The sequence below is a fragment of the Mesoplodon bidens genome (genome assembly GCF_964165515.1).
Source record: "Mesoplodon bidens genome assembly, chromosome: 2".
Lineage (NCBI taxonomy): Eukaryota > Metazoa > Chordata > Mammalia > Artiodactyla > Ziphiidae > Mesoplodon > Mesoplodon bidens.
The window spans coordinates 177924055-178047389 of record NC_138177.1 but is presented as its reverse complement, the minus strand read 5'-3'; the positions used below and the strand labels follow the sequence as shown (position 1 = coordinate 178047389).

At 52.9% G+C, this 123335-nt stretch overlaps 6 protein-coding genes across 12 annotated transcripts; 3 read left to right on the top strand and 3 right to left on the bottom strand.

Annotated features, from left to right (window-relative positions):
- The first annotated feature begins 12933 nt into the window (after positions 1-12933).
- AGTRAP (angiotensin II receptor associated protein) lies at positions 12934-27481 on the top strand. Its single transcript, XM_081220772.1, has 5 exons — positions 12934-13069; positions 20854-20888; positions 23165-23270; positions 24104-24338; positions 25777-27481. The coding sequence occupies exons 1-5, from the start codon at positions 13043-13045 to the stop codon at positions 25878-25880; spliced, it is 507 nt and encodes a 168-aa protein (XP_081076898.1). The 5' UTR covers positions 12934-13042; the 3' UTR covers positions 25881-27481.
- A 10775-nt stretch (positions 27482-38256) lies between these two features.
- LOC308605638 (uncharacterized protein C1orf167) lies at positions 38257-58477 on the top strand (the record flags this gene model as incomplete). The annotated part of the gene is given in 15 exon segments (XM_081215897.1): positions 38257-38324; positions 39052-39176; positions 40696-41442; positions 42668-42813; positions 43753-43831; positions 47435-47465; positions 49620-49795; positions 50344-50504; positions 50813-50946; positions 51949-52156; positions 53013-53209; positions 54255-54653; positions 58256-58334; positions 58338-58374; positions 58377-58477. Coding segments are annotated over 15 exon segments (2688 nt in total).
- MTHFR (methylenetetrahydrofolate reductase) lies at positions 56008-73509 on the bottom strand. 5 transcript variants are annotated; one of them, XM_081214856.1, is made up of 13 exons: positions 73425-73509; positions 72425-72538; positions 70796-71041; positions 69411-69649; positions 68453-68563; positions 65510-65703; positions 64349-64599; positions 63939-64073; positions 63595-63775; positions 63170-63352; positions 62237-62338; positions 61276-61395; positions 56008-60902 (listed from the first exon to the last, which is right to left on the bottom strand). In XM_081214856.1, the coding sequence occupies exons 3-13, from the start codon at positions 71026-71028 to the stop codon at positions 60684-60686; spliced, it is 1968 nt and encodes a 655-aa protein (XP_081070982.1). In that variant the 5' UTR covers positions 71029-71041; positions 72425-72538; positions 73425-73509; the 3' UTR covers positions 56008-60683. The 5 variants fall into 5 exon arrangements, with proteins under 5 accessions (XP_081070982.1, XP_081070981.1, XP_081070983.1 ...); XM_081214855.1 differs by lacking the exon at positions 73425-73509 and adding an exon at positions 72621-73327; XM_081214857.1 differs by lacking the exon at positions 73425-73509 and adding an exon at positions 73106-73327.
- A 224-nt stretch (positions 73510-73733) lies between these two features.
- CLCN6 (chloride voltage-gated channel 6) lies at positions 73734-105217 on the top strand. Of its 3 annotated transcripts, XR_014013606.1 has the most exons (24): positions 73734-73897; positions 74698-74757; positions 82385-82450; positions 82807-82872; positions 83450-83516; positions 85315-85421; positions 86055-86181; positions 86830-86897; positions 87914-87972; positions 89050-89182; positions 90004-90117; positions 90387-90553; positions 91094-91220; positions 94327-94453; positions 94715-94868; positions 95010-95169; positions 95260-95366; positions 96381-96567; positions 97359-97516; positions 97647-97803; positions 99389-99496; positions 99641-99766; positions 102219-103289; positions 104403-105217. XR_014013606.1 is itself a non-coding variant. In XM_081214833.1 (23 exons), the coding sequence occupies exons 1-23, from the start codon at positions 73808-73810 to the stop codon at positions 102297-102299; spliced, it is 2616 nt and encodes an 871-aa protein (XP_081070959.1). In that variant the 5' UTR covers positions 73734-73807; the 3' UTR covers positions 102300-105217. The 3 variants fall into 3 exon arrangements, 1 of the variants encoding a protein (XP_081070959.1); XM_081214833.1 differs by having other exon boundaries at positions 102219-105217; XR_014013607.1 differs by lacking the exons at positions 99641-99766; positions 102219-103289; positions 104403-105217 and having other exon boundaries at positions 97681-97803; positions 99389-99494.
- Positions 105218-108307: 3090 nt separating this feature from the next.
- On the bottom strand, positions 108308-109387 carry NPPA (natriuretic peptide A; the record flags this gene model as incomplete). Its single annotated transcript, XM_081215885.1, has 3 exons — positions 108308-108319; positions 108843-109169; positions 109268-109387. The coding sequence occupies 3 exons, from the start codon at positions 109385-109387 to the stop codon at positions 108308-108310; spliced, it is 459 nt and encodes a 152-aa protein (XP_081072011.1).
- A 919-nt stretch (positions 109388-110306) lies between these two features.
- Positions 110307-118760, bottom strand: NPPB (natriuretic peptide B; the record flags this gene model as incomplete). The annotated part of the gene is made up of 3 exons (XM_081215869.1): positions 110307-110452; positions 118121-118376; positions 118635-118760. 3 exons carry the CDS (start codon positions 118758-118760, stop codon positions 110307-110309), a joined length of 528 nt encoding a protein of 175 aa, XP_081071995.1.
- Positions 118761-123335: the final 4575 nt, after the last annotated feature.

Sequence of the window (123335 nt, the reverse complement as noted above, 5' to 3'; positions counted from 1 at the left end):
CGGCACCAAGGAAAGCAGACAGATCTAGGAGAAACCAAATACACTGGCTTTTTTCGCCCTATTCAAGTTCGACGGGCATGGGAATCTTGGGGAGAAGGGGGACTGCAAGAGATCAAAGCCGGCTACTTGTAAATTGAATCCACTGGCAGTTTTGTCTGTTTTAGACCAGACAAGGCCCACACTGTGTGCCTCACATGGAGTGGCAGATTCGAGATAGTGATAGAACCCTAGCAAGGGTGGCTGCAGTGGGGGAACCCAGAATTGCTTTTGTCTGGAGGGCAGCGGTTAGGCTAGCCCTGGGCCATCAACGATGGAAAACACAGAAGATCAGGACAAAGCTGAAAGGCCCCACAGAACTACCACTGACTACCAAGAGAGTTCCATAGCTAGAAACTCAAGGCCTATCTCTTTGCCCTAGCTACTTCCATTTTGCATTTGCAAAGGCAGGGTGGGTGGAATCCTCATAACTCCAGAGTCAGGGATCCCAAAGCCCCCTGTGTATTTAACAAACCTCTCTACCAGGAAGTTCTTCCTTGGTCTATCTTAAATTTCTTTTGCTGGAACATAAGCCAATTTCCTCTAATCCAGGGTTCAACAAACTGTTACTGTAAAGGGCCAGATAAATATTTTAGGCTGTGTTCCAATGAAATGGTTTATGGACACAGAATTTCATATAATTTTTACTTGTCACAGACCCATTATTCTTCTTTTGATTTTCTAAATTGCATTTTTAAATGTAAAAACCTCTCTTAACTTGCAGACTACACAAAAACAGGCCGTGGGTTGGATTTGGCCCCCGGACCACAGTTTGCAGATCCCTGCTCTAATCTGCTGGTCTCCACCTTGGCTGCACATTAGAACAGTCTGGGGAACTTTCAAAGGTACCGATGCCCGAGCCCACCTGCGAAGATGCTGGTTTAATTGGTCTGGGTTGTCTCTGGGCTTCATGCGTTTGCAAAGCGTCCAGGTGACTCTGATGTACACTGGGCCCGAGACCCTTCCCTCGCCCTGCTGACTGCACGGGTACAGCTGCCGACAAACGGCCAACTACACCGCTCACCACCTCGGTGACCTTAGGAAACTTAGTTAAGATCTCTGTGCCTTGATTTCTTTATCTGTAAAATAGGGATAATAAATCTTCCTTCATAGGGGTGCTGTGAGATGTAAACACAAAATCCTGGTAACATGCTTAGAACAGTGCCTGGCATATAATAAGCCCTCAGTGTTAGCTAATTTATTTTTAGGATGATTTTAGTAGGTGTTGTGTTTTTTGAGATAACAATCCGTCACGTACTCAGAGATCACCATTCAGGCTCCTTTCCCAAGGTGTGTCCCCTGGAACATGGGGGCCGTGAGATGCTCCGTTAGGAGAGAGGGGATGGGGTTCTGGGTCAAAGAGGTTTGGAAAACTGCTCTGGGCTCAGCCCGAGGCAGCACGTACAGATTCTGGCCACTGAGGCAGAGATGCAGGTGTCAGTGGCTTTGAAATAATAATAACAAGATCAGGACTTTCTAAAAATACCCACCCCACCCCGGGGCCGGGAAGAGCCGAGCTGGAGGCCAAGTGGAAACCAATAGCTGCAGGGACGGTCACCTGTGACCCCTGCATTCCTCCTGCGGGAGTCTTCCAGCCACTCCCCAGAGATACCCACCGTTCCCATGGGGCTGCCTTTCTGGGATTTGTCTGGTGATGCCAAGAGGGGCTCCTGAGCCTGCTGGGAATGAGTGAAAGGTCAGAGGACATGAAAGCCACGCCACATGGGAACGTGACAGCTTTACCTGCCCCTTGTGGAGTCACGGAGCCACAAGTCACCTCCCAAAGCCACGATCCCTTCCACCACTGAGAAGCTGCAAGTGGATGCTTACTTCAAGCCATATTCAACACATCCAATAAAATCTGATGTCAGGATGGTGGACATCAGCTCCCTGGAAGGGGATCCGCTTTGCAGCTGGAGAGACAGCGAACATATATGCAACCTGCAAGGAACATGTTTATAAAACAACAGAACAGCAGGGAAAAAATACGTGCTGGAAGAGACAGCGGGAAGGGGCCGGAAGATCAAACCATTTAGGCTACTCATTGGGGGTTTCATGGGGTTGAAAGGTGCACCATGACCTTCAAGATGACCTTCACTCCTATGGGAGACAAGAGGGTGTGTGCTGGGGAGGGGTGACAGGATTTGCCAATCTGAAGAGCCAGGAGCTTCCATTGCAGGGAGTGTATTTTCTGAATCCTAAGTCAGGACGGTGGTCTGATGGAGGATAAGCAGCCTCTTTTGGATGCAAGAGGCTTTCTGGTCCCTCCATCCTTTTTGGTTGTTATTGCTGTTGCTGGGGCAAAGGACTAATGACTTTAACTAGGAAGCCAGCAAACCAAGAAGATGTTGAGCACGTGCCCCAAAGAACCATCTTGCCAGAGTTAGAATTCAGGCTCCTTTTATACTAAAAGGGGAGCGAGTAAAGTCAAACACTTCCTGGCTCCCATCAGCCTCCAGAAGGGATGTGTTAATTTCTTCCTCCCTGCAGTCATTCACAGATGGGCCTGGTCAGGATGTTTCTTGTGAGCTAAACAAAGGTATTTTAGCTTAATGCTCATTGTCTGGGAAGCAGGGTTCCCAGAGATGGGCCATTGCGTACAATTTGAGCTTATAGGCAACATCCCTTTAGTGATTAACTTGTCATAGGATACAAAAGGTTCTTCCCTATTACAATTCCCCACTGTCAATGTCCATTCCACACTCTTGTGGGAAAAGGGACAAAGACCTGGGAGCTTGGCAGAAATGTGGGATCCCGGTCCCACCGGGACCTACTGAACCTCAAGTTCTCCAGGCCGTGCTTGTGCACAATAAAGATTCAGAGATGTGGGCCTACGATGCAGAGGAGGAGACAGGACTGTCAGACGGTCAGGGACATTTGGATGATTTGGGGGCGTTTGCATTCAGGTGTGAGTTGGCAAATCTGAGATCCACTTTGCCTAGTTAATAACCAGCAATGACCACCTCGCAGGCTCTGAGGCCCTGTCTCCCGGGCTGGAACTGGCTTTTATTTTTAGAGGAAATGAATTGAAGCACCTGGGCCTGGGGCCTCAGTCGTTGGGTTTTCTGACTCTTGGGAACTTCCCGGGGGGGGGCGGGCTGTCGTTCCTCTTTAAGGTGTTGGGGCAGCAGGGGAGGTGCTACGCCCTTGTAGTCCTGTGGTGGCGTGTTGCATGCGCTCTCTTGAGCTGTAAATAAAGAGATGATGATTAACAAGCCGCCGTGTTGTCTCTCTCTGCCCCTCCAGAGATGTGCAGGCAGTGAGCTCTGTCAGGGGGTTTGGAGGGGACTCTGAGCCTGGTATTTCTCCAGCTACTTACTCTTCACTCCACACCTTGGACTGAGCATTTGCTCAGGGCTAAGCAGTAAACAGGCAGACAGGGTCTCTGCCCTCACCTGGACTGCATCCTGGTCCTTTAACCAGACCTCTTGGGTGGGAGTTTCATATTTTTATCTCCCACTTTAGAGTTGGGGCAGCTAAGGTCCCAGAGGGATTACAAGGCTGGCCACATACAAGGCTGGCAGGCTCATTCCAGGCAGAGTGCAGAGACAAGCAGATGCCAGCTTGGGCAGAACGCGGAAGAACAAAGCACCACCGCCTGAGGCCAGGCCTGGGCAGGCTCAGATGCCGTCTTGGGAAAGGGGGTGAACTGGCGACGGGCAGCCTGGCTTAGCACCAGGGAAGACGTCCCTTATCTCCAGCCAGCAGCTCCAACCAGCACCACCCAGCTCTGCAGACCAGACCCCCCTAAGCCATCTGATCAGAGCAAGGCTATGTCATGGCTCTCAGCAGCTCTGCATCCTAAAGCCAAGGTAGGGTCCAGACTCTCCTGGGGGCCAGGGTAACCACAGGTGTGGGAAGCCCTTAAAGGCCTAGTGTACCTGTGGGGATCTCCCTGCCCAGACACCACTGAGGGATTGGCTCCTACAGCCTGGACAGGGAAACCCCCCTAACCCAGGGTTTCCTATAACGGGCCTGGGGTACCAGCATCAGGATCCTCTGGGGAGCAGACCCAGGTTTCTGAGCCTACCCGGGCCTCTGACTCAGAATCTCCAGGGGTGGGCTTGGGAATCTGCATGTTTGATAATCACCTCCCCTCATCCCCCAGGTCTGAGAACTACTGCACCAAACCTTCCTGAGAACTCACTTTCCTCCCTGCTTAGGCCCCAGGTAGCTGGCAAACCTCCCACTGGGGATGGGTCTCAGGAATCAAGCCCAGAAGGTCCCCCTTCATATAGGCATCGCAAGTCGCACCCTCTCTGTCCCAGTTGCTCAACCCGGCCGTTGTAGTGCAAAAGCCCCCATAGACAACACGGAAATAGATGAACACAAATGAATGAGCACGGTTGTATTCCAACAAAACTTTATTTACACCAAAGGGCAGCGGCCTGGATCTGCCATTGGTCTGTAGTTTGCCAACCCCTAGTCTATACTGCTGACCCCAGGGTCAGTGGTTGCAAAAAGCATGATGGGCTTCTAAAAACCCCTTCTGTCGTGGGATGTCAACTCAAACCCATTTCTGCTAACGAGAGAGCAGTCTGAAGTGAAAGGTCAAGACCTGTTGAACCCGAGGCCACAGTCACTTTGATGCTTTTCCTGGAAGCGTGGGTGCTGCCCCTCAGGGGATCAGGTGGCTGGATTGGGGGTGTCTCAGAGTTCTCCAGAGAAACAGAACCAATAGAATATTTATATTTATGTATCTTTTTAAAATTTTTATTTATTTTTGGATGCACTGGGTCTTCGTTGCTGCGCGCAGGCTTTCTCTAGTGTGGCAAGCGGGGGCTACTCTTCGTTGCGGTGCACGGGCTTCTCATTGTGGTGGCTTCTCTTGTTGCGGAGCACAGGCTCTAGGCGCACGGGCTTCAGTAGTTGTGGCACGCGGGCTCAGTAGTTGTGGCTTGCGGGCTCTAGAGCGCAGGCTCAGTAGTTGTGGCGCACGGGCTTAGCTGCTCCGCGGCATGTGGGATCTTCCTGGACCAGGGCTCGAACCCGTGTCCCCTGCATTGGCAGGTGGATCCTTAACCACTGCGTCACCAGGGAAGTCCCAATATATTTACGTATCTTTAAGTGTCTATGTATTTATCTCTTCTTTACATATGTATTATATAAAGAGATATATTTTAAGGAATTGGCTTATGCTGTTGTAGGGGCCAGCAAGTCTGAAATCTGTAGGGCCAGCCAGCAGGCCAGAAGCTCAGGCAGAGGTTGACGTTGCACACTTGAGGTCACATTTCTTGTTCCCCAAGACCGCAGTTTTTGCTCTGATGGCCTTCACCTGATTGGGTGAGGCCCACCCACATTCTGGCAGGTCCATCTCCTTTACTCAAAGTCAACTGCTTGTCGATGCTGACCACATCTGCAAAATGCCTTCACAGCAGCACCTAGATCAGTGTGTGATTAAATCCTTGGGTACGACAGCCTGGCCAAGTTGACACAGAAAACTCACCATCACAGGAAGGCTCCTGGAGCTGGGCTCCCCAGCTCCAGATCTGGATCACAACACCTGGGTGTGTGGTAGTGTTGTCCATGGTGTGTCACGAAGCCCTGGGCTTCCACAGTCTGTTTGCTAGCTTTAGCATCAGGTGGCAGCAGTGGCCACCATCTGTCACGTATGTGGGCGTGGGTGCTTTGGTGTGCCCGGAGGAGTGTCTGGACGTGAAGTTCTGGTCGGGATGCCTAGGGTGGGGTAGGGTGGTGTGAGTGGACCCATGTAAGCAAGTGGCTAACAGAGGTGCCCCTTCCCTTCATCACACCCCTCACAATGGTTCATCCTGAAACCCACCTGTTTGTGCCACTGGACCAGCCTCAGGACACCCGGGCTCCTTCCACACTGGTGATTGGTCAGTGCAGCAGGGCAGGTTAGTCAGTTCTGCACATTGCGGTCCCGAACTGTTCCGCTGTGTTCCCAGCCTTGACCTTGTGTCAGCTCCCAGCACAGAGTGAAATCCAGGGTTAGAGAGGAAATGCATTCATCCAAACAAAACCCCGACCTCTGTTTATTGAGCTGAGTCCCCTGCATGGGGCACCCATCCTCTGGTGTAGCCGGAAATTGTTAGAGCCCATTTTGCAGAGGAGGAAAACTAAGGCACTAAGAAACAAAGGCCACTTGTCCAAAGTGACATAGTTACTTAGTGGCAGTGCCAGGGACCCCACCCGAGTCTCTCTGAGTCTGAAACCTGACTATGTCCACCAACCCCACGTTCCTCTCAAAGGCCACCAGTTCACTGAGCACCTACTGGGAGTGGGTCACCGATCCTCACCCCTGCCCCCACCCTGCCCATCACAGGACTGTGCAGCTCTCCCAGGACCATCAAGGCTGCTGTCAGGGCCATTGGGCGGGGTGGGCAGGAGCTCTGCTGGCAGGTCCCAGCCCTGGGCTGCCTGAGCCGAAGGTCACGCACTCACCTTCAGGCCGCCTCCTGGGGGATTCCTCCCAAGGCACCCTGCCCGGCCCCACCACTGCGTCCTCATTCTTCTCTTATCTCTCCTGCCTGCCGCAGAGACTGAAGGCCATCGGCGGTGAGCCAGCGGCAGGCAGCGGGTGAAAGCAAACACCAAGATAAACCCCACTGCAGACAGGCATCTTGGGGGCCGCAGGCCTCAGCAGCCATAACTGGCCTTGTCTGGGTTTCTGAGCGATCATTACGGCGCGGCCGGAGCCCTCAGATGCCTCCTTTGGAATTCCAACCTACCCACGTGGAGAGATCGGAGGCCTCACAGAGAAGAGGAGGCAGAAGCCTGAACTCCGGACAGAACCGGCACAGGCAGGGGGAGGCGAGAGGCCGTCAACACACATTTAGTGACGGCCTGTGAGCTCACTCGTGCGGGTGCGCGCGCGCACACACACACACACACGCATACACACGGTGACATAAAGAGGATTGCTGGATTGGGAGTTTGGGACTCGCAGATGTAAATCACTGCATACAGGGTGGATGAACACCAAGCTCCTACTGCAGAGCACAGGGACCTATACTCAATATTCTGTGATAAACCATTAATACAAAAGAATATGAAAAAGAATGTGTATACATATATATATAATTGAATCACTTTGCTGTACAGCAGAAATGAACACAACATTGTAAATCAACTATACTTCAATAAAAATAAAGAGGATTGCTGGAGTATGGATGAAGAAAATGCCACAGGACAGAGAATTAGAGTGTAGCGGGGGGGGGGGTGCTGGCTTTGTCCTGGGCAACACCCACTTATATGGCTTTCTTTCTGGCTGGTGTCTAACACGACCACTGTTTCCTGGGACACGGCAGGGCACAGGCAATTTCCTTTCTGCCTTTTCCACGCTCACCAGGGTGTCCACAGGGCATTCCGATGGGTTCTCTGATGCCCGACTTGAGCACACCTGCCTCTGGAGGGACACGGTAATATCACTAAGTGTGCGGTGAGGCCGTCCCAGGATGGGGCTCACCCAGCAGTGATTTTCATAGGACCCTGATGAGGCGGCAAAGCAATAGGAACATTAGGAATTATTGGCTGCATTTTGAGGCTCAAGGAGGAGTATTTAAGGAGCCTGACTGTGGCCTATAAAAGTTAGCGGTGGATGCTGCCGTAAGTTTCAATTCTGTGCCATTGGGAAAAATATTTCAGAATCAGCGCCCCCCTTTTGATCAGTCACACAAACAAATGCCTCTCTGGAGAGGGGACTCTCACACCTCCCAGCAATGTCCAAGCTCCTCCAGAAAACCCAGGAAGAGGGAAGGAGCAGAATCGCCCACCCTAATGCCCCCCGGGCATGTGCTTCCCCAGGATCACATCCCTTTCCCGGCTCTGAGTCAATGATGTGTGGATACAGACGATCTTACTGACAAGTCATAATGAGCTTCGATACTTTCAGAATTTTGGCATCAACCAGAGAATGGGCCGCAGGATCTGGGAGCCTAAGAGAGATGCCCCGACTCTAACCCTACAGCGTTCCACTCGGTTCCTTCACTTCTGCTCCTCCTTTCCTGCTGTCTTTGCTCAGAAAGAGAAAAGATCACATCCTCAGATACAAGGAACAACCCTGACCAACAACACCCGGGCTTTCCCCCACCCTGCCAGACCTTAGGCCAAGAAACACAGAGACAGCATGTTTGGGTCAAGCCAAGAAGCAGCACTGGAGGAAAGGTCTCCAGATCGAATCCGGATCCAGCATGAATCCTGGTGGCACCCAGGGTCCACGGCTCTGCCTTCTAGGCCCTTCTCTGATGAGCTTCCTATGGAGGGCCTGCTCTCTCACAGGGGCCTGTGATTTTCAGACACTGGTTTGGTTATTTTCTCTGCTCTGTTTCTTCCAGTTTGATGCACCCACTCAGGGAAGGAAGTGGCCGGATCACATCAGAATTGCTGGGTGGCTAGTACACTGTGGACCAAAGGACAGTTGGAAATCATTTCAAAGCCTTTTCATATTCAGTGCCTCCTTTGTGCCTCACACTGCCTGGGGACTGATTATCACTGTCCCCATTTTCTAGATGCAGAAAAAAATTCAGAGAGATTAAGCAACTAACCCAAGGTCACATAGATACAGAGTGGCAGCGCTGGGGGTGGGTCAAGGTTGGGAAGGCGGCAGCATGCTGAAACACGGAGGTCCATCTCCCAGGCTTTGCTCATAGGAAAGGGCTCTGGGCATCTTCTCCCCATCCAAGGGGCCTTTCTCTGCTGCTCCAATTCAGCAGGCATTTATCAGGGGCCAGGAGATCCTGAGAGACGCTGAAAGATGCTGTGGTTTTTTCATAGCAGCAGGGCAGCTATTTGCTTACTGAGCATTTACAAAGTGCCAGGAGCTGTGCCAGGCATGCTGGGTAAACTATCTCACACGATCCCCACCATCACCCCGAGCTTTAAGATCACTCTGCTAGGAGGAGGCGAGGCAGGGCAGGGATCCAAACAATATCTTTGTCTGAAGGACACAAGCAACTATGGGGAAGAAACGGCAGTGGTTGCTTCATCGGCCATTTGCATAACCAACAACATTGACTGAGTGGCTTCCAGAGCAGAACCTGGGCTATTAGTGGCACCCTGAGGACAAGCGGAGAGTTGGGTGGCAGGTCTTCCCTGGTGCCCGTGATGGGAGGAAGTGGTGCACACATACTGGTCCAGCTGGTATATTCCCTGAGCACCTGCTATGCACCAGGCGAGTGTCAAGGTTGCAGGCCCCTCTTAGGGCTTGCAGTCTAGATGGGGGGACAGACAATAAACAAGGAGACAAGTAAATTGATAGGGCAATACCTTCACATATTGACAAGGGCTACGAAGAAAAAACAGGACGGCACCACGGTCTTGGAAAACAGTTTGGCGATTTCTTAAAAATTTAAGTACACACGTGCCGTGTGGTCCCGCCCTTCCATTCCTGGATATTCACCCAAGTAGGTGTTCAATAACTATTCCCTTAATGACTGAATGAATAAATGAATGAATCTATTCTGCATGTCAGTTTTTTGGTTTTGTTTTGTTTTCAATTACGGTAAACAAGAAAATACATAACATAAAATGTACCATCCCAACCATTTTAAAGTGTACAGTTCGGTAATGTCAAGTACATTCACATTGTTGTGTGATGTCATTTTCTTTGTTGAAGGTATGAAGATAAAGCTCGGCTGAGACAGACAGGATTGGTGAGGGATGTGAAAAATTTAAACTTGACTTCCAGAAGTGTACCCCCTAAATATATGACCCCAAAGCCTTGTGGAATGTGCCTTGTGGGGGTCCCCTTGTCTTTCCACAGTCAGGATAGATCGTGGCAGGAACTCTGGGTTTTTTTTTTTTTTTTTTTTTCTGGTATGCGGGCCTCTCACTGTTGTGGCCTCTCCTGTTGCGGAGCACAGGCTCCGGATGCGCAGGCTCCGGATGCGCAGGCTCAACGGCCATGGCTCACGGGCCCAGCCACTCCGCGGCATGTGGGATCTTCCCAGACCGGGGCACGAACCCATGTCCCCTGCATCGGCAGGCAAACTCTCAAACACTGCGCCACCAGGGAAGCCCCAGGAACTCTGGTTTTAAGAACAGTTTCGCTTTCCTTTGTCCCTGTGGGCTCCCTCCCCACCCCTGCTGGGTCTGCTCCCACTCTGCCCCACCCCCATCCCCGAGTGCCTCTGGCCCCAGCTGGTCGGGGTGAAGGCAGTGTCACCGTGTGAGCTGCAGGGACATTCCACAGGCCCAGCCTCGTGCTTCATCTGGCTCCAATCTGTCTTCCCCTCCTTGTCTTGCTTCATCGTTTGCATCTCAGCCTGGGCTGTATTTTCCTGTGATGTAGGCTGTGGAGCTGAGAGGCTGAATGTCACAGCCGTGGAACCAGACCTCCTTGGTCCCCAGACCAGTTTAATACCAACTAGTGATGTGCCCTTGGGCAAGTGTCTTAACTCCTCTTAGCCTCAGTCATCTTACTGTAAATCAGGATGAGAATGGCACCTACACCACAGCAGTTATTGTGAACATGTATTATGAGCACTTTTCACACTGTCTACCCCAAAATAGTACTTAATAAATGTCAGCTCTAATCCCGGGAGTTGTTTTGCATTTTCTCATTACAAGGTGATCACGGTTTTATTACACACCTGCAGGTTTGGATTAAACACCTCTAGGATCTGGGGTGGATGGGGAACATCTCTTAGAAGGAAATAATATGATTAATAATGTTATAATACCCACCAGTTATTGAGGAATTCCTCTTTTCTAGGTACTATGCCGGTAACAGTAATGAATGATAATTAACTAATAATGAATAACAAAATAGAAGCAAATCCCGATTGACTGCTTACTGTCTGCCAGGCAATGTTCTAAACATTTGTTGTGTATTAACAAATCCTAACAACCCGTTGAGGAAGATACTGTTATTATCCTCATTTAACAGATCAGAAAACTGAAGCATAGAGAGGCAAAGTGACTTGCTCAAGTTGAACCAGTAAGTGGACAAAGATAGGACTCAGACTCTTGCTACTCTGGTCCAGCTCGTCCCCTGGGCTCTGAATCCCAAACAATCCTACCCAGTGGAGCCATTTGTCTGGTCTCTAAAGCTTACCAGCTCTCGGTTATTCTGGCAGATGTTGTGTTGTTCTGCGCCCCGGCTGGATGACTGTGTCTCCAAAAGGGACATTAAATTAGGCCAGCGGACCCTGAAGCCCTGCAAAAGTTCCCACACCCACCTAGAAAAGTCCTTCTTTGTATCTGGAGAGAGTATGCATCTTGATATGATCTCAGGACCCACCCAGGCAGTTTTTCAAGTTTCCACGTGGTCTCTCCCCTCCTGGAAATAAGAATAAACACTCAGACAGACTCGAGGGCACCCTCTAAATGAAAGCCGGAGTTATCCAAATGAAAGCGTCCTCTGGTTATGGGTGGAGGATGGGCCAGGGAGGAGGATGGAGGGACTCTTTGGAGGGCAACGATCTTTAAGAGAGATGCCAGGTGGGAGAGCCCTTTCTTTCCTCGATCCCTTCCATTCACAGCTGGGGGGAAGACAGTGTCTTTTTTTTGCAGTACGCGGGCCTCTCACTGTTGCGGCCTCTCCCGTGGAGCACAAGCCCAGCCGCTCTGCGGCAGGTGGGAACCTCCCGGACCAGGGCACGAACCCGTGTCCCCTGCATCGGCAGGTGGACTCCCAACCACTGCGCCACCAGGGAAGCCCCAGACAGTGTCTTGATAGAATCTTCTCGAGTCTTCTTCCTTCTGGAGACAAGTGTGACTATAGGTTTTCTGCTGGTCTTCCAGGTGGATTTTTCTGAAGCTTTAGTATGTTAACTCAAGAAGGCTCCAACCGTAGGCCCCTTGTGTATTGATAATAACAATATTTTATGTATATTGCCCATTTACTAAGTGCCAGGCATTTGTTCTGGGCACTTTACATTGACAAAGACTCTATCTTTTTTTTTTTAATATTTATTGAGTTATTTATTATTTTGTTTGCACCGGGTCTTAGTTGTGGCACGCAGGATCTTTTATTAGTTGCGGCATGAGTACTTCTTAGTTGCGGCATGCCTGCGGGATCTAGTTCCCTGACATGGGATCAAACCCCAGCCCCCTGCACTGGGAGCACAGAGTCTTACCCACTGGACCACCAGGGAAGTCTGGACAAAGACTGTATCTTTAACCAAACTGTAGTTAGGCTCTTCTGAGCCCTCTTCTTGACTAGGCCTCAACCCAGCCTTCTGCATCCTGCATAGAACAGCTTCAGCAAGAATCCTGCTAAGTCAGTTTAGCAAGAATCCCTCCGACCCTTGATATCTGATCACCCTCCATATCTGATCAAGTTCCCCAGCCCCCACTTTAGAGGTCTGTCTTTGGCCTGCCTTTAGCAAGGATCCTGTTAGGTCAGGTTAGCAAGAATCACCCTATCCTTGATGTTTCTTCGTAATAATACTTCTGCCATCCACTGACCGTTCACTCTGCTGCTTGCCTATAACCCCCCACTTATCCTTGGGGTACTCCGAGTTGGGCTTGATCTCTCCCTCCCCTATTGTGGAACCCCTGCCCCAGTAGTCTTGAATACGTTTTCCTTACCATTTTAGCAAGTGTCAGAATCATTTTTTCTTCAACATGAATTAGTTCCTTTATCCTCACAAGGATCCTCTGAGGTCCGTAACTGTCTCCACTTTCACCGGAGAAGGAAGGAGGAGAGAGGGTGCCTTCTGGATGAGACATCAGCTGTTGCCGCATCTGCAGTTTGTACCTGGACGTTCCCCCAAGCTCTCCTGGCTGCAGGTGGTCCCATCAGCCCACTTGCAGGGACTTCAACTCGGCGAGACATTGTGCCCTTTGCGACGCAAATCTGGATGTTCTCCAGCGGTGCCGGGAACTACCTGGGCAGTGGCGGGACTAAGCCGCTAGCAGCCGGACGCCGTCGCCTAGCAACCGGGCAACAGTCACGTGACCCAACTCACGTGCCCATCCCCCCCCGGGGGGGGTTGGAGCCGGGTCCGCGGGCGGGGCGGAGCCGGGCAAGTTCGTTTCCCGAGTTCGTAGACCAGGAGCCCACGCGGTTGTCGCGCAGGTTCCCTCCAGCTTGGTCGGGATGGAGCTGCCCGCCGTGAACCTGAAGGTGGAGATAGGCGGGGCGGGGGTGGCCCAGCCGCTGGCGGGTTGGCGGGCTGGCGGGCGGACGCGGGCGCGGGGCGGGTCTCCCCGAGCGTGTTGGGCGTTTGCGCTTTTAAAGTAGGAGTTTAGAGGTGAGAGGACCGAGCGTTTGGGGAAAGAGGGGTGGTAGGGAGAGGGAGAACGTACAGAGTCCAGGTGAGAAGGAGGTGGGTGGATAGACCATAGCAAGGAGGGGGATACAGAAGGCCAGCAGGAAAGACCGAGAGGAAACTGGAGGAGGGAAGGGAGGGAAGAGGCCCCCTCTTCCCGGAGTCAGACCGGCCCAGCTGGGAGCGCCGGGCCCCTGAGGCTCGCTTCGGCCTGCGCGCCCAGAATTCCCCTGGGGAAAGAGGAAGGCACGGGGGGAGGGGCCCACCGAGAGCCCGAGGGGGGACTTAGAGGCGGCACACCTCCCCTCCACCGAGAGAGGGGCTAAACCTTTCACCTGCACCTCAGACACCAACCTAGTAGCCTCCTTTGTTGGCAGCTGTGATCACGGACGAGTGGTTTTTCAAAGTTTATAAATTCAACGTCTTTATTTCGTAAATAGCACAGACACCAATAGAAGTTACTTAAAAGCAGAAAACGCCAACTTTGCGCATTTAGGGAAACGCTGGAGCTTCCTGGGGTGTCTTCATTTCCTGAGCCGTGTCCTCAGCTGTCAGGATGCCAGCGGCTGTTCTTTTTTTTCCTCCCCGCCCCACATGCCCAGTGCTTCTTGGCTCTGTTTGCCACTGAGAGGCTGAAGCCGTTAGCTTTGGTCAGGAAGGTATGAACCTTGCACCAAACCTGCCATTTTGGGTCTCAGTGCAGTTTCCTTTGAGACTGTAGTATCCAGGAATGCCCCTTTACTCACGCATGACAAAGAATTTAGCAGCCGTGGTGTCTGGTACTGAAGGAATCTAAGAGATAGATGACTACAGAGCAATACATTATCCATATTTGGATGATTAGACACCGTCTGTGCTGTGACTTCACATGGGAAGACGTCCCTTGATACTTTCCTTAATACTTGCTTCAGCAAACCTCCCCAAAGCTTTCAGACAACGGCTAGGGGGAGAGATGGCTGGAACAAGGGAATGGACCTGGATTGAAGGTTTAGCTGGGAAGAAGTTTACATGAGGGCAGCTGAGGTTTGTTGGTGTCAATACTCTGTTCCAGCCTGTGTGGGGTTAATGTTGACCGCCTTTTCTCTAATTAGAGATTTGCCTAAAATAATTGCTAAGAGGGAATGAAATGAGGGTCAGAGCCGCAGGAATTGAGAGGGGAGAGAGCCCGCATTTTGGGGGCATCTGTGGTGTGCCAGGTTATTTATTTAATCACATCAACCTTCTGAGATTTTTACAGATGAGCAAACTTCAGCTCAGACCAGGTAAGTAACTTGCCAAGGTCCCACAGAGATTTAGTGGCAGAGTCAGGATTTGAACCCATCAGGGTCAGACTTCAAAGCTGTGTCCTTTCCTGGCCACCAATTAGTTAGGACTGACTTCTGCCTTGACATTTTCTGTCCACGGGGGGTGGGCTTAGTCTGTTTGGGGCTTTTTTTTGAGCAACTTCATGGGTGGGACAGGCCACACACGACCCCAGGTGTGAGCTGTGCTGGCTTTGGGTGCCCGGAATGAAATGTCTGGTCCTTCCCTTGACTTGGGAAATAAAACATCATCTCTCCGAGGGTCTTAGCTGATACCAATCAGAGACAACTAAGTGCTGGGAGGGCCTGAGCAGCTAGGGTTGCTAGGTAACATACAGGACCTCCAGTTGAATTTGAATTTCATATCGACAATGAATAATTTTTTAGTATAAGTATATCCCAGGCAATGTTTGGGACATTCTAGCAAATTATTCATTATCTGAAATTAAAAACTAACTGGGTGCTCTGTGTTTTTGTTGTTAAACCTGGCCGCCCTGTGGAGAGAGCTGTTGATCCTTGTTCACCGCCGTCTGAGTGGGGTGTTCTGAGACCAGAGCCCCTTGGGAGCTGGGGAGATGCACCCCTGTGGCCCTGCACTACCCCCTCCCTTATTTCACACATTCCTTGGGCATTGGCTCAATGCCTGCTTGTGCCCAGCCCAGTTGGAGTGGGCAGTGGTGCCAGGTGAGCAGAAGCAAGTGCCCCAGGCCCTCTGGGCAGTCGCTAACCCAGCCCCACCCGTGAGGCAAGTCCTGAGCTGGAGGAATGTCAGTGTGACAAGCTTCGAAGGCACTAGGCTTGGGTTTGTGAGGTCTTGGGAGAAAGGCCCTTTGGAGGAGGGTGCAGGGGGTAGTGTAGCATGAGGGTTAAGAACTCTGGAAGCTGACTGTATAATAGTAATGAGGATGGCCACGTCTGGGGGGCTGACTACCTGGCAGGCATTGCGTTGAATGTTTCGCACATCCCTCCACCTCTCTGTAGCCACGCAACACACCCGTGAAGCATTATTGTCCCACTTTACAGAAGAGCAAGCAGCAGTTCTGAGAGCTCAGGTGACCGGCCCAAGGTCACACAGCTCTTAAGTCACAGAGCTGGGGTCCCATCCACATACTTGGCTGCAGTGCCCACACCCTTAACCACTGCCCACCTCTGCCTCTGCTCTCCGGCAGCCCTGAGTGCTGTCCCCTAGCCTCAGCCCTCGGGGGTCCCCGGGTATCTTGCTGCCTCATGCAACAGGCCACCGGGTGTTTGCACAGGACCAGGAAAATATATTCTGGGTGTTTTTGTTTTTGTTTGTTTATAGGTTTTTTTGGCCGTGCCGTGCGGTTTGTGGGATCTTAGTTCCCTGACCAGGGATTGAACCCGCGCCCTCGGCAGTGAAAGTACACAGAGTCTTAACCACTGGACCGCCAGGGAATTCCCTCCATCCAGATTAATATAGAGAGTATATTTTTCCTGGGAATTCCCTGGCGGTCTAGTGGTTAGGGCTCAGCGCTTTCACTGCCCAGGGCACAGGTTCAATCCTGCAAGCTGAAAAAATACAAAACTGTATGGTGACCTTAGGTCTGTCTACCACCTGTCTGGGAAGTCCCACCCCCACCCCTGTGGGCCCTCTAGTGGCAAACGAAGGGTCTAAGTCCTGATCCGCAGGACCCTGCGGTTTCCCCGTTAGCCTTCTCAAGGTCAAACCTCCTCATTTCCATCTACCCTTCCCTTGCTCTTCCAGCACTGTGGATAGAGCACAGGCTTTGGGGCCAGACAGACTTCTGTCCAAAGCCAGACACTGCTGCTTACTAGCTGTGTGACCTGGAGCAGATTTCTAAACCTCTCTGAGTATCAGTTTTCTCACCATAAAAAGAGCATAAAATTAGACCCTACCTTCTAGGGTGATAAGGGGAGGATTTAGTGGTCCAGGAGGTGGTGTAGCATCACATTTTTTTAAAATCTTTTTTGCGGTACGTGGGCCTCTCACTGTTGTGGCCTCTCCCGTTGAGGAGCACAGGCTCCGGACGCGCAGGCTCAGCGGCCATGGCTCATGGGCCCAGCCGCTCCGCGGCATGTGGGATCTTCCCGGACCAGGGCACGAACCCGTATCCCCTGCATCAGCAGGCGGACTCCCAACCACTGCGCCACCAGGGAAGCCCCTTCCTCACATTTTTATTAGCAGGAAAACTCAGACCAGATAGACCTATTCTGAGATTTGCATCTGGGCTCTCTTGTTTATAAGCATTACCATTTGGGCCAATTTACTTAATCTCTCACAGCCTCAGTTTCTTCATAAGTAAAACAGGGTTAACACTCTACGCCAGACCGTTGCAAGGATGACATGGGCCGAGTGTTCAGGGTAGTGTAGACACGTGACAGGCAGATCTTCATCAGTAGCAGGGGTTGATGTGGTTGACGCTGTTTCTGGATGCCTGTTCCACACAGTACTTACGGTTAGTAAGCGGGTGCATCCAGTGACCGTCAGATGCCTGTCTCTGCGGTTGAGGCACCCCCATGGGACACGTGGGTGATGGGTGCTGCCTCCATTTCACAGGGTAGGAACCCGGGGCTCAGACATGGGGACGTGGCCCCTGGACCAGAACCCAGGTCTCCTGCCCCCAGTCCAGCATCCTACGACCCCCTGCTGCCTTGGCCCATTGGCCTTCCCTGTCCCCCAGTCTTCTGACACATGGGACACCAGCTGGGAAAGGGCGGGGCAGCCCCCCTGGGCCGAGTCTATAGGAAGAGTCCAGGAGCTCAAGTCTGTTTCCTCCTGCCCAGTCAGAACGGTCAGGCTGCCCAGGCCCATGCTCAGGCCCCTCCCTCCCTCATTCTCTATGGCAGTACCTGGGAATCCCCTGTACGCCCTTGGTTACCAGAAGCCTTCCCCAGAGCCAGCAGACAGTTCTTTTGTGCTGAGATGAGGGCTGTCAGGAAGGGCAGAGCCGGTTTGGCTGGGTTTCTTTTTCTTTTCTTTATTTTTATTGGCATATAGTTGATTTACAGTGTTGTGTTAGTTTCAGGTGTACAGCAAAATGAATCAGTTATACATAGACATATATCCACTCTTTTTTAGAATCTTGGCTGGGTTTCTTGTTGGAGATTTCCTGCACGTTAGACCCCTCTGGGCCTGGGTGAGTGTGCCCTCCCATTACAAAGATGGGGAAACTGAGGCAGAGGAGGCTTAGTCTTTGTGGGTTTCTTTTCCCAGGGCTGAAGAGAAGGGATCCACTAATGCTCTGTTTCCTAAATATTTAGAAAACAAAAGTGATGTCACACCGAGGGGATGTGTGTCTGCTAAAGATCTGCAGGATTTCCAGATTATACTCTGTTCTGCCCAAAAGAGAGGGCCTAGTTTTGGACCTTAGCAGGTGCTCACTCCATATTACAAGCTTTTCTGGCTCCAGGAAAAACTTTATCCCGCAGGTTAAACAGAATGGTTTCCCCCACAGGCTTCCCTGGGTCTCAGCCTTTCCTCTTACCATGATAAAGCTGGGCTCTGCAGGCCAAGAGCACCCCTTTATTAAAGACCTGCAGTGTGCACAGTCTAGAGGTGGGAACCAGAGCACTTGGAAATGAAGACCGTTTCTGAAATAGAAGTCAAGGGAGGGATGGATTTGGTGTAGATTTTCAGGAGTGGCGATGTGAGCTGCCTCCCCTGTGGCTCCTTCCTTGGTGTCTTGTCTTAGTTAAAAAACCGACACCAGGACCACCGTGGCTGGCCACGTGTCATGGCCTCTGGCAGGTCCCTTCCCCTCTGTGGGCAGGGTTTCCTGTTAGACAGAGGGGGACAGTGTTTTGCTCTTAAGATAAAGATTAGAATTTCGCCCCACACCGTCCAGGCCCAGCCCTGCCCCACCCCCAGCCTCCTGTCCCTCCTCTCCACTCTCCTCTTCCACTCCAGCCACATTGGCTTCTTTTCCGTTTCCAGAATGTTCCATGCTCCTTTCTGCCACAGAGCCTTTGCAGGTGCTGTCCCTTCTGCTTGAAATGCTCTTCTTTCCCCTCTGCCCCTGGTTAACCCCTTCTCACCCCCTTCGCCCCTCAGAGAAGCCTCCTAAGCACCTCTCCCTTGATGCAGAGTGAGGTTCCTTTTCCTTTGCTGTAACTTCCTTCGCAGCAGGCTGTCTCATTGGAAATCCACACTCCTAAGGTGACTGTCTGGTTCACAGTGTCCCGCCCACCCCAGGTGTCAGGTCTGGGAGGGCAGCCCAGTGCTGCATCTGCCTAGCTCGCCTTTGAATCCCCAGGGTGGAGGCCAAGCTGGTGCCCGCGATGCCGACTTAAACTGTACATGTTTCAGAAACTTAGCGCTGTTTGACCCCTCCTCTTCAGCCCCTGGGAAAAGAAACCCTTAGAAGATTAGGCCTCCTCTGCCTCAGTTTCCCCACCTTTGTAACGAGAGGGCACATCTGCCCAGGCCCTGCGTCGGACAACACCTGGCTAAGTCATGTTTGAAACGTGGCTCTGCTGTGCAACCTGGGGCAAGTTGCTTACGTCTGAGCCTCAGTTTTCTCAACTCTAAAATGGGGGAAATTGCACCTCAGAGGATTGTAAGGATGAAATGCGTGCCTATGCACAAAAATCTCAGAGTGCTGCCTGACGCGTGGGATGCACTCGGTAATAAACGAGGGAAGGTGATGGCAAAGATTCCTTCCAGAGTAGCCTTCTGTCATGTAGACTCAACTTTTTCGGAGTCTCAAGACCTGTGTAAAGTCAGGTGCATTGGTCCTTACAGAATTGTTCTAGTCCTCTGTAGCCGGAAGAGGGATGCTTTGGGCGCTGTGGACCATACTCTGGGCTTTGTTCACTTCACTGAGCGCTGGGGGTGAAGGTGGGGTCCCGGGCGTCTGCCCCGGATGTCACCTGCCCCCCATGTGGAAAACGTCTGCGTCTGTCTCAAGCCCGAATAGCTCCTGTCCACTGAAGGCCGTGCATCCAGCGTGAAGGCAAGGAGCCCTGGTTCTGGAGTCAGACTTACAATTTCATTTGAGTTTTGCCATCAGTGGAATCACGATCAACTTAATTGACCTCTGAGCCTAGTTTTCTTGACTGTAAAATGGGACTGATTCTAGTATCTGCTCCAGAGGCTGTTGTGAGGCCCAGAGAAGGTCACGTGGGGCGCTGGGCCGAGGGCCTCGCGTATCACAGGTGTGCCATAAGTAGTAACCCTTCTAGAAACGCAGCCAGAGCTCCTTGTTGCAGGTGGCTCCCTCTCCTTAGCCCCTTGCACCAGACCAGAAACCACCGCAGTCCTGGCCGTCCACCCTTGCTGTCTGGGCCCAGCATGCCGTCCCCACCCCAGGCTCTTGGCTTCCCCTTCCCAACTTGACCGCTCAGTGCCGGGAGCAAACCCCCTCAAGGGCCCCCGCCGACCACCAGGCCCCACTGAAGCTCCCGACTTGGGGCTCCTGGGCTCCCGCAGCCTCAGGGCCACCCCTCCTCGGGGCTCTGGGTCCTGCGTCCCTGCCTGTGCTTCCGGGTGTCCACTCTGGGACACCCCGCTCTCCCTCTCCTTTGCCTGGCTGGTCCCTGTGTCCCCTTTAGCACCAGCTCCGAGTTCCCTGCTTCTTTGGAAGCTCTAGCTGGCAGCTGCCCTGTCCTCCCCATAGCATCTGTTCCTTCCTTCTTTACTTGCTTTGCAATCAGGGCCCTTCTGATAACCAGGAATAGAGACCAGTTGCAGTAAAGAGGGCTGTCTTTGAGGGACATAGGGGGCAACAAACAGGGTGGGATAGCGCAGAACTCTAGAAAAAAGCCAGGGGGATTTCTTTTCTTAACAAATCATAGCGTGTTACCTTCCTGCAGGAAAGCCCTCAGTGCACCTGGGCTGAAATCCACGCTCCTTGCCGGGGCCCTCAAGGCCCACCTCTCCCCTCTGGTCTTCTGCCACCAGGCTGCTCTCCCATTCCCTGGACGCACCCCGCATCCCCCCGTCCCCACACGGCACCCCAGCTCCAATGACCTAAGAAATCAGCCTCATTTGAGCTCCCCCCCACCCCCATTTCCCACTGAGGCTCCTCTGATTCCAGAGCAGATTCCCAGGTTCCCCAAAGGAGCCTCCCGCCTTTGGAAGCAGGAAGGGCTGTGGGTGTCAGCTGCCCCGAGGGAGTGGGGAGGGCGACGTGGCAGCATCGCCTGGCCTGTGCTCTTCCTCCTTCTCTACCTTCTCTTCTGTCACTGTTGGTGGTGTTTCATTTCAACAGACATTGCTGAAGCGCTCTTAGGTGCTAGGCGGGGGCTTCCGGTGTTTTCTGGCTCCAAAAGCTTTCTTGCCCAACCCCCTGCCACCATGGTGGTCACATTCACAGATATCTCTCCTCCACCCACTCCCTCTTTTTTGTGTGCCACAGGCGATCCTCCTGGTTCACTGGCTGCTGACGATCTGGTGAGTGACTCTCTGAGTGTCCTGTTCTATGTCCACCTGTCTCCCAGGATCTGGGTCCACGTGTCTCCTTGGGGTCTTGTCCATGTGTGTCCTGGGTCTGCATCCATGTGTCTCACGGGCCTTGTCCACGTCTCCCAGCCCGTTCCAAGACTAAATAGCACCTTTGTCAAGAGCATCGTCAGCAAGCTCCCCATTTTCCAAGGATGTCAGAGGGGCAGGCAGTACCCAGAGGCCTTTGCCATCACTGCCCTAGGAGCTTCGAGCCCTCATCCTCAGGGAGGCAACAGCCCAGGGCAGTACCAACCGCTCAACCTTCCTCCAGACACTGCCCGAGCCCCTTGGGCTTGTCACCCCTCTGGTTCTTCCCCGAGGCCTTCGCATCTGGGGGGGTCTGAGGTGCTGAAGCCTGGGGGCCGGTCTCTTATACTGTGCTGGGGTGGATATCAGGTAGAGCTCTGTGTGTCTGTGACCTTGGGTGAGTCACTTAAACCCCCTAAGTCATTTTCTCACCTATAAAGTGAGAGCATTACTGACCCTCCCACTTGTCCTGTAAGGTCATCAGAAGGTGAAAGCGTAACTTCTGAAACTGTAAAACTGCTAACCTTTATTGAGGGTGTCCAGAGACCAGCTGCCAGGCTGGGCGCCTTCTGGGGGTTAGCTCAGCGGCTCAGCAAGTGGACGCCTGACACAGGGGTGAGGTCACTTGCTTAGGGTTGGACCCTCACTCTCACTTCACACCCCCTGCCCAGAGACGGCAGACGCAGGATTCAGACTGACCCTGTTCAGGTCCTGGCTCTGCTATATTCCAGCCAGGTCACCTTGACCAAGTGACTCCACTTCTCGGGACCTTGGTTTCCATCTGTAAAATGGGTGCAAGGAATCACAACACTCAGGAGCTGTGAGGGAGAAGCGTGGCAATGCTCTGCTCACCGGACACTGCCCAGGCCTGCACAAGGGAGGCCTGAGGACCTCAGGATTGATTTTCATCATTACCATCTGCTTTAGCTGTTGAGTTTCTGGGGAGATTTCTTTGCCAAACCAAGACTGGAGACCATTGAGCTCACGTGTGCGTTTTGCAGTTGTGGAAGTGCAGTGCACACGTTAACGGGTATGAATAATGGGAACAGTGATAATCATGGTTAATGACCTCGAGGGGCAGAGTCAAAATCCAGATTTCTCAGTCACGCTCCCCAAGATTTTGAGCTGGTGAGGCCTGCTTTCTCAAAACCAAAAAAATGAGATTACTTATTCTGAGTAAGCCTCGTTGTGCCCTACACTTAAGTGCTTTGCACATGTTTTCTGTACGGTACACTTCAGGGAATGCCATTTAAATTTATGAAGCACCCCACTGCGTGCTGCGGCCATCCAAGCTGAGTGAATACGGCGGATAAGAGCACAGCCTCTTGAGCCAGACTGCCTGGGTTTAAATCCCAGGTCTGCCACTTAGCAGCTGTGTGACCTTCAGCAAGTTACTTGACCTCTCTGTGCCTCTGTCTCCTCATCTGTAAAATGAGGATAGCAATAGTGCCTCCTTACTGGGGTCGTTAAGACAAATGCACATAAATGAGCGAATTTAAAGCACTTATAACTGTGCCAGATACTAGTAAGGGCTCTGGGTTAACTGTTATTTTCTTTGAGTTGACAAACAAGTAAACAGTTCAGTTATACCCTACAAAATAAAAGAGGGTGGGCATTGTGGTCGAAAGCGGTGAGGTGGTACTTGAAATGGGGCAGTCAGAGAAGGAGTCTCGGAGTTAACAGTTGAGGTGAGGCTAAAATGACAAAAAGGGACCGAGTGTTCAGGGTAGAGGGGACAGCAAGGCAATGAATGGGAGGTATAGGCTGGGCTGTGTCACCAGATCCCACAGGGCCCCATAGGCCATGGTCAAGAGTCTGAATTTTATTCCAAGAGAACTGTTGGAGAACTTTTAGCACAGTGACGTCCCCTGATTTACCTAACTGGTTGCTGTTTATGAATGGCCAGGAGGGGGCAGGAGTGGAAGTACGGAGACCAGTGGGGAGAGGCTAGTAGGAGAGGATGGTGGTTTGGACCCGGAGGGACGTGGCCAGATTCCGGATCCATTTGGGAGGCAGAGTGGTGGAATGTGCTGACATTTCTGGAGCACGGGGGGTGGGAAGCAACAAGGCCGTAGACTGTGGTCTCTGCTCATAGGGGCCCTGAGACCTGAGAGCCTTAGGAGGTGACCTGCGGGAGGGGTGGGCACCTGTGGGGCGGCCACCTCCTGACTTGACTCAGATGCCTCCTCCTCCCGCAGGGGCTGCATCGTGTTCCCGGGCGCCTACGCGTGGTCCAACTTCACCATCCTGGCCCTGGGCGTGTGGGCCGTCGCGCAGCGGGACTCCGTCGACGCCATAAGTATGGTGAGCTGGGGGAGAACTGGCTTGAGGGTGATTGTGGGCCTGGCGCCGTCCAATCTCCTCTCCCTTCTTTTTTCCCCATTTTCCACTTTCTAGAGCCTGCTAAGTAAGCCCACCCAGGCTACCAGCCCATGTGCACCTTCACTAGTCTGGCCTCCTTCCCTGCCTGCCTGGCTCAGAGAGCCCGGAGTCTGCTCATTTTTTCCCCAAGAGGGGCATGGGCTGGGCTCCCACCAGTGTTCCAGACTGGCCCTTCCCCGAGGGCAGTGGGTCACGCGCCAGTAACCCACCTCTAGGGCTCTCTTAATAGGGAGGGATGTGGCCGGGAGGCCTGTGAAGAGGGAACTCCACCACCTTGTGAGGTCAGAGTGGACACGGTCTGGCTGAACTGTCCCACAGGGGAGCTTCCCGACACCCGCTCAGACCCAAATGGCTGTGAGCACCAGCACCGGCCTCTCGGGATGGCTGAGAAGGGATTCCTTTGGTGGTGAAGATGGAGCAAGTGAATTCTGAGGGGCCTTCCATCTCAGAGGCTCTGGACCCAAGTCTTGTACCTCGTCGTGGCCTCAGGATGAGAGGAGGTGGGGGAAGGTGCTCTGGCCCCGCATCCCTGCTCGCGGCCTCACAGCCCCCAGTCGGGCATCTCATCCACAGAGTCCTGCCTGCTGGCTTGATCTGTTCTCCAGCAAACCCCAAGGACACAGTAGGGCACAAGTGGAGCTTCCGGCCTGGTGTATATGGTGGGAGAGTGAGGGGGTGGGACAGGGGGGCAGCGGGCTCGTAAACCCGGATGACACGTGGTCACCCCTGGGCCCTGGGCCCGGCCTGTCTTGCAGTTTCTGGGTGGCTTGGCGGTCACCATCTTCCTGGACATTATCCACATCAGCATCTTCTACCCAAGGGCCAGCCTCTCGGACACACAGCGCTTCAGCGCCGGCATGGCCATCGTCAGCGCACTCCTCAAGCCCGTCTCCTGCTGGTTCGTCTACCAAATGCACCGGGAGCGCCTGCTCCACACTGGTGAGGCCAGCGCCTCCAGCCAGCTCCCCGACTCCCCTCTCGCTGGCCCAGGTGCTGGCATGCTGCCATCTCCCCACCTCTCCCCGGTCTCCACCTTCCACCCCCCAGCCCCGGCCCCAGGGAGCCAACCTTGCCCGCTGAGAGAAGGGCTCGAGGTGCAGGGCGGGGCTTGGCGTGGGCTCTGGGAGCCAGGCTGGACCGTGTGCAAGTTTCTGGTCTCTGCTGCAGGAGCCCAGGGGTCCCCCCGGCCGTCCCCACCTGGTATGACCTTTCCCTTGCACCAGGCTACAGTGCCAGGTCCCCCTGTCAGCTCAAACATGGGTGCAGCTTGGGGCGTGATCCAGTGCCCCAGGCAGCTCTGGGCAGTCTGTGGCCCGAGGCTTGTAGGCACCTGCAGGGCCAGCTTCCCCTCTCAGCTCCCTCCAGCCCCATCACTGGAACCCCCCTCTCCTGCCACATACGGGGTCTGGGTGGCCAAGGGAGGGGTGGTGCTGGCCTAGGCTGTGGGGGCCCCAGCCAAAGCCAGCCCTGAACTGCAGGTGCTTTCCCTTAGCCCAGACCCGCTGCCCGCTCCCACGGCCTCTCTGAGCTGTACGCCTTCTCGTGGTGGCCCTTCCCCTGCCCTCTCTGATGCACATTCTCACCTCCTTTCTCTGTCTCTGAGAGAAGTGGAGAGAGGTGTGGTCTTCCACCCTTCACTTCTGAGAAGAGAGGCCCAGAGTGGCCCGTGACCCGCTGGGAGAGCTGCTGGGTTAAGGGCAGGAATGGCCCGGGGCCGCCCACCCTGGGCAACCTCAGCACCGCCCAGGCCTGCCCAGGGGCGGGGAGGAGCCAGTGACGTTCCTCCATTAGACAGATGAAGAAACTGAGGCCCAGGGCCCTTGGGGCCTGTTCGGGAGCACAGGACAGATGTGCAGAGTGCAGATGGGAGTGAGGGGTGTGGCACTGAGAGCCCTACTGCCTGCCTTGCACCCTCTGGGCTCTGCAACTGTGCCGGCTCTGGGGCCTTCTGGACACAGTCACGCTGTGTCCGCTCTGTCTGGGAGAGGAGCCGGAGGAGAGCCCGTGGGCCCAGGGCTGGGCGTCCCTTGGCCAGATTCCTGAGCGTGTGCTGCTCAGAGAACCACTGAGGCATAATGGCTAAGAGCCCTGTCTTTGGGGTCGTGCTGCTTAGGTTTGAATCCTGGTGTCCTCTGCTTCAAGCTTTGTAATCTCAGGCGAGTCAGTTTATCTCTTTGACCCTCAGTTTCCTCATCTGTAAAGTGGGGACAATAAAACACCTGCTCTGTAGGGTTACAGGAGGACTGACTAAATAATATAAGCTAAAGGCTTGGTGCCTGGGGCTGCTGCCACTGTCACTGCCGGGTGCTGGGATGCCCAGCTCTGGCCTTTCTGGTCGAGGGGTAGGAGGATGTTGGTTTGGCCTTGTGGAATGTCCTAAGTCCTCACCCTTCATTTTTTCTTTCCCCCCATCTCCCCCGCCCCCTAGCTTTCCTTGGAGCTTCACAGGAGCACAGTGCCTACCAGACGATTGACTCTCCAGAAGCCCCTGCCGACCTGGAGAGCAGGGCTCACGTCCCCCAAGGATACTGAAGCCAGCCCTGCTGCACCTGGCCCCAGCCTAGGGGCCAGTTTGACAAACTGGAGGGAGGCGTGGGAGGAGGCTACATCACCTTCTTGGTGCCTTAGATGTCATCCTTGGGGCGCTCCCGTCCCCCCACCTTTCTCAGAACTGATGTGGGATGTGTATTCCGGTTCCCCATCTCAGGGGTTGCCTGAATCAAGTGCCCTGAGCGGCCAGGAGCCCCTGTGCACACCTGTCCCAAACTCCTCGAGGCCTCTCCTCCCTTCCAGGTATCCCACTGGTGCCAGGCTGGGAACTGTGGTCGCTTTTGTCACCTCCACCCTTAGCTGCTCCGTGCAGGCCCCGGGTCGAGCCGTGCCTGAGCCTGCCGGGGTCAGGCCTCTAAGAGCCAGTGATGCCCCTACCCCGCGCCTCTCCCGAAGTTGGCCAAGCCCTCCCGCAGGAGCTCTGAGAGCTTCTGGTCACACTCAGCCCCAGGAGTGCAGGGGTGAGGACCCCCGGCTTCTCACTGCCTAGTCACTTGGGGCCCAGGACCCCGTCACTGGAGGCTGGTGGTGTCTGCAGCCTCAGAGATCCACCACAGCCTCCAGCGGTCCTTCTCAGAGCCACGGCATTAAAGTTCAGGGAATCCTCTAGCTGTGTGTGTCTTGAGCCACGTTTAATCTCCCGTCAGGGCTGGAGGCTGGACTTGCCATTCCTGGGAAGATTCCAGCGAATCCCCAGGGCACCAGGCCTTAGGTGCCCATTCTCTTGCGGCAGGAGGAAGCAGGGGCTCACGACCAGCTGGGCCCAGCAGAGGAGGGCACTGTTCATTGCGGCAAATGGGTGTCCATTTCTCCGAATTCAGACAGCTCAGGTATTGGTTTGAATCCTGCCCTGCCCCTGACTGTGTGCCCCTCAGACCCCCGTGTCTGCTGGAGGAGGGCTAATGCCTGCCCAGAGAGTGATGACGCGGCTGAAATGTACGGTGCCTGGCCCTCGGGACGGCTCCCTGCGTGACGGCGAGGTTGTCGGGGGTGGGGGGGCTGTTCCTTGAGCCCATGATGATGTTGGGTCAGTAGGCCAGGGGCGGTTGGCTCCTGGCAGACCCTGTGTCTTGGCCTTAGAGCAGACGGGGACACCTGTCCAGAAGCTCCAAGGATCCCATGGCCAGGGCCCTACCCCACTCCCACTGGGATGGCATTGATCACTGGACCCCAGGTATCTGGGCTCTTTCAGGCCATTGTGGCTCGTCCCTGGCACAAAGAGGTCAAGGCCTGGTGCACAGTCCCCTCCCCCCATTCTTCTGTATCCATCCATCCAAAGAAGCTGAGTGCCTGCCACATGCTGTGCAGGGGCCTGGAGCTACAGGGGTGAACTCAGGTCCTGCTCTACGGGGGAAGAGGCATTAGGAGTCCTCTGTCCGGAGGCGAGAGCCCTGAAAGAAGGAACATGGGCCTCCGGGGAAGGGGCTTGTGCTCTGGGGCCAAGGGATGCTGGGTGGCTGAAGCTGTGGAAAACTGGGAACAGCCTCATAGTCAGACGGGGGTGGGCAGATAAGCTGTGGTCCGTTCATTCTAAGGAATACTGTTCAGCCGTTCAAATGAATAAACCAGGCCTATTTCATTTTTTTTGTTGTTGTTCTTTTTTGTTTTTTGTTTTTTGTTTTGCGGTACACGGGCCTCTCACTGCTGTGGCCTCTCCCGTTGCAGAGCACAGGCTCCGGACACACAGGCTCACCGGCCATGGCTCACGGGCCCAGCCGCTCCGCAGCATGTGGGATCTTCCCAGACAGGGGCACGAACCTGCGTCCCCTGCATCGGCAGGCGGACTCTCAACCTCTGCGCCACCAGGGAAGCCCAACCAGGCCTGTTTCTATCAATGTTGGTTCCCCCCGAACGTTGGTTGCAGAATGGCACACGTGATATGAGAGTGTTAGTGTGAATTTTAAAACCTCTCAGCAATACCCTGTATTGTTTGTGGCGTATATGTGGTAAGATGTAAAAGCATCAGCTAGAAGGACCCATGTCAAGTGCATGGCTGTGGCCTTGGGTAGGGGACAGGAGGCTAACACTCAAGTTCCAGTTCTCTTGCTTATACCAGTTCCTGGCATGTGGGAGGCTTGCAGCGTATATACTCCTGCATCTGGATCCTGAGCATGTCAGATTTCTCAAGGAAGGAAGAGGCGGTGGGGGGGCGGTTACAGATAAGAGAGGCTGTGTCAAACAGAGGGGGAGTATATTCAGAGACCCCAGTTCCTTATAGCCCCAGGGCCCCTCGTTGAGCGGATCTTTGGGGAGAGGGCAGAGCAGGGCCCCTGTCTGAGGTGGAGCTCCCCAGGAGCAGACCCTGAAGGAAGCGTGCGATGTGTTGCAAAACGGGAGCTGGGCTTTCTTGGTCATCTGCCAAAGCTACTCCAGGGTTGGGGGACAGTGACTTAAACTTTCAGGCTGCTCTGGCTCCCTGACCATGCAGGCAAGGTGGCCCCAGGAAGCCAAGGGCCATCCTGCAAGGAGAGGCCATCAGAGGCACATGGGAACAGTGAGGGCCACGAGGGTGGCTGCCCCTTTCCACCCAGCAGGTCTCATAAGGGAGAGTGTCTTAACGTTCATTCAACAAGCAGTCAAGAGTCGATGGGAGCTGGGCAGTGTCCTAGATGCTGGGGATACCCCAGTGAGGGGAAAAAGCCCTGAGTACCTGGGAGATTCCATTTTGCTTGGGAGGTTTTAGGCAGGGCACAGCTCGGAGGAAGGCCTGAGCGGGCGTGTGCCTGCCCAGTCTGGGGGCACGGTCAGGAGGCCAGCGTGGCTGCAGCCAAGGATGGGAAGAAGGAATGAGGTCAGGGAGGCAGCAGGGGCCAGATGGGTCAGAAGGTCATTTCAAGGACTTTGGTTGAGTGTGAGATGGGAGCTGCTGGAGGGCTTTGGGCAGAGTCGGACGTGGTCTGACTTACATTCTAAAAGGACAGTGTTGGATGGAGAGGTGGAGGTGGTGACGAGTGGTCAGGGCAAGCAGAGCACCGGGCACCGGTTGTCAATCCAGGGGAGTCCTCCAGGCACTTCTGCCCACGGCAGCTTGGTATTGGAGGCGCCAAGGAAAACATCAGACGCTCAAACACTGATGGACGGCGCTGGACTCACGCTGAGAAGAGACAGCAAGATCGGCTTCAGTCGTGGCATCAGTCTCCCGGGGGCCAGCGGGTCTCTCCCGGCAGCTGACAGGCAGTGTGCTTGTGCTCGGCCCTCTCATGGCGCAGGGGAAGGACCCCATCCCCTCCCCGAAGAGGACAGATAGAGCAGTGGGGTTGGCCGGGTGCCATATGACACACAGGCTTAAGCAGAACAAAAGAGCACACACTGGGCCTGAAACGGGGAAAGATGCTCCCACACCAGGCGCCAAGCTCGGCAAGGCTGTGTGGGCTCTTTGTCTCTTGGTGAGGAAGTGTCCCAGACCAAGCGGGGTGGAAAGGCCACGTGACGGAGATTACCTCTCCCAACATGGCAGCTCTTGGATCTGTTTCGAAGGCAGAGCAGCAGGCTTCACTCATGGACTGGATGTAGGAGAAAAAGAGGAGATCAAGATTGCAAGGTTTGGGGCTCCCCTGGTGGCGCAGTGGTTGAGAATCCGCCTGCCGATGCAGGGGACGCGGGTTCGAGCCTTGGTCTGGGAAGATCCCACATGCCGCGGAGCAACTGGGCCCGTGAGCCACAACTACTGAGCCTGCGCGTCTGGAGCCCATGCTCCGCAACAAGAGAGGCCGCGATAGTGAGAGGCCTGCACACCGCGATGAAGAGTGGCCCCCGCTTGCCACAACTAGAGAAAGCCCTCGCACAGAAATGAAGACCCAACAGCCGTAAATAATAAATAAATAAAAATTAAAAAAAAAAAGATTGCAAGGTTTGGGGCTCAAGCAACTGGAGGCTGGAGCTGCCACTCACCAAGAGGAGACAGGGAGGTCAGGTTTGGGGCAATGATGCATGTGGCCCCCTTTGCCTGGCAGAGCAATAAAGCTATACTTTTCTACTTCACCCAAAACTGTCTCCGAGATTTGACTTGGCCCCGGTGCACAGTAGCTGAGTTTTCAGCATGAGCAAGGCCAGGAACTCAAGTCTCCAGTGGGCCGCACTTGAGGTAACGGGGCTTTCCAGCCAGCCATTCTCATTACCGTGTTCTTTTTATTTATTCATTTATTTTTTTGGCCGCACCGTGTGGCTTGCGAGATCTTAGTTCCCCAACCAAGGATCCAACCAGGGCCCACAGCAGTGAAAGCACCAAGTCGTGACCACTGGACCGCCAGGGAATTCCCCCCCATTCTCTTTAAAAGGCCAGTTTCTAAAGGGATTTGGAAAGAGTCCATATTTTAGTCTATAGGGTTTTCTCACATTCTAGAAACTGTCAACCACAGGAGGCAAGTTCCTCTTGTCTCTGGTCTCCTGCTGGCCAGGGCTAAAGTCATTTATCTTGTCTGCAAATCTTGTATCTCTTGTCTTCACAAAACTGAGCCTTCCAGATGAAGGAGCCAGAGGAGTTGCCCTGGGAAGGTCAGTGTCTTTTCCCCTTGGCCAAAACTAGACCAGAGCAGGGGCCCACCAGGCACGTCTTCAGAGTCTCCAAGTCAGCCTGGAAATTCCAACTCTCCAAACCAGCTCTGGAGCCAGCGAGTCTTGGTTTTAATCCTAAATGCAGCCTCTGACTGGCGGTGTGAGTGACTGGATGGTCTCTTAACTTCACTGAGCCTCAGTTAGATAAATAATACACCTCATTGCCTGTGTTAATTATTCAGAGGGAGGGATGGCCAATGTAGGGAGGAAAAAGTTTTTCTCAACCCTCCTAGGGTCCCTGGCTGGGTCTGAAAATTAAATGGACAGTTTTTTGTTTTTTTGGGTTTTTTGGCTGTGCTTTCGGGATCTTAGTTCCCTGACCGGGGATAGAACCCCCGCTCTTGGCAGTGAAAATGCAGAGTCCTAACAACTGGACCTCCAGGGAAGTCCCTAAACTGACAGAGATTAACAGAAAAGCATACAAAGTTTTTGAATTTTTATGTATACAAGAGAATGGAGACCCAAAGAAGTGACCAGAGCAGGAAGCTTTTAGACAAAGAAAAACAAGAAATTTGTGAAGAGTTGACAAGACAAAGGTGTTTGGGCTTGGGGTTGTAAATGGTAAAGAAGTAACTAGGAAGATAAGGGTTTAACAAGGTTTTTACAAATTTTTTGGCCAGAAATTCCCTGTCTCTGGTGATAAGAATGTCTTCTTTCCTCCTGATACAGGGGGGTTCCTTGCACATGGGAGTTTTATGACCTGTTTCAGGGAAGAAGGGCAGGGCGAGGGGTGGGGGGAAGGTCAGAGGGACCTTTCTGCTTCTGCTGCTTTCTCAAAAACTCCTTCAGGGACTTCCCTGGTGGCGCAGTGGTTAAGAATCCGCCTGCCAGTGCAGGGGACACAGGTTCGAGCCCTGGTCCGGGAAGATCCCACATGCCATGGAGCAACTAAGCCCGTGCGCCACAACTACTGAGCCTGCGCTCTAGAGCCTGCGTGCCACAACTACTGAAGCTCGCACACCTAGAGCCCATGCTCCGCAACAAGAGAAGCCACCGCAGTGAGAAGCCCGTGCACCTCAACGAAGAGTAGCCCCCGCTCGCCGCAACTAGAGAAAGTGCATGTGCAGCAGCGAAGACCCACGGCAGCCAAAAATAACTTAATTAATTAATAGTTTTTAAGAAACTCCTTCAGCTTAAAATATTCAATACGCCAAGGTGCCATATTTGGGGATAGCATGTCTGACCATTTATCTATTTGTTTATTATTAATTCTATAAACATTTATTGAATGCGTTCTACGAGTTTTCAAAAGATTGAAAAAATTGTCAGGAGACAGAGGTCAACAGATTGTTATAAAACATTATATCGGAGATCTAAACTCAGAATCACAGATTGGAACTTGAAGGGAGCTCAGAGCTCCCCAGACCAGCGATTTGCAAAGTCTGTTTTATTTCAAACACTTTGTTCAAAAGACATCTTACCCAGTATATGAAACAGAGCTAGTCTGACAGAGCTCACCAGCCTCACCCCATTACCACTGCCACTCTAAGGTAGGGTCCCTGGAGCACAATATGAAAACTGGTCCCCTAGATCCTCCTTATTCCGCAGCTGGGGACACAGCCCAGAAAGAGGAGACCTGGACAGGGCACATGGAAACCTCTTGATTTTAGAGGCAGAGTGTGACAGTGTGGAGGCTGGGATGCCAGGTAGAGCTTCAAAGGAAATAAATAGAACTTCTACAAATGAAAAACACAGTGACTGAAGTTAGAAAGTCAATGGATAGGTTAATTCATAGAAGAGATCCACCAGAGGAGAGAATCGGTAGCCTTGAAGATAGATGTGAAGGAATTACTCAGAATTGAGCAAAAACAGACAGAAAGTAGGAGAAGAAACAAAGGATAGAGTCAGAAGGTCCTATATAAATATAGTCAGAGTTTCTGAGGGAGACAGTGGGAGAGAGGCAACATCCAAAGATATAACGGTGGAGAATTTCCAAAACGGAAAGACACCAAGCCCCAGATCCAGGGAGTCAAACAATCTCCAAACAGAATACATAAGAGGAAACCCACATTTACAGTCATCATAATGGAACTTTGTTCACTCACTGATGTATCTTCAGCACCTAGAACAGTGCTGGCACCCAGTAAGTGCTTTATAAAAGTTATGGAATGAATAGATGAATGAAAACAGCAAAACACCAAAGACAAACACTAAGATCCCAAAAGCAGTTAGACAGAAAAGTTGTCCTAAACGGAATGACAGTTGTCGACTGAAAAAAAAAAAGCACAACCTAAAAGTTGAGAATTATGTTTTATTTCACAGACAGAACTGAGAACTAAAACTCAGGACACAGCCTCTCAGATAGCTCTGAGGGACTGCTTCGACAAGGTGAGGGGGGAACCAGGATATAAAGGAGTTTTTGCAACAAAGACCAGGTACTGGGAACATCAAAAGATCACCAAAAATTAAAGAAAAGCAGACATCTCAGGTTAATGAATTTAGCGCTTTTCTATGTATGGGAAGATGCAAAAGTCTGGGCTCCTTTGATATGCACCTCAGCTATCTGGGGCCAATATCACGTGCTTTCTCATCCTGAGTCTCCTCAGGGCGCACCTTTGGGGGCAGCCGTAATGTGGTGGCTTGATGGCTGCAGCATTCTTTGTTTACTGGTATGGCAGGCAACATTTTTTCCTTCACACAATTATACTGGCAGCTGATGTCTCAACAATAACAATAGGAGTCAGAAGACAGAGGAATGGTATCTTTAAAGTGGTGAAAAAAATTACTGTCAATCTAAATTGTGTACTAATGAGTTAGCTTTCAGGATGAAATACATGTTCAGAGGAACGCCAGTGGGGGTGATCACCAACAGACCTTCCCTACCGAAACGTATAAGAACCTTTTTGTGGAAGAAGGAAATTTTTCTTTAAGGAAGATCTGACACGCATGAAGGAAATAGTAAACATGTGGTTTAGTGTTCGAGACAATAATAATCTATGTCAGGAGGAGCTGACCAGACACAGTGTTACAAAGTCCATTTTTGTCTGGAAGGAAGGTAAATACTGGATTAACTTTACACTTTTGTTAAATTAAATATACATATTAAAATGTCTTGGATGGGGCTTCCCTGGTGGCGCAGTGGTTGAGAGTCCGCCTGCCGATGCAGGGGACACGGGTTCGTGCCCCGGTCCGGGAAGATCCCACATGCCGCGGAGCGGCTGGGCCCGTGAGCCATGGCCGCTGAGCCTGCGCGCCCGGAGCCTGTGCTCCGCAACGGGAGAGGCCACAACAGTGAGAAGCCCGCGTACCGCAAAAAAAAAAAAAAAAAAGTCTTGGATGCCTACTGAAAGAAGAGAAATAAAATGTGTAATTTCCAAAACAATGGTGGGGAAAAAAATGAGGAAAAAGAAAACCTTGGTCAATTCTAAAAAAAGGCAAGAAAGGAGAAAATAAACCTGAAGTTTGACCATTAGCAAGCACAAAAATAAGATGGTTTATATAAATATATCATAATCATACATTTGTAAATGACTTTTTAAAAACTTCCAGCCACATTGTGTTTTAAGAGACGCACCTAGGGCCTCCCTGGTGGCGCAGTGGTTGAGAGTCCGCCTGCTGATGCAGGGGACAGGGGTTCGTGCCCCGGCCCGGGAGGATCCCACGTGCCGCGGAGCGGCTGGGTCTGTGAGCCATGGCCGCTGGGCCTGCGCGTCCGGAGCCTGTGCTCCGCAATGGGAGAGGCCACAACAGTGAGAGGCCCACATACAGAAAAAAAAAAAAAAAAAAAAAGAGACGCACCTAAAATATACAGACACAGGAAGGCTGTAAGTAAATCAATGAAAAAGTTAAGCCAGGCAAATAAGGACTGAAATAGAGCTGGTATAGCTAAATTCGTATCAGAGCGACTTGACTCTAAGGCAAAAAGTATTACTAGGCATAAAAGGGGACTTAAGAGGAAGTAATAATCATTCCCTCCTTCAAGAATTGCTTTAGAGTTTAAAGGCTCTTTGGCATTTATTTATTAAGCGTCTGATTCTCCCATCAAACCCATGAGATAGTACAGTAGGTGTCACCACTTCCCTTTTACAGAGGAGGAGCCTGTGGTTCAGAGAATTTAGGGACTTGCCTGAGGTCACACGGCAAGGGAACTGATCTTGATCACAGGTCTTCTGACTCCAGGCCCAGTGCTCTCCCTGTTTAGAAAAGAGAAAACGTAAACAGCAGGTCAGGTCTGGGTGGGGAACAGCATGGGCAAAGAGGTTTGGCAGGTAGAAAATGCCCGGAGAAAAGTATGATTGCGCCAAGGACACAGCGCGGAGGGGAGTGGGTAGACCAGCCCGTTTCAGAGGGAGCCGAAGGCAGGCAGAGTTCTGTCTTGCACGTGGAGAAGTTTGCACGATGCCCACCTGCCTTGCCCCCGGGCACACCGCGTGGGGCCAGAACCCGAGGACCGCGAGCTTCACCCATCCCCCGGCCACGCGCATCCCCGAGCGCGCACGCGCACAGACCCACGCCGCCAAGCTCTCAGATCGCGTGGAGGCGCAGGGGGCACCCTCCATGCGGCAGCCCCGCACTCGGCAGGCGCGATCTTTGATGTCCCCACCCCACCTCCCCCGCCTCCACCTGCCTGGATCTTAGCCGTCCCGCCTGAGATCCCCTCCAGGTTCAAATTTGACTGGGTGAAGTGGACCAGAGGAAGATAGAGGCGCGGGAGGGCAGGTCCAGGAGGTCAGAAAACTGAGTCCTGGTGGGAAGAGAAGAGAGACTCTTATCACCTTAACTGGACGAGGATGAGGGTGGAGTGGCGGGGGGCAGACAGGGTGGGGGTTGAAGAGCAGATCGATGGGCCGATGAGCCCAGGCGTGGGATGAAGGGAGTTAGGGGTAGGAAGGGATACTGCGGATTGAGCTGTCTCAAATCTCCTTTGGAAAGAGGTGGGGTTCGGGGCGGTCCTGGTTAGGAGCATGCGCTGCGGAGTTAGCCCCCGGGGTAGCCCTCTGCCACTGCTGACCGGCTATAAGGCCTTGGGCTGGGCAGGTAGTCTCTTTTTTTATTTTATTTTTTTTTTACATCTTTATCGGAGTATAATTGCTTTACAATGGTGTGTTAGTTTCTGCTTTATAACAAAGTGAATCAGTTATACATATACATATGTTCCCGTATCTCTTCCCTCTTGCGTCTCCCTCCTTCCAGTGGCGCAATCCGTTAGCACGCGGTACTTATATAGCAGGTAGTCTCTTTAAGCTCATCTCTAAAACGAGCAGCCTACTTTTTAGGGCTGCGGTGTAGGTTAAATGACAGGGCGCATCCTAAAGGCTGCATGATGCTTAGCCCGATCCAGTCACTCCTTTAACACAATGTTTAAGCCCCTACTGTGTGCCACATACTATTTATTCTATGTGCTGTGAATACAGCAGGGGAAAAAAGAGACAGTGGCTCATAGTCCACTGCAGAGAGAACAGCAAATTTCTGCAGTCTGTCAGGTGGTGATAAGTCATGGAGAAAAATCATGCAGGGTAAAAAGAGGCGGGAGTGGTGGGGGTGGGTGTGGGCAGAGTGGTCAGGGAGGGGCTCCCTGGGAAGTTTGAGCAGGATTGGAAGGAAGGAGGGAGAGAGGGCGAGAGGGTTCTGGGGGGAGGGGACAGCAAGTGCAAAGGCCCTGAGGTGGGAACATGCACAGCATTTTGGAAGAACGGTGAGGAGGCTAGTGTGTTCAGAGCAGAGAGAGCAAGGGGAGGGAGGAGAGGGGGAGGGTGGGTTAGGTAAGGGTGGGGAGCAGATAGCATAGAGCAGGGGTCAGCCAACTTTCTTAAAGGCCAGAGAGTAAATGTGTGCAGCCATCGATGAGCATAACCAAAGAGATGAGGCTGTGTGCCGACGTCACTTTGTACATAATAATAAGGTCTCTGAGAGAGGGTTTCGAAGCCTTGGTTGAGGATTGAGTGGGTTGTGGAGTCTTTGGGGGTGTTTGAAGTGAGTCAGGACACACCCTGATCTCAGTGTTCACAGGGCCACTCTGCCCTCTGTTGGGAGGAGGCTGTCAGATGTGGGGACAGGGCAGAAGAGGGGAGACCAGTTAGGAGGCAAGAGGAGGGGGTGGCTTGACACAGGGAGGTGAGGATGAGGTGGTGAGCCGGGGCAGATTCTGGGTGTCTCTGGAAGGTGGAACAGATGGGATTAGCTGATGGACTGCACGTGATGGGAGGGAGGGAGGAGTCAGGATGTCCAGAAGAGCGGTATGGGAGTCTGCGTGAGAATCATCTGAAGCTGAGGTCACCTGGGATATGAGCATCAGGGAAGTGGGGGTCCCAGGGATGAGCACGGAGAACAGGAACCAGCAGAAGAGGCTGGAAAGAGCAGACAGGCAGGCGGGAGGGAGGGATACTGAGAGGTGGCAGCCTGGAGTCAGGGAGGCAGGGGCTCCGAGGAGGCTGAGTGATCACTGTCCTGCCGCCTTTGCTGCCTCAAGAAAACTGAGGGCTGGGACTTCCCCAGCGGTCCAGTGGTCAGGACCCTGCGCTTTCACTGCCGAGGGCCCGGGTTCGATCCCTGGTCGGGGAACTAAGATCCTGCAACAAGCCGAAGGCTGAGAAATAGCCAGGGGCTTGGCACTGCGGAGGTCACCTGGAGGAAAGGCTCTTTGGGGTGAGGGGAGCCCAACTGCACTGAGGTCAGCAGAGATAGAGGTGGGGGAGGAATTGGGATTTGGGGGTGATGAGAAGGGGAGAAATGGCCTGAGTCCTTCCTGGAGGCTCAAGAGAGGAGTGGGGGGTTTTTTTGGTGTTTTGTTTTGTTTTGTTTTGTTTTAAATTTATTTATTATTTATTTTTGGTTGCATTGGGTCTTCGTTGCTGTGCTTTCTCTAGTTGTGGTGAGCAGAGGCCACTCTTCACTGCGGTGCGCGGTCTTATTACGGTGGCCTCTCTTGTTGCGGAGCACGGACTCTAGGTGCATAGGCTTCAGTAGTTGTGGCACGTGGGCTCAGTAGCCGTGGCTCATGGGCTCCAGAGCGCAGGCTCAGTAGTTGTGGCGCAAGGGCTTAGTTGCTCCGCGGCACTTGGGATCTTCCCGGACCAGGGCTCGAAACTGTGTCCCCTGCATTGGCAGGCGGGTTCCCAACCACTGCGCCACCAGGGAAGCCCTTGCTTTTTGTTTTTAAAGATGGAAAAAAATAACCACTTGTTGAAATGCTGATGTGAATGAATCCGTCAGGCAAGAGGAAGTGTTGACGATGGGGGAAGTGACCTTGGGAGCAGAGACAGGGCCCGGACACATCATAGCCTGTGTCCCGCCCCCCCTCTCTGTGCCCTGGTGGGCTTGGGGGGCTGAGTCAGCTGTGGGGATCGAGGGTTCTTTTCCTGATTCACAGAATGGGACCTCGGAGGCCGGTGGTGGCCCTGGGTGCTAGCCTTGGGCAGGGGAGACGGGATGGCCCCCAGGGCACAGAGGAGGGTCAGGCTGGGGGGTGGGACCACACAGGATGGGGGAGGGGACGGGAGAGGCTATGGACACGAAGCTGGTGAGCGGGGACACTTGTGGGTCTTCTTTTCTGATGGCCCTCTTTGGTGGGTGAAATAGGAACAAGGTCTGCTGCAGGGGATGAGAGGAGAAGAGGCAACAGAGGCTTGAGGATAGCAGAGAAAGTGTGAAATAGCTTCTAGAGGGTGGGGAGGAGGGGACTAGAGTCTGATTCTCCAGCAGCCTTGGGGGCCTGCTTGAGATTGAAGGTGGTAATTTTGGAGCGAGGTCACCAGTGCAGTTGTAGCGTTTCCCTTTAGTCACTTTAACCTATGTCGTGATTTTGCTGCGTGAGCGGCAGAGAGAGGGAGCCAGGGGTGTGCAAGGGGGATGGTCATAACGCCGGATGGTTAAACTGCAGGAGGCGCGAGAGAGACATCACGGTGGGTCCAGTGGGTCGGAGGACCAAGGGTGGTAGGGACAGAGGGTTGGGTCTCATGGAAGGAAGGATGTGGCACCAGAGGGAGGGAGCTGGAAAGATGGGTGTGGCTCTGAAGCTGAACTTATGGGAGGGGGTGCAGTTTTGGAGGATGACAAAGTCTGGGGGGACCCTGGGAGCAGGTGACTGAGGTTGGGTGAAGGACAGGATGGTGGGAGGTTAGAAGGTCAAGGACTCGCAGACCAGGAGTTAGAGGGATTGTCCACATGCAGGTGAAACCACCCAGAAGTTAGGTGTGTGCTGCAGAAAGTGACAGTGAGCTGGGAGCTGAAACCATCAAGGAATAAATGACGAGGGCTTCCTTCCTGGCCTGCCTGGAACTTCGAACCGAGCATTTTAGAGAGGAGAGAGGGAGAATGGTCGGGAAGCGGTGACTGGAAGCAAAGAGGGCCCCCCCTCCTGCCTAGAGGTCTGAGAGGAAGAGCCCTCACCTGACAGGGCTGCTCAGGAAGCAGGGTCCACAGGGATCTGTCATCAGGGTTAGGAGTGGGTGCCAGAAGACACGAGAAAATTACAAGGGAAAGGGGTGGTACAGGGGCTGGGGAGAGGAGACCCCAAGGGGCCCTGAACAGGACAGCCGGGGCTGGAACTCAGGGCAACCAGGGATGCTGGTGAAGCGTGGGAGTGGGGACCAGGGCTGGGCGTGGCTGGTAGGAGGCGGGCACCCTATCCTCACCCCTCAGAGTCCCCCTAATCAAACAGGACCGGCTGCGGTGTGGACCAAGGTCACTGCCACCCTGGCTTTGCCCTGGAGCCCATGGAGCTGAGCCCTGACACCAGCCACAAGGAGAATGTGCCCCCCAGGCTGGCCACCCCCCTGAGGCCAGGCAAGAGGCTCAGGGGGTCTGGGTCAGAGGTGGCAGGAGCAAGGTCCCCTCGGGTAGCAGCCAGGCGCCCCTTTCCCAGACAGCCCAGCCCAGGGCCTTGCTAATTCCAGAGATTAGCTGTTCAGGGCCAGCTGGGCCAGGACAAAGTCTTCCAGCCTGGGGCGCGAGGGAGGGTCAGGAAGTCAGGACATGAGGTGAGGAGGCGGGGCGCAGGAGTGGGCCTGTCTGGGGCCCCTGGCAGAGAAGGGGCCCTCACAGGTCAATCTTCTGGCAGCGCTGGTGGGCTGGGAACCTCCCTGCTCAGGTTCCTGGGGCTTCCAGAAGGCCACAGAGCTGGTGCAGCCAAGAGTGGGGACAGCGGGCTTCCCTGGTGGCGCAATGGTTGAGAGTCCGCCTGCCGATGCGGGGGACACAGGTTCGTGCCCCGGTCCAGGAAGATCCCACATGCCGCGGAGCGGCTGGGCCTGTGAGCCATGGCCGCTGAGCCTGCGTGTCCGGAGCCTGTGCTCCGCAACGGGAGAGGCCACAGCAGTGAGAGGCCCGCGTACCGCAAAAAAAAAAAAAAAAGGGCTTCCCTGGTGGCACAGTGGTTGAGAGTCCGCCTGCCGATGCAGGGGACGCGGGTTCGTGCCCCGGTCCGGGAGGATCCCGCGTGCCGCGGAGCGGCTGGGCCCGTGAGCCATGGCCGCTGGGCCTGTGCGTCTGGAGCCTGTGCTCCACAACGGGAGAGGCCACAGCGGTGAGAGGCCCGCGTACCGCTAAAAAAAAAAAAAAAAAAAAAAAAAAAAGAGTGGGAGCATCCCAAGAACAAATTCAGATTCCTATTTACGTGCCGGTTTCTCTGTGTTCTAGCCGTGTGACCGTGGGGCAAGGTGCTTAACTTCTCTGACCTTTAGTTCCTATCTACAAACTTTCATGGCCCACACTACCTGCCAGGCCCTCCCAGGCATCTCACCCGTCCCCAAGAGGCCTTGTCTCCCAGATGCAGAATGGCCTGGGGGCTGGGGAGACCAGCAGGGAGGGAGCGCCACCCCCTCGGGGCCAGAGCAACCCACGTTTAGCTGTTTGATATGCTGAGTCTTGCTTTCACCCCAGCACCTCTTTGCTCAAGCTGGACACCAGGGAGCCATCAGTGACACTTCTCCTTTCTTCACCCTCTTCTAGGCCTTCTCAGGAGACCTGATCTGTCTCCTCTCCACCCTCCTGCTGCCCCCATCCCAGCCCCATCACCTCTTGCCTGGGACCCCTCAGCAGCCTCCCAACTATCTCCCTGCTTCCCTCTGCCCTCCTCCCTGTCTCTGCCCTGCCCCTGCTCTGAATCCCTGCACTGTCACCAGGTCGCTGCTCTGGCTCAAGACCCCCGGGTGCATCCATTGGTCCACCTGGGATGACAGAGCTGACGCAGACCTCTGGAGCCTGGGCTCCCTCCCGTGTGGCGCCCTGTCCCTCCCCACCTGTCCCTCCCCAGCACTGACCACCAAGTTCTCCCCCAGGGCATAACTGTCTGTCCTCTTTTTAGAGCAATGGAGACTCCGGAAGAGCCTGGCCAGTAGACATGGCCAGTGGGTGCCCGTGGGCCAGGCCGAGAGCAGGGGGGCTGCCACCACACCATCCCCGGGGGCAGCGCTGTGCCAGGAGCCCTGCCGAGTCCAGAGCAACCTGACCAGCCCCAGCCTGAGCCTCGTCCTGAGGGACACGACTGGCCAGCTGACCAACTCAAGCTTCCGACAGCAGATCAACTTGCAGCCCCTGGCCGGGAGGCCCCAAAGAAGAGCCCAGGCGTTTGCCATCCAGCAGAGCAACCTGAGCGTCAGGGAGACCAGAGTGACTGAGTGGAGACGTCGCCTCTGGTTGGGGGATCAGGAAAGCTTCTGGCCACACAGGATGCCCGAGAGAAGCCCCCTACCCCGAGGGCCACTTTCTTCCCCAGCCTCCCACCCAAGGTGTTCCTGGCTGCTGTCCACCAATACCCCCTGCCCAGACATTGGGCCTGCTGCAGGCCTGGGCCCACTCGAAGGGCACACACGGCCGGACCCCAGATCCCAGTGTGGCCTGGGGGGCTGGACCTCCAGGCTCGTGGGGGAACACTTCACCCTAGAGGACCTGGCTGTCCCTGCCCAGAGCCGGACTTGGGCTCCGTCCCAACCTGCCATTCACCAGCTGCTGGCCTCCGTGCAATGCCTGGAGCGTGAGGCGGTCCATCTCAGGTGCCAGGCATCCCGGGAACCCCCAGGCCCTGTGCGGCAGGAGCCCTGGACCAGAGCTGGCCAGATACTCCCTGCTCACCCCCAGCCCAGCCAGCCTGTTCTTGCTTCCTGGGATGAGAGGAGGAAACATTCCCAAGGTTTCAGGGAAACTGCAGGTTTCCCAGAAGCACCGGGGGTCCAGGATGGTCTCTCAGACTCGCAGGCAAGCAACAAGCCTGCATCACTGGACACTACTTTGGAGATGCTGCCCAGGGTTGCCCTTGACCCTGAGCAAGGGGTCCTTCCTGCCCACCCTGTAAGACAAGGCGAGAAGTGCTCCCCAGGGACTACATATGGCAGGGGACAGAGGGAGGACCCCCTGCCCCCTCAAGGGGCGGGCAGCAGGGAGGCCAGGCTCTGCTCTTCAGCCTCGTCCAGTTCAGCCCAGGGCATCCTCCCTGGGCGGGAAGGAGGGGACAGGACCCCATGGGAGCAGGTCGGCAGGGAAGAAGAGAGGCCGGCTTCCGGTCCGCCAGACACGGCCCCATGAGGAATGCCCTGCAGGTAGAGGCCAGAGGGGTCTGGGATGGGAACTGGGGGACTCAGGGTTGGGGGAGGAGGGCTGCCTCCCAGGAATTCTCGTTCCAAGCTGGCTGTCACTCCTGTGTCACCCTCCCTCAGAAAGGGAGGCCGTGGGCAGGCAGGCTTAGCAGGGGGTGTCCAGTCCTGCTTGCTTCTTGGCCTGAGTGCTGTGTCATGTCCCTTTGTTTTCCAAGAACGAAGCTGGAAACACTGTGAGCCTGGAGTCTGAGATAGGCCGGTGAGGTCATGGGCTGCCGGGGTGGGAGCCGGGGCCATGCTCCTGGGACGCCTCCTCTCCCATTTGCCTGCAGGCTCAGGCCTGACAGAGATAAGGCCTGGATGTCAGACCCTTGCAGAATTTCAGGGGGAGGGAACCTCCCGGGCCCCAAGGACAGGAACGCGGGGACTGCGGCTCCTGGGAATCCTAAACCTGTGAGGCTGTCCTGCATTCATTCCCCTGCCCCCAGGAGCTCTCTTGTCTGGGATTCCCAAGGCTAGCCCTCCATAGAGGGAAGTTCTCCCGGGGTCCAGCCAGCTCTCCTGCCACAGCGTGGAGCATCACCCTCCATGCTGGAACGGTGACGTGGGTGCTGCTGAGCCCCCAGCTCTCCCTGGGACTGGGGACCAGGCCCATCTCCTGGTCAGCCTGGTCTGTCCCCAGCCAGCAGTGGCCATCCAGATGTTTCAGAGCGTGGTGGCACTGGGTGCAAATGTGGTGGGCAGTGGCAGCAGCCATGGCGCTGGGCTGCCGGCAGCTGTCGCGCAGGGGTCTACGGGCACCGCGGTGGACACTGCGGCTCCAGGAGGCCCAGCTGGAGGCGGCATGGGGACGACACAAGCAGGCCTTGCTGGGTCGGACCTTCCAAAAGGTTAGGGGCCTCCAGGTTGGACCATGGGGCGGTGATGAAGTGCCCGTGCGTCTGAGGAAGAGGCTCTCCTGGGGCGCAGGTTGTTCCTCCTGAGTGATTCACAGTAGGGGGAAGCAGTGTCAGCCCAGACATGACCGAGCTCTGCCTGAATTCAAATCCTGTCTCTGAGGGAGGGAGACTTAAGAGGGAAGGGATATGGGAACAGATGTATATGTATAACTGATTCACTTTGTTATAAAGCAGAAACTGAAAAAAAAAAATCCTGTCTCTGCCACTTTCCTTTTCCCTACATTTTCTCACTGTGTGAGCTTGGGCAAGTTACTTAACCTCTCTGTGCCTTAGTCTCTTTAGCTTTAAAATGGGATCATAATAGTACATACCTCTCAGGGTTGTTGTGAGGTTAAATTAATAAATATAAGGAACTCAGAACCCTGCCTAGCACATAGCAAGCGCTCTACTGTTTCAGTGGTTGCTATTTTTTGTTTGTTTGTTTTGCTTTTTGTTTCTGTTTGGCTGCACCGTGTGTCACGCGGGATCCTAGTTGCCCAACCAGGGATAGAACCCATGCCCCCTGCAGTGGAAGTGCAGAGTCTTAACCACTGGACCGCCAGGGAAGTCCCAGTTGTTATTTTTTACTAGCGGTTTGCCAGTCAGGACTAGAAGGGAACTTCTATGTTCTTCCCTCCTTGGGAAAAGTGCTTTAGGAGGGCCCAGCTCCAGGTTTTGTCTCCCGAGGAAAACCCTGCCTCTTCGGCTCTATCTCTCCATTCATTCATTCACTCATTCATTCATTCCCAAAGAGGCAGGGGAGTCTAATGGTTAAAACCACAACGTCTGACTTGTGTCCCCGCCCTTCCTGGTGCCCCACCCCCACCCCCGCTGCTCAGGGTACATTTGAGGCTACAGCCAACGTCCCTCTTCCCCTCTCTCTTGTCCCAGTGGAGAAACTTGATTCAGCAGCAGAAACAAGGGCGGCTTCACATCCAGGCTGGGCCAGGACCCCCATCCTCCGGGGGAGGCCAGGACTGAGGCCTCTCAGGAAGGAAGCCAGTGGTGGACACCGCCTGGAGAAGCAGGTAGTCTGGGACACCCCAGGTTGGTCAGTGTGACCTGGGCAGTGCTGGTGGCCTTCCCTCCCTCCTTGTCCCCCGTCTCCCCTCCCCCACAAGAGAATGAGGATAAAACCAGCAAATGTGGACCAAGATTTGTGCAAAAGGATGTCCATCACAGCGTTATTTACACTTCGTGAAAACTTTGAAACAGCCTAAATACCCAACAGCGAGAGAGAAAATTGTAGTTTAACCATGTGATAAACATTTGGCAACAGTTCAGTATGATGCTTATTGAGATTTTTAAAATTCCTCCCCACTCTTTTTTTCTTTATTTTTTGTTTCGGTAGCTTTACTGGTGTTCTTTCTAATCATAACAGTAATGCATGTTTGATTTGAAAAAACATTTGAGATAGACGGAAATATTTCAATTAATTTGAAAGTTTCACCTCCCTCCTTATGTATATTATTCCCCTTCCTGGAAGTAGGTTTATGGGTATTTGCATATAATTTTTTTTTTTTTTGCGGTACGCGGGCCTCTCACTGTTGTGGCCTCTCCCGCTGTGGAGCACAGGCTCCGGATGCGCAGACCCAGCGGCCGTGGCTCACGGGCCCAGCCGCTCCGCGGCACGTGGGATCCTCCTGGACCAGGGCACGAACTCGTGTCCCCTGCAGCGGCAGGCGGACTCTCAACCACTGCGCCACCAGGGAAGCCCTTGCATAGAATTTTTAATGAGAAGGAAAAGGGTTATGGCAATGTTCAATGAAAAACAAAAAGAGGATAAAAAAATAGTACCTAAAATATTTTTTCCTATGAACGTAAAACGGTGCATAGAAAAAAAACCCAGAAGCAAAAATACTAAAATGTTGCATAACAATGTGAATTACTTAATACCACTGAACTGCTCGCTTAAAAATGGTTAAGATGGGGCTTCCCTGGCGGCCCAGTGGTTGGGAGTCCGCCTGCCGATGCAGGGGACACGGCTTCGTGCCCCAGTCCGGGAGGATCCTGCATGCCGCAGAGTGGCTGGGCCCGTGAGCCACGGCCACTGAGCCTGCGCTTCCGGAGCCTGTGCTCTGCAACGGGGCGGGGGGCGGGGCGGCAGTGGGAGGCCCGCGTACCGCAAAAAAAAAAAAAAAAAAAAGGTTAAGACGGGGACTTCCCTGGTGGCGCAGTGGCTGGGAGTCTGTCTGCCGATGTAGGGGACACGGGTTCAAGCCCTGGTCCGGGAGGATCCCACATGCTGCAGAGCAACTAAGCCCGTGCGCCACAACTACTGAGCCCGAGTGCCACAACTGCTGAAGCCCGCGTGCCTAGATCAGGTGCCCCGCAGCAACAGAAGCCACCACAACGAGAAGCCCACGCACCTCAGCAAAGAGTAGCCCCTGCTCACTGCAACTAGAGAAAGCCCGTGCGCAGCAACGAAGACCCAACGCAGCCAAAAATAAATAAATATATAAATTAATTAATTTAAAAATGGGTTAGAATGGGCATCATCAGAAAATCTACAAACAACAAATGCTGGAGAGGGTGTGGAGAAAAGGGAACCCTCTTGCACTGTTGGTGGGAATGTAAATTGATGCAGCCACTATGGAGAACAGTATGGAGGTTCCTTAAAAAACTAAAAATATAACTACCATATAACCCAGCAATCCCACTACTGGGCATATACCCGGAGAAAACCGTAATTCAAAAAGAGTCGTGTACCACAATGTTCATTGCAGCACTATCTATCTACAATAGCCAGGACATGGAAGCAACCTAAATGTCCATTGACAGATGAATGGATAAAGAAGATGTGGCACATGTATACAATGGAATATTACTCAGCCACAAAAAGGAACAAAATTGAGTTACTTGTAGTGAGGTGGATAGATTTAGAGTCTGTCATACAGAGTGTTGAAGTTAGAAAGAGAAAAACAAATACCGTATGCTAACGCATATATATGAAATCTAGAAAAATGGTACTGATGGACCTAGTGGCAGGGCAGAGATAAAGACGCAGATGTAGAGAACGGACTTGACACAGTGGGGGAAGGGGAGGCTGAGATGTAGTGAGAGAGTGGCACTGACATATATACACTACCAAATGTAGAATAGATAGCTAGTGGGAAGCTGCTGCATAGCACAGGGAGATCAGCTCGGTGCTTTGTGATGACCTGGAGGGGTGGGATAGGGAGGGTGGGAGGGAGGCTCAAGAGGGAGGGGATATGGGGATATATGTATACATATAACTGATTGACTTTGTTGTACAACAGAAACTAACACAACATTGTAAAGCAATTATACCCCAATAAAGATGTATAAAAAAATTCAAAAAGTAAAAAAAGAAAGTCACAATAATCACATCAGTATTCCTTAAAAAAAATGGTTAACATGGTAAATTTTATATTATGTATATTTTACCACTATTAAAAATACAAATAAATACATAAATGTCATCCCCCATTCCCCCCCCACAAAAAATGCTAAAATGATGGTCATCTTTGGAGTGGTGAGATTAAAGGTGGTGATTTTCTTTTCCTCAATTTTCCATTCCAGTGATGTATTGTTTTTGTTCCTATTTTTAAATGAAACAAATGTGTTTAAAATAATTATTTAAGTAATATTTATTTTAATGCATGTGTGTTGTAAAAAACCCTAATAGTATTGACGAGAATTCAGCAAAAGCAGAACCCTCCCCCCAAATCACTTACATAATCAGGAGTAGAACGTACTGTCTGGAACAGAACAGGGGGTGGCTCAGCACACCTTTGTTCCTGCAGGCAGACAGCACTGCAGGACTGGGGTGGATGGGTTGGGACCAGGTGCCCTCCCTCTGCCTGGGCATCAGTTTCTCTCTGGGCAATTTTACTCTCAGTCCAAGGAGTTGGAGGGAGGAGGCGGGAGGCCAGCCGATTCTGTTGTGTTCTGGGCCGAGGCCAGATGGAGGAGACAGGGGAGTCCAGATCCTGCAGGCTCTGCAACAGCTGGCTGGTAAGATGTGGGGCGCTGGGAAATGGGGCAGACGGAGCCAGGCAGGGCAGGGGGTCCTCAGTGAGTGAATGAGTGTTTATCGAGTATTTACTCTGGCAACTTCCCAGACAAGATCTCATTTGATTCTCTCGTGGTGACCTCAGCAAGGCATTGTGCCCATTTTACTGATGGGGAACTGAGGCACAGAGACATGAAGTGACCAGCTCAAAGACACACAGTATGAAAGGCGCACATCCTGCATTTGTGTGCCATGGATGCTGGTACAGGCCAGACAGAAGCTTGAGTGTTAGAATTGGCAAGTCCTTAGACATGACTCACTCGTGGGGAAACTGAGGCCCAGAGATGGAGAGGGACTGGCCGGAGGCCACACGGCCTGGGGTCCCAGGAGTCAGTGGTCCCTCCTGGCCCTGATGTTCCCCTCCGTTCACTCTCTCTTCCCCCTCTCTTCCCTCCCTGTCATCTTCCTCCTGTGGTGCCATCAGAAGGAATGGGCCAGGCAGGAGAAGGGGGTCCAGGGAGAGGCCTCCAGGGCCATGCTGAGGACTCAGAGAATGGAGAGGCCCCCCCGACCAGGCCTGGTGCTCTCCTGTTGCAGATGCAGCCTGGGTGTCCCCACTGGACACCCAGTGCCAGAGGGCCTGGCTCTGCAGTTAGGGGGAAGTGGGAATGGGGACCGCCTCCCCTGAGGCAGAAGGTGAGATGCAGCTGGGAGATGCACTTTAAGTCAATTCTTGACTCCTAGGGTTGAAATGATGAAAATAAAAAATGAATACATGTGCCATTTACTGAGATGCTAAGACCTGCCAGACACCACCCAGGGGCTGGGATTTAGTTATAAGCAAAGCTTAATGCCCACTGTCACTGGCCCTCATGGAACCCATGGCCCAGTGTGGGGACAGGCAGGAAATTAACAGTCACAAAGGGTGTGTGTGTGTGAATACCACCAAAGTTAAGTGCTGTGAAGGGAATAAACACAGATCTACATGAAGTTGTTTTTTTCCTTGTTAACTATTTTATTATGGGACATTTTAATCTTACATAAAAGTAGGGAAAATAGGATAATCAACCTCAGTGTACCCATCATCCAGTTTTACAAAAATCACCTCCTGAGAAAATTTATTTAATCTGTACCCTGGCTACTTCCCCCACTACATAATTTTGAGGCAAATCCCATGCATCCTACCATTTCATCTGTAAATATTTCTGTAGCATCTCTAAAACATAAAGTGTCTTTTAACAACAGAATCACCATGCCAGGATCACACCTAAAGAATGAATACTTCCTTAATACCAACAAATATCTGGTCAGCATTCAAATTTCCAATTGTTTTACAAGCAAATATGTTGTTATAGTTTTTTGGGTTTTCTTTTTTGGTTTTGGTATTTATTTATTTATTTTGGCTGCGCTGGGTCTTAGTTGCGGCACATGGGATCTTTGTTGTGGCATGCAGACTCTTAGTTGCGGCATGCACGTGGGGTCTAGTTCCCCGACCAGGGATCGAACCCAGGCCCCCTGCATTAGGAGCATGGAGTATTACCCACTGGACCACCAGGGAAGTCCCTGTTGTTATAGTTTGTTTGTATTGGGATCTAAATAAGGCCCACATGCTGTCATTGGTTGAGGAGTCCTTAAGCTCTTTTTAATCCAGGGACTCCCCTCTGTTGTTTTTGTTTGTTTGTTCCCTTGCAAGTTACCTGTTGAAGAAACCAGGCTGCTTGTCAGGTAGAGTTTCCTACTCTCTGCATTTTGCTGATTGTATCCCCCGATAGAGTTTTCTTTTTCATAAATTTATTTATTTATTTATTGTCTGTGTTGGGTCTTCGTTGCTGCCCGCAGGCTTTCCCTAGCTGCCACGAGCAAGGGCTACTCTTTGTTGCGGTGCGCGGGCTTCTCATTGCAGTGGCTTCTCTTTGTTGTGGAGCACAGGCTCTAGGCGCGTGGGCTTCAGTAGTTGTGGCACAAGGGCTCAGTAGTTGCAGCTCGCAGGCTTAGTTGCTCCACGGCATGTGGGATCTTCCCGGACCAGGGATCGAACCCGTGTTCCCTGCATTGGCAGGCGGATTCTTAACTACTGCACCACCAGGGATGTCCCCAATAGAGTTTTCCATGAGGACTTTTGTCAAAGGGAGCTGACTTCGACCAGGGCTCAGCAGAGATGGGAAGGGTGCATGTCTGACTGCTGGAGGGACAGCAGACAGGAGTGCCAGGCAGAGGGAATGGAACAGCATGTGCAAAGACCTCTGACAGGGAGAGGAACATGGGAAATGCAAAGAACGGCAGTCCAGTCGGAACTCTGTTAGTATGGGGTTGGGGGCTGGGGTGCTTTGAGATGAAGTTGGAAAGGTGTGTCATGGTGGGTGGGGGACAGCCCGTGCAGAGAGTGCCTTGCTGTCAGTGGGGCGGAGTCAAAATTTTATCATCAGAGCAAGGGGACCGCTGCTGGCGGAGTTTAGCAAGACAGTAAGATAATTTGATTTGAGATTTGAAAAATATCACTCTGGTTACTGTGCAGGCACTGACTGGAGGGGCGGGGGCAACAGTGAATGCAGGAGGGCAGGTAGGAGGCTGCTGAGGCCATCCGGGCACCCAGAAGTGACGGTGTGGGCTGAGCAGATGGCATGCTACACCATCCTTACAGCAGCCCCATTTTACAGACAAGAAAGCTGAGGCTCAGAGAGGTGAGTGGCTTGCCCAAGGCCTCAGTGGTGTGTCTGGCACATGGCAGGAGGCTGTAGCTGCAGTCACTACGATGAGCACCAGCACGTTCTCGGCTCTCCAGGTGCTTTGGGGCCTGGCAGTTGTTCGTGCAAAAAGGGACCCGGTACCGGGACCACATGGCCAACCGCCGGGCAGGGACCCTGAGGATGTACCTGCAGCAGTGGGTGCAGATGAAGCAGCTCCAGGCCTCAGGTGGGGCGAAGGTGACCCAGCTGTCCCTTTGTCGGCGGGAGGCAGGTGAGCGAGTGGCGGGCCGAGGGGCTCCCTCTCTCTCCCACCCCAGCAAACAGCATCACTTAAGCTCCTTCTGCAGTCGCCCAGTTGATTTATGGATTCTCGTGGTGGGAGGTGATGGGATGGGGAGTTTTCTCAGGGATGAAGCCTGGCAGGCCTGGGAGGGTCCGGAGGGGTCCCTGGAGCAGCAGGCTTTGGTGGGCCCCATCCTGACCTCCATCATGAGCTCCTCTAGGCGAGAGGCCTGTTCAATCTTCCACCTGGAAGAGACGTAGCCCCTGCTTCTGGGAAGCTCCTGGTCTTAGGGGGATGCACAACCCCTGCCCCCGACCGACCAAAACGTGACAGAGGAAGATGGGATCTTCCAGGTGTCCTGGTGGGGAGGGTTTGGGGGTGGTGGGAGGGGGCAGTAGCCACAAGGGGAGAGGTCCTAAGGGGCCTGAGGCAGCGTCCACCAATGGCTTTGAGCAGAGGGTGGTCACTGATTCATCTCTTGTCTGCTTCTCAGGGAACATGGCCCTCCTCAGCTCAGCCCCTGGGGGGGGGCACAGCCCACGGCCTGGGTGGGGGAGGGGTGGCCCAGGCCCAGGCGCTGCCCCGGGAACAAGGCCGGGGCTCCCTGCAGGAAGCCGGCTGGAGGCTGGCCCTCCACCAGGCACTACTGCTCTGGAGGACGCAGCTCTCCCAGCGCCAGTGGGCGGAGAAGGTGTCCGTGAGTTTGTGACCTGGGGCTGGGCCTGGAGGACATGGGGTGGGAAGGTGAGCAGTCCTCAGCACTGGATGGAGTGTCCCATAGGGAATGGGCCACCTCCTGCTCCTCTCTGTGGCCCCAGCATGGGGCCTGGCACCCTGTGGTGCCCAGCAGGCCTGGGGCCTGGGGAGGTAGCCTAGGGACACTGAGTCAGTGATTGAGCAGAGAGCTGTGGGGGACAGGGAGTGGTCAGGGGCACAGACACGGAGTCCTGCCAAGGTGGCTGGACCTGATGGGGAGGTTGGTTTAATGCTCGTCTCCCTCCCCAGAATCTGGACCCACCTCTCACCCATCTCCTGGCTAAGTGGGAGCCCCCTGGTGGCGGGAACCGTGTCTGTCTCCTCACCACTGTCTCCCAGCGTCTTGCAGATGCCCAGGCTGCTGAAGGCACAGAACAAATATCGTAAATGAATCAGTGAAGGAGCCACTTTTTCCCCTGCCTCCATTTGCCTTATTACACAGCTGGAGAAACTGAGGCTCAGAGGGGTCAAGCAGATTGCTCTAAATCACACTGAATCAGGAGCAAGAAGGTCCCTATAGTGAGACCTTCTTGTGATGCTTTTATACAAGATGGGATGCTGGGACTCAGAGCCCAGGCTGATGGTTATGGGTGAGAGAGCCAGTGGAGGTCAGGAGGGGCCAGCTTCACTGATGGAATGTCAGCAGGAATGTAAGCCAGCAGCTGCAGGGTTAAGAATTCTGTCCTTAAAAGCTATGCACCTAGCAGAGGAGCTCCCATGCTGCTATCTATTGAAAGTCAGCCCTCGACACAAGGGGTTGTAAAGATACAAACAAACAAAAAAAAAAAACCCCAAAATAACAAACAAAAAAGAACAAAACAAGAAAAAAATATAAACAAACTAAAAAAAAGCTATACACCTGGCATCCATCAGCCCCACACCCACTTGGTCCACTTGGACCCTCAGTCTCTTTTAATGCGTCCCTGGAACTCTAAGGAAACTCAGTTCACCATGATCCTTCAGAATGTAGCCCTCCCTCCCCCAGTCTATCCTCTGGCCTTTGGGTACCGGGTCACAGTCCATATCTCCCTGCAACATATCTGAGGCTGCCCTGTAGCCTGAGATGAGTGCTTGCATCCCAGGTCTGCTGCTGTTTGGAGTTTGGGGAAATGACCTTCCCCAGGCCTCAGTTTCCGTACCTTTATAACCGAGTGGAGGCAGAAATACTGGTGTGGGCTCTTGAGTCTTGGGTCCCTGGGCCTGGGCTCGGCTCCACCCCCCATCAACTGTGTGGCCCCCAGCCCCCAGCAACCCACTCTCCCCCATGATGGATGGAGGGAGAAGAGTCACCCCAAGCCCTCCCTGCTTCTGAGGGGAGGGGAGGGGAGGGCCGGGCTGGCCCAGGGTGGCAATGACCACCTGAGGGTGGACACTCCCCTTCCCAGCATCCTCCTTGGCTGGAGCCACTGGGCCACAGCCCAGGGGGCCAGGAGAGAGCTGGCTGCCCGCCGGGCCTGGGATCAGAGCTGCAGAGCCGCGCTGGGCCTGTGGCGGCAGCAGCTGGTGCAGCAGCAGGAGACGGAACAGCGGGCCCGGGAGTGGGGTGGGGACAGCAGCGACGTGCACTGGGCCCCTGGCACTGCTGCTGGCAGAGTGAGTCGGGCGCTGGGACGGGGCACCAGGGCTGAGGGGGGGCCCAGGTCCGTCAGGGACACCCAAGATTCTGGTCCTCTAGCACAGAGTCCAGTGATGGGATGCTCCCACAGCACCCCCCGTGCCCACCTCAGGACTGGGTGGCAGAGCAGGACCGGGGGGCGTGGACGCTTGGGTTCACGTTCCCTGCTCTTCCATTCCCTGGCTGCGTGGACTTTAAGTGTGCTACTTAACCTCAGCTTACCCATCCGTAAAATGGGGATAACAGTGGTACCCGCCCCCCCGCCCCCGCTAGAGTGACTGTGGGAATTCTGTGAGACGATCCACACAAGGTGCTTGGCTCAGAACCCAGCTCCTTGTGGTGCTACCATCATCATCACCATCTTCATCTTCGCCCTGGTCATCCTCACCTGGCCTTCAGGAGTCAGTGTCCTCAGATCCCAGCACACAGGGCGGGGATCACGGGGCAATTTTAGAGGCTTCTCACTCCACCACTATCATATCAGTGGGCTGGCAGGTGGGGATTTGGTTGTTCTGGAAAGTTCGTGTCCTGTCCACTGGGGACCGCTGCTTCCCCAGCCCAATCGTTGCCCAGGAATGTTGACCCAGTGTTGCCAGACCTCTGTTTTTACAGAAAAGCTGGAAATCTGTATTTTTATGGGCATTCTCCTGACTCCTAAACATTGTCAAGAAATTTAAAAAACAAAACAAAACTCTGAGTTGGTAGGCCTGGTCACCAGTAGGACGCCTGTAATGGGAGCATCTTAACCCAGACAGTTAGGTGGCCTCCTTGGTTCCCACTTGGGTAGAGGGCAGAAGCTGGCAGAGCAGGGGCCCACGGTTCCTTGGGGCCCAGGCTGAGGCTGGAATGAGCGCCCAGGGGCACTTCAGCATCTCTCTGGCCACAGGACAGCAGCTCCTGCGTGAAAAGTACCAGCGGTGTGTGCGGGCCCGCCTCCAGGGCCTGCGCAGGGCCGTGTTCCGGGGCTGGCAGAAGGCAGCAGCTCGTCAGAGACCCACGATGGCTGGTCCAGAGCAGCTCCTACTGCAGAGGTGGCCGGGCCTGGGGGGTGGGAGAGCGAGGGTCACCTCCACCCCGGGAAAAGCAGGGAGAGAGCCCAAGGATGGGAAGCTGGGTGGCCTCTGCAGCTCTAGGGGCAGGCCAGGCTGGAGGCCTGGGACCCGGGCATCATGGGCATGAAGGGAGACCCCAGCCTGGAGTCAAAACCGCCAAGCTTCCGTTATATGAATTGCTTGGGAGGTGAGGGATGGCAAGCCCCTAGCCCCACCCGATGCCCTGACAAGCCGCAGGTCTCCACCTCCTGGCCAGGTCAGCCCTTTGGTTTCAGAGCTCACAGTTAAGATGGGGAAATCAGGGACTTCTCTGGCGGTCCAGTGGTTAAGACTCTGCGCTTCCACTGCAGGGGGCACGGGTTCGATCCCTGGTCAGGGAACTAAGATCCCACGTGCCTTGAGGCCAAAAAAAAAAAAAAAAGAAAAAAGAAAAAGATGGGGAAATCAACTCCTCAAACAGCCACCACAAAGGGAGAGAAATCTGAAATAGAGATGTTCTAGTGACACACATAAACCGTTCATGGGTGCATGTTTAAAAGCAGAGGGGACACATGACACCTTCTCCCAGGGTTGGTTCTGTACAAACTCACACGCATTCACAGTGTCCCCACGGGGGCATTGAACCATTCACCGTAGAGTGGCTGATGTTTTCTTGGTCCATCTGGAGCAGGGGACCACATTCTCCTCACTGACCTCCTGCCCCAGAGTGGCCTTGTGAGGGCAAGCAGGGCGTGGATGTTCTCTTGGTGGAGGGGGACCTGAACCCACAACTGCCAGGTTCCTACACCCTCCCAGGCAGCACCTGCCCCCGGAGCAGGGGTGAGTGCATGCCAAGGCCCCTAAATGAAAGCCAGAGCTATCACCTGTTATACATCCATCCATCCATTCTTAAGGCACAGGGCTGTGTAGGCAAAACTGTGAAGAACCAGTGATAGTTTGTGGGGAATTTTCAGGTGTAATTTTGAATTAATGTGACTTTTGACTGGGAAGTCGGCTGGGCCCCTTCTCTGCACCTGTTCTGCAGCCACTTCCAGGCCTGGTGTGGAGTAGTGAGAGACACAGGGATGCCCCGGGCCAAGGGTCCAGCCTTCCAGGATGGCCTGAGGAGATGGGCACCAGGGGCCACATTTGCCAGTGAAGCCCCAGAAGCTGCAGCCCGGGCTCAGGAGCAGTGCGTGGCCCAGGCCTCCTTCTCCTGCTGGAGAAGCCAAGAACAACGACACCAGGTGGACAGCAAGCTGAGGAGGGCCCGGGCCCAGCAGGCCTTCGTTGCAGGGCAAGTGGCCCCGGGCCAGTGCTGTGAGGCCCGCCAGCAGGCAGGAGAGAGAACCCAGGCCCAGGCCCTGTGCTGGATGCTGTGGGCACGTGAATCCTGCCTGCAGCAGGTCAGCCGAGACCGTGCTGCCCCGAAGCTGAGAGCCAGGTGGGTGCCCATGGCCTGAGGCCAGCCCCACACTGTGCTTCCAGCTTAGGCCTTGAGCTTGTTTGGGGCCAGGGTAGAGGGTATTTGACGGCTGGTGGCAGGTCTCAGGGGGCTAAGGGTGATGGGGAGAGGAGGTCCTGGTCCCTGGGGTCAAATTCCAGCTCTGCACTTTCCAGCTATGCCACCCCTCTTTGGGCAAGTCTAACTTTTTTTTTTTTTTTCTTACATCTTTATTGGAGTATAATTGCTTTACAATGGTGTGTTAGTTTCTGCTTTATAACAAAGTGAATCAGTTATACATATACATATGTTCCCATATCTCTTCCCTCTTGCGTCTCCCTCCCTCCCACCCTCCCTATCCCACCCCTCTAGGTGGTCACAAAGCACCGAGCTGATCTCCCTGTGCTCTGCGGCTGCTTCCCACTATCTATCTACCTTACGTCTGGTACTGTATATATGTCCATGCCTCTCTCTCGCTTCGTCCCAGCTTACCCTCCCCCCTCCCCGTATCCTCAAGTCCATTCTCTAGTAAGACTGTGTCTTTATTCCTGGCAAGTCTAACTTTGAAGGTCCCAGGAAGATTACAGGCCTACCTTGCAGGGTGGCTCCGGGGATTAGGATAAGAAATAACGTGTGCAAGTTCTCCGCTCAGTTCGGGCCAGACACACACCAGGTCCTGGATGATGTAAACCAGTGCTCGTGGGGGGATGGGAGGGAAGGAGGAGTTGGCAGGACTGCTTTCTCTGTGTCCCCTAAACAGGATGCCCGTCCCCGTCATGTGACAGATAATTCTGCTGCTCTGTGCCCATTTGAACGTGATTTCCCCAGAAGAGGGATGGGGGATGAGGAGCACAGGCGGGGCTTTGCCTGGAGGTCCCCCTCCTGCAGTGCGCTGGGGGGGGGGGCAGAGGAGGGCTCCCCACAGCCCGCTGTAGAGTCCTGGCCCCGATGGCCTCCGTGTGGGCTCCTCCCTCGCCGCCAGGGTCCTAGAGGCCTGCGCCCAGTCAGCGACCCGGGGCCATGTCCAGTGAGCTGCCATCACCCAGTTCCAGCGGGCTGGGCCCAGGCGCCTCCTGTGAACCCACTGGGCCCAGTGGCTTACAGCGCTGCTTAGAGCGTGGCTGGAACCACAGACCGAGGCCCAGGAGGCCGGCACAGCCCACCCCAGGCCCAGAGCCAGCCTCAGGCACTGGCCTAGGCTGGCCGCCAGAGGGCGCCTCCTGGTGCTGAGGAGGTGGGAGGTCCAAAATGACCTCGGGGCCACTGGCCTCAGAGTCGGCTTGATTCAGCCCCATGGTGAGGGTGGTTGCATGCTTTTCCAGGACCCCAGGGGCCTTGTGGACACCACCCCTATGGGTTCTCAACAGCCTCCTGGCCGGGCAGCCAGCCAATTACAGGTCCATCAGCACTTACTGAGCACCCACTGAGTGCCAGCCCAAGGCTGGTCTACTACAAAGAAGCACCCTGGGTCGCATCTGTTAGGGAGACAGACACCTAAACTCATTATAAGTCATGGTACAGTCTAGGATCAAGAGAGGTAATTGGGGTCAGTAGCAATTTTTTGTCATTTTTTTTTAATTAGAAAATGAAACATGCTCATTAGAGAAAACCCAGAAAATATAAATGAAAAAAAATTCTTTCATGATTCTCTCTACCCAAAGATAACTGCCAGTCCGTCTCCAGACCAGAAGCATTAGTTCTGATACCAGCAAATGGTGACAAAGAGCTGGGTGGCCTAGCACGAGGGAAGAGGCCACAAGGAAACCCGGGCACAAAGAGTGACACTGCATGGCAGTCTAGGGACATGTCATTGCGGGACACATAGCCCCAGAGTTACTGGCAGGCCACAGAGTGTTCCTCAAGGTGAAATGGCATCATTAAGAATCCCGTTTCAGGGTGCCACAAAATATGTCACAGACTCTAGAAAAGTTTCTAAGAAAAAAGACTAAAGTGGTTTGTTTTAAATGGAATTGAAACGGACTGGCTTTGGTTATTTGCAGAATCCACATATTTACCTATGTGGAGCTATGGCGACAGCAGATGCTGGGGTCTCAGGGTATTTTATTTCTTGATCTGTGTTTCAAGAGAATTTTATTTTCGGAGTATGTTTATGAACACTTCCATTCCATTTCTGTCAGCAAAGGCAGGCAGGGATCCCGTTTACTGATGGAGAAACTGAGACTTGTAGAAACAAAGTAAATGTCAGGAACGGTAAATGGTAACTGGGGGGCTGAATTCCAGGCCCCCCTCTTTCTACCACACGCACACGCGCGCCCAGGCAGCCCTCACCTAATGACGAGGGCAGGTTTTATGCCATCCCTTAGAGAGCCCCTGGTGTCCGTATGGCACAGTCGCTGGGGGCTCGGGCCCTGGAGTCAGACCACTCTGCAGAGGTGAGACCTCAGACAAGTAATTTGACTTTATGAGGCTGAGTGGGGAGAGTAATGCCCACCGCACAGGGTGTACCTGGCACAGGTAAGCTCTGATTGGTAGCCATTTTTGGTCCACTCACCTTCCTGAGTCTCGAGCCATGTGGGAGTACAGGGAAAGAGGCAGTGGCGTGTACTGATGGCCATACTACTCTCGGGCCCTTCCTGTCTCCTCTGGGAGCCTCAGGGCTCGCGGGAGAATCCGTCCCACTTGTGTGCACACAAATAGGAGGCCCTGTTACCGGTCGGGACAGGAATCCTGCCAGATCACTTGGGCCCCTAGATGTCCAAGCCCATTGGTTCAGGGTTTCCTCTTTGTTCCCTCAGGCCCACAGCTGCAGGCCACAGGCCACAGGGCCTGGCCTGCCCAGCCCAACCAAGCACCACAGCCCCAGTGGACAGAGGAAGCAGAGAGAAACGTCCCAGACTCAGAGTAAGGAGACCCTCCCTCAGGGAATAAACATGTCTGAAGTGGAGGGATGAGACCGTCACCAGCCCTCATGGGCCTGGAAATCAGCTCTGAACTCTCGTCGAATCTGTCTTATGTATTTACTGCTTTCCCCACCCATCTCCTCTTCTGGAATATTTCACAATTTTGAGAAAACAATTACAATTTCTCCTGCCCCACCCTTTGGGGCCACAGCCCAAGCCTTTGCAGGAGGCTTGGGCAGAGATGGTGGAAGCAGGGACAAGCTCAACACCATTTCTCGTTAACTCTCTTCCTAGGGCTCAGCTTCCAGAAGTAACGGGGCGAGAGCTTACTCCCCTGAATGATGTGTTAACCTCTTCCGACGCCCCTTTGCCAGGTGACAGAGAGCCTCCCCTCTGCCCCGCCTCCCAGCTCCAGCTGCAGGGGCCCAGGGCCAGTGACCTATGGGGTCAGAAGGGGACTGCAGCTCTGAGACCAAAGACCTCGAGGGCAAAGGCGAGGCCGAGCAAAGGTGTCTGGGGTGGGAGGAGAGTGTGTGCGTGGAGAGGGAGGGCTGAGGGCAGGGGTGGAGGGGGAGGGCTGAGGGCAGGGGTGGAGGGGGAGGGCTGAGGGTAGGGGTGGAGGGGGAGGGCTGAGGGCCTGGGCTGGGCTGAGGGGCTTGCCTGACCTGGGCCCTCTCTGGCCGGTGCTCATCCCACAGCAGGCCCAGGCCCATGGCTCTGCCCTCTTTCCTGGCCATGAAGGGGTCGTGATGCCCTTTGCTGTCAGGACACACACCAGGGCCTCTCCCCTCAGGAGGAACTACCTGCAGCGTGGGCGCCTTGAGGCACTGCTTCGCCGGCACCGGGGTTCCCTGCAGGCCAGGCCCAGGCAGCTGCATGGCAGCGCTGGGTAGATGCTCAGGGGACGGAGCAGCTGGCACCGACGCTGGTGAGTGGGGCGGCCCCTCCCCACCCTCACGCTGACGTCCCATCACGTCCCATTCCCAGCCCTAAGCCCTGGAAACGCAGTCTCTGAAAGTAAGTTCAGGCCTTTGGACCTTACCAAGCCTGAAACCTCGGGAACAGGTGCAGGAATCTGCACTGTTAACACACCTCAGATGACACCTCCTCGTCACATCCCCTTCCTCCTGGTGCCGCGGTTGCAGGCAGGGAGAAGCAGCAGAGGGGCTGGGGGCTGCCAGGCCGGGGACAGCGGTGGGCCCAGCTCGGGGCCTCCTCGCGACTGTCCCCATAGCTCAGGCAGTGGCACCTGAGGCGGGCCTGGCGACGGTGGGCCCTGCGGCTGCAGGTGTCTCAGCGATTACAGCAACAAGACCGCTGGGTCCATTCCCAGGTACTGGGGGGCGGCCCCGCCCCCCAGCAGGCCCTTCCTAGCCGTGCCACGCCTGCACATTCCTGAGCTGCGGCCCTCCCTGCTTGCTGCCCCCAGAACCCCTTCTTTCTCAGGAGAGGGGTCAGTTCAGTTAGAGAAAACAGCCTGGAGTCCAGAGCCCTTCATCCAGCTGGTGACCTCGTGCTGAGCACAGTCCTGGCCCGTCACTGGTCCGGGGACAGGGCTTGGCCTGTGGCACAGAGGCTGCTCACACCCGCCCGTGTTGGGTGTGGGTCGCTGAGCGCCCCTCCCTGATGTGCACTCAGAGCCTGGCTTCCCTGATCCGCAGGCCACAGCGCTTCCGGGCCTGTGCGTCTGGCCTGGGGCAGAGGGAAGGGCCTCCTCTTCCCTCGGGGGCAGAAGGAGCTGGCCCCGGAGTTCTTCCAGAACTGACAGCACACACCCAGGAGGGAGCCAAAGAGCTTCCAGGCCTTTGAAACATGGCACCAGCGTCTGGCAGCCAGGGCCCTGAGGGGCAGAGCCAGCAGCAGTGGGAGGCCTCGGAGCAGGCAGGAAGCCGCCAGAGCCCCTGTGCTTGGCGGACTTGGGGTGAAGCAGGGGGCCCAGCAGGAGCTGTGACCCGTTCCCCTGGAAAGGAAAACAGATTGGAGCCCCACCCACCCGAGGAGTACAGGCTCAGGCACAAGGCGCTCAGGCCAAGAGCTCTGAAGGACAATAAAACGCCCGCCTTAGCCCCAGCTGCTTCTCTCAGTCTCTCCTAAAGGCTGCCCCCTGCCCCACCCAACCAGCCCCTCTGACCTGCTTCCTCTGCCATCAGGCCACCCTGTGGACAAGCGGCCCCCTCTCCTTGCCCTGAGCCCGTGAAGACCCGCAAGCAGGGACTGGGACAGGGACCAGCCTACGTGCACGTGTCAGTCACAGCCCCTGGGTAGTGGGGCTTGAGAGCTGATGCCTGGGGAGCAGTGCCAGACAGACAGCTTCCGGGACAGGGTGAACGGAGGGGAGGGAGCGGCGGGCAGCAGGAGGTCTGTCCGAAAAATAAGCCAGGAAAAGGTCAGTCCTGCTCGGGCCAACCTCATCTTCGCCCTCGATGGTAACAGGCAGGTATCCCTTCACCCCTCAGAGCCAGGGGAGAAAAGGGAAGGCCAAGGGCTCCACCACGCACAAAGGTTCATACACCTTTAACCCTTAAGAGGCACTTTCTCTCTCGAGCCACGGGAACGGAGACAACTGTTTCAAAAAGCAGCGCTGTAGAAAAGGGAGAAGCTCAGCTGAGCTCTCGGCGATAAGGAGGCGACAACTATTAGGTTTCAGTCCAAGGTCCATCCAGGGGCCAGTGCCTGGCAGGGCAGTGGTCCGCCCCTTCACTCCCGAGTGGGTCGTGCCTGGCTGCCAACGCCTTGGAGGTGGAAAGCTGCAGTGCCTTGACGCTGCCATGTCTCCTCTGCAATCCCACAGAGCCCACTGCCACGTTCGCTTTGCTTGTCCTCCATAGGCCCCAAGAGCAAGGTCACTGGCGGTCCCAGGCTGGCTCCTAGGGGCTCCGTCAGCAACAACGCTTCTCAGAGAGGATGCCTTCTGCCCACGTGCTCCTCTGGGGGATGGGGCTGCTTCCCACCGGAGCACAGACTCTCCGCTAGGCAGGGAACACCTGGCTCCCGTGTGGGGCGGACTCCGGTCCAGCCAGAGCCTGGAATCCTCACACCAGTCTAGCTGCCATCATTGTGTCAGGAGGTGGGGGGAAGTGAAGGAGAACGGGGGTCTCCCAGAGAACCAGGACGGAGAGGAGGAAGGCGGGACACAGTGGCCTCAAGCTAAGGGTGTCAGGGCTCAGGGTCACGGCGCCTCCGTCTCCCTCTTGTTCTGGGGGGGCCTGTTGAGAAGCTCAAACGTGTCTTCCACCACCTGCCACAGGCAGCTGTCCAGCGGGAACTCGTTGTCCACCAGGTTGACCAGGAAGTAGTTGTCGTGGATGTACTGGATAATCATGCGGGACGGGGACTCCTCCTCATACAGCTTGCCCCACTGCTCGATCCACAGGGCGAAGGCCTCGTCCTGCACACACGCACAGGCGCGCACGCGCAGACACACACAGAGACACCGGCACACACACAGACAGAAAGACACAGGTACATACGTGGTCCCACATACAGACACACAGACACACACTCACACACGCCGGCCAGGTTAACAGGGCTGCCCTAGGGCCAGGGCTCCACACTCAGCACCCCAAGGGCCTCTGCTGCTGCCCAACAAGACGTTTCCAAGAACAGAACTTGGCCCACTGCCAGTGCCACCCCTGCTCCCCAGCCCAGAAGTAAACACCATGAGTCAGAGTCAGGGCGCTGCCAGCCCTGGGGGTGCGGCCCCCAGCCGCCCCGCCCGCGGCTCTGGAGGTGGGCAGGGCAGGCCTGCTTACCCCCCTTACCTTCCAGAACATGAAGCTGACCGGGTCCACCACTGTGGGCTGGATGATCTCTCGCCCAGGGAAGATGCCCCAGGTGACAGCGTTGGGCTGCAGCTCGGGGGCGTTGGTGATGTTGTCACCCTGCGGGGCGGGGCGGGGGGCGGTGGTTAGGGGCAGCCTTGGGGTGCAGACAGCTCCGCCCCTCCTCCCGCCGTCACTGCCCCACCCCTGCCCCGCCTCTGCAGCTCGGTGACGGCAGCGAGCCTGAAACCCAGACGTCATCCCGGGCTTTGCCTTCCTCCTCCTGTGCTCCAATCAGCTTCACACCCAGCGGTGCTGCTCACTTCCTCTCGTGTCTAGCCTTGTGTCTAGCCTCGCCAGGCCTCTCTTTGCTACCCAGACCAGCAGGGCTGCTGACTCTAGTCTCCCCTGGCCCTGTTATCCACACAGCTGTCCCCTGGGACCTGCCCAAAATAAAACATGGAGCCAAGGCTCCCTCTTGCCTATACGGGAAAACCCCAGTTCCAAGCAGGACAATCGAGACCCCTGAGGACCTGGCCCCGGCTTAACGCTTCAGCCTCACTCTGACCCCATTTGGCAGCGATGCCTTTGCACGCCCTCTGCCCTTTCCCTGGGATGCCCTTTTACACCTCATCCTTAAAGATTCAGGCCACACAGGAACTGTCCAAACACCTCCCCTGATCTCTCAAGCTGGACGTCCCTCCCTTGGATCCCCAGCTTCTTCCTATGCTGAACTTTACTGTTATAAAGTGCAACTGCTTACACCTATTCATAATTATTCACTGATGGCTTCCCCCGCTAGGCTGGGAGCTCTCGGAGGGCAGGGGCCTGGCTCTGTCTGCATATCCATCTGGCACGATGCGTGGCCCCACTGGGCACTCAGTGACTGCTGAATGGTGGAGTAAACGTGGTGCCCTCACCCCGGCCCTGCTGAGCGCCCTTTGACCCGGGGCCAGCCCACCTTCACATCCACGATGTGGTAATTCACCCGGAGCTCGTACTTCTTCAGCACCTGCAGAAGTGCCTCCACTGTCTCTCGGGAAGTGAAGAACTCTAGGTAGGCCTGCGGGAGGGAGACAGGTGCCATCACGTAACCCCCAGTCCTTGCTGGACGCCTTCGCTGGGCGCTGCTGAGTGGGCCACGTGCTCTGAAACACCAGACGCCTGCCCTCCTGACCGTCCCAGGGAGGCATCCACGAGGACACTCGTAGCAGAACACTTAAGGCGTCGGGACTAGCGGTGGCCACTAGCTGGGAGGTGAACCCATAAGCAAAGGGAGGGGAGCAGGTACGTAAGGTTTCTCGGTCTGGACAGGTCTGAGGGACGTCTGCCAACCCTCCGTCCAGTTGGGAAAGGTTCCATGGAGAAGTCGCTCCAGAAGCTGTACAGGGGGCCCAGTTTGGCAAGTAAGGCAAGAGAGGCCTGACACACCCCATCCCCCTATCTGCTGGGTGGAGGGCTTCTCCAGCACCACCTGGCCACCAGGGATTAAGCTGGGCTTATTTAAATTCACTTCCCAGAGCCCTAAGGCTTTAGTTTAGAATGTAATTTTAACTCCAGCAGCCCCAGGAGAAAGGGGTCCACAAGGAACAGTAATAATAGCTCCCAGTTAGGGGATGCTTCCCACGTGCTAAGCACTTCATGTGCTTTGTCATGTTTCATCCCCAGAACACGACGTGACATATCCCCATTTTACAGAAAGGAAAGCTGAGGCCCAGAGTGGTCAAGTGACCAGCCTACCCAGGTCTGTCCGACTCCGAGCCTGAGATCGCATCCACTCTGATCCCCGGCCGCTCAGAACAAAGAGCCCCTGAGACGAAGGCCTCTGTCCCCAGCCCCGGGGAACCCCTGCAGGCAGGTCAAGGGAGGGCAGCCCTGTGTGTCCCTGCCATACCTTCTGGAAGACGTAGCCCCCGCCGGGGCCCCAGCCCACGATGGGGTCAGAGGACGGCTTCCCGTTGATGCTGGGCTGCGAGTTGATGGTGAGGATGCCCCGCCGGTTCACTCGCAGCAGCTCCTCCTTCATCAGGCTGGTCTCGGCCGCCAGGGGCTCATCATTCCAGGGCAGGCAAGTCACCTGGGGAGGGTAAGCAGGGGTGGGTCCCTCCCTGTCACGGTCCCCATCAGAGGCCCAGCCTGTCTCTGCTTCCGTAAGCCCCTGCCAGGCACCCCACGTGGGGACCCCCCAACTCACCTTCTCCGTTTGCTGAGGTGCCACCTCCAGGCACAGCAATGAGGCTCAGGGTGGGGCAGTGACGCCCACGTCTGGCCCCTGGGGCAAGGGGAGGTACCCAGGGATCCCATCCCAGCAGCACTCACTTTACAGCCGTTCTGGTTCGGCTCTCCCGAGAGGTAGCGGGCAAAGACTTCAAAGACACTTTCCTCACTGGTCAGCTCCTCCCCCCACATCTTCAGCAGCTCTTCCTTTGGGGACTTGCTCTTCAGGTAGAAGAGGTAGTAGTCCTTCAGCTCCCCAAAGGCCGGAGAGGAGGAATTGCCCCTGGCGGAGGAGGAGCCCGAAGGTCAAGGCACACCCCTGACCTTGGACTCCAGAGAGAAGCATCCACCTGCCCCAGGGGGGCATTCCTGTGAATCCTGTCCCGAGGGCTCCACCATGATTGGTCTCCCTCCTCCCAAGAAACAGTTCATTTGCAATGGCTCACCAGCGGCCGTTGGGGAACTCATCCCACTCCTGGGTGCGATAAATGTAACTCTTTGGTCTGGAGGCCCAGAAGATGGGACGGACATCTTCCTCTCGGCGCTTGGGGTGGGCACTGATGGCCCAGGGCAGGGGACGTCTGGGTGAGAATGGAGACAGAAAGGGTCAGGGCTTGGCCAGAGGGAGGGGGCACCACTGAACCTGGGTTCTTCCATCTTGACTCGTAAATGTCAAGCCGGATGGCATTCCCGCTGAGATTGGAGCCCTAAGGGTGCCACTAGCCACGGCACAGACATCCCTCTGTGCCCCCGTGGCAGCCAGCACTGCCAGCTAGGGTGCACTCATTCTGACCTCCCTGCCCACCCGACTCTCCTCTGTGGCTCCAGGGCCTGAAGTCGGGGCCACTGGCCTCACCTGGGGTCCTCGATCCACATGCCCAAGCGCTTCAGCACCTCTGTGGTGGCCACCTCGCGGTTCAGGGTGTAGAAGTGCAGGCCCGGCACCGAGCCGCTTGCCAGAAGCTCCTGGCACAGGCTCAGTGCCTGCTCGATGCCGTAGTTGCGGATGGCAGCGTCGTTGTCTTTGATTGGCTCGATCACGTCCTTGATCCGCTGCGGCACCTCCAGCTTGGACAGCTTTACAAGCTGCCGGAGGGAGTGGTAGCCCTGCCCAAGACACAGGGGGCTGTGGGTCCCATCTTCCTGCCCGTCTCTCACCCCAAATCCTTATCCCTCCACCAGGCCTCCTGGCTCTGTAGCGTGACACAGACTGACCCAGGAAAGTCAGACCATATTGTACCAGCACTTTTTGTACTCTGCAGGGTGCAGCAGCTGCCCACAGCATTGCTGCCATTGGTCTGAGCCGGCCCTTTGGCCCCTAGATGTATCTACTGATAAATGGGGGTCATCTAAGCCAGTGGTTCCCAAGCCTGACCGATCACCAGAATCGCCTGCCAAACTTCAGGAATGTACCAATTCCCAGCCCACCTCAGATCTATTAAATCAGAACTTCTAGGCATGGGATCTGGAAATCCATGTTTCAAAAGAGCTTATTAAATGATTCTGGTGACAGCCAAGTTTGGGAAACATTGATTTAACCCACATTTATAATGAGAGTAATAATCCCTTTTAGTGACACTTATCAATAAGCCCCTCCAACAGTTACTGTTGCTATTTTGGGGAGACATAAGAGGTGATCAAAAGAGGGTGGCGGGGGCTTCCCTGGTGGTGCAGTGGTTGAGAGTCTGCCTGCCGATGCAGGGGACACGGGTTCGTGCCCCGGTCTGGGAAGATCCCACATGCCGCGGAGTGGCTGGGCCCGTGAGCCATGGCCGCTGAGCCTGCGCGTCCGGAGCCTGTTGCTCCGCAACGGGAGAGGCCACAACAGTGAGAGGCCCGTGTACCGCAAAAAAAAAAAAAGAGGGTGGCAAGACAACATTTTGCAAGGTCTAATGAGCATCAAAGAGGAACTTTGGTCTGAACTCGGCACTTCAGGTTCACTTTGGCCTGAACCAAGGCCCTGGCCTGTGCTAGGACAGGGGTGGTGGGAGTCCATGAGCCCTCTCGGGACCCTCACCTGAATAGGGAAGATCCCGGGGAGGATGGGGCAAGTAATGCCCATCTCGGAGCAAGCCTTGACAAAGCGGAAGAAAGTGCTGGCCTCGAAGAAGAGCTGGGTGATGATGAAGTCGGCTCCCGCGGCCACCTTCTCCTTCAGGTGCTTCAGGCTAGCCTCAAAGCTCTCTGCGTCGGGGTGGCCTTTGGGGTAACCTGCCAACAGGGATGACAGTAGGGAGAGACTGGCTCCGCCTGCTCAAGGGGAGTGATGAAGCAACCAGAGAGCCGGGAACGGAGAGCTCCGGATCCATACCTTCCAACCCCACAGCACGGACAGGCTGAAGCGGTGATGGCTGGGCTCATCTGATGCGCCCCTCAGCCTGGAGGTGACCCTCGGTGAACGCTGCCTTAGAGCCACCCTCCCAAGAGTGGGGATGGATTGCCCCCAAACACCCACACTGTCCTGCAATCAGCCAGGCCAATCTGGCCTGCACTTTGTGGCCACAGAAGCGAGGAAATGCTACATTCACACCAGCCAGGCAGCTTTGGGGTAATGGGCTTGACTCTAGGTACTGGATTAAAACAGTGCTTGTAATTTCACATTAAAATTACTCAGGGGTCCCAGACAGTGCAAAGTCAGAAACCACGTTACACAAGGAATAAGTGAAGAGAGTAGAGATGTTCTGCTTGAAGAAAAGAACGCAGAGAATACGGTAACTATTTCTAGACGCCCACAGGTCTGTCACCTTAGTCGAGTTCCTCATTCATCATATTCTGTGCTGCTTCTGATGGTACAAGTAGGATCAGTTTCAGAGAGCTGCCTGACAGTGGACCGAGCAACCCCACAGAGGAATGGACTCCCAAACAATGCGGCAGGGCGATGACCCTGTGCCAGGGATGCCTGGGAGGCGGGGCCAGACGTCCCCTAGGTTCCTGACTAGCTCCAGGAACGGTGTGCTCCCTTCCCTAAACGACTGAACTTACTAGTGGCTCTGCCTGCACAGGAAAGACCACAGGCCTTAATGAACTACAAGCAGAGTGCCGGCTTCCTCAGCCTGAGGCCAGGGCAGGACCCCAAGCCAGGAAGGGGCAAACCTGAACCCACACTGTTGGGTAGCCAGGCTGCTTTGCTGTGATAATGCAGTTTCGTTCTTAAGAAACCCTGAGTCATCAAAACTGGATATAAAAACTACTGTTTCGGGGATAGGCGTGGGAGGATTAAACACTAGAGCTTTATACTTTCAATAACAAGGCGATTTTTCCAGCAGAAAATTTGAGAAACAGAGGTTTTAATAGCTGAAACTCTACAAAACCTCAACAGCACCCAACAAGTCCAGCAATTGCTTACATTTGGGTTTTGCTCAGTTTTACTATATTCTTGTCCTGTCATGGCCAGCTGGGTGCCTTCTAATCCACTGGTCCTCTTTTTCATCCACTTTACCATAAGCAAAGCACCAAACTGTTCAGCAACTGTACGCTCACAGCTCTGCTGGTTTCCCCTGGTGACCGTCCAATGCCCACCACACGTGGGCACATTCCCCAATCAACTGACCGTCTTGTGGCCGCACGACCAATGACACTTGAATTCCTACCTCCTCTTCGGGGCCTCCTAGACTCATCCACCTCAACGCCCTCTTCTCAACACTAAGAAGAGCGGACATGTACATGGGGGCCTGGGGACGCAGCCCAAAGTCTCCACAACAAGTAATTTCCTTGAAGCCACGTGGCTTGTATTTTTAAATTCAGATCACTTTGATTTGCTACTCCATAATGTAGCCATGTTTATTTTAATATGATATGATTTTCCCCAAAATATTTGAGAAAAATTGTCACGCCAAGGTGATATGTCAAATTAGTCCCCGGACTTGCTGTGTCCCTGGCACACACTGCCTCACCACACCCAAGCCCCCATTTGAGAAGCTGAAGGCCCAGACCCCATGAGTCGGGGCAAGAGGGAAGGCCACGCCATCTGTTTCTAGCAGGTGAACCTTGCCTCCTGGCTGTAGCTAAAGAAACTAGAGTTGAGCCGATGCGGTTCTCTCTCCTGAGGGTTTGGAACTGATGCTGAGACCTGTCAATCAGTCTGGCCGAGCCAGGAGCAGGCGGCGGGTCACATGTGTACCGTATGTATCAGAGACAGAAAAAGCGTACATATCAGGTCTACTGGATGAGGCATGAAGCAGCGGGGGGTGGGGGGTGGGGGGGCAGAGAGAATGAGGGAGGGCCTTGGATTCTGCCTGCCTCCTGGTTCCAGCGCTTAATGAGGTCTGATGCCATTTCCTGACCTTGTTCTGAGAGTCCCTGCCCCCGGAACCTTAATAAATATACCTCTTTTGTTTAAGGAAGAATAGGGCTGGGAAGCAGGCTAGGAGCAAGAAAAGGCAGAGGAAGGGACTTCCCTGGTGGTCCAGTGGTAAAGAATCCGGATGGCTTGCAACGCCTAAGATCCCACATGCTGCGGGGCAACTAAGCCCGCGAGCCAAAACTACTGAGCTTGCACGCCTCAACTTGAGCCCGCGTGCTGCAAACTACAGAGCCCACGCGCCACAACTACAGAGCCCACGCGCCCTGGAGCCTGTGCGGCACAAATAGAGAGAGAAAACCCGCAAGCCACAGCTAGAGAGAAGCCCGCACACCACAATGAAGAGCCCGCGTGCCGCGACGAAGACCAGACGCAGCCTAAAATAAGAAAGCAAAGAAAAATAAATAAATAATAAAAATTAAAGGCAGAGGAACGAAAACTTAAGGGGTGGTGGCACGCCTGGGTGGGTAGCGGATGACAGAATGATGGGAGGGCAGACGCTGTTTGATTCACCCCCGCGCCTCCGTCACCCGGCGCAGGCGGGCCGGCGGTGCGCTGAGCTAGCGGGGCCTGACCTGAACGCCATGCCGAGGGGGCTCTCTGTGCCTCTCCTTCCTTCCCCTCTCCGGTCCCACCCACTGGGACACTCCAGCCTCTCACCTGCCACACAGACATCGAAGTAGTCACCAAACTCGCTTCGGATGTGCTTCACCAAGTCTACGGCATAGTTGAAACCTCCGTCCTCCTCTTCCCACTGGTCACCTATGGGGTCTGTGGGGTTGGAGGTCACAGTGCTGGGTCTCACCCAACCTCCAGGTAGCCTCTCTGTTCCTTCTCCCCCCACACCCAGGACCGTGAGCACCTCGAAGGCAGAGCCTTCATATTACTCAAGTTGGTATCTCTGCTTTCTAGTGTAACACTTGGTAAACAGTGGGAAGGAAGACAGCAGCCAACCCATCAAACAGTCCCTGAGCGCCGACTCCGAGGGCCCTGTGCTGGCTGCAGCAGACAGGGAGCAGCTGCAGCTCTGCGTTCAGCCCGGAGCATCGGTGATCCTGTCCCTGCTCACACCTGGGTGTGTCCACACGCCCTCACCCAAGCCCATGGCTTTTTCTCCCACTCCCTTGGAACCCTCGCCTCCCGGGAGAATCCTCGAGTGAGAAGTGGTCTTTCGGGTGGGGAGCATGGGGCCACAAGTGCCCACCCATCAGGCTCCCACTTCCCACACTCGTGTGGCCCAGTGACAGTGCGCGCCAGAGGCATAACCAGCTATTCTCACTCCTAGGACACATGCCAGAGCTGAACTCTTCGACTGGGCCAAAGGCCAGGTGCAGCCAGGGATCGATTAATTGCTTGATTAACTGATTGTGTACATCGGGCCAGAGGGTTATCAGGCACCGGCCGCAGGCTCCACTGAACTCCTACTGTGAGGTCAAGAAGTGGCTCCATCTGTGCGTTGCCCAGGGTCCTCCTGCCCCACACTGCCTATCGATGCTACTGGCGGGGACGGAACCCTGAGTGTACTCAGTGTGGGACCTGAAGAAAAGGAAAGGACCGTTCCAGGGACAGAAGTCTTTAGGAAAGCAAGACCCCAGAGAGCAGAGTGAGGGCTCCACACCTCCCCTCAGCGCCAGAATGTTCTTCAGGCCCAGACGCTTGGCCTTGTGCAGGTGGCCCGTGATCTCTTCCCGGCTCTGATGGCAGCAGGTCATGTGCAGGATGGTCTCCAGGCCACAGTAGTTCACGGCGGTGCTGGCGATCACCATGGACGAGGTCTCCTTGTCTGAGCCAGGGTCCCCTGCTGGATGCCAGGTCACATCTATGAAGAGGGGACCACCTGCCCCCATCCGGTCAAACCTGTAGGGAATTTCTGTCTGAAGAGGGGCTCCTGGGGGTACATCACCCTTCACCACCTTCCCATAGGGTCTGGGGGTTAGAGAAGCATCACATGCAGGCTGGAATCAGACCGACCTGCATTCATATCCTGGCTTTGCTACTCACTAGCTGTGTGATCTTGGGAGAGTTCCTTGATCTCTCTGAGCCTCAGTTTCCTGATTTCTATAATGTGGCAGAGGACAGTGCCTACTTCATAATAATACTCTGAGGATATCATGACAGATGGCTCCACAGCTCTTAAAAGAGCGCTGGGTACACGGCAGACACGCAATCAATGTGCTGTCATTATGCTTACTCTTACTGTGGAGATAATATATAATGACAATGAAACCAGTTTGCGTGACGGCAGCACTTTGGACTTTTCAAAGCGCTTGCCCATTTATTATCTCGGGTGAGTTAAGACATTTCAATGGTCAAGGGTTCGGGGAACCCTCAGAGTGGCAAGCAGGGCCTCATTCTAGGGACAAAGAGGGTCAGCAGACACAAGTTTCTTCCCTGCCGCCCCCCAGTTCCGGCGCAGCAGCCAAGAGTCCTGCAGAGCACGGCCACATTTCCATAACTAGAATCAAGAGCTATACGTGCGCACATGCGCTGTGTTACAGGTTATAACGTGGTGCCTTGAAACATCTTTGTGCCTTCAAACTTCACAACCTTGGGAGTGACACATAAGAAGTGCAAGCGATAAAAAGCATAAACTCAAGTGCCAACATAATCCGGTTGGCATTTCTAGATTTCTAGATGCATAATCCAAATTCCTAACTTGCTGAAAATGTTCTCCAAGCCGCCCCGTTTTGTAACTTCCTAAACTCTCCTCACGATCCAGCCCCAAGTTCCGCCCAAGAATTTAGTCTGAGAGAATCAACATTTTTAGCACATGGAAGAGAGTGTCTAAACATTCCAGGTGCTTGGAGGGGCTTTTACAGACAACAGAAGCTGCGTATCAGAGGATCTACCCTGGCTTTGCTTTTTTCCACCCCCTATGGCTGCCTTTTCCTGCTGGGTCAAAGTGCAGCCCAGCCTCGGGGCTGACAGTTCATCTTTTCCCCCTGCCCCCATCCCCCCACCCCACCCCCGTCTGGCCCTACTCCTTATCTTGCGTTGACTCACCTTGAGATGAGATTGACAGCTCCCTCAGCAGTTCGAGGAGGGAAGAATTCTAGGGAGAACCACCTGTCACCAGATTCCATCCTCCGCTTCATCTTCTCCCTGAGCCTCTCGTGGCGTTCAGGGTCCAGCACGGGTGTGGAGCACCTTGAACTATCCTTGGAGCTCTCGCTGCCACTGCTGCTGCCCTCCCAGCGGGGGCTGGGGCCGCCATGCTCTCTGGGTTCGTTCACCATGGCCGAGCTCCTGCTGCACGGGGTGAGGCAGGGGGCGTGAGACGGCAGGCAGGCAGCCGAGCCCCAGCAAGGCAGGGTCAAGCGAGAGATGCTGCATTTCCACGCAGGAGGAAGGCCGGTGAGGGTACGGGTGACAACGCGCCCACCCAGTGGCTCCACACGCCAGTTACGACTGTCTGCGCTGCCTCGCTCCAAGCTTTGCCCTCCGCTGCTGCCTGATTCCGCGTATGACAGCCCCCACCCAGCACAGAACCCTGCTCCTTCAGCCCGTGGGTCCTCCGTGACCGCTACCTGATGGAGGGTGGCACTGAGAACCTCGCGCTGCCAGCCTCCCAGGCCCGCATTCCCAGGGAGGGGCAGCAGTGCCCCGCCGGGAGGACCTTGTGTTTGGGACGGTCCATCTCTGCCAGTGTAAACTCAGACCCCAGACCACTGGGGAAGAAATGGAGGAACCTTCCCCAGCGGGTGTGTCCGACTGGGCGGAGCTGTGACAAAGGAAGAGCTGAGAGCAGTAGCTGGGGCCGGCGCGAAGGGGCGGGGGCGAGGCTTCCCGGCGAGGGGGAGGGCTGAGGCTCTAGAGGCCGAAGGCGAAGGGAAGGAGGGGGACGTGGGACTGCAGACTGCAGGGTTTGGGCGTGATGAGGCCAACAGATGTTCAGGGTGACTGGATCACATGCCAAGGAAGGAATGGCTCAGCCATGGAAACATCTCCTGTTCCTTGGAACAGTTTGTATGCGTGCAGGCTGGAAGGGGTGAGAGCTTGACAAAGCAGCCTGATTTCTCCCGACTTTGTGCTTCTCTGAAAAGACCATGTCATGGGTTAGAACTTGACATTGGCTGGGTTCCAAAAATAGCCAGACCCCAATTCAATAAGGGCATGAATTGATGTCCAACTCAGAACAAAGCCTGAACAGTCTGCGCCTGCCTTCCAGGCTGTTCTCCTTACACACACCAGTGAAGTCAGTTCAAGTGATTACAGCGACTGCAAAGCCACCGCGGTTGAAGCCCTGAACCACGGCAACCACAGGCTGGCCGACAAGAGGGCACAGCGCCGTTGGGCAGTTTGGTGGGGAAAATAAGACAAAAACGAAAACAAAACACTACACTTGCACAGCAAGATGCAAACACACAGTAGTGAAAATCCAGGGTGTGGTGACCTGGAGCATTAGAGGAGCAACCAGGCCAAGTTCACGTCTTTCAGGGAATGTCCACTGCTAAGCCCGTGTTCTTAACCATTTTGGGGGTCCTAGACTCTTGAGAAACTGATGAGATCCAATGCTCCTCTCCCCTAAAACACACACAAGTGCACGTAACACACCCTGGCACACCCAACGTCAAGCAGTTGAGACCAGATTGAGACCAGACCGCCCCCAGGGATGCCCATTTTGATTCTGACCTAAAATTCCAGTTTCTCTGTGGGGATGAACGTCAGGAGTAAGAGAGGGGAGAGTGTCAAGATCAGCCTAGTCTGGTCTTTCTTCCGAATTCCAGAGAGTGCCTCATTAATTGTCTGCTGGAAAAAAACCAAGAGGGGAGAGGAGGCTGAACCACCCACAAACTAAATGCTCTTTCATTTGTTCATTAAGACTTACTGAATTCCTACTATGTGCCAGGCACTAGCCTTCTTCCAACATTTTTCACGTGCTACCACTTAAACCATTTTAAGCTAGGATCCCATAGCACCCTGGGTTGCAACTGTGGGTTCACATATTTGTCTCCCCTCCCTCTTCCCAGTTCCCTGAGACCAGGGCCGGGTATTCTGCCTATGGTATCCCCGTGCTGGCACCCGGTAACAGCCAGCACTCACTGAGCGCCGACGGGCCAGGCGCTGTCACCCCGTCCTCAAAGCAACCCTCTGCCATTTGATGAGCACTTAATGGGTGCCAGGCACCGAGCAGTGGGGGAATACGGAGCCCAGCACTCCCAGAGGGGTCCCGGTGGGCACTTGTGAGCCGCCCGATGCAGTGGGCGTCGGGGACAGCAGTGTCAGTGGCCCACGGCTCTTCTCCAGGTGCTCGGCAGGGAGCCGGAGAGATGCCTCTGGCGCCGGGGGCTCGAGGGCCACGAATCTAGTTACCGGGTCACTAGGTCACGGGAGGGGGCGGAAGCGAAGGCCCAAGTCCACCCCCAGCTCAGGGCCGCCTCAGCCCTGCGGTCCTTCAGTCCAGGCCGGGGGCCGAAAGTGAGTCTCCGCTTCAGGGTCGAGGATCGCGGGGGTGGCAGCCAGGGGGGCGCTACTCTAGCCCCGCCGAGGGCGTGCACGCAGAGGGGGCGGGCCGACCGGCCACCACCGCTCCCCGCCCTCCGTGCAGAGCCCGCCCCCGGGTGGGTGGCCCCCAAGGCTCCCAAGGCCCTGGTCTCCCTCCCCGGCGACTACAGGCCTCGCCGTCACTCACCCTCTGGTCGCGGATGACTCAGAGCACGCGCCCGTCGCAGCTGCGTGGCTGGTAAGGAGGCGCCAGCAGAGGGGGCGCGGCTCGGGTGGGGGAGCGGCGCCGGTGTCAGGTTGCTTAGGAAGGCGGGGCCAGAGGGCGGAAACCACCCTTGCAGGCGCCCGGAAGCCCCGCCCCCAACATGGCGGCGCCCAGAAGTCTCGTTGGAAGCCGTCCCTCCACCGTCATGTGACGCGAGCCCTCGCCTCACCCGTCTGCAGCCACTCCCCGTCCCCGTCCCAAGCTCGAGAGGGCCACGTGACACTCCCGAGGCCAGTCACGCGAGGCGCGGATCCTGGGTGGGAGGGGGTTGGCGGAGGGGTCCAGAGTGGCAGTAAAGGAGGAAGATGGCGGGGTGCAGGGGGTCCCTGTGCTGCTGCTGCAGGTGGTGCTGCTGCTGCTGCGGTGAGCGTGAGACCCGCACCCCCGAGGAGCTGGTAAGAAACGGGTGGAGCCGGGCTGGGGAGGGGGCGGTTGCTAAGGACGGCGAGAGGCGTTGCCGGGGGTGGGGCCGGGCCGAGCTGGGCCCGCAGGTGGCAGCGGGTGGGGCCTGGGGACCGCAGCCTGGGCTCTCGAAGCATCTGCCCGGCTTCACGTGCCCAAGTCTTGGGTCATTTCTCAGAACCCCTCCCTGGAATCTGAGGGAGAGCCCAGGCCAGCTTCAGTTAATCCCATCCTTATTTTTTTTATTTCTATCTGAAAGGAGTTTTGAATGAAACGAGCGTTTTCGGAGTGAGCCCCCTCGCTGGACTTTGTGCATATCATGCAGCTGGCTTAGTTTTTCCAGCCCTTTCTCACTCTATCCCTCACCCTTTCTGGGTCACTGATAATCCAGCGTCCCTCTGCAAAGCACCCTGGGAAAAATTTGAGTTGTTGCGTCCCCAGAGTTGACAAGTCCCTCCTGATTTCAGACTTGGCACGTTATCAGACGGAACCTGAACTCTTTCCCCTTTCCCCTTTAAACTGGCAAGTGACATCTTTGAAGTGTCCTGAAGATGAGAGGTTATTTGGAGAACGTATAAGTAGAATGAAGCGCTCACCTGATGACTGTAGATCCCCACCACATCACCCCCATCCCAAAAGGTTTTTTTTTTTTTTTTTTTAGGTCTTGTTCCCATTTGATGATAATGGCCCCAGATGATTTAGAAACTAGTAGCTGGTTTCAGTAAATACTTCTGCCTCTTTCCACTTTTAAAACCATTAAAAAGGTCTTCCTTCTCTGGATCTGTTTTTCTAGACCATCCTTGGAGAAACACAGGAGGAGGAGGATGAGATCCTTCCAAGGAAAGACTATGAGGTAAGATTCTTAGATGCTGTCTTGGGTAACATAAGTAGTGAGTGACATGCTCACTTCAGAGCGAAGCATTAGGATTCCAACCAGAGATGCTCTTTGACCTTCTCTCCCGGGGAATGAGTGGGTAAGGTGTAACTTCTTAGTGGGAAGGGGCCTGTTTAAGAAGCCCTTTTCTCACCTCAGCCCCAAAGCAGGGTCTTGGGTGTGTCTCCAGGCTCTCATAGATCTGTGGCACCTTAACCTGGATAGAGCATGTGTTTGCCATTAGACTGTTTGCTTTTATTTTTTTTTAAAGAATCAATTTAATTTTATTTATTTTTTGTTGCACTGGGTCTTTGTTGCTGCATGCGGGCTTTCTCTAGTTGTGGAGAGCAGGGGCTACTCTTCGTTGCAGTACACGGGCTTCTCATTGCCATGGCTTCTCTTGTTGCAGAGCACGGGCTCCAGGCGTGCAGGCTTCAGTAGTTGTGGCACGCGGGATCAGTAGTTGTGGCTCATGGGCTCTAGAGCGCAGGCTCCGTAGTTGTGGCACACAGGCATAGTTGCTCCACAGCATGTGGGATCTTCCTGGACCAGGGATTGAACCCATGTCCCCTGCATTGGCAGGCAGATTCTTAACCACTGTGCCACTAGGGAAGTCCCTGTTTGCTTTTTTACAACTTGTAGAGACCCAGAGTCAAAGCCACTGACAGTGTTTGCTCGTAACAGGTGTGGGCCAGGAGACCTTGCTTCTCTTCTAAGAGAACTGAGTTTTCAGATGATTGTTTCCTGCCCAAGCAGCTTCTCTCAGAATTGTCAGTTCTTGGTTATAGTTCCGGATTTCAAGCATGGGACTCTGAAAGTCTGTGTGTGTGTGTGTGTGTGTGTGTGTGTGTAGTAAGGCCAGTGCTGCTGGAGTGCCTTTTGTCATTTAATTAGTTTATGATGACATTTCTATGATTTTTGAAATGGCAGAAACAAGCCATGTTTGTGATAGAGGATTCGTAGATGATTTATAAAAAGAAGCTAGGGAAAAACCCATAACACTTCTCGTTAAAAGATGATTATTCACCTTACTAAACGTCCTTTTCCATGTTTTTTCTTTTTTTTTTTTTTAGTTTTTTTTTACTTCCCTTCAATGATGATAATAGCTACTCTTTTTTAAATTATTTATTTATTTATTTATTTATAGCTGTGTTGGGTCTTCGTTTCTGTGCGAGGGCTTTCTCTAGTTGTGGCAAGCGGGGGCCGCTCTTCATCGCGGTGCACGGGCCTCTCACTATCGCGGCCTCTCTTGTTGCGGAGCACAGGCTCCAGACGCGCAGGCTCAGTAGTTGTGGCTCACGGGCCTAGCCGCTCCGTGGCATGTGGGATCTTCCTGGAACAGGGCTCGAACCCGTGTCCCCTGCATTAGCAGGCAGATTCTCAACCACTGCGCCACCAGGGAAGCCCCATGTTTTTTTCTTAAGTAACAAAGTGAGACTCTACTAAATACACTATTTTAACATGTTTTCCCCTCCCAGTTGATAAGAATTTTTGTAACAATAGATACTTTTCTATAATATCTTTCTAAATAGGGGAATAGCATTTCATTGTGCCTCAGTTTCTTTAATCTGACTTCTCTATATTATGAACTGAATCGTTGTGACCATCCTTTCTTGTTCATCCTTAATTGCTTCCTTAGGATCAATTCCAAGAAGTGGGCTTAGTCATGTCTATGTTTAGTGCTTTAAAGAAAATGTCAGGTAGACTTAAAAAAATCAATATCCTAGAGCAATAACATACCCAGACTAATTTTCTTTCTAATATTTTATCTTACTCTGGCTGTAGAATTTAGTGTAACTATTATGATTTATAGCTTCGCATGGAATTTTTAAAAAACTTCTATTGTAGAGAATTTCAAACATAGACAAAAGTAGGCAGAACAGTAGACAAAAATAGGCAGAATAGTGCATTGAAACCCCCTGTACTCATCACACAGCTTCAACAGTCATTCAGCTCATGCCTAACCTTGTTTCATGTATGCTCCCATCCACTTCCCCCTTCCCATGTTATTTTGAAGGAAATTCTATACATCACATCATTTCACCCATAAGTAATTCAGTGCGTATCTCTAGTATATGAAGACTTTTTTTTAGCATAACCCAATACCATTTTCATACCTAAGAAGTTCACGATAATTCCTTGATATCAAATAACCAGTGTTCAGATTTTCCGGTTGTCTTATACACGTCATGTGTACTTTTTAATAGTTTGTTTGAATCAGGTTCCAGATGAGGTCCTCACATTGCATTTGTGTGATATATCTTTTAAGTCAAGTAGGTTTAAGATGAAGTAGATTCCACCTTCATCTTTTTCTTCTCCCCTTGCAATTGACTTAACAAAATAATTTTCGGAGTCTAGAACTTGCCAGCTGTGCCACAGTGGTATAGTGTAATGTGCTGCTCTGATATGAGTGCATTTAATCAATGAAAAAGCACTGTATCCACTGACGTATCGTCTCGTATTTCTTAAATATTTGTTTGCTTGTACATAGTTGAGAGACTTGCAGGAATTAGTATAAGACAGTCCATATTGTACTGTCACCTTGCATTCCCTCATTGAGCCTGAGCCTGGTGATACCATCCTGTTACTATGACTGACACTGTCTCAGCCTTCATCCTACTCCTGGGAGCTCACTAAGGCATCTGTGCTCCATTGACCTACTGTTCCCCCAGCTCCTTCACTCCTTTCACTATATTGCACTCATATTTGTAATGCATTTCCTTTCAGCTGATATGCATATTTATGTAAATTTTATGGGCTAATGTTCTTTTGTGTGAGTCGTTAATATTTCTCAGTTAACCATCTCTGCATATGAGCTTCTTGAGAGCATTTGCTATGTGTAAGAGCAAATTTAGCTAGGCACGTGATCAGGAAAGTCTGCCCAGATTTTATTTACGAGGGATCAACTAGAAAACCTTTCTTTTGAAGCTCTTTCTAAGATGTGTTCTTTCTTGCCTTAGAAAGAGTTCATTGCACATACTTGACTCTTTGATAAGTTAGGGGGTCTTACAAGATGTTAGAGTCCCTGTTGCTTTTTTTTTTTTTAAATTGAGGTTTTTGGGGTTTTTTATACATTTATTTATTTATTTTTGACCGTGTTGGGTCTTTGCTGCCGCACCAAGGCTTTCTCCACTTGCAGTGAGCGGGGGCTACTCTTTGCTGTGGTGCGCGGGCTTCTCATTGCAGTGGTTTCTCTTGTGGAGCACAGGCTCTAGGCGTGTGGGCTTCAATAGCTGTGGCCTGCGGGCTCAGTAGTTGTGGCTCGTGGGCTCTAGACTGCAGGCTCAGTAGCTGTGGCACACGGGCTTAGTTGCTCCGCGGCATGTGGGAATCTTCCCGGACTAGGGCTTGAACCCGTGTCCCTTGCATTGGCAGGCGGATTCTTAACCACTGAGCCACCAGGGAGGTCCCTAGAGTCCCTGTTTTGACATCTGTTTTCATTATAAGTGGTTTGAATAATAACAACTCCCTACTTGTGGGATGGGCCATTACCAAACAGTATTGTTTTCATACGGGTCACAGAGCCTGTAGTGCCTTTTTGAGTTAGAAAAAGGCACCCCTCAGAGCTGGGAGGACTTAGAATAAAAGGCCTCCCCCTCTGAGCCATTGCAGCACCCCAGCTAAAGGCCCATTGAAGGTGCTTTTTGTGTGAGCACTAAGGTGCCCTTCCTGAGTGAATTTGGCCTACATCTCAGTTCCCATATGCCCTCATGGCCAGATGGCATTTTTGCTCATAACCATGGGCAGCAGCCCTGCAGGCCACCTATGCAAATTGTATTTTTAAGAAAGTTCTTAGTTCCCCAACCCAAAGAGCAACATATACAGCAGAAATAAAAAGGAAGTTAGTCATGACAAAGGAGAAGTAACAATATCAGGTTTTAATAACAGATCATATAGTTCATTGGTACCTGTTTACCAAGTGTCAAGCTTTCAGCTAATTTATTAAAAAAAAAAAAAGATTGGTGTTCTGGTGTTGCATTTGTTTCTAAATGTCCTTTTAACAGCTTTACTGAGCCATAATTCACATGCTATACAATTTACCCATTTAAAATGTACAGTGCGATGTTTTTTTTGCTTTTTTTTTTAAAGGAATTTTGCCTTTTAAAAAAATTATTTATTTATTTATTTATTTATTTATGGCTGTGTTGGGTCTTCGTTTCTGTGCGAGGGCTTTCTCTAGTTACGGCAAGTGGGGGCCACTCCTCATCGCGGTGCGCGGGCCTCTCACTATCGCGGCCTCTCGTTGCGGAGCACAGGCTCCACACGCGCAGGCTCAGTAACTGTGGCTCACAGGGCTAGTTGCTCCGCGGCATGTGGGATCTTCCCAGACCAGGGCTCGAACCCATGTCCCCTGCATTGGCAGGCAGACTCAACCACTGCGCCACCAGGGAAGCCCCAGTGCAATGTTTTTTTAGTATATTCACAGAGTTGTGCAATCATCGAAGCAATTTCAGAACATTTTCATCACCCGGAGAGAAACCATGCACCTGTTAGCAGTCACTGCCCATTCTTCTTGCCCCTGACTGTAGGCAACCACTAATCTACTTCCTATCTTTATACCTTTGCCTATTCTGGACATCTACAAGCGTTTTCTTTTTTTTTTTTTTTAAATTTTATTTATTTAATTTATTTATTTTTGGCTGCATTTTTGGTCTTCGGTGCTGCATGCGTGCTTTCTCTAGTTGCTGCGATCAGGGGCTACTCTTTTTTTTTTTTAATTAATTTATTTATTTATGGCTGTGTTGGGTCTTCGTTTCTGTGCGAGGTCTTTCTCTAGTTGTGGCAAGTGGGGGCCACTCCTCATCGCGGTGCGTGGGCCTCTCACTATCGCGGCCTCTCTTGTTGCGGAGCACAGGCTCCAGACGCGCAGGCTCAGTAATTGTGGCTCACGGGGCTAGTTGCTCCGTGGCATGTGGGATCTTCCCAGACCAGGGCTCGAACCCGTGTCCCCTGCATTGGCAGGCAGATTCTCAACCACTGCGCCACCAGGGAAGCCCTACAAGCGTTTTCAATGTTTATGGAGTCATAGTGTTATTAGACAGAACCATCAAGCAAATAATTAATTGCCAGTGATTTTTATACATATTTGGTATGTAGGATAGTCATAGTTTCAACATGTTAATTTTTTTCTGTTCCTAGAATGTGATGTCAGTTAATTGATTAAAAAATATATACATGTGTGTGTATATATGCACTCGCACATATACACGAACATATGTGTGTGTATACATACAGCTGACCCTGAACAACACAGGTTTAAACTGCTCAGGTCCACTTATATGCAGGTTTTTTCCAATAAATACAGTGCCTGTATTTTCATTTTACAGATATTTAAATTAACTAAGTGTGGGGAAAACTTTGTGTTCCATTAGAGATCACAGTATGTGGAATCAAAAGAACTGGTATCCAAACTGTTTCAGCTTCTTGCCCTTGGGTGAGTCATTTATCAGTTTCTTCATTTTTGAGGCAGAAATAGCAAAATTCGGATTTTCGACTGTGTGGGAAGTCGCTTCCCCTAACTCCTACGTTGTTCAGGGGTCTACTATATGTACGTATATGTGTAGAATATGTATGTGTATACATATATAATCATTAAATACATACATACATAGCACAGGGAGATCAGCTTTGTGACCACCTAGAGGGGTGGGATAGGGAGGGTGGGAGGGAGGGAGACGCAAGAGGGAAGAGATATGAGAACATATGTATATGTATAACTGATTCACTTTGTTATAAAGCAGAAACTAACACACCATTGTAAAGCAATTATACTCCAATAAAGATGTTAAAAAAATTTTTTTAAAAATAAATACATATATATATTTAGTCATTCACGGATGGGTCTAGTTTCCCAGCAGAAGTATAGTTTACAGATTGGGGTTTTTTTGTTTTGTAATCAGGAAAACAATTTTGTTTCTTTTTTTTTTTTTTTTTTTGCGGTATGCGGGCCTCTCACTGTTGTGGCCTCTCCCATTGCGGAGCACAGGCTCCGGACGCGCAGGCTCAGCGGCCATGGCTCACGGGCCTAGCCGCTCCGTGTCATGTGGGATCTTCCCAGACCGGGGCACGAACCCGCATCCCCTGCATCGGCAGGCGGACTCTCAACCACTGCGCCACCAGGGAAGCCCCAATTTTGTTTCTAATATAAAAAGTACACCATGTTTGCTGGGAGAATTTTAAATCATATCCAGATGTGAATGCCTCCTAAAACACCAGAGAGGACCACTGTGAACAGTTTTCCCAAATGTTTTGCATTGTATGCTGACATACAAATCTTAATTTTATTTAATCAAAATAGGATTATATTATACATTTTATTCTGCATCTGCCTTTATTTATTTATTTTGCATCTTGCCCTTTTTACTTAATTTTTGCACATTTTCCCCATCTGTCTTTGTAGACCTGTCAGAATTATTTTATGGCTATATAGTCTTCTGTATTAGGGTGGATGATAACGGATTTAATCAGTCGCCTGTTGTTACTCCAGGACCCTTTAAAAAAAGGAATTTGGACTTTGGGTAGTCATATAAATGGAAAAAACTGTCACGTGTCACACCTGTGTTTGTTTGGCTGACTCTGAACTCCTGCCTGGGAGTGTGGCCACCGGGCCAGTGTCCAGTTTGTTCACTAGCTGACGTGTAGGTAGCAACAGGTTATGGGGAGAGAGCACCCAGAAGACTGTTTTCCTTTGGTGCCGAACTGCGGCTTCTCATGCAATATGTAGAAATAAAATTATTTCCTTTGAATTGTTTCTTGAAATGACTCTGGCCCACCTGCAAAGCGTTTGCAGAACAGCTGTGTTCTGCGAAGTTTAAGGAAAACAGTCTCCAGGTTTGTCTCGAGACTAACCTCCTTTTCACAGACACGAACTGCAGAAAAAACTTAAAATTAGAACTTTCTAAATTAATTTGGTTCTGGTTAATTGAAGTATTTGTTCATCTAATAGAGTAAGTTGAGTAACACTAGTGACAGCTGAAGGTCTTTTAATGTTTGGCAGAAACAGGACACTTAAAAATACGTAGTTTAAAACTTCTTGGGACTTCCTGGTGGTGCAGTGGTTAAGAATCTGCCTGCCAATGCAGGAGACATGGGTTTGAGCGGGAAGATCCCACATGCCGTGGAGCAGCTAAGCCCATGTGCCACGACTACTGAGCCTGAGCTCTAGAGCCCGCGCGCCACAACTGCTGATGCTCACGCGCCTAGAGCCCGTGCTCCGCAACAAGAGAAGCCACCGCAGTAAGAAGCCCGCGCACCGCAACTAGAGAAAGCCCGTGCGCAGCAACAAAGACCCAACACCGCCAAAAATTAATTAATTGATTAATTTAATTTAATTAAAAATAAAACAAAAAACTTCCTAAAGCATGAGGTATACACCTAAAGCAGTGCTGCTGAAATGTCCGTATAAAGCACAGATTGCGATACTGCAGGTCTGAGGGGGCCGAGGGTGTGCGTTTCTAACAAGCGCCTCCTGGGTGCTGCTGTGCCATCTGTGCTTTGAGTGGCAGGAACCAGGAGTTTTATCCCTTTCCAGGTTTTGGTAATTCTTCCTATTGGCTTGTGACTTTTTTTTTTTTTTTTTTTAAACTCACACGCGTCCCTCTTTCAGAGTTTGGATTATGATCGCTGTATCAATGACCCTTACCTGGAAGTTTTGGAGACCATGGATAATAAGGTGAGTCCCTTATTGATCTCTTGGGACCAAGTAGGTCTTAAGACAGCTTCTTTTTCTGTTCTAAATACTCAAGTAAATTTCTTTACCCCTTGGCCTCTTAACCCTTTTCATGAGATATCTGCATTTATTACTTAGTCCTTCAACCTGCCAACCAGAGTGCCCACTGCCAGTGCTCCTGGCCCGGCCCTTAGCGTTCTTCATTCCTGCATTGTAAAGCACCTGCCACCCCAGACATCATCACCGTGCTTGCTGCCCGGATGGAATTTAGTCTAAAACTGGTTGGCTGAGATGTATTCCCTCCCTGCTGTCATCATAAGCCTGCAATAAATGGAGTCATTTTTTTCCTTTGTGAACAGAAAGGTCGCAGGTATGAGGCGGTGAAGTGGATGATGGTGTTTGCCATTGGAGTCTGCACAGGGCTGGTGAGCAGGCGGGGCATGGGGAGATGATGGGCCAAGGGGCGGAGGGCGTCAGAGGGCAAGCTCCAGCCGGCGAATAAGTTGTTTGTCTTTATAACAGAGACTGCCTTCCCCTCCCCGCCCCCGCTCCTTTTTTTAAAATCATAATCCTGACACTTTTTCATACTTCTCTTGCCACGCAACTCTGATGCCCTGTAACGCACGCAAAGGCTTTCTGAACCTGCATTTGGAAAGAGCGGAGCAGGCCCTCACACATCACTGTACTGTTCCTCTCCAAGCACCGGTGGTCTTCCTTGGTCTCCGATCTTTTTTACCATCCTTTTCCCTCTGTGCTTTAACTCTCCTTCTGAGAACTTAACTGCACCCCTTTCTTTTGTGCTTGGAGGGGCTGTGGCACCAGGCTCCGGTGGGACCCTCTTGTAGCCACAGTGACTAAGGAAAGCCTGTTCACGCGTGGCCTGTTGGTAACATTGGTGCAGGTGACCAGCGAGAACAGGCAGTGGGGGGAAGGGGCGGTGCCTCAAGGGGAGTGCCTGTGACAGCGGGGAGACCTGGGTGACCGCCCACGTGCTCTTCACAGGTGGGTCTCTTCGTGGACTTCTTTGTGCGGCTCTTCACCCAGCTCAAGTTCGGAGTGGTGCAGGCGTGTATCCTTTTCACGGGTCTTGGTGTTTCCGGACGTCAGCAATTGCTGACTCTGCTTTCCTGTCTAGAAGTGAGTCTAACAGCAGACGTGATCTTTGAAGAGCTACGTATTAGCCACTTGGGTTTGAGGTTTTTCATTATCATCGAAGGACATGAGAGGAAGACTTTAATAGAGAGGTGCTCATGTTCATGGTTAGTAAGACATGAAGCACAGATGCCTGTTCTCCCTGATCGATCTATGAATTCATTGTGGTTCCGATGGAAATTCCAATAGATTTGTTGCTGGAACTCGAAAAGTCTCTTCCTAAATTTGTGTGGAATAGTAAAGAGCCCAAAGTAGCTGAGACAGTTTTGAACAACAGACAGGGAACTAGCCATACTAGATGTCAAGACATATCATTTAAGATACAGTCATTGAAACAGTATCATATTGGTGCAGGAATACCCAATTAGACCAGTGGGAAATAATAGAGAAGCAGAAACTGCCCCACACATGTGGAGATGTGGTGACTGACAGAGTTAGTGTTATAAATTAGTGAGGAAGGATGGATTAGTTAATAAAAGATGCTGGGACATCAGTTATCCACCTGGAAAAATACAAAATTAGATTCTTTGTACTATAAATTAATTCCAGATTAAAGATGTCAATAGGTGAAACAAAACTTGAAGAGACTATGTAATGTTGAGAGTACAGAATAATTTCTAAGGACTCCAGGAGGCACAGAGTGAAGGGGAAAAGCTCAATAAACTTGACCACATCAAAGTAAATATTCTGTTTATACACACACAAAAAAAAACCCCAAACAGCAATAAAACACCATAACTAAACTGAAAAACAAGTTTACAGCCTAGGAGAGGTTGTGCCCATGCATTTAAGAGACAAATAATTAGTATCCAGAATAGAGGGAGAACTGCAACTCAGTAAGAAAAAAGCCCAAACAGCCCAATAGAAAAACAAGCAAAGGATGTGAACAGGCAATTCTCAGAAGAGGAAAATTAGCCGGTAAATAAACCTGTGGAAAAGTGCTCACCTCACCACCAGCAGGGAAATGAAAATTAAATACATAGGAAGGTGCACCTTCCTGACTCCTGAGTTTCTGTTCTAAATGTGGCCCTCAGACATGCACAGAGATGTTCATTGCAGCTCTGTGATTGCAAAGGATTGAAATCACACCAAATGGGAGAGTGGGAAAATTGATGTTCACATGATACAGTTTTATGTAGAAGTCAAAATAAATGAACCAGAGCTTTTATATCAACATGACTAATTCTCAGAAAGCGTTGAGGGAGAGAAAAAAGGCAGCTGTAGAATGTGCATCAAGTGCAATTGCCATTGTTTTAATTTTAGAAGCACCTAGAACAATGTGGATGCACATGGAAACTTGCAGGGGAGGATGCGCAAGAGTTTCGGCTTAGTGGTCTCTTCCAGGAGAGACAGAGGGAAACAGAAAGGGTTTTGTTGTTGTCGTTGTTGTTTTTAATAGTATCTGATGTTTTCATTTTTAAAAAATACCTGGAGCAAATGTGGCGTAACACTGAGATTTGTCAAGGCATGGGCTGTGGGAGTACAGGTGTCTGTACCTTACCTCTCATAACGTTTTAAGTATTTCATAGTTTAAAAATGGTTCCTAACGTAGGAGGCATCTCAGGCAGTTGTGTTTTTTTTAAGTTTATATACGGAGAACAGGAAGGTGTGCAGTAAGCAGCCACCGTGCTTCAGGAGAGTGACGTGCTTCACTTCAAGTGACGGTAGGACCGCCCCAGCTAGCGGGCACAGTTTCCTTAACCCCATGTCTGTAGCGGTGGAGGAGTGCAGCCAGAAAGGCTGCCTCGCCCTGTCCCTCCTTGAACTCTTGGGTTTCAACTTGACTTTTGTCTTCTTCGCGAGCCTTCTTGTCCTAATTGAGGTGAGGTGGTGGGGTGTTGCCTTTTTGCTCATGAGGTTTTGCGCTCATTTTCTCCATCTCCATTTTTGAAATGTCAAGAAACTGATTTAGACTTCGAATATAGATTCCCATAGAAAAAGTGGTCTCTCGTTCACTTAGAGATGTTTTCTGAAAGTGGTTTCAGCCTCTGGTGAGATTAAAGAGGAACAATCTAGATGAGGAGGTTGGTTCTCGACCTTGGTAGCACATTAGAAATACCTGGGGAATGGTAAAAATAACTTTAAATAACTTTAAAACACTTCAAACTTAAATACTTTAAACTTTAAAAGACTTTAAAGTAACTTTAAAAGTGACTGATACCCAGCTTAGACGAATGAGGTAAGACTCTTCGGTATTGAAGGCTGGCATCGATTGTTGAAAGGCCCCCCCAGGTGATGCTGAGTCACCAGGAACTTGCTAGAAATGCATCAGACCTACTGAGTCAGAAGCCCGGGGGGCAGGGGCAGCCTCTGGTTTCACAGGCCCACGGGGGGCAGGGGGGTGGGTGCTGCTCTGGTGAAGAGGGTCAGTTCGCTGTCTTTAGTGAGGCTGTCCAGGGTGAACCGTAGGCCCAGTGGAGTCTGAGTTTCTGGGTGTCCCTGCTCTCCCCATCAGCCAGTGGCAGCGGGTTCTGGGATACCCGAGATCAAATGCTATCTGAATGGTGTGAAGGTGCCCGGAATCGTGCGTCTCCGGACCCTACTCTGCAAAGTCTTTGGAGTGCTGTTCAGTGTGGCTGGAGGTAAGGAGCGTCTTTCTGACCTTTATCCTTGAAGCGTTCAAGGGGCGAAGATGACAAGAAGCATCATGTGTGTACACTGAGTAGGTTCGGATTTGAAGGCCCCGGCCTCAAACGGGTTTCTTCACTGTTTGTTGATGGGTTATTTTTTAAATGCAGACGCTGTGAATTAGTTACCATTCAGAGATATCTGACCAGCACACCACTGAGTCTTGAAGTAGAACGAATGTCTAATTGGTTTGTGGAGTTGGCTTTTAGCAAAGTCAGCAAGTTTTTGTGCCAGATAGTAAATATTTTAGACTTTGTGGGCCAAGAGGCAAGAAAAGAAGCTAGTAGGTAGGTGCTTAAACTTACATAAACTTAAAATGTATCCATGTGAGAATGTAAAAACCATTCTGAGCTCTCTCAGGCTGTATAAAAACAGGCAGCAAGGCTGTCTTGGCCCACAGGCTATGGTTTGCTGACCCCCGATGTAGAATTTCAAGATTATTTTCTCCTGTTTGATGGGAATTTGACTCACTCTTTCTCGTACAAAGTCATAGGATCATCTTTGTTTTATAATTGTCAAGAGAAAGGTCTACGTAACAAAGGTCTCCTGACCCAGACCGTTCTGTGCTCACTGATGGCCTCCCCCTTTTCTACCTGTTCCAGGGCTCTTTGTGGGGAAGGAAGGCCCCATGATCCACAGTGGAGCAGTGGTAGGGGCTGGCCTCCCGCAGGTAAGGGTTGATGGTCTGCGGGGGCGGGTTACCCCTGTGCATGGGCCTCCTGCGCAGGGGCGTGTCTGTGGTTGAATTTGGAAAAAATCCATCGGGAGCATCCCAGCAAGGCTTCGGAATCTCCTGTCACTTTGGGTTGACGAGAAAACGATGTGGTCTATCTCCCAGGAGAGCAGGTAGCTGGTATCTCGAGGCTTTCACGAGGCCTTGCTGAGTCCTAGGAGTAGGAATGGGACAGAGAGAAAGTCTGTTCAAATGAAAGTCACCCGGTGCTCCCACAGCCTTTGCTGAGCACGTCCACACAGGGTGGCTTTGTGGAGCATCTCAGGAGAGGCTGGAAGCCTTGGCTGAGATGGTCTCAGGCGCAGGTCTCTGCCGATTCCTTTGGAAGCAATGCAGGAGTAACAGCTGCTGTTCATTAGCGTTAGTGCTGTCCGGGCCAGACTCTCATATGCTGGCTCCTTTCTTTAAAGCCACCTCAAGGGTTGAGTTGTCCTTATCATCTTCCTTCTCAGAGGAGGAGCTGAGGCTTAGGGAGGCCAAGGAGCTCGCCCAGGACCCCATTCTCACGGGCTGATCCACGTGGAGAAGCCTCAGTTCCTTGTGAACTGTCACTTACAGACGTTTACATCTCATGTTCTAAGGGGAGGGAGTTGCTGTGCGGCGGCCTGAGATTTTGTCGCGCAGGTTAAGAGTTGGCCCCCTTGGCCCTTCCCCGGTGACTCTGCCCCGTTACGTCTGCAGCAGCTTTCAGTTCCACCCAACCCTTCGCTCAGCTCTTTCCCCTTTTCCTTTCGGACTCACTCTCTATGTACAAAATGCGGTTTCTGAGGGACCTAGAAATTGGGGGGCAGGAAAAGCAGTTCCTCCCTGAAGCCACCTCTCTTCTCCCATCTCCTGCCCTGGACTCCTTCTCGCAGTCCCTGCCCAGACGCGCTCAGGCTACAGGGACTCCCCGGCGCTGTGGATGCCTGCGGCTTCGGGCCCCTCTCTGACTTTGTTTTCTCTTGTTCTAGTTTCAGAGCATCTCTTTACGGAAGATCCAGTTTAACTTCCCCTATTTCCGAAGTGACAGGTATGGAAAGGTTGGAAATTGGGGGTTTTTTTGGAAAAAACAAGCTGTTCATTTACTGCCACTGAGACCCTACACTTGCTCTAGTCCGACTCACACTCTCCCCTGCTGGGCGGGCTGCGTGCAAAACCCGACCGTCCAGAAGGAGGTGGGCTTTGAATTATTCTTCTGAAGATTAGGAGCACAAGGGCCAAGCAGGCATCATGGCTTCCATTTTGTCATAACGTAAGGCCTAGAAGCATCTCAGACAACGGAGAATGTGGTCCAAGATCAAACATACGACCAGGAAAGTCCACAGGCATATTATCAAGAATGGAGTTTATGGGCTTCCCTGGTGGCGCAGTGGTTGAGAGTCCGCCTGCCGATGCAGGGGACACGGGTTAGTGCCCCGGTCTGGGAAGATCCCACATGCCGCGGAGCGGCTGAGCGCGTGAGCCATGGCCACTGGGCCTGCGCGTCCGGAGCCTGTGCTCCGCAACGGGAGAGGCCACAACAGTGAGAGGCCCGCGTACCGCAAAAAAAAGAATGGAGTTTATTTGCTTGGTCAGCCGCGTCTCGGGGTTGGAAGGCTGCTTCTGGGCACTCTTCAGCCCGTGGGATTTGCGTGTGTTACTGACCTGCACGCCTGGCAAGGCCCTTGCAGTCAGGGGCCCAGGGTCCGGGTTGCGGTCCACCTTCTCACCTCGGCGTTCCTGCCGGTCACTATCACCTGCCCCTCTGCTCACAGCCACACTTGTACGTTTTCTCTGGTGCTGAGCTTTCTGGAAGGAGGGTCTGATGAGCCAGTGGCTCAGCGGTGACACCAGAACCCTCCACCCTGCCTCCTGAGAATCCATGTTCAGAGTCGACGGGCATCAGGGAGTCCCCCCACCTGGCGGAGCTCCTCCTGGGGAGAGCGTTTGGCTCGTAGGTGAACTGCGTTGGCTGCCGAGTTGCCTCCCCAGAGACCTGCCCGTCATGAGCCTTGACTGTTCATGGGTCTCGAGATGGTAAAATGTCAGTGCATAAGGAAGTGAAAACTTGCCTTTTGCAGCCTGAGGGCTATTTCTCAGATAAACCGTCTCTCCTTTCTCTCCTCAGAGACAAGCGGGATTTTGTATCAGCAGGGGCGGCCGCCGGGGTCGCTGCAGCTTTTGGGGCCCCCATTGGGGGTACCTTGTTCAGTCTGGAGGAGGGCTCATCCTTCTGGAACCAAGGGCTCACGTGGAAAGTGGTGAGGAAGACCTTCCCCTGAGCCTAACCACACCCCCTAGATTTAAACTGGACACCTCTTACCCGTTACATTTACCAGTAGTTGTTTTTTTTTTTCCTCTTTCACTGTTTACCAGAGTCATGCTTTAAATACAGTTACAAATGTCTGAAAATAAGGGGAGCAGGAAAGGTGCACCACGCAAACACTCAGCAAAACAAGGCTGGTGTGGTTGTTTCTTCATGTTCAAGGAGACTTTGAGACAAGGGGAATCACCTTGAATCACAGTGAATGAGGGACGTTTCACCGTGATAAAAGGCTCCATTTAATCGATAGTTAACCTGTGCTTCTGATGAGACCAAGAGAGTTGACGTTACTGGACACTCCTTTGCTCTAGACGCCCATAACCTCCAAACTGTGGACTTTTCCGTACTTCCCGTATTAACACCCTTCCCATCCTTAGTCAAGCTGCTGTTATTCTCCTGACGAACCATCCAACCCGATCGGTGAGACCGGCTGTGGTCCTGATGGGAACCCCCGTCTCCTCCCTCAGGGGAGCACGTTCTTCCTCTGGTGTTTACTGCTCCTTTTTTGGCACAGGGTCTGGTGCATAATAGGCTGTAAATGAGTAGAGTCCTTCACAAAAGGCTGAATGAAAACTCCTAATAGCCTGATGGCCAACTTCTCACACTTGTGGTGTATCTACTGCCGTGGTCACCAGGGCCCTGGGTCCAGACCTGGAGTTGGCCGGTCTCTGTGCAGAGCAGGAGGTTGGTGGGGACACGTCTGGGAGGAGGCAGGACCTGTCCCCACCGAGTGTTCTTGTTTTCTCACCTGTCCCCTAGCTCTTTTGCTCCATGTCTGCCACCTTCACCCTCAACTTCTTCCGTTCTGGGATTCAGTTTGGAAGTTGGGGTTCCTTCCAGCTCCCTGGATTGCTGAACTTTGGCGAGTTTAAGGTACGTTTTGTCCTTGCCCCCCAAATTTCTTTCTTGACCCGTGAAGATTGCTCTTAAGTACCAGAGAGAAGCTGTCAGAAGGGTAGGTGCGTCTCTGCCCCTGTCGTCTCCTGCATGCCCTGGGCTCAGTGTGGGCAGGATTCCAGCACTGCTTTGGCTCTTGCAGGGAGAAGGCAGGATCGCTTCTCGTCTCTATCTTTTTCTGCTCCTGTCCCTTCCTGTTCTCATGGGCACTCTGGTTTTTCTCTCTCCCTTGCCCCTCCTCTCAGTGCTCTGACTCTGATAAAAAATGTCATCTCTGGACAGCTATGGACTTGGGTTTCTTCGTCGTGATGGGGGTCGTTGGGGGCCTCCTGGGAGCCACATTCAACTGTCTGAACAAGAGGCTTGCAAAGTACCGTATGCGAAACGTGCACCCGAAACCTAAGCTCGTCAGGTACCCACGCAGTCACCTCCCCTCCTGCCGTGGCCCCCCAGGCCCCGTGTGGACCGGGCCATCTCTCCCGGGGAATGGACCCCACTTTCCACACCAGCTTTCATGTCATGTCTAAGACTGAAAATGGAAATCTGTTTCTCAGATGGGCCAAAAGACTGAGGCTGAGCTTAATTTATATCAGAGCCGCTGGCTCACTCCCAGCCTCTCTGGACTTGGCCACCAGGACACATGACAAAGTCAGTATTGGCCCCGCCGCGGGGTGCACTCTCACGAGACTCTCACCCCAGAACTTAAAATGGAAGGCCTTTCATTCCTTGGAGAGAGATGATGTGGCCGCAGCAGCCCACGTTACTGGCTACCCACTTTTTACATGCAAATTGCTGGAATGCAGCAAGTCACTGATAAATTCTGCACACGCGCTAACAGCAGGGGCTGCTCTGCATGCTCTTGGGGGGAAGGAGGGTTGGGGGTAGGCAGTTTTTGAGTTCCCAGGACCAGGTGACTTTTTATCCACAGTAACAGCTGTGCTTTGCCTCCTAGAGTCTTGGAGAGCCTCTTGGTGTCTCTGGTGACCACCGTGGTGGTGTTTGTGGCCTCCATGGTGTTAGGAGAATGCCGACAGATGTCTTCCGCAAGTCAAGTCGGTAATGACTCCTTCCCACTCCAGGTAACCCTGGTGTACCTGCTACCTTTGTCCTACACACGCGAAGCAGAAGAATCCAGAAGTGTATGGCTTGCCTCGGTTTAGAGCTAATAGATGTGTTGGGTTCATTGTTCCACACGTGATTCAGATTGCCCGGGGTGGGGCGGCTGTTGTAGTAGTCTTTTTACCTAAGAGAGGATGTGCACCAAACTTTCTCTTTCTCACTTTTGTGAATAGTAGTAGTAGTCTTTTTACCTAAGAGAGAATGTGCACCAAACTTTCTCTTTCTCACTTTTTTTTTTTTTTAGGTGTTGGGGGTAGGAATTTATTTATTTATTTATTTTTGCTGTGTTGGGTCTTCGTTTCTGTGCGAGGGCTTTCCCTAGTTGTGGCAAGCGGGGGCCACTCTTCATCGCGGTGCGCGGGCCTCTCACTGTCGCGGCCTCTCTTGTTGCGGAGCACAGGCTCCAGATGCGCAGGCTCAGTAGTTGTGGCTCACGGGCCCAGCTGCTCTGCGGCATGTGGGATCCTCCCAGACCAGGGCTCGAACCCGCGTCCCCTGCATTAGCAGGCAGATTCTCAACCACAGCGCCACTGGGGAAGCCCTCTCTTTCTCACTTTCGTGAATAGTCCTGGCTCTCATAGAGGGGACTCCTCTCCCTCTCTCTCTCCCCCACGTCCCCCTCCCTCCTTCCTTCCCTCCCTCTCTCTCTTTGTTGAATGAAACTAATTGGAAACAGATGTTCAGGATGCTGACTGTCTGCTTCTCCTCCGAGCCTCAGTTTACTCTTCGAACCCCCACCCCTGAAAGGTGCCCACCAGCCTTACCCCCGGGATGTGAGAGGCACCCCTCAGACTGGAGAAAGGAATGCCTGCCTCAGGGCACACAGTGGTCCTGGCTCTTCTTGCATCTTCTAGTTTTTCTGGGTTTAGGTCATTTACTCGCATGCCTCCTGTTTGCATTTCTCCTTTTCCTTTCCTAGGAGTATGTGATGTTTTCTAGCACCTTTCCCCGAAAGAGCCGGTTGAGTGAGGTAGGCATTGGAGCTTACTGTACCCTGTGTTTTTCGGTCCAGTCCGGTGGATCTGAGAGCTGGCCTCTAGGGTGGAGGCTGGAGGTTCTCTAAGTACATGTCTTGTTGCCCCCGGGGAGCCACTCCGAGTCCCTCTGAGCCCCTTTGGGCTTTTGTCTTGAGTGGCTGCCTCTTCTGTGTCCCCAGGAACAGTCAGTGACCGGCTAGAATGTACTAGGTCAGAGGTCAGCAAACTGCGGTCCATGGGCCAAATCTGGCCCTTGGCAACTGCTTGTTTTTGTGTAGCCCCCAAGCTAAGAATGGTTTTTACATTTTTAAAGTGTTGGGAAAAAAAAAAAAAGAAGAAGAACATGTAACAGAGACTGTATGTGACCTGCACAGCCTCAAATATTAACTGTCTGGCTCTTCACAGGACGAGTTTGTTGATCCCTGTTACTGGCTATTCCCCAAGGCCACCTCGTTACCAGACCAGTATTTTCCAAAGTGTGTTCTAAGGAACACTGATACACGTGATTCAAGAGCAAACAAATAGAAAAGGATTCTGTGGTCAGATGGGTTAACCAGAATTGAGTAGGTTTCTTTAATACAGGATTTCTCAGGGCCTTTGAAGTTCCAGTAAGTGTTAGGAATGTTTGGAATGTTTGTTGTGTGCCAGGTGTTCTACTAAGCAGTGTACATACATGACCTCACTTAGTCCTTACCACCTCCACGTTAGCTACTATTGTCCCCATTTTACAGATGAGTAAACTGAGGCAAACTGAGGCCTTGCCTGAGATCACCCAGCTAGTAATATATAGAGCATGAGGTGGGTATTATTCCCATTTCATAGATGAGGAAACGGAAGCTTCACAAAATGAAAGACCTTTCCCAAGGTCACTATGAGGGTGGCAGCGTGAGAGTCAAATCCGCCTGATCATGGAGCCTGTTCTCTGCTTTTCACAGATACACCGATTTCCAGCAAGTGCTGTGATACTTCTGTATGCGTTTGACCACAGGACTCTTTCCAGAGCGCCTTCAGGACTAGGTTCCTCCGGGCATAGTTTGGGAAACACTGCATGTGCTGGTGATTAAGCTGTCGTCTCAGCTTGTCCCCCCTTCACTGTTCTGCACACGCGTCTCCTTTGCCAGCTCCTCCCTGCCAGGTTCTGCCGATAGGTGGCGCTCTCCTGTCTCCTACAGCAGCCTTCATCGGGCCGTGTTGCCCAGCCAGGTCCACCTGGTAGGGTTATACAAACCCATCACCTAGTATTGTTACAAGGTCCACATCAGGGCATCTTTACAGTGTCATTAATATCGATAGAATGGAATCCAGGAAAAGTCTGTCTGCATATGCTTAGTTAACTTTGCAAGAAATACTCTCTAATTGTTTGCCCAGTGAGAGGCGTAAGGTCTGCCCCCTGTGCTACTTGTACATCGCCAACCAGAAAACAGATACCCTCGCCCTATAATGAGTCCAGCAGTGCCCGGATCTCATCTGCTCACACAAAACGATGAAGAGAATGAGAGGGCTGGGATGTGGAGAAATAATCTCTTCTCCCAGCTTGGGTTTTGTTCAGCCAGGTGGGAGAGGCAGCCAGGAGCGTGGCGTCTGCATCGGGCCTCATGTATGTGGGTTTTCTTCTGCAGCAAACTCGGGTGGAGGCTTTTTCCATTTGGGACAAAGTTGGGGCGTTAGGTTAGGCCGTGCCCTGGACTCTCCTCCGCAGATGCCTGTCCACTCCCGACCACTTGTCGGTCCCCTGCCTCGTCCTCCACCGTCCATGGTGCTCTGGGGCCAGGCTTCCCGCAGTACCACTGACAAAATCAGCCCTGGGAGAGAAGGCAGAGCCAGACCCTGGTGAACCCTAAGTGTAGTTACACGTTTGTTACAAACGTGCATGAACAGAGCCCTCCTCCTGACTCTTTCTCAAAACGCAAGGAATACACCGTCTCACGGTTGGCTGCTCTTGGGGATCGATCTTTTTCCTGCTGCCTGTTTAATTTACGGGTAAAGCTTGCACACCAGACTTTTTCGACCTCGCTGGAGACATCCCACTTGAAGTCTCAAATGCCCTACCCAGGGGCCCTTATTTGACTTTTTGATTCCTTTTTCTTAGGTCACATCAGAAGAAGTGAATTCCAGCATCAAGACCTTTTTTTGTCCCAATGAGACCTACAATGACATGGCCACACTCTTTTTCAACCCCCAGGAGTCTGGCATCCTTCAGCTTTTCCACCAGGATAGTGAGTATCCGGGGGGGTGGGGTTTGGGGCAGGGAACAAATGGTTACTCCTCTGTCAGACAGAGCCATACATGCCCTTCATTCTGAGCGAGAACAGGGCTTTTCGTTGATAACGCCAACCCAGACAGGATTGGGGTGTCTGCCTCCGGTGCTGGAGGTGAACCGGTCAGGGCGCAGAAGGACCTGGTGGGAGCCAACGCAGTCTGGTGGGCCTTGGCAGGCATCTCAGTGGGACTCAGGTGGATCTGTTCTGGCTTTGCAGGTACTTTTAGCCCCATCACTCTGGCGTTGTTCTTCGTCCTCTATTTCATGCTTGCATGTTGGACTTACGGCATTTCTGTTCCAAGTGGCCTTTTTGTGCCTTCCCTGCTATGTGGAGCTGCTTTTGGACGTTTAGTTGCCAACGTTCTCAAAAGGTACTGTGTGTGTGTGTGTGTGTGTGCGTGCATGCGCCTGAGCGTGCACTTGAGTACGTATGCACAAGGGTGCAAATCATAACTCCCTCCCTCACCCCCAATATGATTCTAAGGCACGTTCTTGGTTTCTTTCTTCACCAGCTACATTGGATTGGGCCATATCTATTCGGGAACCTTTGCCCTGATTGGTGCTGCGGCTTTCTTGGGCGGGGTCGTCCGTATGAGCATCAGTCTCACGGTCATCCTGATTGAGTCCACCAACGAGATCACGTACGGCCTCCCTGTTATGATCACCCTGATGGTGAGCACGCCCCCCGTCTAGGCCTCCTTCAGGTTCAGGGCCACGTTCTCCCACAGCAGCCTCTTTTCAAGCCTTTGCTTTGTGTTTCAGGTGGCCAAATGGACAGGGGACTTTTTCAATAAGGGCATTTATGACATCCACGTGGGCCTGCGAGGCGTGCCGCTTCTAGAATGGGAGACGGAGGTAGAAATGGACAAGTAAGGCCAGGATTTCTCTTCATGTCCTAGTTCCAGAATTTACAGGCTTTAGGGCCCAGGAATGTTTGTATTAGGTAGGAAATGGTCATTCAGATTCTTGGGTTGGAAGAAGGTAAGTAACAACAGCAAGGTCCTTCCAACAGCAAGCACGTCTGTACCCAAGTGTGTTCGGGTTGGTGGAGCGGCCCCGTGCAGCTGGGGACTGGGGCGGGCAGGGCCGCTTCGTGGATGGTTGGGCCGCTGTGGCATTCTGGTTAAATAGGAAGTGTTATGATTGAATGTTTAAATTTAGGGTCCAAGCCCTGTGAGTGAGAACTAGCTGCTTCGTGTGTGCCCAGCGAGGTGTCGTCCTATCAGCAGTGATTCCTCTGGGCATAATCACCAGCTTATCCGTCAGCCAACAGATAGTTCAGGCCTCCCATGTCTGGGATCGTGCAAGGCGCTTAAAGTCTAACGTGGGGGTCAGCCAACTTCTGGAAAGGGCCAGATAGTAAATATTTTCAGCTCTGCAGGCCATGTGCCCTCTGTCCTGCTGCTTTAGTGTAGAAGCAGCCACAGACAACTTGTAAACAAGCGAGCGTGACCAGGTTGGACCTGTGGGTGACAGTTGCCATCCCTGGTCTAAAGGGACGCCCAAACATTTTTATTTTAATTCCAGTATAATGAGCAGTTCAGTGGTGATACTGGCATGTTCCAGGGGGTGCTGAGGAGCGATGGCCAAACCCCTGAGCAAGCGGATGAGGTTTGTGGAGGCGGGACGTTCATATCGAGCTGAGGGTCTTGGCCCAAGCGTCTGACAGAGCACGGAAGGGCATTCCAGGCATGGGGAACAGCATGTGCGAAGGGGATGGAAGTACCAGGGAACGGGTGTGTTCAAGGAGCTGCTAGAGATGGTTCAGAAAAGGGACCCAGGTGGTCCAGGCAGTGCAGGAGAGGCAGCGCAGCTCCGTCGTGGCTTGCTCCCGGCGCCGTGGACTCTGTCGTGAGTCTGGACCGCTTCCCTCCCTCTCCCAGACTGCGAGCCAGCGACATCATGGAGCCCAACCTGACCTACGTCTACCCGCACACCCGCATCCAGTCTCTGGTCAGCATCCTGCGCACCACTGTCCACCACGCCTTCCCAGTGGTCACGGAGAACCGGGGCAACGAGAAGGAGTTCATGAAGGGCAACCAGCTCATCAGTAACAACATCAAGTACAAGGTAAAGGCAACGGCCCCGCAGGAGAGGTGGGCGACGGACAGGTGGTCCCCTGCCGCCCACAGTGATCCCGTGCTTGTCACACCCCATAGATGGGGTGGCCCCGGTTGGCTCTTGTGAAAGTCAGCACTCTTCATTGCACGCGACAGTGAGTGTGGACTGGACAGCGAGTATAGACCACGCAGTGAGTCAGGACTGTGTTAGGGCATCAGGACGTGTGTTCCTTCCCACTCCAGCCAGCACGTGGATAGATTGTTGTTTTAAACATCAGTTTTGAGTATTCAGTGCAGGTTGTATCGGGGAGGGTTCTGGGTTGCCAACAATGGACTTTGACCTACTTAAGAAAGAAAAAAGTCCATTGGAAACTGCAGGATGGACAGGAAAGCCGAGGCGCCAGGAGCAGTGCACTCTGGGCGAGCAGGTGGTGGGTGGCCCCTCTGCAGGTACCAGGAGGCACCTGCGCTGAGGGAGAGTCCCGCGGCCCCACTTGGGTCACGTGCCCACCCTTGGCTTCGGAGGCTGGGGGGCACGTCAGTTGACAGGACCACCAAGGCATGACGTAGGAGCATTGAGACGCTGTCCCCAAATCAAAGGAGTAGGGGTGTTGGGCTGGCAAAAACCTTGGGCTCCGAGGGGCTCCTTTGGATCACAAGCCCCTGAGCCGCTGTGAAGGTTTCTTGCAGTTACGGCGTAGGCCTGTGCTGTTGACCCGCACTGGCACCCACATCCTCACCTGAGTGGGTGCTGGTACGCCCGCACTAGCTGGCCGTCGTCGCCACCCCTCCCGCCCACAGAAGTGCAGCATCCTCACCCGTGCCGGTGAGCAGCGCAGACGGAGCCAGTCCATGAAGTCCTACCCGTCCAGCGAGCTGCGGAACGTGTGCGACGAGCACCTGACCTCCGAGGACCCGGGCGAGAAGGAGGACCTCCTGCAGCAGATGCTCGAGCGGAGGTGAGGGAGCGCGGCCGCCTGCGGGGCCGTCAGCCTCTCGCCCGCGGAATTGGGGGAGGGGGTCGGGGACGTGGACGGGAAGTGATCCTGCTGAGGGTGTCCTAGGCAGCGTCTGGTTTCTGTATAACAGATACACTCCCTACCCCAACCTATACCCTGACCAGTCCCCAAGCGAAGACTGGACCATGGAGGAGCGCTTCCGCCCACTGACCTTCCACGGCCTGATCCTGCGCTCACAGCTTGTCACCCTGCTCGTCCGAGGAGTTTGTTATTCTGAAAGCCAGTCGGTGAGTCTCCTTTCTTGTTCCCACCAGGATTCTGGAAGGCACGAGGGTGGCAGGAGCACAGTCCCTGCACCTGCCGTCCAGCGGTGTGTGTGGCCCTGTGGCCCCCGCTGCAGACAGGGTCCCTGCGCTGAGACCGAGCAGGGCTGCGAGTTGCCCTCCAGCGCCTCTTCCCGTAGTCTCCTCACCCGTGGCTAAGTGTCCTTCTGGCCAGTGGGCTCTTAATATAGTTTCTGCCTTTAATCTCTGCCATGAATGAACTTTGTTACATGTGTCATCCAGAGAAATACCCTTCTTCTCATCAGTTCCCCTGTAGTTTTCTTTTTTCTCTGGTTTTTGTCGAGATAGCAGGCATGGGTGGGCTGTGTTCAGAGTGGTCCCTATAGCGACCTGGGACACACTTCACCCCTGCAGATGGAGCCTGAAAAAGTCACGCAGAGGACTAGTTTCCAAACTGACTCTCCTGCTTTGGGTCTTGCCTGTGGGCAGCCAGCTGAGGTCACTCGTGGTCTCACTGGCCTGCAGAAGAGCAGCTCACATGGGCAGGACAGAAAAGGCCATGGGTGGAGAGGCTCAGGCTTGGGGGTGTGGCCTGTGGGGAGGCCCAGCCCTGCTGAAATGGGGGAAAGGTCACGTGCAGAGGACAGGGGACAGAGAATTTGGAGGCATGAAGTGGGCCAGACTACACAGGGCCTTGCCTGCACGCAGGAGCCGCCAGAGCTGGCCCGAGTCAGTGGTGGATGGGGAGGGCTGTATGCAGAGGGGAGTTAAGGGGAGGAGAGCGGGGCAGGGCAGTGATTAGCACCTGTGCTTCCTGAGCCCCGCTCGACAGCTGGTAGTGGCGGCCCAGCTGCCCACTGACAGTCCGCAGCAGTGAGAACTGAGGGAAAGTCCAGGAGGCTCAGAAGGCAGGAGGAGTAGCGAAGCTCCCGTGTGAGTCTCCTGTGGCTGCCACTTCCAGTCGCCGCAAACTGGGTGACTTCAAACAACAGCAGGGTATTCTTTCAGAGTTCTCAGGCCACAGGACAAGAGCAGGTGTCAGCAGATCCGTGCTTCCTCCGGAGGCGCCTTCCTCGTTTGTGGTGGGATGCCTCGACTGGAGGCTCCCCACTCACGTCTGCCTCCTCGTCACCCACTCTCTCCCTGTGTGTCCTCTCCTCTCTCATAAGAACAGCAGTCATTGGGTTTAGAGCTCACCCTACTCCAGGATGACCTCATCTTAACTTGATTCCATTCACAAAGGCCTTGTTTCCAGTGAGGCCACGTTCACAGGTACCAGGCGTTAGAACTCGGACGTACCTTCTGGGGTGACACAAGTCACCCCACACAGCTACTATTAGTTAGCACTTTTCTCCTTGAAACTCTGGAATAGCTCAGGTCTGTTTTACAGATGAAAGGGAAGTCCAGAGAGGTTACGGGACTGGCCCAGGGAGGCACAGCTGGGAACTGGCGGAGAGCTGGCTGTGCAGCACCTGTTCTGGCCCCTGCTCTGCCCCGCCCCGCTCTCAGACGCAGAGGGAGGGGGTCTCTAAAGGTGACCTGCCAGTTGCCGCATTCGGTGCGAGGACTGTCTCGGTTGGGATTGCAGAGCGCCAGCCAGCCGCGCCTCTCCTACGCTGAGATGGCCGAGGATTACCCGCGGTACCCCGACATCCACGACCTGGACCTGACCCTGCTGAACCCGCGCATGATCGTGGTGAGACGGGCTTCCCTTGGGGACGGGGCCAGGCACGGAGGCCGAGGGCATGTCCCGCGTGGACCGCTGCTCGTCCGCACGGTTGGCCTCTGATCCTGGGCGGGCAGGACAGGCCACAGGTCCCCTGTGTTGTCTCCTCTGCAGGACGTCACCCCGTACATGAACCCCGCGCCCTTCACTGTTTCCCCCAACACCCACGTCTCCCAAGTTTTCAACCTGTTCAGAACGATGGGCCTGCGGCACTTGCCCGTGGTGAATGCAGTGGGAGAGGTGAGCGTGAGGGCGCGTGTGCCTGCGGCCGCATCTTCTGAAAAAGACCCTCTAAAGGCAGTGCTGCTGGGGAGGCGGGGCCTCTCACCCATGAAGGAGCAGCAGAATCCCACAGGGAGGCTTCTCAGACCCGACCTGCTCTGTGGCTCCCCACCGGGAGTGAGGGGCCCAGGGGTGGAGGGGGAGACTGGGGTAGCTTCAGGAACCTTCCCCTTTGCCTCCGGGGTGTTTCTTCTACGCCGTCTCCTGTGTGGCCGGCAGATGTCACCAGCGTCTCACTGGTCTTCCCTCCTGAGGCCCAGAAGCGCTTAGGGCCTTGTCTCCATCCTGAAAGCTTCCTCTCCACCCTTGACCTGATGACGCCTCCTTGAGGAGGGGGTCAGTTCCCCACCTGTTATGGGAATTTGTAGCAGTAAATGAGGGAGTTTCAGACAAAATACTTGGAGAGTTTTGAAAGGTAAAATACCTAGTAATTATTGCTACAGATTTTTCCATTGTTTTCTTTTTCTTAGAACTGTTTTTCTTATTCCACAAACATTGGTGTTTGTAGAAAAATATGAAAATACAGATAGGCAGGAAAAAGAAATGCCAAATCCTTATCTCTGTAGAGGCAGCCACGTTAACTTTTCAGAGTATATCTTGTATTTTTCCTCTGTGTCTAGACATAGAGGTTTTATATGTCAAGGTTTAGTGAAGATGTTTATACTATTTATCCTGTTTGATAGCTTAAATTTTCAATTAATCTATAGGAAATGACTTTCCACAGCAGAAAGTGTTCACTTGGGATACTTTGACAGCTCAAGAGCGTCCCGTTGCGTGGCAGTCCAGTCACTTATTCAGTTGTCCTCTGTTGTACAATATCTAGTTAAATTTCACCATAAATGGTCACCTGTTTGAGGCTTTCGGTGGGTGTCGCCTCGTTGCCCTCCAGGAAGTGACGCCTCTCCAAAGTGAGGGTCACAGCAGGACCTCCGACGGCACGGCGTGTCCTTACACGGGTTTAGCGGCAGGGAGTCAGATCGTGTTCCTTGAAGTACAGCCGCGCTGACAGTCCTAACGCAGTTTAAGGTGTGGGACACCCACCTCAGTGACAGCTGTGAGTCACCGCGCCGACTGTGGAAAATACCCGTTTAGGGAGGACGCTGGTTCTCTGGACTCTCCTGCTCTGCTGTGCTCCTGTCACTGGCTTGGCGGAGGAGGCCGGGTGTTCCCCACGCAAAGCAGTTCTCTGGTTCTCCGGGTACCAGCTGGGCATCCTAAACTCAACTCGGCCCTGGCGCTGTCTGCTGGGGGCGGCGTCGGGCCCCTCGGATTGAGGGCTCAGCCCCACAAGACGGTTCATCACACCCGCCTTCCCCCCCACTTCAGTTTTCAACGGGAAGTCCAGGTTGTCACCTGTGCTCCTGACTGGCTGTAAATAGGAGGTTCCCATGACCCCCTGCTCACAGAACTCCGGAAGACAGTGACTTATATCCTTTTATAGTAAACAGTAATTCAGTAACCCCGGGACGGCCGGATGGAGGAGATCCATTGGGCAAGGGATGTGGGATGGGGAAGGCGTGCCCAGCTCTGCGTCCTCTCTGGCACCACCTAGCACCTTACGTGTTCACCAGCCTGGACGTTCTCCAAACCCTGTAGTTCAGGGATTTTAACAGAGGCTTCATGACCTAGGCATGATTGATTACATCATTGGCCATTGGTGATGGATTCAACCTCCAGCCCTCCCCTCCCCCAGCTAGGGGGGTGGGAATGAAAGTTCCAATCTTCTAGTCAGTCACACACTTGGTTCCCTGGGAAACCAGCCTCCATCCTTAAGGGCTTTCTAAAAGTTACTTCATTAACATAAACTCTGGGGTGGTTGAAAGGGGCTTGTTATGAATAATAAGACACCCTTATTACTCATCACTTAGGAAATGCCAAGAGTTTTAAGAGCTTTGTGCCAGGAACTAGGACAAAGTCCGGATATGTGTTATTATAAATCCCAATATCACAGTGACTCAGGTAGTTCTGAAAGATGGGATTTCTGAGCTGGAGCAGGGGTCACCGCCTCTCAGAAGCCTCCCCTGGGCTCTTCGTCTTGCACACGCACACCAAGCGGGCTGGGTGTGGTGGCTGAGAAGCTAGAGAGCGTGGGCCCTGTTTAAAAAGACATTCACATTCAGATTCTAGCCGGCCCAACTAAAACCGTTTGGAGCTAAATTTGTCCCATCGGCCTCCAGCTTGCGATCGCGAGTTGTCTCTTTATCTCGTTCCCATTTAGAAATTAGGTGGCCTTTGAAATGAGTGTCCTGATCATGTTGTCAGGCCTGTCCCCGGCCTTCCGGGACCTGATTCTGGCCCTGCCGTTGATTGAGACGGGCCGGGCAAGCTCTGTCCACTCCTGTCCCTCGTGTTCTCGTCCCAGTGGGGTTCACTCTGCAGGTGACTTGGGTCTTTTTTTGCTTCGTCCTAGATCGTTGGGGTCATCACACGGCACAACCTGACACACGAGTTTCTGCAGGCACGGCTGCGGCAGCACTACCAGACCCTATGACGGCCCGGCTCGGCCTCGCCGCCACATGCCAGCCCGTCCCCTCCGGGAGCTGAAGCTCGGGCTCCGCCGCCATGGCTGGCGAGGGATGTTCCCGGGCATGGAAGATTCCCAGTCGCCCGCTCACTTGGAAAGCCTGCAATCATCGAACACTTGGCCGTCAGAGCTCCTGGGGGTAGTGTCAAGCCATCAGAGTCTGGACTTGTGTGACCTCTCAGCCAGTGTCTTCCCGTTTCCTGCCCCCTGCGCCCCCCCATCCAGTGCTGGCACAGGCCCCAGCCCCTCCTTCCCGCTAGCACCAGGACCAGAGGGGAAGTCAGGCCTCACCCACTGGCGGGGGGCGCTCGGAGCAGGTTCCCCACCACCTATTTGCTCCTTTCCTAGGGAACCCAGCTGTTGCCTTAAACCATCATGGGAGGGACCTTGACCGAGGCAAACACTGGGTGGAATGCCAGTTGCAGAATTCAGTCAATTACTAAATTGAGGAATTGGGTCCTGAGAAAACTACGCATGTTTCAGGGAGGCCCGTTTTCACTGGGACTCTTAAGTTGACATCTTCAGCAGTTCATTTTGAGGGAAGTTCTGCTTCTGAGTGTGAGCTGGTGCTCTGGTCTCGCCGCTGTGCTGTGAATCTAGAACGCTAGAAGCACAAAGCATTCAAATCCCGCTGATAGTTCCCGAACAATAGGTCTGACAGTAGGGTTAGATTTACACCTGCCCTCGTTTGGAGCATTTCGGCTTCCTCTCCGTTTTCCAAATTACCCGTGGTCTCCGAGTGCCACGTTCTTACTCTGGTCCTTTTCTTCTCCATGGAATTACTAAACTTAAGTTGTACCTGCATCTTCCTGGTGAAGCAACCCCAGCCCAGAGGATCTTGGCATCACCCCTAAAAGCAGGGCACCCCTAGATAAAGCTGCTTCACTTGACTCTGGGCAATGGTGCAGTTATTCAGAAGATGGAAAGGAGTGAATCCTGAGCCAGGTCCACTCACAGGTACACGATGTGGCTTAAAAAGCCAGAGCGTGACAGTACAGCAGATGGTTAATCGAGGAAGAGGGTGTCTGCCTTTCTCGAGCACTTCCCACTGGCCTCCTGCTGGCCACCCCCAGCCTACTGAGCGGTGCAGCAGTGGAAACTTCAGGAGGGGTTAACCGCGGGGAGAGGGAGGTGCCTCCTGCCAGCACGTGCCCCGGGGTTTTAACATCAAGCGGAGGAAGCCTCCCTCTTTCTTTCAGTGACTTAGTTTCCCTTTGGGCTGGTTGGTCCTCTCTGAAGAGGCACCAAAGGCATTTGCGTTACTTTCCTCTTGTGCTCGCTCTACATGTTTAGCAACGTCTTAGGCCCATCGTGCAACCATGTGGCACATGTGCTCTGAGGGTCAAGGTGGCATTCATTTGCATTACGTTAGTTTTTTGTTTTTTTCTTTAAGTCATGGAATTGGCCTGAGGAGGTCAGTGCCGGGCCTCAGCCATGCCGTTCTCTCCCCTCAGCCTCCTGACTTCTGTTGCCGCCTTTAAGCCTGGGGGGTGGGTGTCCGCCCAGCTTTGCTGGCTCAGGTCTTGTGCTCCACACACTCTAGGGAACAACTCCACCTACGCCGGGGGGGCTGCGTCAGCATCATTGCCAATGACTCTGGCCCCTCCATTCCTCCATTTTCTTCATCTCTTTGACCAAGATTACTTTGACCTTTAAAATTGTCCACTTCCTTGGGTGCACTTGACTTATGAAACACAGATGAAACTCCCAGTAAGTAGTTCGAGAAATCCCAAGGACCAAAAGGGCAAGCCCTTCTAATGTGATTGCGTTCAACCAGCTGCCACTATTTTAAGGCAGCATTTGGAACTTGACCGCATTATTTCTTCCTTTTATTAAGAAGGAAACCAGTGCCCAAGTCAGGCAAGTGGCATGACCGCCCATACCAGGAACCTGCTTTTCTCTTCCCTCCTGAAATTGGTAGCACTGAGGTCCTGCTTGAGGATCTCCCGCCTCCAGAGGGCGGGGTCCCAGGCTGCTGGCCTCCCGGACACCCTGGGTGAGGGGTGTCAGGGTTTATGCCTCCTGCACATCACGTCGTGTTTAAGCCACCAGATATTTTGTTCCCTTCAGTGTAGCCCAGAGATAGACGGCAGAGTGCAAACGCGTCCCTCCCCCAGAACGGACTGAATGGCCACCAAGGAGGACCCAAACCCAGCCCCTCTGGAAAGGCACGTTATTTCCTGTCCTGTCCTGGCGTCTTGCCCTTTCCAGACAAGCCCAGAGACAAGCGCGGCTCCACTTGTAACAAAGTAACTGTAAGCCTCCCTCCTTTGATTTCTGTTAGTTAGAAATCTGCATCTGAGTATCCCGCCTCTTACCAGCCTGATGCCCTCCCAGTGAACCTGGCACCTGGATAAACAGAAACCTTCGGGGGCTGGGGCCTGGGCTGGGGTTGGCTAGAGATGGTTTCCTGTTTTCCTGGCTGAGGTGATGGGGGAGGGGGCCAAGAGTCCCCACCCGACTGGGGGATCTTTGTGCTCTGGGGGACGATTTGCTTGTGACCTTGTTTAACAGTTCCGGACTGGAATGGACACTTGCATACTTGACCCAGCTGACCATATGACATTTCTGATGCAAATTCACGCACTGACACGGCCTTCGGGGGACAAGAAAGCCTCCGGAAAGGCCAGCAGCGCCCTCCCAGGCCTGCAGTATTGATGTGCGGTATTGCCCCACGGCTCGTGGACCTTGGTCATTTCAACAGTAGCAGCTTCCCTCTCTCTGTTTGCACTGTTTGTTTAAATGGTAATGTTAGCTAATTCTACTGTGTATATAAATTGTATTTTTTTTAATTTGTAAAATTCTATTTTTATTTGAACTCTTGGAACTTGGAAGTTCTCACTGTAACTGTAACATGTCAGAATACAATGTCTTCATCTCCATCATCCTCTTGTCTCCACTGTGCACTTTCTTTAGAGTGGTACCTACTTGGTTTTCATTTCACTCCCTCTCTCTTTCTAATATGTAAAAATTGCACAGCTGGGGAGGGGGTTATAGTCTCAGGTCTTTATAGCTCTCCCAGCAGGCCTCTGCATCCACAGGGTGCCACTTACCACCTTAGTATAAGAACCAGTTTAGTCCTGAGGATCTTAGCAAAAACCACCGGTGTCCCCCTCTCCTGTTCCCCCTTCACGTCGACACTGTTGGGCCCAGTGTACAGGTCCTTTCCTCCTATAAAGCCACCTGTCCTTCCAGCCGTTCCTTCCCGCAGCAGTTGGTGGAGAAGCCATTCGGTTCCTGTTGGTGTTGCGTTTAGGAAGCTGCCCCACAGGCAGATTTCCCCGATGTCCAACCAGAACACATGGACCTGGTGCTGGGCCTGAGGATGTTTAGCCCTTGCAGCCAGCTTCGTCGCTGCCACCTGCCATGGCTCTTTGCTCACATTTTGTTTTGCTGGACACGTGATTTTCTTGATCTCCAGTTGTTCTGCCTCGAGTTGCCACTCCACAGTGGCAAACGGTCTCAGTCGGCTCAGGTCCCTCCACCCATCCCCCCTTCCACCCATCCCCCCGTCCACCTATCCCCCCGTCCACCCATCCCCAAGGGTCCTCTGAGTTCCAGGGGCGTCTCTCGTGTGTTTGGGTATTTGGCACGTTCAGTGAATTCCGTTGGCAAGCACCCGCTGTGTCACTGCGACATCTTGGCAGTGAGCCCAGGTCCCCACTCCTCTCCTCTCAGCAGCTCCCACTCCCCCAGTGCCGGAACTCAGGAGCCGGCTTTAGACAGACGCTGCTTCCTTGCTCTCCACCCTCCTGGTCCTCGTCAGTCCTCTGTTCTTGGCTTTCCACCCTCTGCGTTCAGAGTCCACATAAGGAGCATCTTTATGAGAAGTGGTTACCTTAGTGTTCTTTCCCCACCTCCCTCTCTATCCATCAATTCACTCCTGGCCTCCCCTTCCCTCTACAAGGAGCAAGTTGCTAATTTATTTCCTCTTTTCTCAATTTCTGCACCAGAACAAGACACTGTGACCGACATTTATAGAGCATCCAATGTGCCACGTGCTGCAGGGGCTGCTGAAGGGGCACTGACCCTCCAGGAGCTTGCAGTCCAGGGACACAGACGCAGTCGCATACCGAGACAAATTGTGGTCTATGATAATAGCTATACGATAGTTATAAAATGCTGCCAATGAAGAGCTCGATTTGTCCTGGGCATGTGGTGTCAGGGAAGGCTTCAGGGAAGAAGTGGCATTCTCAATGAGCCTTGAGAAATGAGCAAAACGGTCTCAAGGGCTCTGGATAGAGGGCATTCTAGGTGGAAGGAACAGCGTGAATAAGGGCGCGGGGAAGCGAAGGTGGAGGGTTGTCGGAAGAGTGTCATAGAATCTGATTCGGAGAGTGAGGTGTCAGGGGGTGACGGCTGGGAAAATTGGTCAGAGCACTGCTTCATGTTGCAGGTGAACTCAGGGCCTGGTATTTTCTGCTTTGGGCAGCACCCTTTTCAGAAGCAGATACAAAGAAACTTCTCCAGTGGCTCCCACCTTGGTGAAACCTACAAGTCCAAACACCTTGGACCTGAATTTGGGAAAGCCAATGGCTAATTTTTTAATTTAGTGCCCAAAAGGCACATAAACTTGAATGAAGTTTGTCAGCACAGCAAATATTTCTTTCTTCACTTTGCTCAGCTTTTAAACCCAAATATCCTGCCTACTCTTCTTCAGATTAAAAGTGCAATTCACTCAGCTGCCGCACTACCTCTCAAAAGGTGTCAGAGAAGAGTTAGTGCCCTCATTTTACATACGTGCCTCTAAAAAATAATAATAATAACAGTAACGAAAAAACACTTAAGTGTACAAAAAGTGTCATATTGAGTACAAGCTACTTTCGATGTAACCAGAAAAAAAGCCCAGATGTTTGTAAATTTTCTTTTCAATAAATAAGTGCCCTGGGCTTCCCTGGTGGCGCAGTAGTGGAGAGTCCGCCTGCCGATGCGGGGGACACGGGTTCGTGCCCCGGTCCGGGAAGATCCCACATGTCGTGGAGCGGCTGGGCCCGAGAGCCATGGCTGCTGAGCCTGCGCGTCCGGAGCCTGTGCTCCGCAACGAGAGAGGCCACAACGGTGAGAGGCCCGCGTACTGCAAAAAAAAATTATAATAAAAAATAAATAAATAAATAAATAAATAAATAAGTGCCCTGAATGTGAGCAAATCTGAATATAAAGATAAATGCCCTTTTGGTCTCCAGGAGCTTTTTCAGGATCCATGATGAGGCTGCAGTGTGAGTGAGAGCAAGTTGAGAGCTGTGGTTTGAGACCCGACCCCCTACACACACACACACACACACACACACACACACGTGCTCACGGAGGGAGAAACGAAAGGAAGCCGAAGTTGTCCAAACCCATAGAGTGTACACCACCAAGAGTGAACTCGATGTGAACTATGGACATTAAGTGATCATGATGTGTCATTGTAGGTTCATCCATGGTAACAAATGTCCCACTCTGGCAGGGATGTTGATAATGGAGGAGGATGTACACGTGGGACAGACAGGGATATGTGGGAAATCTCTACTTCCTGTTCAATTCTGCTGTGAACCTATAACTGCTCCCCAAAATAGGTTTATTATTTTTTTAAAAAAGGAGGAAGAAAAGAACTGAGCATTATTCTCTTTGACAAAAGGTAAAATGATAAGGACCATCAGGCTGAACTCCCTTCCCCAGGAAATGAAAGAAATCACACCAAGCCTCCAGCTTCTGTCCGTGGTGCTGAAGTTTATTCATTTTCAAACCGATGTCAGTAACAGGTGACTAAAATTTAACGCATGGGTGGGAGAGGTGGAGAAGCCACAACTAAACCACTTTATCTACATTTAGCATAAAATGTGAGAAATGTTGACAGGAGGCTGATGCTTGAATAGGACGCTGGTCACAACTCAACTTGATGGCAACGAGATGGGACAAAGCTGAGAGATCCCAGGGGATGAGGGTCTCTTGAAGTCTGCCGGGGGCCTGGCCCGCCTTTTCCTCCCTGGCCGTTATCTTCGGTACTACAAAGAGAGCAGAGACGTGTTTGGCTTGGTGACCTGCCTCCACTGGAAAAAGTCAGCTTCATAGGACCGTGCTCCCTTCCCACCAGCCCCCGCTCCAGCTTGATGACCCTCTGAGTTCCACGAACTGGTAAACAAATTGCCCATGAGAAGCTAGTAAAGTCAATCCTGGTAAATTCCGGTCCTTCGGGATCTGACAATTCCTCGAGGGACATGAACTGCCAATCAGCAGTACGCAGGTGACTTGGCCCCATGAACGTATTAAGTTCCCAGTGCTCCTAGCAGTAACTTCTTTTCTTCTTAGCATTTTCTCAGCAGACTGTAGCTGAGGATGGTATCATGGTTCTGAGACTCATGGGGCACCTACCCAGTTGGGACAGAAATTTCAAAGGGAGTAAGCGTCTGTGCTGTTCCCTTTCCTGCTGAAGGTGTCCCCTGGTGGTATTCTTTCACAAGGTTTGAACCTCAACAAAACCACAATTTCCTTCCCGCCCACCCCATTTCCATCCCCAGTTCCTCTTACCCGGAAGCTGTTGCAGCCCAGTCCGCTCTGGGCTCCAATCCTGTCCATCCTGCCCCCGAAGCAGCTGGACCTCCTCAGGCTCCGAGGGGCAGCGAGCAGTGCCCTCAGCTTGCTCTTCAGGAGGGCAGATCTATCGGAGGTTTCCCAGGGGCCCCGCCCAAGGGCACCCCCATCTCTCTGGGCTGGGTTGACCTCCCCGGTCCAGGGAGGCACCTCAGAAAGGGGGCTGAGAGGGACCCCAGCTTCCTCATTCTGCTCACTTAGTACTTGTTGGGGCACAGCCTCATCTTCTAAAGGCAGCTTGTCCTCCAAATGGTCCAGCAAGTTCTTTACAAAAGGAAAACAGGGAAAGGGAGAAGTCTCACTGCCTGGCACAGCGTCACAAAGCCCCCTCATCCCAGACCGTGCCCCTTTCCTGGCCCTACCTTGAAATCCATCAGGTCTGCGTTGGACACAGAGCCATACACGGGGTTCGCTCCGGTTTGCCCTGGGAGCTGAAATGCCAGAAAGAGGAGGAAGCTCGCGGCGATGGTGGCGGGGCCCATGCTGGCGTCGGTCAAGGAGCGGTCTGGTGCTTGCTGCCTCTTCTCTCTCCTCTCTGCTTTCCCACCCGTGGCCTTCCTCCGTCTCCGTCTCCCAGCTGCCCTGCGCCTCCTCTTTTTATAGCCCCTTGGCTCTCTGAGAGCACAAGAGGGATGGAACCCTCCCCATTCTGTCACTTGCAGCGATAAAGCAGCTGAGCCAGGAGCCAGCAGAAGATGCCCTTTTAAAGTTATCAGTCCAGCCAGCTCGTCACAGCCCCTCCGCCTTGAGCAGCTCCAACGAGCCCGGGACCCCCAGCTGCAGGAGCCACATTCTTGTTGATTTGCCTCAAGAGGTTCCCACTTCAAAGGTGTGAGAAGAGCAAAAAAGAGTCCTTGGTTATCTCACAGCGATGCCTCGGGCTTCTTTCTCATCAGCAACCGGACCCATGCGGGGAAGCAGAGGGTGACGGTTGGCCGGCGCCCAGCTCCCCCGTTGGTTTGCGGCTCAGCTGTCAGGGGCTCCAAATAAGGGCGGGAGGGGAGGAAATGGCAGGCAGCCGGCAGCTCAGCTCAGGACAAATTAGTCCAGATGCTCCAGCTGGCCTCATACCTGACTCATCGGCGGCGAGGGCAGACCTCCCCCTCCACAGGGCTGTCCTGACACCTGGCTGTCACTCTCAGTGGTCAGGTGAGGAAGGAGTTATTTTTTAGAATACTAAGTTAGCCAGAACCAGATGTGACAAATGTCCCGAGAACTCCACCCCCAAATAGAAACACAAGAAAAGTTTTGGGAACACAATCATTCCTCTGCAAAGCTCCCCCACTTCACCGCACGGCTCCCCCCAAGGCTTTGGGGAGATTGATGCTAAGAGGATACCAGCGTTTTCATTTATAGAAGTTTTGCTGCTTCTCAGACTCTGGGCTTGAAGCCTGTCATGCCTCACACCTCGCCGGGAAAGCCCCCTGTGCGAAGTTGGCTGCTGGAGCGAGGTGGGATGCAGCTGTGGCCCATGCAATTTCCCTTAACGCCTCCCATGTGCTTCTCCAAGGCCAGGCAAGCGATGAGCCACTGAAGCCGCCATTTTCCTGGTCCCCAAAAGAGAAGTACCAGGCAGCGAGCCTGTCCACATGTAATGAGTGGCCTCCACTTACTGAGCACTGGACTTAACGCTCTACATTCTTCAATGTAACGTATCCGGGGGAAACATTACACTTGAAGGGATGAGAACCCTGCATTGCAGCCCCAAACAAGCCAAATTGCATACATCTTTGGGGCCTTATTCTCCTCATCTGTGAGGCTCATAAGAGCTATTAATATGTGAACGTATTTTGAAGTGTGAATTGCTATATAGTTGCACGATGCTCACAATGGTTGTCCTCACTGGTTGGTTGGAATGTGCCAGGCACCGTGCTGAGAGCTTTATATGGATTCTTTCCTTTTCGTCACCAGCCCCAGAAGGTGGGTAGTATTGTCCCCATTCATAGAGGGACAGAACTGAGACTGAGAGCATCTGCCACTTGCCCAATGTCACTCGGCCGAACCAGGACTCGGACCCCAGGTCTGACGCCAACGCCTGTACTCTCCGCCCACTTCCCAGATCCCGCTGCTTCTTTGCACGAAGGTTCCTTAACAAGCCCTTTAGTCTCAGTTCCTGATTAAACACCACCCTAATCCCAGCCTCTCAGGTTGCCTCCGAGCACCTCCTTGCCTTCCCCCTGCCCTGGAACTTCAGCTTTGCGTGCTTGGCAAGTCTGCAAGTATGTGGACTATCTCAGGAAAGCACCACATCCAAGCCCCATGACCTATTTACACACCTAACATGTTTCAATCTACCCTGTAGAAGCTCAGGAAGTGTGGGTGGAATGACAGCTCTGTCCTGGCCGGACCCTCCCCCAACTGTGCTCACTCCTTGGCTGATCAGAGAGAGAGGCTGTTACACAGTGAAAGGGCAGGAAATCCAGGTATTACGTGGCCAGGGGTCATGAGAGGTGTTCGATGGCGGGGTGGGGGTTATTCTAAAGGAGAAAAGATTTGGGTCGGCCAAACTCAACTTGAAATCTGAAATGAGTGCAATTCTGAGTAGGAGCGCTGGGGGCAAAGAACCGCTCTATCCTGACGAGTCTCTGGAATGTGCTCACAGTTTAATAGCTCGGGTGGCAGGTTTATTATTAGCAGAGGATTCAGTGAGCAGCCACCCTGGGGGAACTGATGCTCCTCGCTGCGTGCGTCACACAGCCCGTCTCCTGGAGATACCCTTTGAGACAGACCCTTGATGCAGGCAAGACTTCCGGAAGGGCATCATGGCAGGTGGCCTCTGCCATGGCTTGGCCTCTGGGGGCTGATGCTGTTCCTGCGTCCTGAGCCACTTCTGAAGTCTGTTGGTGGCCCAAGGAAAAGCGGAAATCCCGTCCAAGGTTCCAGAAGGAGAATTTCAGAATTTTCCCAGCTCCTTTTATTAAAGTTACGTTTTGTCTTCCAGAGTGAAACTGGAGTGGGGCACGAGTGTCATTTGTTGAGTTCCTTCTATTGTTTTTGGTTTTTTGTGGAGGGTGGATGGCAAAAAAAAGAATACTTAGGTTTATTGCCCTGGCTTTGTACAGGACCAGCACCACCCCCTGCACTAACAGGGCCCAGGGAAAACAGACAATCTCCAAATACACTTACCGCCCAACCCTCTTAAAGCCTTTGACTTGTCCCTGAAATGGAAAATGCCTTGATGTACAGTTTCTCTTCATTTTTGTGCCCCTGTTCCACTTCGGGGGGTATGTGTGGAGGAGTTAATATTTAATGGGGTGTTTAGAAGCCAGCCTGTGGGAGTGAGAGAGAAGAAAAGCAAAAGGCACAGAAGACCAGGTCCACCCTCCACCTCCACCTCTCCCACTAGCTGAAAAAATCAAAAGGCTTTGTTTCCCTGTCACTGGAAAGAAGTCATCTTAGTCATATGATGGAATAAAGGTTGCAGATAGGTGGGAGGATACAGAATGGGGTAACTCCAGTTTTTAGCCCAGTTTGGTTTCATGACTCTCCATGGGGATGCTGTGGGCTGCCTTGGGGAGCCGTGAGGGCCCAGCAACGTCACATGTGGGCAGAACTGGTGTGAAAAACCCATTACATTCATGGGACAAGTCTGTTAGACCTAAATAGCCTAAAGCAGAAGCCCCAGTTGGGAGAAATTGGTAGGACATTGGTGCGTATTTAGGAATGGTTGCTTTGGACTTTGAAAACGAAGTTCTGTTTCTCTGGTGCAACATGGAGGTCACAGAGACTGGAATTTGGGGGCAGCTTCCCCAGGAAAAAGGCCCAAGACAAGTTGATTTGCTAAAGCTTTATGGGGGTTCTAGTTCAAGGGAAGTAAGAGTGAGGAGCAAAGGGAAGTGAGATAGTGTATTAGTCAACAACTGCTGTGTGACAAATTACCCCAAACCCTAGCAACTACACATCTATTATCTAATAGTTCCCGTGGACCAGGAATCTGGCTCTGCTTTAGCTGGGTGCCCCTTGTTCAGAGCTCACACAGGCTACAATTAAGATGTTGGCCAGGGCTGCGGTCATCTCAAGGCTTGGTTGGGGATCTGCTTTCAAGTTCACTCCTGTGTCTGTTGGCAGGTCTTTGGGTCCACACTGACTGTTGGCTGGAGATGTCAGTTCCTTACCGCGTGGGCTTCTCCACAGAGATGCCGCTGACTTCCTTTAGGTAGAGAGGGAAACATTATATAAGCCATCATCTCTTTGTAACCTAATCTTAGATGTGGTACCCCATCATTTCTGTTGTACTGTGTTCATTAGAAGTGAGTCATAATGTCCAGCCCATACTCAGAGGGAGGGGATTACTAAGGGATGAATACCAGGAGATGAGCATCAATGGGGGCCATCTCAGAGGCTGCCCACCACAGATAAGGAAAGAGAAAGAGCAAATATAAAGTGATATGTTACCAAGCTGGTCACAGCTTTGCAAAAACAACTTAGTGGTTTGTTGGTCGGCTGGTTGGTCATGCTGCACATGTCCAGAGAGCTTTGTGGAACCCAGCACCTTCGAACAGTCTATGAGGAGAGAAAAGGATGAGGGCACTGCATTAGATCCCTAGGGCTGCTGTAACAAAGTACCATAAACTGGGTATCTTAAAACAACAGAAGTGGATTGTCTCACAGTTCTGAAAGCTAGAGTCTGAAATCAAGGTGTCAGCAGGGCCAGGCTCCTTCCACAACCTGTAAGGAAGGATCCTTCCTTGTCTCTTGCAGCTTCTGGTAGCTGCCGGCAATCTTTGGCATTCCTTGACTTGTAGATGCATCCCTCCAATCTGTCTCTGTCATCATATGACCATCTTCCCTCTCTGTGTTTCTCTCTTTTCTTCTTATAAAGACACTAATCATATTGGAATAGGAGCCCACCCTACTCAAGTATGACCTCATCTCAACTAATTACATCCACAATGACCATGATTCACAAACACCCCCTCCAGCATACCACCCAAGGACATACATGAGGGCCCACCCCTGCACCTTGCCCTCCCTAGGGGCCTCACAGGGAGGGGGAGTCACCCGCTGGCTAAGGCATGAAGGTTCTGCTCTCTCCCCCGATGCAGGAAGAACCAGATCGGGGAGCCCAGGGCAGGGAGGCCAGTTAGGAAGCTGGTGCGCCAATATGAGTGGTGAGGGAAGGAAGGAGGAGTGGACATGGTAACTGCCTGGGTGGTCCAGCCAAAGAACACAGTCAAGGAAGATTCCAAGGGCTGAAGTCATCGAGGGTGGAGCCCTGGGAGAAGGTTTACTCATTCGGGAGTGTCATAGTTTGGGTTCTCCTGAATCTGAGACAAGTATTCAAGCAAAGTTGTTTATTTTGGAGATAATCCCAGGAAATACTGGCAGGAGAGTGGGGAAGTGACCAGGGAGAGAAGGAGTTTAGCTGCACAGATCACCGTGGGCAGTTGCAGCTTAATCCCAAACCCCGGCAGAGAAATCCAGTAACCAGTGAAAGATATACACCACCCGTGAACAGAAGGCGCTCCTAGGTGTTGGTTGAGTGTTGCTCCTGGTCCATGTCAATTCCCCAGCACTTCCTGCCTGCCCACAGGAAGTGGACTCTGGCTGCCAGAGAAAGTCCTCGGGCAGGAAAGTGCAGTGCTGCTGGATGAAATTAGGGCTGGTGTGCACTGAAGCAGCAAGGGCAGTGTCAGAGACAAGATACTGGGGGCACAAGAGTGGGAGACAAGGTCCCAGGGCTGAAATGTTCCAGGATGCCCAGGCAGCTGTATGGAGCCTGGCTCCTGATCCCACAGGAGAAATGGGCCACTTAGTGGAAAAGCACTGATTGCATGAAAAATCCTACAGACACAGGGATAGAAGGTTGAGAACTGCAACACGAACAAAGACAAATGGCCAAGTTCATGACTTTGTTTAGACCTGGTTCTGCCTGAGGAAAGAATGCATTTTTCTTTCTTGCCACAAATCATTCTCAGAAGGGACAAAGTTGGGAATTCCTTGGCTGTCCAGTGGTTAGGACTCCGTGCTCTCACTGCCGAGGGCCTGGGTTCGATCCTTGGTTGGGGAACTAAGGTCCCAGGTCCCACAAGGTGTGTGGCGTGGCTCAAAAAAAAAAAAAAAAAAAGTCAAAGCTGCCACAAGAGGGATGGAGAGGGGAATGCAGAATCAGTGACATGAGATGTAGCGTTCAGGCCCAACACTGTCCTGACTTCAGTAACCTCAAAACTGGAGACCCAGCAAAGCCAGTCTACCCTCTACTGAAGCTCCTTCCAGCTGTGAAGCCGTGGGCTAGGCATCCTTGGGCCTGTGTCCACCAACATGTCTTTCTGGGTAGATTACAGTGACAAGCATCCATGGAGATACATAATCTGGCAGCTTCTTTGGAGGACAAGTTTGGTAATAGGAAAGTCAGGGAGGTTAAGGCCATGGCTATAGCTACATGGGGATGTGTTTGAAGGGGCCAGGGTCACAGGTTAGGGAGGGTTGGTTCTAAAGGGCACCCATAGATGATGCATGTGCCACAGCACTGCCCGCAAACACCAAACACAGGGGGAGCTCAATGAGATGTCACTTCATCGGGTACATCAGGCCACCCACTCCCCATCCTCCAGAAGGCATATTTGCTTCCTTCACAGTTTGTTTTGGGGTCTTCTTCCTGGACTTTTGCTTGGGGAAAAGGCTCAAGTAACAGGATATATCTGTATCATACATACAGACTCCACTGCCTGAGCTCTATTTATGGAAGAGCTGGACTTAGCTGGAAGAATTCTGAAGTGCTGGCTGGGTTTGTAGAGTGGGCGTTCTGGGAGGGGGTCTGTCTTCATCACCTGAGCAGGGGGAGAAAGTTGCCAATACGCAGCAGCCCCAAATGGGGAACTGAGGGATGCCATTAAGAGGGGGAACTTCCAACCCACCAGCAAGCCTAATTCACTGGCTTGGGAACGGTTGGGCTGTGCAGTGGTTAGGGGCCTGGCTGCTGGACCAGTATGCGTGGGCTTGAATCCTGGTTCTGCCACTTACTAACTGCGGGACCCTGAGAAAGTCACATTACCTCTCTGTGCCTCGATTTCCCCATCTGTAAAATGAAGGATAATAAGAGTTCTTCCTGCATAGTTGTTGCAAGGACTAACATGAGTTCATGGAACTGGGCCTGGTACATAGTGAGGCCTTTATAAATGTTAACCGTGCTAATTACTCATTACCGTCCTGGGTCAAAAACATTAGGCAAAGATGGCTCAAAGTTTTCTTGGAAAATAAGTTGGTCCTAAAAACTTATTTTCAAAATCTTAATCTCATTAGATATGTCTAATGCACACTGGGTTAAAATAAGAAATAACACAAAGACCCACCACTTCTCTTTCCCTCTCACTCAAAGAAACATCAGATGAGAACAGCACAAAAGCCATAAGAGAGTCACGGGGATCTCTGCTCAAACCTCAGTGTTGGCACTTAGCAGCTGAATGCTTTCAGGTAAGATGCTTCCCTTTTCTAGGTCTCAGTTTTCTCATCCATAAAGAGGGGATAATGATAATCCTGTCCTCCTGCAGAGCTGGGACCGTAAAAGGCATTCTAGGCAAAGGAAACTGCATGAACTGAAGCCTGGGAGCCTGAAAGCAGGAGAGAGTTCTGCAGCATGACCTGGGATGCCTGGAACCCAAGATGCAGGGGAAGGAGGACCCTGAGAGGAGAGGGCAGTGACCTCTACCAGGACCACCTGCTGATTAAGGCAACACAGTAGGATTCTAGTGCTTGTCTCCTTTTCTGCCTTGGAATAAAGGTCTTCTCTCTCTAGGGCAGAGAGGAAGTGAAGATGTGGGGCCCCAAAGGAAGGGCACCCTGAAATGCTGGGCCTCTTTCAGGCACTTCTAAACTTATGGGCTCAGGAAATGTAAGTGCTATTAAGCTCAGGATTTAGAAGCCTCCTTTCCAGGATGACATCAGGAATTGAAGACTTGAACCTGAGGTTTGGGGCAGATGGAGGGCTCACCCCCATCAGGAATGCAAATAAGCTGGCATATCTCTTTCTCTCTCTCTCTTTCTCTCTCTCTCTCTCTCTCTCTCTCACACACACACACACACACACAAAGCGCCCCCAATCTCTGAGAGCTTCTGGAAACAACAAATACAGGGAGAGTGCCTCTAATGGCAGAATTCCAGGCAAAGGGAAGGCTACTGTCAAGGGGCAGATACCTTGACACACACCTTCATGTCACAGGAATACCTCAGAGCCCATTCAACTCCCAGGGAGAAACTGCCGGCCTTTGAAAAGTAGTTTCTGGGAAGTGTCTCAAGTGCTTGAGATATTTAGAGACAGTCCAGAGCATGAAAAGCCCTTAAAGAAAAGCAGCCACCACCCCCCGTCCCCCCCCACAACTGTTTGACCAGCCCTTGAAGCCATGTCCCCACCCCACCATTAGGACATCTTTGGGATCTTCAAGAAAACACAGGGTTTGACTGTTTTTCAATGACGGATTATTTTTTAGAACACTGAGACAAATCAATTTCAAAAGAAAAAGCTATAATATTGACTTTATTTCATCATGGAAAATTTGTGCTCAAAGATAAGAAGCATCTTATATAAAACAACCAAATAAATAAATAAATAAGTAAAAATAAATAGGAGTTGCTTCAAAGGGGAGCAGGGGGTTGAGGGAGAATCAAATGCAGCCAGGACCTTCTATTAATACCTCCTCAGCACTGTGTGGGGAAGAGAGAGAGTGATGATTACATTTGGGTGGGAGACAGGCAGGACCTGAGCTTCCCCTCACCATGTGCCATCTGTGCCTCCCCCCTGTTCAGTTCATCTGGATGTTTGAGGCTTTGGAATAATCTATCTCCCTGGACCTTGCTTTCCTCCTTGTAAACTGGGGATTACCACCACCCTGGTGATCCTGCCCTCTGCCCTTGCAGCTCTAGACAGTTCAGGGGAAACCAGGAGGAAAATGTTTTAATACTCTTTCTGCGCCAAGAAGAGGCTGCCAGGCAATTGACCGAATTACATGGATGTAATTCATGGGATGACCGAGTTACATCCTAAGGTGATTCTGCCCCTTTTGGTAAGAGAGGCAGGAGGTGGTTAGAAGGTGGCTGGGAACTCACAGGCATGGTAATGAATGTTGTCAAAATTTAATATTTCCAGAAAGGTGCTCCCTGGCCCTGAGGACTGTCAGCAAGAAAGAGTGATATCCAAGTGTCCTTTGCTCAAAGTTTGGTCCCCAGAGACATCAAACCCAGAAAGGCAGCACGCGGTGGCAATGGGGGTGGGTGCTCACCATTGCAGCCCAGGCCGCTGAGGGAGCCGATCCGGTCCAGCCTCCGCCCAAAGCAGCCGGAGTCGCGCAGCATCCTGGGGCTGCGTATTCCCCGCAGGGCCTGGAGGACGCTGTTGCCGGGCCCGAGGAGCCCCGGGGGGGCGGCCGCCCGGGTCCCCCAGGCTTCTGCGAGGCCGTGGCCCTGCTGGAGGGGGTCCAGGTCCATCTGCTCGGCCTGCAGCTCCAAGACCCTGCCTCGTAGACGGCCCAGCAGCTCCTGCGATGGGTGGGGGAGGCGGAGCCTCAGGAACCCGCACCTGGGCCCAGCCGCCCTCGATGGCGCCAAGGCAAACCGACCGCCTTGGGGACGGGGGTCCCGCACCCAGCCTCGCCGCTTTCTCACTCTCTTATCACTAATTCCCAAGGGAGGGTGGGGACCTCTTGGGACCGTGGGTGGGGGTAGGTGGGGACCCGTTAATTGCTGCTGCCGGCGCCCTCCCGGCGAGCCGGCTTTATGCAGTTCGGCAGCGCTCACCTGTATCCCGCGCAGCTCCGAGGCCGGGCCGGGGCCACCTAGCGGGTAGGAATGACAGCCTGGCAGCGACAGGTGCAAGAACAGAAGGAGCATGAGCGCCCGGGGCAGCGTCGTCTGGGGGTCCATGTCGCTGGAGGGGCGGAGAGAGGTTGCCGCCGCTGCCGCTGCGCTGGGTCCCGGCTCACGTCTCACCTGCCGGGTCCTCGGGCGACCGCGGCCTTTTATCCCCCGTCCTGAGAGCCGGGTCGGCCCTGCCCCTCTGGGTTATCTCTGATTTATCGGCGCGTTCCGGCCCGGCCCGCTGAGCTCAGGGCGGGGGAATGCACCTCTCCGCGCGGAGGGGTGGAGGCCGGGGACAGCAGGCCTTGTATAGAAATGGGCCTGGCCGGGAACGGGGGCGCGCGGCGGGGGGAGCTGGCGGGGTTGGGTGGACACCGCTAGGTCCTTTGTCTCTCGCTTCCCCCTTTCCTGCAAAAACCCCGGGGCCTTAGAGTGGCTCTTTTCTCTTTCCTCCCCCCAGCATTCCTGGAGAGGGCAGAGGGAACCCCAGCGATCAGAGGCCCGACGCAACTGCCGGGCGCACGGGGTGACTCAGAGAAAGAACAGGCCCAGCCGCCCCACCACCCCCCCCTCCCCCCCCGCCGCAGCGCGTCTTCCCTCCCCGCCTGTAACTCTCCGCACCTTGCTCGGCGGCGGGTCTTCCGGGCGCTCTGACCGCTGTCCGTGGTTCTGATCGCGCCGAGCCGACAACGCAAGAGGACTCCCTCCCCTCAACGTGGGTCTTGCCAGAAAGACAAGCGTGGGGCAGGGGCAACAGACGTCTGAGACCCCTCTCCGCCCTCTCTCAACCTCCTGCACTAGGATGCTAATTCTCCAGTGTCACCTGATTAAAAGTCTGGGTATGACAAGGAACTTCTGGAATGCTGACCCTTCTCCCATCCCTTAAAGTGTAGAGCTGATTTGACAGGAATTTTGAGAGGCGAGGCCCAGAGATGAAGTCATTCAGGAATGCCTTCTATCATATCCCCCCCAGGGGCCAGCACCTCCTCTCTCCCACCAAGGCAACGTCACGGAAAAAGCAAGGATGACTGGAAGATGGTTATCTATTTGCTGGGACACTAAGGGTGTGAAGGAGTGCCTTCCACAAGGCCTCCTTCACCTGGTCGTCCGTGATCTCATTCCCATCCACAGACGGTCTGCGCCTCCTGTCTGTGATTACAAAAGGGGCTCCATAGAAAAATGGCCCTGGGAAGAGACACAGCAGATTAAATCCCCCTAAAGTGTGCATGACTGGTGTCACCACCCCTACCAGACAACTTGTGCTGAGAAGCAGCAGGATGAGGGGTCAGCATTGTTTAGGAAAGGAAACGTGTCGTGACGGAAGTGGAGAAAGGGGCAGCAAAGAGCAGGAGCCGAGACCTCTAAGCAAACCTGGCCTGAAAAATAGCATCTTCCAGGTACTGAGTGAGAAAATTATTACTGTAGTTCTTCACTTTTCAGATAAGAAAACTGAGCTTAGGGCTTCCCTGGTGGTGCAGTGGTTGAGAGTCCGCCTGCCAAAGCAGAGGACACCGGTTCGTGCCCCGGTCTGGGAGGATCCCACATGCCGCGGAGCGACTGGTCCTGTGAGCCATGGCCGCTGAGCCTGCGTGTCCGGAGCCTGTGCTCCGCGGTGGGAGAGGCCACAACAGTGAGAGGCCCGCGTACCGCAAAAAAAAAAAAAGAAAAGAAAAAAAAAAGAAAACTGAGCTCAGAGAAATTAATCTACTTTCTTTTCTTTTTTACACCTAAGTTGATTTTAAATTTTTAATTGAAGTATAGTTGATTTACAATATTATTTTAGTTTCAGGTATACAACATCGTGATTCAGTTTAAAGTTACTTTAAAATATTAGCTGTATTCCCTGTGCCATATATTGCCTCCTCGTACCTTATTATTCTATACCTTGTGGTATACCTCTTAATCCCCTACCTCTATCTTGCACCTCCCCCATCCCTCTCCCCACTGGCAACCACTAGTTTGTTCTCTGCATCTCTGAGTCTATTTCTATTTTGTTATATCATTCGTTTTATTTTCTAAGTTCTACGTATAAGTGAAAACATATAGTATTTGTCTTTCTCTGTCTGACTTATTTCACTAAGCACAATACCCTCTGGGTCCATCCACGCTGTTGCAAATGGCAAAATTTCATTCTTCTTTATGGCTGAGTATCATTTTGTTGTCTATATATACAACATCTTTTTTATCCATTCATCTGTTGATAAGCGCTTAGGTTGCTTCCATAACTTGGCAATTATAAATAAAGCTGCTATGAACATTGGGGTACATGTGTTTTTTTGAATTAGTGTTTTCATTTTCTTTGGATGTACACCCAGGAGTGGAATTACTGGATCATATGGTAGGTCTATTTTTAGTTTTCTGAGGAACCTCCATACTGTTTTCCATAATGGCTGTACCAGTTTATATTCCCCCTGACTGTGCATCAGGGTTCCCTTTTCTCCACATTCTCACCAACAGTTGTAATGTGTGGTCTTTTTTTAAATGTTTTTTTAATTGTGGTAAAAGTCACATAATATAAAACATACTATTTTAACCATATTTAGCTGTACAGTTCAGTGGCACTGAACTGTACATTCATATGGTTGTGCAACTCTCACCATCATCCATCTCCTGAACTTTTCACCTTCCTAAACTGAAACTCTGTCCCCATGAAACATTTTGATGATAGCCATTCTGACAGGTGTGAGGTGATATCTCATTGTGGTTTTGATTTCAATTTCTCCAAAGATTAATGATGTTGAGCATCTTTTCATGTCCCTGTTGGCCATCTGTATGTCTCCTTTGGAAAAATGTCTTTTCAGATCTTCTGCCCTTTAAAAAAAATATATTTATTTATTTATTTTTGGTCGGGGGTTGTGTTGGGTCTTCGTTGCTGCACGCAGGCTTTCTCTAGTTGCGGTGAGCGGGGGCTGTTGAGGTGCGCGGGCTTCTCATTGTCGTGGCTTCTCTTGTTGTGAGCATGGACTCTAGGCATGCAGGCTTCAGTAGTTGTGGCACATGGGCTCAGTAGTTGTGGCTTGCGGGCTCTAGAGCTCAGGCTCAGTAGTTGTGGTGCACGGGCTTAGTTGCTCCGCAGCATGTGGGATCTTCCTGGGCCAGGGCTCGAACCCGTGTCCCTTGCAGTGGCAGGCAGATTCTAAACCACTGCACCACCAGGGAAGCCCCTCTTCTGCCCGTTTTTAATTGGGTTTTTTAAATATTGACTTGTATGAGCTGTTTAGATACTTTGGATATGAACCCCTTATCAGACACATCATTTGCAAATATTTTCTCCCATTCAACAGGTTGCCTTAATCTGTTTTCTTAAGGTCACACAATTAACAAGTGGCAAAACCTGGATTCCAACCCAGGCAGTCTGATTCCAGACCTGAAGCTCTTAATCACTGCCAGGGTGATTGCAAAGTTCTTCTACTGAAAGAAAAATTAGGATAATCTATTGCCATCTCTAAAGCTACAGAGAGCTGTGCAATAAGGGATGTAAGTCTGGTGGCTGACACAAGGGGAAGGATGTAAAATGCGGGAAAGATGAGAATTTTGCAGGCGAAGATGGGGGAGAGGTAAGGTCTGTCCTGGGAAGATTCTGGGGGCTGGAGCAGTGTGTGTGTGTGTGTGTGTGTGTGTGTGTGTGCGCGCACTACAGGAAGAATATCCAAAGATTAAACAGCAGAGAGAGAGACAACAAAAGCCTGCCAAAAGCAGAGCTGAGTGAGAAGGCTGGGGCTGCTGAGGGTGTAGAGAATCCCTAGAGCTGGGTGTCATGATATGAAGGGTTGGGAGGAAGGCATAGTACAGCAACCAACAGTTCTATCAAGAACTGACCCTGCATCTAGCCTGAGCCTCTCTTTACTCTTCCACAAAATGGACATATGCTCCCTCCTTGCAAGGACTAAAAGGGAGAAAATGGTGTCTTTGAAAGTCCATAGCAGTGTGAAAAGAGCCAAAGAATTTGGAATACATGTGAGAGTTCATCCCTGCATCAACGGAGATTGTGTCTCGCTGGGGAGACGGAGACACCCCGGGGGAAAACGATTAAGTGCTCCGCACTCTGACAGAGGCTCTATCTTCCCCCAGTGGAGGGGATTGTGGAAGAAGACTTTAGGGCAGACACAAGACTGAATACATACTCCAGGGCCTTCTGTCCAGGGAAGGACCCCTCTTACACCAGATCATCTCCACAAATATTTATTGAGTGCCTATGACATGCCATGCACTTTCTACTTCAACTTAATAGAGATAATCACACCATCTATGTCACAGTATTACCACTCAAGGATTAAATGAGGTGGTATATGTGGTAGGCTGAATAATAGCCCCCCAAAGATGTCCATGTCCAAATCCCCAGAACCTGTGCATATGTTACTTTACGTGGTATAAAGGGCTTTGTGGATGTGACTAAGTTAAGGCTGTGGAGGTGGGTCGCTTATTTTGGATCATCCAGGAGGACCATGTATAATCACAAGGGTCCTTACTAGAGGGAGGTGAGAGGATCAGGGCTAGAGAGAGGACAGGGAAGGTTGGAAACAGGGGTCAGAGGGGAGAGGTGTTACACGGCTGGCATCTGTGAGGATGGCTTTGAGGATGGAGGAAGAGGCCATGAGCCAAGGAATGCAGGTGGCCTCTAACACCTGGAAAAGGCAAAGA

Excerpts from the sequence above, each read along its gene's own strand:
- AGTRAP (XM_081220772.1), top strand. The coding sequence starts at position 13,043 with ATGGAGCTGCCCGCCGTGAACCTGAAG. Across the intron at positions 13,070-20,853 it reads TGCCCGCCGTGAACCTGAAG|GCGATCCTCCTGGTTCACTG; the intron begins GTGGAGATAGGC and ends TGTGTGCCACAG. Across the intron at positions 23,271-24,103 it reads CCGTCGACGCCATAAGTATG|TTTCTGGGTGGCTTGGCGGT; the intron begins GTGAGCTGGGGG and ends CCTGTCTTGCAG.
- MTHFR (XM_081214854.1), bottom strand. The coding sequence starts at position 71,429 with ATGGACCGTCCCAAACACAAGGTCCTCCCGGCGGGGCACTGCTGCCCC. Across the intron at positions 64,074-64,348 it reads ATGTGGATCGAGGACCCCAG|ACGTCCCCTGCCCTGGGCCA; the intron begins GTGAGGCCAGTG and ends ATTCTCACCCAG. Across the intron at positions 63,353-63,594 it reads CGAACCAGAACGGCTGTAAA|GTGACTTGCCTGCCCTGGAA; the intron begins GTGAGTGCTGCT and ends TACCCTCCCCAG.
- CLCN6 (XM_081214833.1), top strand. The coding sequence starts at position 73,808 with ATGGCGGGGTGCAGGGGGTCCCTGTGCTGCTGCTGCAGGTGGTGCTGC. Across the intron at positions 86,182-86,829 it reads GCTGTTCAGTGTGGCTGGAG|GGCTCTTTGTGGGGAAGGAA; the intron begins GTAAGGAGCGTC and ends TACCTGTTCCAG. Across the intron at positions 99,767-102,218 it reads TGGTGAATGCAGTGGGAGAG|ATCGTTGGGGTCATCACACG; the intron begins GTGAGCGTGAGG and ends GCTTCGTCCTAG.